This window comes from Salvelinus alpinus, chromosome 14 (assembly GCF_045679555.1).
Source record: "Salvelinus alpinus chromosome 14, SLU_Salpinus.1, whole genome shotgun sequence".
NCBI lineage: Eukaryota > Metazoa > Chordata > Actinopteri > Salmoniformes > Salmonidae > Salvelinus > Salvelinus alpinus.
Window position 1 is genome coordinate 41,074,108 of NC_092099.1, and position 144,179 is coordinate 41,218,286.

A 144,179-nucleotide genomic window follows, 5' to 3' on the forward strand; every position below is an offset into this window, starting at 1 on the left:
TTTTATTGATAACTTTGACACCTTCTGGAAACAGAAGATACTCCACAGGAATGACGGAGTCCATCAAAATCATCTTGGCTCCTGGACTCTGTCCACCCATTTCAAGGCTGCGTTGAAACAGTGACTGGTAAATGATCCAAGACCAGCTCAGTTAATCCCTACCATTGAGACAATGAGTCGTCATAATGCTGCATTAAATGTACATGATCTTAGGGGCATTGGCAAACACAATGTAAGTAATTTAATTTATGTACCCCTAATTGCACAGAATACATCTGTTTATCCTACAGCTATTGTATGCGGTACTCATGTGCCTATGAACCAGAGTTATACTGTTAGCACTGAGGCGGTGTGCAATAGTAGGAAGATCACTTTATGCAGCTCACCCTGCATTCAGCAGCTCCAATATAAATAACATAAGCAAGTCTACCTCTGATAAGCTTCCCAGAAAAGCATTAAAAACAATCAAGCAACCCAGAAAAGTGCTAAAAGATTGCCCATATTAACATATGTAGCCTAAGAAACAAGGTCCATGAATTCAATGCTTGTAACAGATGACATTCATATTCTGACTATCTCTGAAACTCACTTAGATAATACCTTTGATGATACAGTGGTAGCAATACATGGTTATAACATCTACCGAAAAGACAGAAATGCCAACGGAGGCGGTGTTGCCGTCTATATTCAGAACCATATTCCTGTAAAGCTTAGAGACGATCTAATGTTAAATACAGTTGAAGTAATATGGCTACAGGTTTATCTGCCTCACCTAAAGCCCATTCTTGTGGGAAGCTGCTATAGACCACCAAGTGCTAACAGTCAGTATCTGGATAATATGTGTGAAATGCTTGATAATGTATGTGATATCAACAGAGTAGTATATTTTCTGAGTGATTTAAATATTGACTGGCTATCATCAAGTTGCCCACTCAGGAAAAAACTTCTGTAACCAGTGCCTGCAACCTGGATCAGGTTATCAGTCAACCTACCAGGGTAATTACAAACAGCACAGGAATTAAATTATCTACATGTATTGATCACATTTTTACTAACGCTGCAGATATTTGCTTTAAAGCAGTATCCAAATCCATATGATGTAGTGATCACAATATAATAGCTATATCTAGGAAAACCAAAGTTCCAAAGGCTGGGCCTAATATAAGAGGTCATGCAAGATGTTTTATAGTGATTCATATGTTGATGATGTCAAGAATATTTGCTGGTCTGTGGTGTGTAATGAGGAGCAACCAGACGCTGCACTTGACACATTTATGAAACGACTTATTCCAGTTACTAATAAGCATGCACCCGTTAAGAAAATGACTGTAAAAACTGTTACATCTCCTTGGTTTGATGAGGAATTGAAAAATTGTATGGTTGAGAGGGATGAGGCAAAAGGTATGGGAATTAAGTCTGGCAGCCCAACAAATTAAGAAATCATGTGACTAAACTAAATAAAAAATAAACTACACTATGAAACAAAGATAAATTATATAAAGAATGATAGTAAAAAGCTTTTGGGCACCTTAAATGAAATCAGATGGCTCATTCATCACAAAGCCCACTGATATTGCAAACAACTTTAATTACTTTTTCTTTGGCAAGATAAGCAAACTTAGGGATGACATGCCAGCAACAAATGCTGACACTACACATCCAAGTATATCGGACCAAATTATGAAAGACAAGAATTGTACTTTTGAATTCCCTAAAGTCAGTGTTGAATAGGTGAACAAATAATTGTTGTCTATCAACAATGACAAGCCACCGGGGTCTGACAATCTGGATGGAAAATTACTGACGATAATAGCAGACGATATTGCCACATCTTAATTTTAAGCCTACTAAGAGAGCTAAAGTCATTCCGCTACCCAAGAATAGTAAAGCCCCCTTTACTGGCTCAAATAGCCGACAATCAGCCTGTTACCAACCTTTAGTAAACTTCTGGAAAAAAATGTGTTTGACCAGATACAATGCTATTTCACAGTAAACAAATTGACAACAGAATTTCAGCATGCTTATAGGGAAGGACACTCAACAAGCACAGCACTTACACAAATGACTGATGATTGGCTGAGAGAAATTGATGATAAAATTATTGTGGGGGCTGTCTTGTTAGACTTCAGTGCAGTTTTTGACATTATCGATCATAATCTGCTGCTGGAAAAACGTATGTGTTATAGCTTTACACCCCCTGCTATAATGTGGATAAAGAGTTACTTGTCTAACAGAACACAGAGGGTGTTCTTTAATGGAAGCCTCTCAAATATAATCCAGTTAGAATCAGAAATTCCCCAGGGTAGCTGTTTAGGCCCCTTGCTTTTAATTTTTTTTTACTAATGACATGCCACTGACTTTGAGTAAAGCCAGAATGTCTATGTAGGCGGATGACTCAACCCTATACACGTCAGCTACTACAGCGACTGAAATGACTGCAACACTCAACAAAGAGCTGCAGTTAGTTTCAGAGTGGGTGGCAAGAAATAAGTTAGCCCTAAATATTTCTAAAACTAAAAGCATTGTATTTGGAACAAAACACTCACTAAACCCTAAAACTCAAAGAAATCTTGTAATAAATAATGTGGAAAATGAGCAAGTTGAGATGACTAAACTGCTTAGAGTAACCCTAGATTGTAAACTGTCATGGTCAAAACATATTGATGCAGTAGTAGCTAAGATGGGGAGAAGTTGGTCTATAATAAAGTGATGCTCTGCCTTCTTAACAACACTATTAACAAGGCAGGTCCTACAGGTCCTAGTTTCGTCGCACCTTGACTACTGTTCAGTCGTGTGGTCAGGTGCCACAAAAGAGGACTTAGGAAAATTGTAATTGGCTCAGAACAGGGCAGCACGGCTGGCCCTTGGATGTACACTGAGAGCTAATATTAATAATATGCATGTCAATCTCTCCTGGCTGAAAGTGGAGGAGAGATTAACTTCATCACTACTTATATTTATGAGAGGTACTGACATGTTGAATGCACCGAGCTGTCTGTCTAAACTACTGGCACACTGCTCGGACAGCCAAGCATACCCCACAAGACATGCCAGAAGAGCTCTCTTCACAGTCCCCATGTCCAGAAAAGACTATGGGAGACACACAGTACTACATATAGTCATGACTACATGGAACTCTATTCCACATCAAGAAACTGACGCAAGCGGTAAAATTTGATTTAAAAAAACAGATTAAAAAACACCTTATGGAGCAGCAGGACTGTGAAGTAACACAAACATTGGCACAGACACATGCATACACACACACACACACACACACAATATCATACACACTATACATACACATGGATTTAGTACTGTAGATATGTGGTAGTGGTGGAGTAGGAGCCTGAGGGCACACAGTGTGTTGTGAAATCTGTGAATGTATTGTAATGTTTTTAAAATTGTATTAACTGCCTTAATTTTGCTGAAAGAGTAGCTGCTGCCAAGGGGATCCATAATAAATACAAAAATACAAACATCAAAAAACCTCATTCCAGCTGTAAAGTATGGTGGCGGGAGCATCATGGTTTGGAGCTGCTTTGCTGCCTCAGGGCCTGGACAGCTTGCTATCATCGATGGAAAAATGAATTCCCAAGTTTATCAAGACATTTTGCAGGAGAATGTTTGGCTATCTGTCCACCAATTGAAGCTCAACAGAAGTTGGGTGATGCAACAGGACAACGACCCAAAACACAGAAGTAAATCAACAATAGAATTGCTTCAACAGAAGAAAATACACCTTCTGGAGTGGCCCAGTCAGAGTCCTGACCTAAACCCGATTGAGATGCTGTGGCATGACCTCAAGAGAGCAGTTCACACCAGACATCCCAAGAATATCACTGAACTGAAACTGAAAGTTTTGTAAAGATGAATGGTCCAAAATTCCTCCTGACCATTGTGCAGGTCTGATCCACAACCTCATAAAAGGTTTGGTTGAGATTATTGCCGCCAAAGGAGGGTCAACCAGTTATTAAATCCAAGGGTTCACAAACTTTTCCCACCCTGCACTGTAAATGTTTACTTGGTGTGTTCAATAAAGACATGAAAACGTATAATTGTTTGTGTGTTATTAGTTTAAACAGACTGTGTTTGTCTGTTGTTGTGACCTAGATGAAGATCAGATCAAACTTTATGACCATTTTATGCAGAAATCCAGGTACTTCCAAAGGGTTCACATACTTTTTCTTGACACTGTATATGGGTCATGACAGTGTTATGACCATATTATGACAGGTTATGTCAGCTGTTATGGCATATTATGACATGTTTATGACCATGTCATAATGTATTAAGACGCTGGGTGTTAAGTAAAGTGTTTAACCAGTTGTGATAGCTTGAATTGACAATAAGATGTGTGTGTGTGTGTGTGTGTGTGTGTGTGTGTGTGTGTGTGTGTGTGTGTGTGTGTGTGTGTGTGTGTGTGTGTGTGTGTGTGTGTGTGTGTGTGCGTGTGTGTGTGTGTCCGTGACTCTCCTCGGGTCTGTTTAAGAGACACAAGCCGCTGTTCTCCTTCAACTTGACCATAAAGATAGAGCAGCCAGAGGGGTGAGTATCCTCAGTTTAAAATGCATTGTAAACTGCTTTGTACAGGCCTATACCCTGGTAATAAGAACCAACACTGTGATACCACTTTACACCACTTGATGGTAGTGTATTCATACAAATTCACTTTTTCCAGCAAGTGTCTCAAATTCTTTCAAAGTTTACGCCTACAGAACAATTTCATTCAGAGTAGGTATTCTACATCAAGTACACCAGATAAGAGTACCGAGTTGGTGTGCAATTTGTTTAATAATGTTGCTTTTGAATACTATAAGGTGCAAGTGCGTGTGTGTGTGTTTTTTGGGTTTGGATACACAGTGGACCCCAGAGATGATTTGGAGATAATAGGAAAAGACAGGCTATATACTCCAGCAGAAGGCTAACTAACTGTGTCATCACACAGAGAGGGTTTACCTCACACGCCAGGTCAGGGATGTGATATAACAAATGTATGCTTTCGGACACGTCTTGTCGGTTCTCAGTTGTAAACACAAACAATCATACTGTGAACAATGCAACAAAATACAGTAAACTGTTGTTCATATGCAAACTTTCTGTAGTATGTAGGCAAATGTAGGCTAAAGCAGCCAGCACCATCCCTACTGTCCTGTTATTAAATAGATCAACAGAACAGAAAAATAGATATGTGGTAATTTATTGTTGTAGATTTAATTAAATGAGGAAAGACTATGTCAATAACTTGGAAAAACAATGAATAGTTGATTCATAGCCAAAAACATACACCAGCACAAACACTTTTGATTGATTATGTTTTGGTTAGATCTGCACCTTGAGGTGAGGGTTGTGTAATGCTGAAAGTATGCATGAGATCATGTGACCAGATCATAAGCAACAGGTGATCTCACTCACCATCAACTCATTTGTGAAGCATCTAAATTGTGCTTATGAATGTTTTGTTATGAAGCATCTAGGTAGTGCTTTTTAAGACTTTATGAAGGATCTAGGTAGTGCTTATAAAGACTTTATGAAACATCTAGGTAATGCTTATGAAGGTTTTGTTATGAAGCATCTACATAGTGCTTTTGAAGACTTTATGAAGGATCTAGGTAGTGCTTATGAAGACTTTATGAAGCATCTAGGTGATGCTTATGAAGACTTTATGAATGGTCTATGAAACTCTATAACGCCTCTCTCTTCCTTGCCTCGCTCCTGTTTTGCTCCTGAAATCAGAAACCCAACATGCTCATTAAAATTCCAGGCTGTAGGATCCGCTGGCAGGGGAGAAATGCAAACGGCTTGACACTGGCGTTCACCCCCTTTTATACAGACAAGCAGAGGCACAGAGTGGGCTCATGTGCACAGCCTGGTTTTGAGAGGGGGCATCCAGGCATGCTGTGCCCACAGAGAGATTAACAATAGGTGGACGCAGCCAGGCCTGACACTCTCTCTCTCCCTCGTTTTCTCTCGCATTCTTTCTCACTCTCTCTCTGTTTCTTTCTCTCTCTCGCTATCCCCACTCTTTGTCTCCCACTCTTGCTCACTCTTTCTACCCACCTCTCTCTCTTTATGTTCCTCCCTCTGTCTTTATCTCTCTTTCTCTTTCACATACACACACAACCTATGAATGAATGCAACGGTTGTATTCTCGATGTCCACAAGAAGTCACTGTTTCCCTCAATATCCGCTGAATTGGTGATCATGGGTCAAATCCAAACTCCAAGATGTGTTTCAAAGGTTAAAAGTTGTCACATGCACAGGATACAGCAGGTGTAAAACAGTTCAGTGAAAAGCTTAACTTGCGAGCTCTTTCCCAACAATGCAGAATAAAGGTAATAATATAGATTTTTTAAAACACACACAAGAAAAGCGAGAGAAGAAAAAAGCGGGTAAAAAACACAAGAACACAAGCTTTTGAGTTGTCTGATAAATAGGTAAAGACTGTCATGACTGTTCTGTTATTTTTGTTTTTGAGAATTATGAGACTTTTACTGACAATGACACAAAACAGAGGTGCATTCAAATAGTCCAGAAAACAGCTTTTGTTTGGACTACCCTATTATCCACACAAACCGTTATTCAACTCACAGACATCATGTTGCTCAGACACATTAATCAGAAAGGCCTGATATATATATATATACCCACATCCGCATTCCAAGTGTTAAAGTCTGACACATCATGTAACTTGCTAGTACCAGGCACTGTTGATAATGGCGGAAAGTATGCCTAATGAGTTGCTTTGTGTGGGCTATGTGGAAGGCTTGTCTCCAAATTGATTTCATCAGTGTTGCTGCTGTAAGGCTATGCCAAGACAAATGGAGACGGGGAAGAAGATATCAATTACCCAAAAATATGTGATGGCCAAAAAAATACGTTTATATGAGGAGGGGGGTCGGTTGGGTGATATACTAGTCAGTTGCAATGATGCTCCTATTCTCAATTGAATAGCCCATGTGTATCTGACAAAATTAGCTCCCAGTAACGTTCCTGCCTGAAGTCTGTGAAATCGAACAATAATTAAACTTTATCGAACTTGTACCTGGGTCCAACTGCTGGATTGAGTTAGCCCGGCCCATCTGGAGCAGCAAATGGCTCAACTCAACAGGGAGCACGGAGGAGTTGGAGGGTAGAGAGGGGGAGAGAAAGAGGGGATCGGATTGAAAACAGATCAGCTTGAAGATCTCACCACCGCATGTCTAGAACAACTGTCGATTAAAATCTAGTTTTAGTTTACATTTTCAACCACGTATTCTGGCGAAAACATGTCATGCGCTTTCTTATGTAAAAACTCAAAGGTGAGTGAGAAAACGTTACCGCTTGAAGATGATGGATTGTAAAAGTTAGATGCGAGTAATTGCGCTCCTCCGTGTTAAATGAGTTATCCGAGGGATGCCGTGTCCCGAACTTTGAGTAGACTTTCAAACTTTTCTTAAAGTAATTTTTTTTCAGAGACATAGCCGGTCTCGGCTCTTTTCATTGAAAAAGTACACTTTAGCCTTATTCTCGAAATACTTGCAGAGAGTCGTCGGACAAAGTGAACAAAACAGCATCGGGGTCTAAAGAGAAAGTATTCAAGGTAAGGACAGTTTTTGTTGTGGTGTAGGCTAGCCTAGATGACAAGCTTGGATACATTTTAAAACAAATTATTAATTTCTTATTTGAAACCTCTTGATGCTGAATTCAATAGACGAGCTATATGTGTTTAAATGTAAACCACTATCCTGCAGTCATATTGAATAATCTTGCGTGTCAAGGACAGATGGGGTTTGGGTAACTCCACATCACATTTGCACTTTGAACTTAACTGACATTGGAATCCAAAACATTCTGTCTTGCAACTTGATCCATATGCGAAGAGATGTGATCCGAAAGCCGCGGCGTCAACCCTTCTACTGACTTCCAAATGCCCAGCAGAGTAGTAGCCTAGACCTATCGTGATTCACTGCATCTTTAAATATGATTCTAAAAATGTGTGCAAAGTTCTATGTAAACAGTAACTTTTATTTTGCAATACATTTTGTGCATATTTCCGGAAGTTTTAATTTCTATAGAAGGTTTAGGGACATGTGTTCTCAAATGTTGTTGTCATAATTTTGAGTGGTTTCAGATTGACACATTTCATAGGCTACATTCCAATTTAATTGTGCTTTTCACACTAACGTTTGTGGCAGACTGGCTGTAGGCCTATACACAGTGGCTACAAGTTGACGTAAAAGAAAGTGATAGGTGCTCAAGTGTGCACTCACTTCACTCCGTGTACAGATTATTTCAAGATCCCTCTCATTTAAACACTTGCAATAAATGTTTCAAGTGCTTGACATGCTGTGGAATTAAGGGCACCTCCTTGAATCTCCCATGTCAGTAGGAGTTGTGTACTTATTGTTGAAAAATTCTCAGTTGTTTGCCTGTTTGCACTGTAGCCTGAGTAATCAACAAACACTTGACGCTTTTGTGTGGGTAAAAACAGCTATATTTACTGTTGGCTTTTACCCATCTAGAGTGTGTGTTAATAATCCCTAGGCTAATGCCTGAACTAATAATATGAGCACCATTTTCATCCTTGTTTTGGTCTGCATTCAGATCAGTTATAGAACTACAAATAAAAAAGAATAGACATGGTTTTAGGATTGTATATCAATTCAAAGGATATAGTTTAAATGTAAAATGAATTCCTTAATCAGTGATATTCATCAACTCAAATGTAAAACTGATGAAAGGAATGGTTAAAGTTATTTGATGTCATGGGCTTACTGAAGAATGTTAAAACTGCAGGATTTTACAAAGGAACAATAGTATGTTCTCTAGAGATTAAAGTGAAAAGAAAACAGTGTAAAGAAAGAAATGAAAAGTAAGAATAGACAAATGCTCAAGGAAAAAGCTCTGACTCTTGCAAAAAGCATCCATGGTGGTATGCATTTCTGTGTTGCGCATGGTGGATACATGCCTGTGTATCCACCATGAGTGTGATTTTAATTTAATGCGTTGATGCCCATGCAGTTGTGGGAACATTAGCATGAGAAAAAAGTTTTAGTGCATTTGCCATTGTGCTGAATGAAGAGTTCCAGCAGTCAGGCCTGGGGAGAGTGAAAGAATGTAAAGAAATGATGGGGCTATTCAGCCTATTCAAGCTCGGCTTGGGGTTCTTTTCTCTAGGCTCTGAAACCCATGGTGGCGATGTCACTTTCATCTCCCAAGCCAGAGCCAGCCTCTCTCTCTTTTCTATGTTCTCCTTACCCTCCGTTCCTCTCTTTCACACGTCCCTCCACAGCTCTCTCTACTTTATTGATCGGGCATTTTTCTTCTCTGGAAGTCTGCAGAAATGTAATGAACCGAATACTGGAAAAGGGAAAGGAGGAGAGGTGGGGGGACTTAAAAAAAAAAACTATTCTGATGAAGTCTAGCATGCAAGAGGGTCAGGAGGAAAATACCGTTTGAATGACTCTGAGGAGGACAGGAAGAGGACAGACCTCCCCCCTATAGAGAGGACAACATTTTTTTTAAAGAACAGGGTTTTCTTGTCTCTCTCTTTCTCTCTCTCCTCTCACACCTCAGTGAGCTAAGATACTATACTGTTCTGATAAAGCCATTTACTATAGCATGGCATTCCTAGATTGCAGTCCCTTTAAGCTCAGTCCCCTTAAACTGCTCAGAGATTCTACCAGGAGAAAAGCCAATGTTTCAGGTATACAGTTGAGAAAGTTGGTGTGTTTAGAAATCTACTTGATGTAAAAGAAAGAACTACAGCTGCTGTATCTCTATATGTTATGTATCTCTACATGTTTCCCAGAACGGCTGCTTTCCCACAATTATGTTTCTGTTCTGATGGCCGTATTACGTGGTTATATTAGGCCATTATGATTACAAACCACACCGTTTTAATATCGGCAAATCGTTGATGGTTGAATCATATCCAAAATGGCCTACAGTGCATTTAAACTATATTTTCATATTTCCATTGCTGTGAAGGAAAATTAACATGCCACCTTCCCACCAGTCTTGTTAAACCTGCTGTATGTTTTGCAACACATTGTTGAGACCAACACTATTTCCCGACTATCTAGATGACGTATACCTCTGACGTTGTGTACAACGAGTGGTTGCCATCGAGTGAAAAGAGCATTATCATTCTAGACCCGTCAGAGACACCACTTTGAGAGTGTTGGACAATACTGGGTGTCTAGCAGGACCTTGCAGCCTTCCTTCAGCCCAGGCTGGTGAGAGCTGTGTGGGGGTGGAGGGTGGCTGAAGTACACTCATGTCTGGAGCTCAATTGATGGGTATTTAATGGCCATTTAGGGAGCTGTAAAAAGACATCTATGTGTTGAACTATTCTAGTCCGCCACGGTGCACTCTTCTTACAGCGAGGCTGTACTTGAGATGAGGGGTAAGGTGGAGGGAAGGGGGAAAACACAGGGACGAGTAAAGTGACGGCAGTCGGCAGAGAAGCTACATTCATTTGTTTTCAGGGTCCCTCTTTGAGTTCCTCTCTGCATTGGCTTGGGATGGCAAGTGGACACAATCAAGGCTTTTTAGTGTCTGTTATACCATACCCTCGAGGCATCTGGCTCATTCTCTTTCAAGTGTCTGGGGTTAAATAGGATCACATCATATCCGGTCTGGAAGAGGGAGAGTAGCAACCTGCCCTGCCTGGCCTTGTCCCCTCTCATTCCCCACTCCACCTCTCACAGGGCCAGCTAGGCCAAGGAGTGAGTACTTAGACCCCACCTCACCCCCCTCTCCATCTCTCACAGGGCCAGCCACAAGAACGAGTCCTTACTAAGACACACAGTGCCATGGAATGTGAGGTTGAGAGAATTTACATCTGTTGTTATCGAAAGAAAATGGGAAACCATGTATGGCCTCCTCTGTAAAAAAACACGTAATTGTAAAAGTAAAGGAGAGAGTCCAATGTGGTTTTAACTAGCCATTTAAGCGCTGTATGGTAAAATCACTGACAACCTCATTACATTATGATTGATGTCATCAATCTTTGGAGGCGGGAGGCACAGTGAGTCGCCCTCATCAAAAAGCAAGAAGCTAAGCTACAATTACGGAGGACATGGTTTCTCTCGAGGAAACACTATTTCCAGGTTTCTGTAAGTCACGCAACAAGGCCTAATGATCTATTTCCTCTAGACCTACCCATTAATTTAACAAAATTCTCCCAGTCAGTCACAAGCACCAAAGTGGGGATATTTTGGGGGCCTTTGGACTCCAGGGGTGTATCCGGAATGACACCTTACTCCCTTTATAGTGCATTAGTTTTAACAATGGTCCGAGTCAAAAGAAGTGCACTACATAGGGAGTAGGGTACGACTTTGGGGCCTCTGGACTTCATAACTCTGTAGTCCCAGCCTGCCTTCACACTGTTCTCTGAGGGAGGAAGGAATGAAACTTCAACAGATTAAATCATGTATACAATTTACATTGTGTTATATATGATGTGTCAACACCATGACATCTTGAAACGATACCCAGCCCCACGGCCAGAGTTCTCCAAACACAGGCTTTTAGCAGTGGTTCTATAGGTCAAAGCAAGTTAGCCAGTTGGAGTGGTGGACACAACATTTATTTCATTACTTCATCCTAAAATAAACCATTGGGTTTAAGCTGCAGAGCTCTGCGCTAACACAGAGATAACCACAACTGGACCGGCCCACTTTGCTCAACCAGCTAAATGGCTTGAGAAAAAAACATGGGTTGTGTTTGGTTTCCAGTACACTACCAGTCAAGCTTTTCCGGTCCACTGGCACCAAGATATATATATATATATATAATCATAATAATATATAGCCAAAATGTAGCCGAACCATGTACGCTCTGAACCAACACCAAGCCTGGCGGACACTGAAGAGATCTGAGCTCAGCATGTGGTTAATCGGAGAGGGTTGCCTTGATCCTACTGCTAATCACCTCCTATAGCGGGTTAGCCAGGGTAACAAGATGATCTGCGGTTCCATCACGGAAACTTTCCTTTCACAGCAGCTGGCAGCAGCCCAGACAGAGTATCATTATTAACACCACTGTGTCTTCTCCTATCTTACTCTCCATTGCCAATGAATGACCAGATTCACTGTGTTGGTTGTTCCTAAGACTGACATGGACTCCCAGACAATGGTGTATTGTCTTCAGTGTTTGCCGTCGGCTTTAATCTGATGCAGAGCGTCAGGTCTATAGAGCGGCCGCTTGCAGAACACGCAGCATATTCAACAGTGTGTGTGTGTGAGTGTGTGTGGCGTGTGTGCATGCTCTGTTTGTGCTTCCAACAATGGGGTTTTGAGAAAAGGGAGAGGCCTCAGATGTAAGTTATGATTTATCCAAAGGCCTCCCGTAGCTACAAAGCAAAGTTGACTTGCTGACTTGCCCATAGGGGCTGAATGTAATCGTATTACATTCCATATGATGAGAAATATGAAGTCCCTTACTTTGTGCCAGGCCACAGACTCCTCTGTGATAGACTAGGAGACGAGGGGAGCGCATTGAAAGCATTTAGCTGCTTGCAAAGAAACCATTTGGTTCTTCTACACCAGGGCTGTCCAACCCTGTTCCTGGAGAGCTACCCTCCTGTAGGTTTTTCTTTCAACCCCAGTTGTAACTAACTTGATTCAGCTTATCAACCAGCTAATTTTTAGAATCAGGTGCGCTAGATTAGGGTTGGAGCTAAAGACCTACAGGATGGTAGCTCTCCAGGAACAGGGTTGGAGAGCCCTGTTCTACACCAACTCCCTCCCCCACACATGTCCACTAGCTCGCTGCTTGCCTGCCGCCATTGCGTCGGCCTCTCTCCGGCTCAGAACAGAACTCTGGTTTTGGGTTCAGTCCATTTTGAGGTAGTTTGTTTTGGAATCCTCTCATTAGATGGGAGAACCTGATGGGACGAGGATTATATGTGGATGCATGCTGCTTTTGTCTTCTCTCAGTAACTTGAACCATGTAAGACTTTTCAAATATAATACAACAAATATGTTGCGCAATGTGTGTTCAGAGTAGAATCGGCATGAATGCGGTCATGGCAGAACTGTAACAGTATCCCCGAGCTCCTTATCCTCAGTGTTGAGAAAAGTGTGGAACTTCCTTAAAATAGACAGATTGGAAAAGACCATTAAGAACTCTTGTGGTGTTAACGTACCTATTTCTACCATCTCATGTGTGGGTGGCCAGTCTTTACACCTTTTGTTATCATTCTCAAAGAGTCACTAGGTGTCAATGCTTCTGAATCATCACTTGTAAAAGACGGACATGTTCTGACAATTGAAGTACAGGCTAGGCTGATTGCTTAACCAGGTATTTTTGGCTCAGTGTGGCTTCCAGGTTGTCATCGCACCTCTTGGTGTGCTTGTGGCAGCTGGTAGGACATTGACCCCCCACACACAAGGGCCTCAGACAACAGCTAGGGCTGTCCCCTTGTCACCAAGGCGTCCGAGCTGAGGAACAGCTGACAGACTGCCGGCACACACACACACACTTCAGAGATAAAGTCTGCTTTCAAAAGCACTTATATTAGAATGATAATCTCTTGTAATATCAATGTGGATGTGTCATCATTAAATAGATAAACTTGGAAGGACAAATGACAACTGTAGATTATTGCCTTTGATTCAAAGGGATGCACACATATGTGCACACCATACCACCCACACCACCCGCTGTTGCCTAAGGGGCCTGGTGAGGATATTGACAGCTGTAACTGTTGAGATTGAGTCGTAACAACACATTTAGGATAAATGACCAGGCCCCAAATGCTACTGAAAGAAAGAAGCCGACTGCAATGTGGCACAAATGACAGCTGATCTGAGCTGAGGGTTTCTCCCATAGAATGATATGATCATCTATGGTTTCTCCTCTCCTGAGCAGATGGCAACTTCTTTGACCATACATGACATGACTTGATCAAGTGCTTGTATGAATATTGTTTTTAGCACAATGATTTTCTTGTTACTGCATGGCCACAACATAACAAAACTCCCCAACACACAAACCCCAATGTAATTACATAGTGAGAAATTGAAATGATCACAGTTAGAATATTTATATATGTGGACGTGTATGTACAGTGCCTTGAGAAACTAATCAGACTCCTTGACTTTTTCCACATTTTGTTAGGTTACAGCCTTATTCTAAAATTGATTAAATAGTTTTTTTCCTCGTCAATCTACACATAATACCCCATAATGACAAAGCAGAAACAAGTTTTTAGATTTTTTTGATAATTTATTACAAATAAAAACAGAAATATTAAATTTACATAAGTATTCAGACCCTTTACTCAGTACTTTGTTGAAGCACCTTGGGCAGCAATTACAGCCTTGAGTCTTCTTGGGTATGACATTACAAGCTTAGCACACCTGTATTTGGGGAGGTTCTCCCATTCTTCTCTGCAGAGCCCCTCAAGTTCTGTCAGGTTGTATGGGGAGCGTTGCTGCACAGCTATTTTCAGGTCTCTCCAGAGATGTTCGATCGGGCCACTCAAGGACATTCAGAGACTTGTCCCGGAGCCATTCCTGCATTTTCTTGCTGTGTGCTTAGGGTCGTTGTCCTGTTACGGTCGTTGTCCAGTCTGCGGTCCTGAGCGCTCTGGGGCAGGTTTTCATCAAGGGTCTCTCTACTTTTCTACATTCATCTTTCCCTCGATCCTGACTAGTCTCCCAGTCCCTGCTGCTGAAAAACACCCCCACAGCATGATGCTGTCACCACCATGCTTCACCGTAGGGATGGTGCCAGGTTTCCTCCAGACGTGACGCTTGGTATTCAGGGCAAAGAGTTCAATCTTGGTTTCATCAGACCAGAGAATCTTGTTTCTCATGGTCTGAGTCCTTTATGTGCCTTTTGGCAAACTCCAAGCGGGCTGTCATGTGCCTTTTACTGAGGAGTGGCTTCCGTCTGGCCACTCTACCATAAAGACCTGATTGGTGGAGTGCTGCAGAGATGGTTGTCTTTCTGGAAGGTTCTCCCATCACCACAGAGGAATTCTAGGAACTCGGGTTCTTGGTCACCTCCCTGACCAAGGCCCTTCTCCCCTGATTGCTCAGTTTGGCTGGACGGCCAGCTCTAGGAAGAGTCTTGGTGGTTCCAAACTTCTTCCATTTAAAGAATGATGGAGGCCACTGTGTTCTTGGTGACCTTCAATGCTGCAAACATTTTTTGGTACCCTTCCACAGATCTGTGCCTCGACACAATCCTGTCTCTGAGCTCTACGGAAAATTCCTTCGACCTCATGGCTTGGTTTTTGCTCTGACATGCACTGTCAACTGTGGGACCTTTATATAGACAGGTGTGTGCCTTTCCAAATCATGTCCAATCAATTGAATTTACCACAGGTGGACTCAATTTCGAGTCTCATAGCAAAGGGTCTGAATACTTATATAAATTAGGTATTTCTGTTATTTCTCTCGCTTTGCCATTACGGGGTATTGTGTGTAGATTGCTGAGGATTCTTTTTATTTAATACATTTTAGAATAAGGCTGTAACGTATCAAATGAAAATGATGCAGACAATTACATTGATGGAAGCTACAATCTATCTGCAATATTAAAGCTGATCTACCCCCTAAAAAACAGTTAGGACATTTCTCAGGCGATTGTGTTTGAGTCTTTACATCTGTTTTATATAAAGAGATCAACCACAGGATATTGCATGTACTAGCAGCGAGTGGTGGTGGGGGAGGGTGGGTTAAAGGGAACAGCTCATCCACAGGACTCGTATGTGTACATCTGTTCATTCTGGGGATCATTGGAAGAACATGGCCTCTGAGTGACTGACTGATTGCCTCCCAGCTACTAAGAACAGGACACGGGATCTAGTGTACCTTACTCAGTGAATGTACAGTGTGTACTCAAAGTATTTTTTCATAGTCAAAATCTGAAAATGGCATCCTATTCCTTATTTAGTGCACTACTTTTGACCTGGCTCTGGATAAATAAGGTTTATAGTCAAGTGCCAGTTCTCTCAGGCTTCCTTTGTGAACTTGTTAAGGCAGTAATAGTAGTACTTTCCTGGCCGGAGAATCCATTGTAAGGCAGTAATAGTAGTACTTTCCTTGCTTTTGAATCCATGTTAAGGCAGTAATAGTAGTACTTTCCTAGCCTGGGCAATGGGCATACAGTATATACCGTAGCACCTTTCACTATTTCTCTTCACTGTTACAGTCTGATCTTCCTCTAATATGAGTGCTCAAATTTCAGATAGTCTACTGTCAGTTGACTCAAGCTTCCTTTGTGAACATGTTAGGGCAATAGTTTCCTTTCTCGGTTCACTGACCAGGAGGACACCTATCTATATGACAAGTCATACAACAGATATTCCTTCCTGCGTCTGAGTCACGCATATGACTAATGAATGCTGCCAGTTCCTTTTCCACCATATATTTTAACCTGTGCCCTTTTTAAACCAGGGCTTCAAAGGTTTTCAGGGGTGGATGTTGTTCTGAAGACAGTGATTCCCCCATCTAGAATGTGCCTTTGTCTTAAAGCATCCACATGCTTCCCAGCCAAAACAGTTCGGAAACAGTTTGTGCATATATTATGACAACATTTTGTTCGGGCACACAACATTTTATAGTCCGTAGCATAAGCATAAGCTACGGACAACAAATACATTGGCATTTTATCAATGGCAATTTGAATGCACGGAGAGACCATGACGAGATCCTGAGACCCATTGTTCATCCGCCACCATCACCTCATGTTTCAGCGTGATAATGCACGGCCCCATGTCGCAACGATCTGTACACAATTCCTGGAAGCTGAACATGTTCCAGTTCTTCCATGACCTGCATACTCACCAGACATGTCACCCATTGAGCATGTTTGGGATGTTCTGGATCGACGTGTACGACAGAGTGTTCCAGTTAGGCCTGTGGCGTTCATGACATTTTGTCAGCCTGTTATTGTCATGCAAAAGTCTGCCGGTGTCACAGTAATTGATCGTTAATTAACATAAACACATTTAGCATCTCTAGGCCTCCACGCATACAAGCCACTGATGCGCTGCCTTTGGAACATCTACGTTTAAAAAAGTCTAATAAATAAATTGAATATACACCATCACAATAAATCCATGATTTATTTGAATAAGGTCTAAAGAAACAATATGTTATGAAGAAACATTTATTTCAGATAACAGAATATGAGTTGGCCTACTCTATGTTATCTGGCTAAGGGCCATTCCATACGCTGTAAGCTTGTTCATTTAGCAGACAAGTGTAACGATTCTCGTCTGGTGAAGGAGAAGAGGACCAAAATGCAGCGTGGTAAGTGTTTGTCATAATTTAATTGAAAACTGAACACTACACAAAATAACAACGAGGAGAAAACGAAACAGTTCTGCAAGGTGAACAGACACTACACAGAAAATAAACACCCACACCCAAAATGGGGAAAACAGGCTATCTAAGTATGATTCTCAATCAGAGACAACGATCAACAGCTGCCTCTGATTGAGAACCATACCAGGCCAAACACAGAAATATAACAACATAGAAAAAAGAACATAGACTACCCACCCCAACTCACGCCCTGACCAACCTAACACACAAGACATAAAAAAGGAACTAAGGTCAGAACGTGACAACAAGATATGCTTATAAGTCCCTTGCCATTATTTTATATTAGATGATTTCCCATTCCAGAGTGAGTGCGCATATTTGACTCATTTCAGGAAACTAGGAATATGTCGCGCATGACTATTTCACAGGAGAGCCATTTGAACGTAAATTTTTTTAATCAAAGTTTTTTGCAGAAATGCCTTCTGGAACATGTGAACTTTCATGTGCCTTAATAACAAACTTGTATGCCATCTGTAAATATGAATAATATTGTTCAATTATGAGCCTAGTTGGTTTATCCACAGAAAAAGCCAGTAACCTTCCCGCTAGCCATGATTGGCTGAGATAATGGGTATGCTGGACATGCCGAAAGATGAGTTTGGATTGGTTTTGCCATTTAGCACGCTTCTGTCTATAACATGAGCTGGTCAGTATGTGTAGGTAATCCTTTTTAACGCGTCTTTTTTGAAAGATACTGCAAAGGTGTTGTTCTCCACTTTCTGGAGGACCGAGTTTTGAAATCAGTGGAATGCACAGTGGAATTAGAATATGATAGTTAAGGAGATGGAGAAAATTCTGGCGTTTTATTGCAAATATGCAGACGGAGTCGAAAAGAGAACAAACAGAAGGCTGTTGTATAAAACACCTGTCTCCGGATTACATCTTCAAACTAAGGACAACCATGGCATTTATGACAGAGAGAGGTGTCCATCCATGTATACGGGTAAGAGAGTCTAGCTAGCTACATTTTCAGATATTACACATATCTAATTCAGTCAAAAAGTTGTTTTCATTTTAAGTTAAAGTGTACTGTTAGCTAGCTAGCTAATGTTAGCTGGCTGGCTCGCTAGATAACGTTACGTGTATGATTTGTGTAGTAATATTATTCGTATCTCAGAGCCATTTGCATTGCAAGTTATAGCCTAATGTTAGGTAGCTAGCTAACATTGAACCTGGTTGGTTAGCTACCTGCAGATTCATGCAGGGTAGTAACGTTATGAGTTCAGATTATGGTTAACTGTTTAGCTAACTAGCTACAGGTCTAAACAAAAGACTCCACTATGCAAGTAACCATTTCAATAGAATATTTATGATGTCACTGCGACAACTGTCGATAGACGTAGCAGGTAAATTCGCTCTGGCAATCTACTCTGATTTCAGAGCGTTCATCTGAGTGTGCCAGAGTGCAGAATAACTGACGAATTTACGAACGCTCAACACCCGTTGAATATGGCCGGTGTCAGTAAACGTTGGCAAAAAAAGTGTAATTAAATTGTTGCCAGCAGCACAGTTGCAGTCAACAACACTCTGAATAACATAAAAACAGCCTAACCAGCTCTGCTAGGGCGAGTAAAATGGTCAGAGTGACCTGCTCTCTCATTTGTGTCTGGAAGTAGCTAACAAGCTAGCCAACGTTAGCCAGTTAGCTTGGGTGCTTGACTGCTGTTGTTAGGTCAGAATGCTCGGATCAACTCTACTCCTTGGCCAGAGTGTCCAGTGTGCGCTCTGAACGCTCCGAGAGCGAAGCGCTCTGAATTTATGAACGGACAATCTGACAACACTCTGAGTCTACGAACGCCCAGAGCACACTGGCACTCCAGATTAAATTTACGAACACACCTGTAGTATAAACCAGCCTCTAGTCTTGAAATCTTTGGTTATTTAGTACATGGCCTCACATGTGAATCCTTAAAGAGCAGTGTGGTGCTAAAGCTTAAGAGGGTGTGAATGATGCTGAATGGGTGTAGACAAAGAAGAGCTCTCCAGCACGTGTACAAAATATTCAAGGGCCATTTTCTCAAAAGTGAGGTTACAAGTTTATCAACTTTCAAAGCAGAATTACTTTTCCATTGTTCCTCAACTGTAGTGTATCATATACCATTTTCTAGCTCTGAGTCTCTACTTTTATCCAATGTAAAAAACACAATTTCAAATTTTGAGCCGGTCGGTCACATATGAAGTTTGATGTAGAGCATAAAAGTGAGAATTTGAAACAGGTCTTATACGCTAGATTTAGAGTTATTTAGCAAGTTTAGCTGTGAATGATAAAAACCTTAGAAAGCCTTAGAAATCCAAAGGTAAATGGGCTGCATGATGCGACTATAGGCTATTGATGATTTAAGAAAGTCGTCAAAAATGCTTGCTGTCTGTTCCTTTGCCTCAGGCTGCACACGCTGTCCTCTCATCAAGTGATCATATTTTCACCCATCAGACTATTCTCAAATTAATCCTGTCTTTACTAATATCTAAAATGAGTTTTGATTAAGAATGGCCCCTTTTCTAATGGGCAGGAACATGTCAGGTATAGGCTACTCCGGGTATTTTGCTGTGTGACAGGTCATATTCCGACCCAAATCTCTGTATGCAATGGGCTCTCCAATGAAGGAGAGAGGGGAGGAAACTCACGGTGGTGAGATATTTTGTAGCTAAAGGGAATGTGTCAGCCTATTAATTATGAAAATATAACAAATGTCTTATTACTAGGCTATTCAAAATCAAATACAAATGCAATATAATTGTAGGTTAACTCTGAATTTGTTTAATTTAGGCTAGCCCAATTATGTACCAAAGATATCTCACATCAGTATTTTTTAAATGTTTTTTCTGCCATGTGTAATATGCGGTAGGCAATGTATTATAAAGGCACACTCATATTAATTCCGAGGTCTTTTTCGGGCTTGAGGTCATAATTGGGCCTATGTGTATCCATAAGCTCTAATATGCATATGGGTGTTTTGAATGAATCATCACAGTAGAAAGCACTGTCCATTTCGTTGTGTTTGGCTTTGAAACAACACCCACAACCATCATGTTTTCCACTCAGTTTCAACTGGTTGTTGAACTTCTTTCTTCAAATTGTTCAATCACAGTGAGTTTTAAAGCACATACTGTTTTGATGATAAGTGTTTGATGTGATTTTTGATTGTGTTTGCATTGATGTCAGAGTGGTTAGAGGGACAATACAGCCCTGACTACGAGGCCATTAGGACCTGATGGAGGGACAATAGAGCCCTGAGTACCAGGCCATTAGTGACCTGATGATCATTAGCGAGTTGGGTACTACTAACACATGTCCAGAGTGCATAAGAGGAGATTACCGTGACTCAACGGTCACGTAGAATATTTCTGCGGTCATGACGCATGACTGCCGGAGCTCTAGTTCCAGTTTCCGACAATATCCAGCAACTACTCACAGCCATTGAAGAGGAGTGGGACAACATTCCACAGGCCACAATCAACAGCCTGATCAACTTTATGCGAAGGAGATGTGTCGCGCTGCATGAGGCAAATGTGATCACGCCAGATACAGAATGGTTTTCTGATCCATGCCCCTACCTTTTTTTAAGGTGTCTGTGACCAACAGATGCATATCTGTATTTCCCGTCATGTGAAATCCATAGTTTAGGGCCTAGTGAATTTATTTCAATTGACTGATTTCCTTATATGAACTGTAACTCAGTAAAATCTTTGAAATTGTTGCATGTTACTTTTATGTTTTTGTTTAATGTATATATGGAAGAATACACGTTTAAACACTTCTACCAATACTTTTTTTGGGGTCTGGGATAGCCCTAACCCAGGCTGTATATTTGAGATCCTGTAAGCCACCAACAGAGGTTAGGATAGTGATTGGTGAAGTGATTTCAGTGCTCCTAAATCAATGTTGGAAGTTAACAGAAACGGGCATGTATTTCCTGAATGCCAGACTGTAGAGGGGAGGTGAACATCTTGACTAAAAGAAGTACATCAGAACAGTGCATGGAGGATCTCTGTACATGCAGAGAGACCGTAGTCTGCACTCTGCAGTTAGGCCATATACAGTAAAATAGTCACAGGAAAAATAACAAAAACTCATTACAGATATACAGTGGGCTATGAAATTATTGACACCCTTGATAAAGATTATTGGCACCCCTAAAGATTCTTATCGATTAAAATCAAAAAAAGTATACATTTGGTCTTATATTCATAGCACGCAATGACTACATCAAGCTTGTGACTACAAACTTGTTGGATGCGTTTGCAGTTTGTTTTGGTTGTGTTTCAGATTATGTTGTGGTAATAACTTGCCTAGTTAAATAAACGTTAAATAAAAAATATATAAACTCAGCAAAAAAAGAAAGTCCCTTTTTCAGGACCCTGTCTTTCAAAGACAATTCGTAAAAATAAAAATAACTTCACAGATCTTCATTGTAAAGGGTTTAAACACTGTTTCCCATGCTTGTTCAATGAACCATAAACAATTAATGAACATGCACCTGTGGAACGGTCGTTAAGACACTAACAGCTTGCAGTTATGAAAACTTAGGACACTAAAGAGGCCTTTCTACTGACTCTGAAAAACACCAAAAGAAAGATGTCCAGGGTCCCTGCTCATCTGCGTGAACGTGCCTTAGGCATGCTGCAAGGAGGACTGCAGATGTGGCCAGGGCAATGAATTGCAATGTCCGTATTGTGAGACGCCTAAGACAGCACTACAGGGAGACAGGACGGACAGCTGATCGTCCTCGCAGTGGCAGACCACGTGTAACAACACCTGCACAGGATCGATACATCCGAACATCACACCTGTGGGACAGGTACAGGATGGCAACAACAACTGCCCGAGTTACACCAGGAACGCACAATCCCTCGTCAGTGCTCAGACTGTCCGCAATAGGCTGAGAGAGGCTGGACTGAGGACTTGTAGACCTGTTTTAAGGCAGGTCCTCACCAAACATCACCGGCAACAACGTCGCCTATGGGCACAAACCCTCCGTCGCTGGACCAGACAGGACTGTCAAAAAGTGGTTTGTCTCACCAGGGGTGATGGTCGGATTCGCAGTTTTCGTCGAAGGAATGAGCATTACACCAAGGCCTGTACTCTGGAGCGGGATCGATATGGAGGTGGAGGGTCCGTCATGGTCTGGGGCAGTGTGTCACAGCCTCATCGAACTGAGCTTGTTGTCATTGCAGGCAATCTCAACACTGTGCTTTACAGGGAAGACATTCTCCTCCCTCATGTGGTACCCTTCCTGCAGGCTCATCCTGACATGACCCTCCAGCATGACAATGCCACCAGCCATACTGCTCGTTCTGTGCGTGATTTCCTGCAAGACATGAATGTCAGTGTTCTGCCATGGCCAGCGAAGAGCCCGGATCTCAATCCCATTGAGCACGTCTGGGACCTGTTGGATCAGAGGGTGAGGGCTAGGGCCATTTCCCCCAGAAATGTCCGGGAACTTGCAGGTGCCTTGGTGGAAGAGTGTGGTAACATCTCACTGCAAAAACTGGCAAATCTGGTGCAGTCCACGACTGTTACTTTTGATTTTGACCCCTTTGTTCAGGGACACAATATTACATTTCTGTTAGTCACATGTCTGTGGAACTTGTTCAGTTTATGTCTCAGTTGTTGAATCTTGTTATGTTCATACAAATATTTACACATGTTAAGTTTGCTGAAAATAAACGCAGTTGACAGTGAGAGGACGTTTCTTCTTTTGATGAGTTCATATAAAAATATGGTAAATAATGAGTTTTGTCATTTTGAAGTGAGTTTTATTGTAAACAAGAATATAATATGTTTCGAAACACTTCTATGTTAATGTGGATGCTACCATGATTACGGATACTTCTGAATTAATGGTGAATGATGATGAGTGAGAAAGTTACAGAGCATCAAAGATCATACCCCCAAGACCTGCTAACCTCTCACCATTACCAGGGGAGGTAAGCATGTCTTGGGGGTATGATCTTTGACCCTCTGTAGCTTTCTCGCTCATCATTATTCATGATTCATTCAGGATTATCCATCATTTTGAGATAATAATGTCTGTCTTTCTCTAAACAATTGTATTAGTATAAAATGTATGCTGTATTTTTTGGAGCATACAATATAGCTCCGTGTTTATATTGACTTGCAAGACACAAAAACCCTATGAAGTAGACCCCATTATGCTGGTGGTGATAACTCACCTGAGGACCACCATACATCTGAAACCTAAGCGGGTTCAACACCGGCCCAGACATCTGAGGGTGGTATAGGGGCGTCAAACCCCTATATATCACACTACACCAGGGTAGAGAGAGGGTTGGGTTGCATAAGGGCAGGCAGGAGAGAAAGAGAGAGAGAGGGGGAACGAGAGAGAGAGATCTTACCAGCATCAGTATCATCATCCTGAGATAGGAAGAAAGGGGCGAAAGAGGAGTGCAGAAGAGGAGTCTGCAAATCTCCATAGATGATGACTGTCTTTGATATCTGTTTTCATTCCTTTCAGTGTTAGTGAAAGGGGATATGTTGAACGTTAGTGAGACAGAGAGAGCGAGAACTACTTGACACATTGGAAAGAATCAACCAAAAAACAGCAAATTAGAATGCTACCTTGCACTAGACAGAGAGTACACAGTGGCAGATGACCTGAGCACTGTGACTGACCCAAAACTAAGAAAATCCTTGACTATGTACAGACTCAGTGAGCATAGACTTGTTATTGAGAGACCCGGGAAGCAGTTGTTGTTGGGGGTTAATTCCCTTGCTTAAGGGCAGAACGACACATTTTTCATCCTTGTCGGCTCAAGGATTCGAACAAGCGACCTTAGGGTTACTTGCCCAACACTCGTGACCACTAGGCTACCTGCCGCCCCAATGTTTACAAATGTTTCCCATGCCAATAAAGCTCTATTGAATTCAGCGAGAGAGAGAAATATGGAATTTCCTATGTAGTGCACCACTTTTGACCGAGTCCAGGTTCTGGTCAAAAGTAGTGCACTATATAGGGAATAGGGTGCCATTTGGAACACATGGTCAGATAACCACCAACCAGGGGAAAGAAGGGTTTATAATGGGGTATAACTGAACTGCTACAACATCTGGGTCTCCTCTCACTTGTGTATAGTCATTGCTACCCTCCTATCTCTCCGTCCTCACGCTTCTCTCTACTCTCTAATGGGCTCGTACACAGGCTTACACATGCCTTTTATTTCCTGTTGATTGTCTCACTCAGACATACAACTTGTTTATGGCTTTAATCAGTGTAAAAATAAAGTTGTGTAACCCAGTATGATAAAAACAGGACTAGAAGACCTTGAGAAGAGACGAAGAATGACAACACAAAAAGCTTTTTTACTATCCCAGGACCCAGACTGTGACTCGCTCACTGAGAGGTGGGTTATTGGTTATGTGGCAGCAGAGGGACAAATCCAAGAAAGGAGTCTGGGAGTCCTGTATAGGGGATTATCCCACCAACACCCAGCACCATAGAGTCCCCTGCCTGTGGTCACGTGGACTGGGGGTCAGTGGAGGGGGCTGGGGGAGCCACGATCCTGTTCGCTCACTGCACTAGGCTGACCAGCCAACCAGAAGAAGGGAAGAAGGAGAAATGAAGAAGAAGAAATGGCCTCTTGTTGTTTGTTCTCCTCATCCACCATCTGTCTGTTCAGTTCCTGACACCTGTACTGTCCCATCAGAGCCTGACACCCCTGTCTTCAGGGACGGTGAGTGGAGGGGAGGGAGGAATGGGTCAGAGAGAGGCTCCAAAGACCTGCATGGTGGAGCTGTGGGGGGATGGGATGGGGGTGAAGTTGGAGCCACTTCTATCCAAGCAACACACTTTCTAGCTCTTTAGTCCTTTATCCGAGCCTACAGTACCCTGAGATCCAAGCCCCACATTTTTAATAATGGACTTAACCGAACAAGCTTGTGTCTGTTTAATATACAACTCAGGGCTTAATGTATATTTGTGATTATTGTGGGGGCGATGTTAAATTGAGTCTAAAATGTAAATCTCCCTACCATCATATCTAAGCCTACATGACACCAATTTCAAGGAAATTTGGCAAATCAACTTGATTGGACGTACACATACCGGATTGTTTAACAGGGTGTTGGCAATTGAGTTTTCAGAGTATTCTCTGCACCTACCTAGCTCAAATTCAGATTCAAACGAGACTATAGCGTCCATAAAGTGACCATTGGACTTACAAAATGTCAGATTGACTAAGTTTGTAGGTGAAACAGTTTTTATTACATCTCTAATTCATTGCTCTCGCGTGCTAATTTCTGTCCATTAAGAACCAACAATGTGCTATCTTTTTGTTTTATTTCTGACAATAGTAACATCTTTCCAGTCGAATCTCAGAGTTCTAAAACCAGGAGCAGAAACTCAGTTGCTGCCCAACAACAGCAGCAGCTGGCTTATAGCAGGCTAGCAGCTGTAGCTAGTCAGCTAACACCAGTCGGATGAGAAGCAAGCTACAAGGAAAGGAAGCTAGCTAGGTATATTTAGCTATGGAAGGATTTTCATATGACTGAAGTCATCTGTGTAAACTAAATCCGAGCACAAACAAATAAGCTAGCAAACCTCCCTGGCTGCTATTATAGCCAGTTAGCTAGCCAACTAGCCAGTAGCTACAAGCCAACAAGACTGTACCATATGAACCACAACTCAATGTTGACAATATATCCTAGCCAACTAAGTTACATTCTTCCATAAAGCATAGCTAGAGGGGTGGGTCTGGGGTATGTAGATTGTGTGTAGATTGATGAGGGGAAAAAACGATCTGAATAGTTTCCGAAGGCACTGTTTATATTAGGTTGTATGTATTTTTTGATATAGGTCTATTGTAAATGTGTATTATTGTAGCATCACCATCTTTAAAATAAAGGTTTAAGGAAATACAATCAGGCACCATATTACTAGAAGAAGCTTGCTTTCATATAATAATAAAAAAGCTTGAAATGTTAGTGGAATGGGATTAGTGTGGTGTACGAAGAATCCAATACTTTAACTTCTATGCGGTACAAATCACATTATTGTGGGAGCACCTCTAAGAGTATGAATTAGGCTGTTTCGAGAAGGTTTGAATACTAAGCAACCTGCATACACATTGTTTGAAGTACAATAGACTAATATATCTACTGTGATAGGTCAAAGCTGTGTTCTGGAAAACCTTGGTAGAGTATGGGTAGAGTAGACATTGTAGTGCTCATGTGAATTTATTTTCTTTTTCGGCTTCAGACCAATGCTTCCTCATCACTTTAAACATAGCTTTTTGTTTTTAGTAGTAAAAAAACGATACTTGGCTTGAATTATAGCAGGAAACAACAGCTATTAATGTGTTGCAAGCCAGATGTTCATATTAAACATGATGTTATCAAGAAGACATTCTCTCTTCTTCAGGGGTCAAGTCACTAGGAAGACAGATAGACTTATGTTTAGGGTTTACTATGTGCTCTAGGGTTGGGCATACCTTCGTTGATCCAAGAGCCTTTGATTGTAAAAAAAAATATATAATTTGTTGCCAATGTCATACAACCATTGGAATCAGCTGAAACAGATAATAAAACACTTCTTACTGCTTTGGATTGTGATCGTAAAAGGAAATGTCTTATGAATGAGTTGTCAGCCTCAGTGACAAGATGGCTAGAGGGAAAACAACTTTTATTTGCTTTTGGCAAGACAATAAAGAAACAGATGCCTTTTAAACCTGTTAGCTGCCCACTTCTTAATCGGCTTACCTAGGCACAGGGACGGGCAGCGGGACAGGCGACTAGTACCTCTGAAGGGTCATACCAATGGCCACTGGTCCGCAATATCTCCAATAGAACACAAGATGTTGGAGGACCACAGGAAACCTAAAAGGATGCTTCACACATGAGCACACATTGAATTACTTGATAGTGTTCTGTGAGTACTGTTCATAGTGGCTAGTGTAAAAGGCTAGAGAAAAAGAACATATTTAATCAATGTATTACAGTAGCATATAAACTAATTATTGGAAAGAAATTGTATCATCAGTTGAGATAATGTCCTATTTGGTCTCTAGAACACCAACATGCTGCAAATACTGTGTATGCCATACCTAAAGGCCTGTGGTGTTAAAATGTTAATAGTGACAGAGCACTCCCTAATTCAGAAATTATTTGCAAGCGCATACATAAGTGCTGTTTGTCAAGTCATTGAAAAAATGTTTGAATAAACATATATTCAACCAATGAATCAACCAATAAATCACAATGAATCAAATCAGTGCATACAGGTCAGATTAGGCAATGTCAACAACGAAACCCTCATATTGACACACTAAAAGGGGTAAAACCAGTATTGATAACCATGACAACAAGCTAGTGCCTAGTGACAGTGGGTCGTCACTAGCTTCCACAGCCATAAACCCTGCTTATTTCTACAATTTCTCTTCTTAAAATGTGATTTTAAATTTGAGAGTGTGGAGTGATCTCCCCTCTTAGCTTGAGACCGCTACTTCTTTGCACTTAGCCGAGGATAATCGTCTAGGTTCCACAAACTCAAACAAGTCATTTGCTGCCAAGTCTACTGCCATTCAAACAAGCATGTGAATGTGGTGTCATGGTGATGTCATAGTGGCTAAAAGACAGACTGCTGAGTGTGTCACATTTTTACTATGAAGGACATTAGGAAATTATTACACTGAACAACTGAAAAACCTGTGTCTATTTAAGTGTACGTTTTCATATTGAGTGACGCCTTAAAACTATGTAGCTTATATACATGGTAGTTACAGTACATTCATGTATTATTTGTGGACAATATTCTGAGGGATACTGTTTTTACTCTCTGACAAAAAGTTAAATATCTACATTTAGTTTGACTGTGTAAGAGAGGAGGCTGTGACCAGACACGCTACATGATATAATATAGTAAAATAATGTGTCCTTTTGTGTCTTTCTCTGTGCCCCAGACGGTGCCTGGCAACCAGCAACACTCTGCATTATCTCAGAGAAGTCTGCTTCATGTCAGGACACTGAATAGTTTTTAGATTCTTTCTTATTCATTTCATATTTTATACACAGTGCTGGACTGTAATACAGAGCGTATGATCTGTAGAACTCCCTCTGTTGGCAACTCGGGCACTGCTACAGCCAGTGAGTATGTGTGTGTGTTGTGACAAAATCCACCTCCTCATTCCAAAATAATCTTTTGTCAACAACATTTGTATTGCCTTTACACATCTTCTGCTTGAATCTTTCCTTTTCCCTCCCTGTCTCTCTAGGTTGACACGGACTCCCTGCTGTCCACTATGGATACCTCTGCTCTTACAGCCACTGAGAAGAAGGAGCACAAGGGATCAGGTCTGGATGGAAGCAGCTTCTCAGACCTGCCAAAGAAACCGTCTCCTACTACAGTTACCAGAGGTATGACTAGTCTAAGAGCTGCCACCTTCAACTACATCTCTCCATTCCAAACCTCCCAATGTTTCCCTCTCTCCACTCTGTCTGTACCGTATAGCAATGCTCCCAGTCATAAAGTAGTCTTCAATACCCACATCAAACACATTATAGGAGTCTCCCTGTCATACGGTATCTCTCATACTGAAAATGTTTTCAATATAAAATACTTCTTGACTTAATTGATCGTGCAGAAGGTAAAATGCATGAATTTAAAAATGATTCAGATATTGACTTTAAGTAGTTTTTGTTTCGGTGGTCTGTGTTGGTGTATGCTTTCATATTGGCTTATTCCCCCACTCAGTGGCACATGAAAGAGATAGATGGAGAGGGACTGCATGATTCAAAGATGTCAGAGACTGGGAGATGAAAAAACACTATAATGAGATTGAAAAACCTTGTTCTTACCTCCTGAGTATAAATGTTATGAATTACTAAAGCTGTCTGTGGTAACAGTGGACGACAGTGCATCAGAGTCCTCTGACACCGGCGAGGACTGGGAAGTACCTTTGATATGCTAATGAGCTTTTATCTGATAGTGTGGCATTGGTTAGTTATGTTTATTGATAAGCTTGGTGGCCTGCCATAAGCAAAGCCATATGAGCATTAATTGTTTAGAGAAATACATGAAAAATAGGACATTTCTCTCTGTCCTCACTGGCGCCTCTACAAAGAAATGGTCAAAGATTGTTTCCAAAAATACTAATTATATTTATTGTCTTGGAATCTACTGTGGCCTATATCGGACACTTGCAATTCTTCAAACCCACATAGACCAACGAAGTATGATGGTTGTAAATTATGTTGTAAGTAAAATTGCATAGCATATGACTGAAATGGAAAGTAACACGCAGGCAACTCTTATGTGATGATACCCTTAGTGGGTCAGTCCGGTCTGAGGAGAAAAAAGAGAGAGAGACAAAGAGAGAGAGAGAGAAAGAAAGAAACCGAGGGAGAAGGAAAAAGAGTCACAGAGAGAGAGAATGAGAGAGGGAGAGAACCCATGCCAAGGAGGACCTACACCCAGACCACAGCATCACCCCAACCAGCTAAGACCACCTCAAGCAAACCCTGGCCACACCCTATATAGGCCCCCCCCCAACATATCAGACCAATGCCCCTTCTGCCCACCCCATGCCCCCTGCCCCTGAAGCAAGGACCTCAACATGACAGCAGGACATACGCCCAGGCCGTGAGCAGACCAACAGGCCCAGCCCCCACTATTACACTCAAGGTCTGAGGTCAACTGCCTTTGGCCTAAAGAGCAGGAACCCAGACTTCATCAAAGAAATTGGAAATACAAACATTGTCATCCTACAAGAAAACAATTAGGCAACAACAAATTCAATCCCTTCTAGACAATTTCCTGGACAAACGGTGTCACTGTAATAGTGAAGGTGTAAACTGGGCAGTAGAAAACCTAAACAGTATATTTTACCTCTCAGCTTCCCTATCAAATCAAAACAGTTCAAGCAAACAACCTAAGAAAATTAACAGCAATGGCAAATGGTTTGATGAAGAATGCAAAAAGATAAGAAGGAAATTGAGAAACGTATCCAACCAAAAACATAGAGACCCAGAAAACCTGAGCCTTCACTATGGTGAATCACTAAAATAATACAGAAATACACTACGGAAAAAGAAGGAACAGCACGTCAGAAATCAGCTCAATGTAATTGAAGAATCCATAGAATCTAAACAAACAACAACACAAATAGTTATCTATCCAAAACGGAGATGTATGGATAAACCACTTCTCCAATCTTTTTGGCTCTATAACAAAGAACAAACAGCAAACACATACATGATCAAATATAAATTGTAGAATCAACTACTAAACTACTAAATACTATACATTCATGTACATACTACCTCAATTGGGCCGACCAACCAGTGCTCCCGCACATTGGCTAACCGGGCTATCTGCATTGTGGCCCGCCACCCACCACCCACCAACCCCTCTTTTACGCTACTGCAACTCTCTGTTCATCATATATGCATAGTCCCTTTAACCATATCTACATGTACATACTACCTCAATCAGCCTGACTAACCGGTGTCTGTATGTAGCCTCGCTACTGAATATAGCCTGTCTTTTTACTGTTGTTTTATTTCTTTACTTACCTATTGTTCACCTAACACCTATTTTGCACTATTGGTTAGAGCCTGTAAGTAAGTATTGTATTCGGCGCACGTGACAAATAAACTTTGATTTGATTTAAAGACTACCACCTCTACCACCTCATCCACCTCTGGCCTGCTCGCCTCCCTACCACTGAGGAAGTACAGTTCCCGCTCAGCCCAGTCAAAACTGTTCGCTGCTCTGGCCCCCCAATGGTGGAACAAACTCCCTCACGACGCCAGGACAGCGGAGTCAATCACCACCTTCCGGAGACACCTGAAACCCCACCTCTTTAAGGAATACCTAGGATAGGATAAAGTAATCCTTCTCACCCCCCCCCCCCCCCCCCCCCCCCTTAAAAGATTTAGATGCACTATTGTAAAGTGGCTGTTCCACTGGATGTCATAAGGTGAATGCACCAATTTGTAAGTCGCTCTGGATAAGAGTGTCTGCTAAATGACTTAAATGTAAATGTAAATGTACCAGAACGCACTGGATTCTCCAATTACAGTGAATGAACTACAGGACAAAATAGAAACCCTCCAAACTAAAAAGGCCTGTGGGGCTTATGGCATCATTAATGAAATTATCAAATATACAGACCACAAATAACAATGGGCTATACTTAAACTCTTTAACATCATCCTCAGCTCTGGCATCTTCCCCAATATTTGGAACCAAGGACTGATCACCCAATCCGAGACAAATTTGACCCCAATAACTACCGGGGGATATGCGTCAACAGCAGCCTTGGGAAAATCGTCTGCATTATCATTAACAGCTGACTCGTACATTTCCTCAATGAAAACAATGTACTGAGCAATTGTCAAATTGACTTTTTACCAAATTACTGTAACGACAAACCACGTATTTACCCTGCACACCCTATCAAATCAAAATCAAATCAAATCAAATGTATTTGTCACATACACATGGTTAGCAGATGTTAATGCGAGTGTAGCGAAATGCTTGTGCCTCTAGTTCCGACCATGCAGTAGTATCTAACAAGTAATATAACCTAACAATTTCACAACAACTACCTTATACACACAAGTGTAAAGGAATGAATACGAATATGTACATAAAATATATATGAATGAGTGATGGCCGAACGGCATAGGCAGTAGATGGTATAGAGTACAGTATATACATATGAGATGAGTAATGTAGGGTATGAAGACATTATATAAAGTGGCATTGTTAAAAGTGGCTAGTGATACATTACATCAAGATGGCAAGATGCAGTAGATGGTATAGAGTACAGTATATACATATGAGATGAGTAATGTAGGGTATGAAAACATTATATAAAGTGGCATTGTTTAAAGTGGCTAGTGATACATTACATCAAGATGACAAGATGCAGTAGATGGTATAGAGTACAGTATATACATATGAGATGAGTAATGTAGGGTATGAAAACATTATATAAAGTGGCATTGTTTAAAGTGGCTAGTGATACATTTAATTACCTCAAGATGGCAAGATGCATTTGACGGTATAGCGTACAGTATATACATATGAGATGAGTAATGTAGGTATGTAAGCATTATATAAAGTGGCTAGTGATAAATTGATTACATACATTTTTCCCATTATTAAAGTGGCTAGAGTTGAGTCAGTATGTTGGCAGCAGCCACTCAATGTTAGTGATGGCTGTTTAACAGTCTGATGGCCTTGAGATAGAAGCTGTTTTTCAGTCTCTCGGTCCCCGCTTTGATGCACCTGTACTGACCTCGCCTTCTGGATGATAGCGGGGTGAACAGGCAGTGGCTCGGGTGGTTGTTGTCCTTGATGATCTTTTTGACTGTAACGACTCTCCTCTTCGTCTGATGATGAGGAATAGGAATCATCGGACCAACACGCAGCGTGGTAAGTGTTCATGCCTTTTAATAAATAGGGCAACTCTGGCAGCTCCGGACAGGAGGGCGACTCTGGCAGCTCCGGACTGAAGCCCGTCGCTGAAGGCTCTGGACTAGAGGGCGTCGCTGGAGGCTCCGAACTACAGGGCATCGCTGGAGGCTCCGGACTAGAGGGCGTCGCTGGAGGCTCCAGACTAGAGGGCAGCGCTAGAGGCTCCGGACTAGAGGGCGTCGCTGGAGGCTCCGGACTGAAGGGCGTCGCTGGAGGCTCCGGACTAGAGGGCGTCGCTGGAGGCTCCGGGACTGATGGCCTTCGTTCGAGGCCTCGTGCCATAACTCCTCACTGGAGGCTTCGTGCCATGGATCATCACTGGAGGCTTTGTGCCATGGATCATCACTGGAGGCTTCGTGCCATGGATCATCACTGGAGGCTTCTTACCATGGATCATCACTGGAGGCTTCGTGCCATGGATCATCACTGGAGGCTTCGTGCCATGGATCATCACTGGAGGCTTCGTGCCATGGATCATCACTGGAGGCTTCGTGCCATGGATCATCACTGGAGGCTTCTTACCATGGATCATCACTGGAGGCTTCTTGCCATGGATCATCACTGGAGTGGAGAGACACACAGGAGGCCTGGCTCTGGGAGCAGGCACAGGACTCACCAGGCTGGGGAGACATGCATGAGGGTTAGGGCTTGGCACAGGACTTACCAGGCTGGGGAGACATGCAGGATGCACTGGGCCGTGGAGGGGCACTGGAGGTCTCGAGCTACGAGCCTGCACAACCCCTCTTGGCTCGATGCCCACTCTAGCCCGACCGATGCGAGGAGCTGCGATGTAGCGCACCGGGCTATGAACATGTACTGGAGACACCGTGCGCTCCACCGCATAACACGGTGCCTGACCAGTACAACGCTTCACCCGGTAAGCACGGGGAGTTGGCTCAGGTCTCCTACCTGACTCCGCCAATCTCCCCGTGTGCTCCCCCCCAAAACATTTCTGGGGCTGCCTCTCGTGCACCTCTCCTCGGGCTAACTCCTCGTAGCGTCGCCGCTCCGCTTTAGCTGCCTCCAGCTCCTCTTTAGGACGGCGATACTCTCCCGGCTGTGCCCAGGGTCCCTTGCCGTCCAAGATTTCCTCCCATGTCCAGGAGTCCATCAATTGCTGCTCCTTCCTACCCTACTGCTTGGTCCTTTGGTGGTGGGTAGTTCTGTATCGACTCTCCTCTTCGTCTGATGATGAGGAATAGTAATCATCGGACCAACACGCAGCGTGGTAAGTGTTCATGCCTTTTAATAAATAAACAGAACACTGAATGACAAAAAACAACAAAGAGAGTGAACGAACCGAAACAGTCCTGTAAGGTGTAAAAACACAAAACAGGAAACAACTACCCACAAACACAGGTGGGAACAGGCTACCTAAGTATGGTTCTCAATCAGAGATTGACAGCTGCCTCTGACAGCTACCACCAGGCCAAACACATAGAAAAGGACAACATAGAACAAAACATAGAATGCCCACTAAGGTCTAAGGTCTAAGGTCAGGGCGTGACATTGACCTTCCTGTGACATCGGGTGGTGTAGGTGTCCTGGACGGCAGGTAGTTTGCACCCGGTGATGCGTTGTGCAGACCTCACTACCCTCTGGAGAGCCTTACGGTTATGGGCGGAGCAGTTGCCGTACCAGGCGGTGATACAGCCCGACAGGATGCTCTCGATTGTGCATCTGTAAAAGTTTGTGAGTGTTTTTGGTGACAAGTCGAATTTCTTCAGCCTCCTGAGGTTGAAGAGGCGCTGCTGCGTCTTCTTCACCACGCTGTCTGTGTGGGTGGACCATTTCAGTTTGTCCGTGAAACTTAAAACTTTCCACCTTCTCCACTACTGTCCCGTTGATGTGGATAGGGGGCTGCTCCTTCTGCTGTTTCCTGAAGTCCACGATCATCTCCTTTGTTTTGTTGACATATAGTGTGAGGTTATTTTCCTGACACCACACTCCGAGGGCCCTCACCTCATCCCTGTATGCCGTCTCATCGTTGTTGGTAATCAAGCCTACAACTGTAGTGTCGTCTGCAAACTTGATGATTGAGTTGGAGGCGTGCATGGCCACGCAGTCGTGGGTGAACAGGGAGTACAGGAGAGGGCTAAGAACGCACCCTTGTGGGGACCCAGTGTTGAGGATCAGCGGGGTGGAGATGTTGTTACCTACCCTCACCACCTGGGGGCGGCCCGTCAGGAAGTCCAGTACCCAGTTGCACAGGGCGGGGTCGAGACCCTTAATGATGAGTTTGGAGGGTACTATGGTGTTAAATGCTGAGCTGTAGTCGATGAACAGCATTCTTACATAGGTATTCCTCTTGTCCAGATGGGTTAGGGCAGTGTGCAGTGTGATTGCGTCGTTTGTGGACCTATTGGGTCGGTAAGCAAATTGGAGTGGGTCTAGGGTGTCAGATAGGGTGGAGGTGATATGATCCTTGACTAGTCTCTCAAAGCACTTCATGATGACGGAAGTGAGTGCTACAGGGCGGTAGTCATTTAGCTCAGTTACCTTAGCTTTCTTGGGAACAGGAACAATGGTGGCCCTCTTGAAGCATGTGGGAACAGCAGACTGGGATAAGGCTGGATTGAATATGTCTGTAAACACACCAGCCAGCTGGTCTGCGCATGTTCTGAGGACGCGGCCGGGGATGCCCTCTGGGCCTGCTGTCTTGCGAGTGTTAACACGTTTAAATGTTTTACTCACGTTGGCTGCAGTGAAGGAAAGCCCGCAGGTTTTGGTAGCGGGCTGTGTCAGTGGCACTGTATTGTCCTCAAAGTGAGCAAAAAAGTTGTTTAGTCTGTCTGGTAGCAAGGCATCGTGGTCCGCGACGAGTCTGCTTTTTCTTTTGTAGTCCATGATTGACTGTAGACCCTGCCACATACCTCTCGTGTCTGAGCCGTTGAATTGCGACTCCACTTTGTCTCTATACTGATGCTTAGCTTGTTTGATTGTCTTGCGGAGGGAATAGCTACACTGTTTGTATTCGGTCATGTTTCCGGTCACCTTGCCCTGATTAACAGCAGTGGTTCGCGCTTTCAGTTTTGCGAGAATGCTGCCATCAATCCACGGTTTCTGGTTGGGGAATGTTTTAATAGACGCTGTGGGTACAACATCACCGATGCACTTGCTAATAAACTCGCTCACCGAATCAGCGTATTCGTCAATGTTGTTGTTCGCCGCAATGCGGAACATATCCCAGTCCACGTAATCGAAGCAATCTTTAAGCGTGGCATCCGATTGGTCGGTTCAGCGTTGAACAGACCTGAGCACGGGTGCTTCCTGTTTTAGTTTCTGTCTATAGGCTGGGAGCAACAAAATGGAGTCGTGGTCAGGGGGGCGGGGGAGGGCCTTATATGTGTCGCGGAAGTTAGAATAACAATGATCTAGGGTTTTGCCAGCCCTGGTAGCACAAACGATATGCTGATAGAATTTGGGGAGCCTTGTTTTGAGATTAGCCTTGTTAAAATCCCCAGCTACAAAAAATGTAGCCTCAGGATATGTGGTTTCCAGTTTACATAGAGTCCAATGAAGTTCTTTCAGGGCCGTCGATGTGTCTGCTTGGGGGGGGAATATACACGACTGTGATTATGATCGAAGAGAATTCTCTTGGTTGATAATGCAGTCAGCATTTGATTGTGAGGAATTCTATGTCAGGTGAACAAAAGGACTTGAGTTCCTGTATGTTGTTATGATCACACCACGTCTCGTTAATCATAAGGCATACACCCCCGCCCTTCTTCTTACGAGAGAGATCTTGTTTTTGTCGACGCGTTGCGTGAAGAAACCAGGTGGCTGTACCGACTCAGATAGCGTGTCTCGAGTGAGCCATGTTTCCGTGAAACAAAGAACGTTACAGTCTCTGATGTCTCTCTGGAATGCTACCCTTGCTCGGATTTCGTCTACCTTGTTGTCAAGAGACTGGACATTGGCGAGTAGTATGCTCGGGAGCGGATCCGATCCATTGTCCTGGATGGTAGGACCAATTGACAAACAAACAAACTAAAACAAGGGCTAAGTCTTCCATGCTTTGTTGATTTAAAAAAAGGCTTTTGTCTCAATTTGGCATGAGGGTCTGCTATACAAATTGATGGAAAGTGGTGTTGTGGGAAAAACATACAACATTATAAAATCTATGTACACAAACAATAAGGGTATGGTTAAAATTGTCAAAAACACAGACATTTCTTTCCACAGGGCCGTGGGGTGAAACAGGGAGCTTGAGCTCCACCCTCTTCAACATATATATCAACAAATTGGCGAGGGCTTTAGAACAGTCTGCATTACCCAGCCTCACTGTACTAGAGTCTGAAGTAAAATGTCTACTGTTTGATGATGATCTGGTGCTTCTGTCCCACCGTTGCCCTAGAGCACACAAAAAACGACACATACCGCAGCCTAAACATCAGCACGACAGGTAATTTCCACAAAGCTGTAAACGATCTGAGAGAAAAGGCAAGAAAGGCCTTCTATGCCATCAAAAGGAGCATAAAATTCGGCATACCATTTAGGATCTGGCTAAAAATACTTGAATCACTTATAGAACCCATTGCCCTTCATGGTTGTGAGGTCTGGGGTCCGATCACCAACCAAGAATTCACTAAATGGGACAAACACCAAATTGAGACTCTGCATGCAGAATTCTGCAAAAATATCCTCCGTGTACAACGTAAAACACCACATAATGCATGCAGGGCAGAATTAGGCCGATACCCGCTAATTATTAAAACCCAGAAAATAATTCTACAACCACCTAAAAGGAAGTGATTCCCAAACCTTCCGGCAAGTAGCCTAGTGGTTAAAGCGTTGGACTAGTAACCGTAAGGTTGCAAGATCAAATCCCTGAGTTGACAAGGTAAAAATCTGTCATTTCTCCCCTGAACAAGGCAGTTAACCCACTGTTCCTAGGCTGTCATTGAAAATAAGAATTTGTTCTTAACTGACTTGCCTAGTTAAATAAAAGTAAAATAAAAAATAACAAAGTCATCACCTATAACAAAGCCATCACCTGCAGAGTAATGAACATGAAGAAGAGCCTCCTAAGCAAGCTGGTCCTGGGGCTCTGTTCACAAACAGACCCCACAGAGCCCCAGGACAGCAACACAATTAGCTCCCACCAAATCATGAGAAAACAAAAAGATACGTACATGACACATTGGAAATAATTTACAAAAAAACAGCAAACTAGAATGCTATTTTGCCCTAAACAGAGAGTACAAAGTGGCAGAATACCTGACCACTGTGACTGAACCAAAATTAATTAAATATTTGACTATGTATAGACTCAGTGAGCATAGCCTTGGTATTGAGAAAGGCCGCCGTAGGCAGACCTGGCTCTCAAGAGAAGACAGGCTATGTGCACACTGCTCACAAAATGAGGTGGAAACTAAACTGCTCTTCCTAACCTCCTGCCAAAAGAATGACCATATTAGAGACACATATTTCCCTCAGATTACACAGATCCACAAAGAATTCGAAAACAAATCCAATTTTGATAAACTCCCATATCTTTTGGGGTGAAATACCACAGCAGCAAGATTTGTGACCTGTTTGCCACAAGAAAAGGGTGAAGTGAAGAACAAACACCATTGTATAAACAACTTATATTTCTGTTTATTTTTTCCCCCTTTTGTACTTTAACTATTTGCACATCATTACAACACTGTATATAGACATAATATTACATTTTAAATGTCTTTATTCTTTTGGAACTTTTGTGAGTGTAATTTTTACTGTATATTTCTTATTGTTTATTTCACTTTAGTATATTGTCTATTTCACTTGCTTTGGCAATGTAAACATATGTTTCCCATGCCAATAAATCCCTTTAAATTTAAATAGAATTGAAATGCAAATAGAATTGAAGACAGAAAGAGAGAGAGAGAGAACAAGAGAGAGAGAGGCAGACCCTCTCATATATAAAAAATGAGACCTCGTGTTTTCATCAGTGATTATATGTGTGATGACAACTCCTCATAACGAGGTCTGAGGACCTTGTTCTTGGCTCCAGAGGTTCAACGTTATAAATAAGTTAGAACTGCATAGTGGAGCGGTTCTGAGGTCCTTCCTTCTGAGATGCACAAAGACATCTAGCGAGGGCCCACCACAGAAACGTTAATAGAACTTATCAGTCGGATATTTTTACTATTTAATGAAGGGCTTGGTGGCCTGCCCTCAACCAACTATAATCACCATACATTCTCTATTCACTCATTGGCAACAGTGAAAGTAGAACATTTACAGGCATACTGACTTGGTTACATAGTTATAGCCCTAGTTTTTATCTTCTTATCGACACCTTTTCACTGATTCTGCAATTAGCATGCAGATCATAACAGGAATGTTAATATAGGGCATAGCGTGAATAAATCAATATGACAGTGTATTATTCTTAGTACATTTCTCAAAGTTGCCAAAATGAATGGCCTCATTCACTCATCTCTATTGAAAACTACTGTAAGTCAAAGGCTAACTAACTGAAGCATCGTCAGACCATTCTCAGTGAAAGTGCTAAGAAAAGCACTCAAATGTTTGCATAAGATATACTGGTAAAACAAGTCATTACAAATGAATAAAGTTCTAGCAGCTATGTTTTTTCTCTTCGCTGGCCTGGTCTAGACTCATTGGCAGTAAGAACATCAGCATCTTACTAACAAAACTCAATTTCAGTTGAAATTGAATACCTTGAGTCAGTTGAATACCTTGACCAGTTTTATTTATTTATTTGAATCAGCTTAATATTGCGGAAAGAATGTTGCTTCCATCAATGTAATTGTCTGCATCATTTCCAATCCCCCATATATTTTTGGGGTAAATATATATATCCATACACGCATGCATACATATACACATATATACATACACATACCTATATAGACATACATATACACATATATACATACACATACCTATATAGACATACATACTTTTTTAAAGAATATACCTTTATTATTATTCCCCGCAAACCCTACCACCGATCCCCCAATTGGAGTAAACTAATAAACACTTCGGCTTTTACCTTCAATTTATACATCTTATACACATTTTACAGACGCAGTCTACTTTACAATAGTTCTCTCTTGTTTGTTCTTAGTCCTTCCTCTATTTCTGATGTCCATCCAGTTTGATTTCTATTTGTAACTGTGCTATTTCACAAAAGTTCCGAACCTACAGTGGGGAGAACAAGTATTTGACACACTGCCGATTTTGCAGGTTTTCCTACTTACAAAGCATGTAGAGGTCTGTAATTGCACTACCAATTTTGCAGGTTTTCCTACTTACAAAGCATGTAGAGGTCTGTTATCATAGGTACACTTCAACTGTGAGAGACGGAATCTAAAACAAAAATTCCGAAAATCACATTGTATGATTTTTAAGTAATTAATTAGCATTTTATTGCATGACATAAGTATTTGATACATCAGAAAAGCAGAACTTAATATTTGGTACAGAAACCTTTGTTTGCAATTACAGAGATCATACGTTTCCTGTAGTTCTTGACCAGGTTTGCACACACTGCAGCAGGGATTTTGGCCAATTCCGCTACCTTCCTTTTTTTCTTATTTTTTATCAATTAGTATATTTGAATTTAACCACAATATTTGTTGTATTATTTGTTCTGTCTTTTCAGGTGGATTAAACTGAAATTGCAACCAACTTTCTAAGGCTTGTTTAAAAAATAAAGATATTTTGGAGATTATTTCCTTTTTAAACAACCGAAAGTGATCAGGTGTAATCTGAATAAAGGGAAAAAGACCCTTTTTGAACATAGGATGAGACATTCGTACCAATTTACTAGAGAAGCAGTTTGGATTTAAGTATAACTTTTGTATGACTGATGCCTTTAGTGAGAGGTCTAATGCTTTAATATTTAATTATTGCTGCCCTCCAAATTCATATTCGTTATATAAATAGGCCCTTTTAATTTTATCTGGCTTGCCGTTCCAAATAAAATTGATTTTTTTTTGTTCATATAATTTAAAAAGCAGGTCACTAGGTGTAGGCAAAATCATAAGCAAATAGGTAAACTGTGATATGACTAAAGAGTTAATCAGGGGTGATTTTTCCACAAATAGACAGGTACCTTGACCAGTTACATTTGAGTCCATGACTCTTAAACCATAATGGAAGTATGTCTGGCCTTAAAAGCTCTTAGTGCAAGAGGCCATGGCTAGACAGGGAAGAAGGATGTTGGCTTGGCATGAGTCCACCTGTTCCTTGATATGCATCAGGCCGTTTCTCTAGCTGGGCCTTGTTAATGATTTTAAATGGGCACCCGCAGTCTCAGTGACAGCCCGCATCCCTCTGGCAGGGCAGACTCTTGCAGGCTGTTGTGTGTGTGTGTGTGTGTGTGTGTGTGTGTGTGTGTGTGTGTGTGTGTGTGTGTGTGTGTGTGTGTGTGTGTGTGTGTGTGTGTGTGTGTGTGTGTGTGTGTGTGTGTGTGTGTGTGTGTGTGTGTGTGTGTGTGTGTGTGTGTGTGTGTGTGTGTGTTCTGGTATAGGCTGTAACACACAACAACACAAACCTCAGTCTGTAGGGTTTATTGGTCTGTCTCTCTGGTTGTAAATAGCCAGATCAGGTTCCTAGTATAGGACAGTAAACATCTCAGTATTTCAAAGCAGATCTCTAAGCTGAATTGTAATGTTTGTAATCTTTCCCTTACGGAAAATCACGTGATTTCATGACGTTTCACATGTGAAAATGTGTGTTTTTGGAACACATGTTTTCACCGGTGTAGTTTCATGCTATCACAGGTTGCTTTAAATGTTGTCACATGTCTTCACATTAACTTCACATAAGATCACGTGATCACGTGAAATTCATGGTCTAAAACTGTTTGTGAAACAGTTTTAGACAGCCTACACACCCTGTCTTTATCTAACACCTCAGATTGTAGTTTTGTTCAAATGGCGACATTCACAAAGCTAAGTCCAGTATACCGCTATTGTGCCTTGTGCCCCCCCGCCTCCCTCCTGCTCCCCCACTCTTTACGCTCCTTATGCACAGATGTGGTGTTACACCAAGCCTAAACTCTGTGTGACTGGTGACTACACTAGATGGATGGAGCAGGCGCGTGCAGTGTAATTAGTTGTGTTAAGAGAGTGGCGAGTTAGTGATATGGACAGAGCAGTGTGTTAATCACAGCAGCCGTGGTCTCCGTAGCGAGGGTAAGTGAGTAATGGTCAAGGTAAGAGGGGTTCCGAGAGGTGATAGGGGATTAGAGGGGTGTGTGAAGTGTCTCTTTCCCCCACGCCTCTCTCCTAGTCCCTGGGCTGCTCTGCTCTGGGGAAGGTGCTCTGGACTTCAGGCTGCTGGCAGAGAAAAATGTGACCAGAAAAAAAAAACGTTGTTTGCAGGAACACGCCAAAGGGACATCACTAATCTTCCTGAGAAAGGAGACAGGGATTTCTGCTCTTTCTTTCTTTCTTTCTTTCTTTCTCTCCCTCTAAATAAGGCCATTGCACTGTTGTGGTTCTGTGGGCCCGTGAAAGGCAGGGAGAGAATAGGGGATTTGTGACTCAGAGTGTGACTCCCTCATATGTTTAATTAACTCTATCGCCATCCACCTGTTTTAAACTGATTAAAGAATAAATATCCTCATGAGTGGAAGTGTAGGCAGAAGTACTTTTTAAGATATTCAGAACATTGCTCTAACTCCACAACATGTGGATGAGTGCCTCAGTATTCATTCCACATGTCTTAAAGAAGAGTAGACAAGGCAGTGCAAGAGATAAATAGTTCTGGTAACTGTGTTGCACAAGACACCACCTCGCCTGGCCCTACTACTTAGAAAACAGCATGACACACACACCTGAGAAGCCCAGAATATATTGATTTATTTCATATCCCCAGTAGATTGTCATGTTGGGAAAGAAAGGACCAGCTGTATCCAGTGCCATGTACAGTATTTCACAATCACAACATCGTATCAGTACTGCCTTAACTGACCATATACATGAGAAGACCTCATGTCTTGCAGGAAGGTGAAGGTGGGTCTTGCAGGAAGGTGAAGCTATTGACTGGCTCGGCCCAATTCTGCTTTCCTCTAGGGGCGATCCGATCCACCACACACTAGCAGGAACTGACTGTTGTCTTTTATAACTGAATAAGACAGAGACATATATCATTATAGAGCGGAAGGGACTTTCATTTTATTGGTATGGTCAGCTTCTGTTAAACTATATAGATCCTCCTATAATTCTGCCTTATTTTACAGTAAATAGGTTATATTTCATATCTAATGTTTGAAAATAGGTTCCTACAGAGTCTGTACTGGGCAGTCAGCTCAATACATGTCTTTATACTTATACATTCCCTTGACTCTACATCTAGATCAGATATTCATAAGCGTATATTAACCATTACATCCTGGCTGCCACAATACTCTGGTTTGTTGGAGCTCTGGTTTGGTGCTTGTGTTATAGCCACAATGGACCCCCGTTAGATCTGACCCCGAATCCATGAGCATGGAATCTCTCTCTCTCTCTCTCTCTCTCTTTTCTCTCTCTCTCTCTCTCTTTTCTCTCTCTCTCTCTCTCTCTCTCTCTCTCTCTCTCTCTCTCTCTCTCTCTCTCTCTCTCTCTCTCTCTCTCTCTCTCTCTCTCTCTCTCTCTCTCTCTCTCTCTCTCTCTCTCTCTCTCTCTCTCTCTCTCTCTCTCTCTCTCTCTCTCTCTCTCTCTCTCTCTCTCTCTCTCTCTCTCTCTCTCTCTCTCTCTCTCTCTCTCTCTCTCTCTCTCTCAGAGGTTAGAGGTTGTGGCCTAGATATACTTCTGAAAAAAGGGGCCGATACACTTCTGTTCTCTTGCCGGAAATTGGACACAGGGTTTCTGCATTTTACGAATAAGTTAGACATTTTTTAAATACTTCTCTGGATAGTTTTTACAGAAAGTGAAGAAATTCCTATGCTGAGTTCAAAGGAATATGTAAGATGTTTAAAACACTACAGTAATCACATAATGAATATACAGTATAGTGTATTTAATTGAATTAAAATAAATAATAATAATAAAATCAGCACAGTATAGTACATCAATGTCATCACGTCTGCCTAGCACACGTCCATCTCTCCTTACCAGAGATGTATACTGTACACACACACACACACACACACACACACACACACACACACACACACACACACACACACACACACACACACACACACACACACACACACACACACACACACACACACACACACACACACACACACACACACACACACACACACACACACACACACACACACACAGCGTCCATAGACAACACGTTACATTCCTAGCCATTTGCAAGCTGTGGGAGAGGAGTTGGGAGCAATATATGGATCCTTTAGGGCCCTCAAACTCAATTAGAAGCCAGTTCCACTGCATTTTTTTTTATTGTTCCCCTCTAAGCAGGGACTGATTTAGACGTGGGACACCAGTTGTGTGCAATTAATTATCAGGTAGAACAGAAAACCAGCAGGCTCCAGACCTCGTAGGGTAAGAGTTGAGTACCTCTGCTTTAGAGGATTAGCCGACACCCCCTTTCTTCCCTCTCTCTCTCTGTCTTTCCTCCCTTGTTTTCTTCTTCTCTTTAACGGAATTCCATTCCCAGCATGCTCTGATTAATCCTGGCCTCCGACTCTGAGATGTTTCCTTTCTGTTTAGGGGACCTAAGTTCTGGTTCTTTCCTTTCCTCCTCAGTGTCCCCCTTCCCAGGCCCTTGCCCCTTACCTTCCCTGAATAGAGGGAGTTTTACACACATCCAAAATAATAACCGTAGCTAGGGGACAAAAATAAGGTCCAATACTTAAAGAAAACGGGAATGTCCACTCACTGTTCTGCTGCATTGCAGAACCCCCACCCCTGTAACCCTAACTCCTACCAGTCTGAACTAAGATCTCCCATGCCTGCTTTCATCCCCTAATGTACCCCTTCACGCTCACAGTTCAAGTGAACAAAAACAAGCCCCTGAGGAAATATACATTTTTAAAACAAAAATGTGTGTAAAGTGGTAAACAAAGAAAAGGGGTGCTTATGTAAACAGGTCTGTTCCTATAGCTGGGGTAGACATGCTACAGCCTATTCCTATAGTCTAGGCTGAGGCCAGGGGCTGAGGCCAGGGGAGTCCATCCGGCCCATGTGTCTCCTCCCCCTTCCCTCAGGGCCTGCACACACAGCTGGTGAAAACAGTGTCAGCCAGACAGTCAGCCACCTTCAGTCAGCCAGCCATTCAGCCAGCAAATCAGTCAGCCAGTCAGTCTGCCAGTCAGTTAATCAGTCAGCCAATTAGTCAGCCACCAGTCATCTAGGTGTCTGTCCAGAATAGAATAGAATAGAATAGGACAATATTGTATCTACTAAAATAGACATATACATCTACTAGGACCGCAGCTTCACATACTCAAAGTTTTTCTAGAGAATGTTGTAGGGAAAAGTGTAGGGGAAAGTTAATTGCATTAATGCCTCAAATGACAAAGTCACAGTTCCTTACTGCTCTTAGCTACTTTGACACTCTACCTGAAAAGAAGCCCTGTTGGCCCATAGCCTTCCCCGTCCCTGGTATTAGAGGCCTTTGTGACTGCTGTTGCAGCTCTGTTAGGCTCACAGGATATTGATTTGTAGCGACACTAGAATTCCTCCTTAGGCTGAGGGAGTTGGTTTGCTGGTAATTACAGATCTAAGGTTACACTGCTGAAACAGGCTGGTAATACCACAGCATTAGCCATTAGCAATTAGCCTCATTATGGAGGGCTTATAATAGAGACATAGAGTCACATACCACACGTTCAATCACCCGCACCTGTAAGTCAGTCAGACTTTGTCTAAGTAAACCCAGTCAAATAAACAGATATAAGAAATATTTTTTTGTTTGGTTAAAAAACAAACAAAAAAGGCTTTTCTTATTTTATGTTCGTTTTTTGGTCAGCTTCGTCCAAAATAAGAGTCAGGTCAGCAGCTAAGCTTGAAAAGGAGGAAGAGTAGGAGGAGAAATTCCATAAACATTTAGTGACATTCAACTTTTCCAGTATTTGTGTGGTCAGTACAGCAGGCAGCAGCAGGGAAAATCCTGTCTGAAACAAGACAGTGGGTATGTTCCAAATGGCACTGTTTTCCCTATATAGTGCACTACTTTTCACCAGGGCCAACAGGGAATAAGATGCAATTTGGGATGTACCCAGTGCAGCCCACATCCCTGACACCAGTGCTGGCTACTGGCCTCTCTCTCAGGATAAAATGCAGGCAGGCAGACGGCAGGGCTACAGTAAACTGTGAGACCAGCAAAATAAGCAGACAGGTTAGCCTGAGTAAATGCAGCAGACCCAGGGATAACAAACAGAGGCATCCCAGACCACAACTCTGTCCTGGCCGGCGGGTTGTGGGCTGGGAACAACCAATCCAAAACCAATCCAACCAAGCCTTTATGTTTTCTGGACTGTAACATTGAAGTCCCTTGCATGTTACTTTTTCCATAAATAGTTCTGTTCTGTACCGGTCCCATGCAATAGCCAGACAGGCATGTCATTTTGGTGTTTCACTTTAGGCCATGGTTAAATACAGGCTCTTCAGAATGGTGGAGTGTATTTTCCTCACTGAGAAAGTCCTTTCTAGCACTACTTAAAGATGCAGTCCGGTAACATATTGTACGAATTTGATTCGTAACATTTTACACAAATTGTACAATAACAACATCTGCAGGATGTAACATATCATACGAAATGGATAACGTAGTACACAATTGGATGAAGTAGTACACCAAAAAAGGGGGCTCGTTTTGGCTCTTGAGTACCACTTTCAAAACTACTGACTGAAATTATACAAAAGTTCTGGATCATCACTTTAAAGGATTTCAGTACATAGGCCTACAGTACACCCTGTGATTACAGTACAGGCTCTGAGACCGATGTTACTTCAATGTATGGTTGTCATGGTCCCCAGAAACATGTAAACAGGCCCGCTACTAGCCGCTACTAGCCTCATGGAAAACTAGTTTGTGATGTCATACGCCAGACAGCTCTGGGAGAAGAAGAGATGTGGGGAAAATAAATAGTAATTTTCATAACAACTGGGTAGAAATGGAGTGAGTGATGAGTGAGTGAAATCCCTTCATGTGGTTAGAAAGTATGTAGATTTTCCTTTAGATAGGATTCCCTCTTTTTGAATGACAAAAAAGTGTAGGATTTAAATGAATCGTTTCCTTGTTTCTAACTCATAGTCCTGAGAAAGACATGGTGGCTGTGACCTTGAATCATAGTAATGCTCCATGTACTCTTTGTGCTCAGCGAAACTTAACCCTAACCCAGTTTAACCTCAGCCAAACTTAACCCTAACCCAGTTTAACCTCAGCCAAACTTAACCCTAACCCAGTTTAACCTCAGCCAAACTTAACCCTAACCCAGTTTAACCTCAGCCAAACTTAGCCCTAACCCAGTTTAACCTCAGCCAAACTTAACCCTAACCCAGTTTAACCTCAGCCAAACTTAACCCTAACCCAGTTTAACCTCAGCCAAACTTAACCCTAACCCAGTTTAACCTCAGCCAAACTTAACCCTAACCCAGTTTAACCTCAGCCAAACTTAACCCTAACCCAGTTTAACCTCAGCCAAACTTAACCCTAACCCAGTTTAACCTCAGCCAAACTTAACCCTAACCCAGTTTAACCTCAGCCAAACTTAACCCTAACCCAGTTTAACCTCAGCCAAACTTAACCCTAACCCAGTTTAACCTCAGCCAAACTTAACCCTAACCCAGTTTAACCTCAGCCAAACTTAATCCTAACCCAGTTTAACCTCAGCCAAACTTAACCCTAACCCAGTTTAACCTCAGCCAAACTTAACCCGAACCCAGTTTAACCTCAGCCAAACTTAACCCGAACCCAGTTTAACCTCAGCCAAACTTAACCCTAACCCAGTTATACCTCAGCCAAGCTTAACCCTAACCCAGTTTAACCTCAGCCAAACGTAACCCTAACCCAGTTTAACCTCAGCCAAACTTAACCCTAACCCAGTTTAACCTCAGCCAAACTTAACCCGAACCCAGTTTAACCTCAGCCAAACTTAACCCTAACCCAGTTTAACCTCAGCCAAACTTAACCCTAACCCAGTTTAACCTCAGCTAAACTTAATCCTAACCCAGTTTAACCTCAGCCAAAATTAACCTCAGCCAAACTTAACCCTAACCCAGTTTAACCTCAGCCAAACTTAGCCCTAACCCAGTTTAACCTCAGCCAAACTTAACCCTAACCCAGTTTAACCTCAGCCAAACTTAACCCTAACCCAGTTTAACCTCAGCCAAACTTAACCCTAACCCAGTTTAACCTCAGCCAAACTTAACCCTAACCCAGTTTAACCTCAGCCAAACTTAACCCTAACCCAGTTTAACCTCAGCCAAACTTAACCCTAACCCAGTTTAACCTCAGCCAAACTTAACCCTAACCCAGTTTAACCTCAGCCAAACTTAACCCTAACCCAGTTTAACCTCAGCCAAACTTAACCCGAACCCAGTTTAACCTCAGCCAAACTTAACCCGAACCCAGTTTAACCTCAGCCAAACTTAACCCTAACCCAGTTTAACCTCAGCCAAACGTAACCCTAACCCAGTTTAACCTCAGCCAAACTTAACCCTAACCCAGTTTAACCTCAGCCAAACTTAACCCGAACCCAGTTTAACCTCAGCCAAACTTAACCCTAACCCAGTTTAACCTCAGCCAAACTTAACCCTACCCAGTTTAACCTCAGCTAAACTTAATCCTAACCCAGTTTAACCTCAGCCAAAATTAACCTCAGCCAAACTTAACCCTAACCCAGTTTAACCTCAGCCAAACTTAACCCTAACCCAGTTTAACCTCAGCCAAACTTAACCCTAACCCAGTTTAACCTCAGCCAAACTTAACCCTAACCCAGTTTAACCTCAGCCAAACTTAACCCTAACCCAGTTTAACCTCAGCCAAACTTAACCCTAACCCAGTTTAACCTCAGCCAAACTTAACCCTAACCCAGTTTAACCTCAGCCATACTTAACCCTAACCCAGTTTAACCTCAGCCAAACTTAACCCTAACCCAGTTTAACCTCAGCCAAACTTAACCCTAACCCAGTTTAACCTCAGCCATACTTAACCCTAACCCAGTTTAACCTCAGCCAAACTTAACCCGAACCCAGTTTAACCTCAGCCAAACTTAACCCTAACCCAGTTATACCTCAGCCAAGCTTAACCCTAACCCAGTTTAACCTCAGCCAAACGTAACCCTAACCCAGTTTAACCTCAGCCAAACTTAACCCTAACCCAGTTTAACCTCAGCCAAACTTAACCCTAACCCAGTTTAACCTCAGCCAAACTTAATCCTAACCCAGTTTAACCTCAGCCAAAATTAACCTCAGCCAAACTTAACCCTAACCCAGTTTAACCTCAGCCAAACTTAATCCTAACCCAGTTTAACCTCAGCCAAAATCAACCTCAGCCAAACTTAACCCTAACCCAGTTTAACCTCAGCCAAACTTAACCCTAACCCAGTTTAACCTCAGCCAAACTTAACCCTAACCCAGTTTAACCTCAGCCAAACGTAACCCTAACCCAGTTTAACCTCAGCCAAACTTAACCCTAACCCAGTTTAACCTCAGCCATACTTAACCCTAACCCAGTTTAACCTCAGCCAAACTTAACCCTAACCCAGTTTAACATCAGCCAAACTTAACCCTAACCCATTTTAACCTCAGCCAAACTTAACCCTAACCCAGTTTAACCTCAGCCAAACTTAACCCTAACCCAGTTTAACCTCAGCCAAACTTAACCCTAACCCAGTTATACCTCAGCCAAACTTAACCCTAACCCAGTTTAACCTCAGCCAAACTTAACCCTAACCCAGTTTAACCTCAGCCAAACTTAACCCTAACCCAGTTTAACCTCAGCCAAACTTAACCCTAACCCAGTTTAACCTCAGCCAAACTTAACCCTAACCCAAATGTCCAGTTCCTTCCTGCGTGTTGTGACTCATGTAAAACATCTGTAATAACAGTATACACTCAATATACAAAACATTAAGAACACTTGCTCTGACCAGGTGAATCCAGGTGAAAGCTATGCTCCCTTATTGATGTCACTTGTTAAATCAACTTCAATCATTGTAGATGAAAGGGAGGAGACAGATTAAAGATTTTTAAGCCTTGAGACATGGATTGTGTATGTCTGCCATTCAGAGGATGAATGGGCAAGACAAAATATTTCAGTGCCTTTGAATGGGGTATGGTAGTAGGTGCCAAGGTCACCAGTTTGTGTCAAGAACTGCAACTCTGCTGGGTTTTTCACACTCAACAGTTTCCCGTGTGCATCAAGAATAGTCCACCACCCAAAGGACATCCAGCCAACTTGACACAACTGTGGGAAGCATTGGAGTCAACATGGGTCAGCATCCCTGTGGAATGCTTTCGACACCTTGTAGAGTCCATGACCCAACGAATTGAGGCTGAGCTGAGGGCAAAATGAGGGGGGGGGGGGGGGGGGTGCAACTGAAGATTAGGAAGATATTATTAATGTTTGGTATACTCAGTGTAGTCTAGGATTTTAGGTGGATTCCCACAATAGGAGGTATGCGTGTGCATTCTTAGCCCAGTCTTCAGAAGATCAATAGGGTCATCCCACTGCTGCCGCAGATACAGACTTGTCTCTCTCTGTCTTTCACCCCAAGATGCCCCTCACCTTCACCCCCCCCCCCCCCCCCCCCCCACACACACACATGCACACACATACACACCTCCACCTGGTCCCTCTGCTTGATCATAAGACACAGAACAGTTCCTTACCTCCTTATCAATGATAGTGAGGATGGCCATCAAACTGCCATGGTAGACATGTTGCATTTCATTTCGTTATTTCCTAAATACAGACACCAAACACATGTTGAATCCTAAACAATGAGAGCCTACTGACTCAATCTATAACAGAGTAGAATCCCTCTACAGTAGTAGACATGTAAAGTACATTTGCAGGAATGTATGTGTGTGTATTGTATATACATTATATGTCCTATAGATGTGGACATTCTCCAAGTGTACATTCTCCAAGTGTACATTCTCCATGTGTACATTCTCCAAGTGTACATTCTCCAAGTGTACATTCTCCAAGTGTACATTCTCCATGTGTACATTCTCCAAGTGTACATTCTCCAAGTGTACATTCTCCAAGTGTACATTCTCCATGTGTACATTCTCCAAGTGTACATTCTCCAAGTGTACATTCTCCATGTGTACATTCTCCAAGTGTACATTCTCCATGTGTACATTCTCCAAGTGTACATTCTCCATGTGGACATTCTCCAAGTGTTAGCTTTGACTCAGAGAGGGTTGGTGTACTTAAGAGTCAAAGAGCTCAGTAAATCCTTCTTATTCAACACAGTTGTAGTTCCTAAGAAGGTTCCTGCTCGCTCTGAAATTCCCATGGCTGTACTCACCACACAGTGTACTTAACAGAAGAGGGGGGACTGTTTACAATTCAAGCCTCCGCTTCTTTAAACTTCCATGAATAACAATAATTTAGCTGGTGAGTTTTTACAGTTTAATTTCTTCATTGTGAGAGGATAAACCTTTAATTGTGACTGAGGAAGTTACTTAATCCACAGACAGAAGGAAGCTGAGCTCAGAGGCTGAGAGGTGTCAGGGACTTTTTACTTCCTAAGGCCACAGTTTAGTTTACCCTTCTCTCTCTCTCTCATCGCTCTCTCTCTCACTCTCTCTCATCTCTCTCTCTCATCTCTCTCTCATCTACAGTGGCTTGCGAAAGTATTCACCCCCCTTGGCAGTTTTCCTATTTTGTTGCCTTACAACCTGGAATTAAAACAGATTTTTGGGGGGGTTTGTATCATTTGATTTACACAACATGCCTACCACTTTGGAGATGCAAAATATTTTTTATTGTGAAACAAACAAGAAATAATACAAAAAAACTGAAAACTTGATCATGCATAACTATTCACCCCCCTCCCCCAAAGTCAATAATTTGTAGAGCCACCTTTTCCAGCAATTACAGCTCCAAGTCTCTTGGGGTATGTCTCTATACGCTCGGTACAGCTAGCCACTGGGATTTTGCCCATTCTTCAAGGCAAAACTGCTCCAACCATTTCAAGTAGGATGGGTTCCGCAAGTGTACAGCAATCTTTAAGTCATACCACAGATTCTCAATTGGAATGAGGTCTGGGCTTTGACTAGGCCATTCCAAGACATTTAAATGTTTTCCCTTAAACCACTCAAGTGTTGCTTTAGCAGTATGCTTAGGGTCATTGTCCTGCTGGAAGGTGAACCTCTGTCCCTGTCTCAAATCCCTGGAAGACTGAAACAGGTTTCCCTCAAGAATTTCCCTGTATTTAGGGCAGTCCATCATTCCTTCAATTCTGACCAATTTACCTGCCGAAAAAAACATCCCCACAGCATGATGCTGCCACCACCATGCTTCACTGTGGGGATGGTATTCTCGGGGTGATGAGAGGTGTTGGGTTTGCGCCAGACATAACATTTTCCTTGATGGCCAAAAAGCTACATTTTTGTCTCATCTGACCAGAGTACCTTCCTCCATATGTTTGGGGAGTCTCCCACACCAAACGTGTTTGCTTATTTTTTCTTTAAGCAATGGCTTTTTTCTGTCCACTCTTCCGTAAAGCCCAGCTCTGTGGAGTGTACAGCTTAAAGTGGTCCTATGGACAGATACTCCAATCTCCACTGTGGAGCTTTGCAGCTCCTCCTTCTTGGCAGGTTTGTTGTGGTGACATATTCTTTCCATTTTCTAATAATGGATTTAATGGTGCTCCGTGGGATGTTCAAAGTTTCAGATATTTTTTTATAACCCAACCCAACCCTGATCTGTACTTCTCCACATCTTTGTCCCTAACCTGTTTGGAGAGCTCCTTGGTCTTCATGGTGCCACTTGCTTGATGGTGCCCCTTGCTTAGTGGTGTTGCAGACTCTGGGGACTTTCAGATCCGGTGTATATATACTGAGATCATGTGACAGATCATGTGACACTTAGAGTGCACACAGGTGGACTTTATTTAACTAATTATGTGACTTCTGAAGGTAATTGGTTGCACCAGATCTTATTTAGGGGCTTTATAGCAAAGGGGTGAATACATATGCACGCACCACTTTTAAGTTTTTAATTTTCTTCGATTTTTTGGAGAAAAAATATATATTTTAATTTCACCAATTTGGACTATTTTGTGTATGTCCATGCAACAAAATAGGGAAAACGCCAAGGGGATGAATACTTTTGCAAGGCACTGTATCTCATCTCTCTATGCTCCAGGTAATATATCCTCTAGGCAAGTCAGGCCAGTCTCTCTCTGCTGGTGGAGACAGGGAGGCGTCTGGGCCTGGAGGACCGTGAGGGAGCCCGTCAGGGGCTGCCAACAGCCGGGCAAACAACATGCATGCAGCCTGTAGGAACATAGAGCCAGAGCTATCCCAATACTACTCCATGGCTGATCACTCCATTACCACATACTGGACTGTCCAGTGCAGGGTTCCATTTTCCATCCATTCCCAGTTATGGGAATAGTGTTTCAGAGGATTGAGTATGAATTTAAATATCCTCTGGATAAGTAAATATATTTTATTTTGACAATTTCTTATGAGTGATATTGAATAAATGTGTGAAGAACATCTGTGGAAAATTGTAGGAACAGACCCCGCCACAGGTTTGTGACTTGCAGTATCCCAATTTGTCATTCTTTCTTTGTACATTACAGCAGCTGCAAATGACTTACTACACATGATATCTGACATTTAGCAAGGTCCCTCTGAAGTGTCAAAGACTTTCGTTCTTGTCTGCTTGCCAGAAAGCAAAAAGTATCATTTTTGTTCACTTTAAAGGTCTTACACAGATTTATTTTATATAGCCTCTAATGGTTTTGTCAGAAAATATAACTTTTAGCAAGTCAAAAGAAACTGTGAATAGTGTTTTTGCAGGTGTGCATGCACAGACTAACACTAGACAAGGCTTTGTATGATTCTCTAAATAGGGCCTTGTGTGCCTGTCTGTCTGTTTAGTTAGCTCATGTTCAGGGCAACTCGACACGGCAGCTTGTCAGACCTGTAGAGACACTGTAATTGCCCTCAACTCCCTAAGAAAACCACGTTTGACTCAATACGAAACATTTTCAATTGACACAACTCAGCTCCAATGAGGCCTGAAAACCACAACAGTGCAGCTACAAATCGAGCCTTGCTACGAAGTTTCACATGCTGTTCCATTAAAGTAAAATACCTGTGAAAGAGCAGAAATTGTGTCGGTATTTAAACAAATCCCTTACGCTTTCAGAAACTGGCGCCTTGTCGTCCTTCACCAGTTACCATACTGCTCGTATAAGAAAATAGGATAAACTGTTAGGCAATAACGGGTGGTTCTGTATTCTTAAGTTCTACATAAACCGTTTAATGGAATATTTTCCCTCATTAACACTGTAAAAGGGTATGGAATCTGAATGGGCCAGTTCTAGTTTCTCTCCTACACAACCAATGGAAAGAGCCAAGTCCCAATTTACCAGGTGCTTGTTTGTCACGGTTTGCAGCACAGGTGTGGATAGGTCACACTTTGAACTGGAACAAGGCCCTTTGTTTGTTAAGGACTGTGTTATTAAGGATTATTGTCACCACCAGGATTTTAAATGTACAGTAACATGCAGCCTGACAGACATTTCCCTGTTGTGAGGCGGAGCATTGGGAAGCATCTATTAAACACGCTGAATCTGAATCGTAATCACATCAAGTTTTTGGGGATGCTACAATTGTGTAGGTATTTTGTAGATCAGTAATTATGTGTAACGTCTTACTTATGCCCATCCACTCAAACGTGCTGAATTTATTTTCGGTTGGAAAAACAGTATTGTTTCTGCTAGTCTCGCTCTCTCTGCCTCCACCCAGTTAATATATCAATTAGCTTGTCATAATACAACCTCAGGTGATCCCAGGTTTCAGTTCATGTAAAGTCTCCTGAGGTAGGGGGGGCTGTTATGGGAGGCCGGGGGTAGAGACGTGTGGCTGGTGTAGTGGCTCAGTAACCCATGGTTAGGTGATAGATACCACATGTAAGCTGTGCCAAGTAGTGGTCCTAATAGGAGCTGACAAGTGGCGGTCTGCAGGTCTGACAGGGCAGATCATATTTCTGCTGGCTGCAGACATGGTTTCAGACATGGTTTCAGACATGGTCCTGTTCAGGCCCAGTTTTAGAGCAACAGACACTCTAAAAGAGACTCTTTGCAACTGGATAAGGAGTGAAGTAGGACCCACACACACCACTGCTCCACCACATACATTTTATTGGGCTGGTAAATGCACAACGTTTCGATCTGGATCATACAAACTATTTCAACAGGTTAAGGCTCCACTAGCTCCCTACTCACTCCCCACTCGCTCCCCTGTACGTCCCACCCTACTTCACCCCAGCTATGGCAAAATCCCAGGCGTAACAGGCCTAAGTGTAAGGGGACAAGAGGCTGAGGTCAGACAAACAGAGCAGCTCTTGAGTGAGGTGGTGGTGGAGCTAAGCTGTGTGGAGCTCTGGCAATAGATTACGTCTTGAAGAGAAATATGAAATATGAAACTATCAAAGCAACCAGTTGATTTCTGCGGCGTCGTCATTCATTTCCCACATCCAGCAGCTATGATGACTTCACGGTCACAAGAGAGCTCCTCTCTGTCAAGAGAGCAGAATATGGCCGGCCTATTTAAAATGAGGAGAATTAAAAATAACACAGGGGGGCAACATGTGGCACGCAGTACGACCCACGGTACAACCCACAGTACGACCCACAAGAAGAACAAGACTTGGGTTGCGTCCCAAATTGCACCCTATTCCACCTACTGTATATCATGCACTACTTTGGAACCAGGGCCCATAGGGCTTTGGTCCAAAGTAGGGCACTTCATAGGGAATACATTTGGGATGGATACTTGGATTAGTTAGGGGACATCTGTGGCACATGTGGATCATCTCATCATCAAGGCGGAAGGGGTGATTGTTAAACTTCAATGTGCTGCTCTTAGATTGGGGGCTTTCTTTGCTTTGATGGGAAGGAAAAATGCTTTGTAATCAGAGTCTTGGAAAAACAAGCACTGTGCTGTTTTAACCCCGTCAGAACCATCCTTACCGACCAGCCAATGTCAGGAGGCCAGAGGTTTGCCTTACTTTATCTATGCATTCTTTTAGATCTCAAGTACAGTATGTCAATGTACAGTATAGTACTTCTACATTGAATTGCTCTAAGGTAAGGACACACCAAAAAGATGGGGCGACAGTCAGGTGATGGTTGGCCACTGACCAATCGTCAGTCCTGTGTGTCCTTTACTTTAGTGACTGGACCTCGAACCTCCAACCAACATTGTGTCATCCATGTTGTCAAACCATGTACACACAAACAGTCTTGACTAAGATCCACTGCTGTATTCCTTTCCTCCTCACCTCAACATTAACACTAATGACAGTCCTTTTAAGTCTTGATAGGAAACATAAAACCTCTTCGTGCTCTTTGATATGTTCCCTAAACGTCTCATTACAACAGTGGTAGAGTAGAGAGTCACCATCTGCTAGTGATTTAGATGTGGTCTAAAACCTTAATGACATAGTCCTCAGTCACACTGCTGCTCTATCATTGGTGGGGGGTATTACAAAGTGCATTAATCACTTTTTCTCAAAGCAACCATGTACCATTTCTGTCATTTACATTACTCTTGGATATTCTTCTTTTACATTCATATGTTTAGAGACACATTCTAATCATAAGGTGTAATGGTATATCTTCACAGTATTTAGTAAATACCACAGGAGGCCAGCGGCCCCTTAATTGGGGAGGACGGGCTCATAATAATGGCTGGAATGGAGTGAATGGAATGGTATCAAACACATGGATGTGTATCAAACCATTCCATTCACTCCATTCCAGCCATTATTTTGAGCCGTCCTCCCTCAGCAGCCTCCCTTTTCTTTTTCTGGTGTTGTCTTTGCCGCTGTTCGCACTTAGTCTCTGAATGGAAGGAGGTAAACAGACGATAGCCCACTCTGAGCTGTGTGCATGCATACGTGTGTGTGTGTGCGTGTGTATGTGTCTAGGACACATTTAGGGTGTTTACCCAGGCCCGTCTGTTCCTCCCCCCTCATCAAACCACATACACAACAGTCTCCTTCCACAGCCCCAGTCCACTCTAAGATCAATATGACACTTATTTGCAGAGCTAGGACTGCACTCTGAGAAGGACTGCGAGAAGAGAGAGAGAGAAAGAGAGACACGCATGCCATGCCCTCGTCTGACAATATTTACCATGGTGTTGAGGAAGCATAAAGGAGTGTGTGAACAGAACTTAGTGGACTCACAATTGACTCCTGGGCTTGACTCCAAACGCACTCCAACACATGGCCTTTATGAGGGGACTTTGTTTTTTTGTACACTATTTTATTGATTACTGCATTGTTGGGTTTGGAGCTTGCAAGAAAGGCATTTCACTGTACTTGTGCACGTTACATTAAAACTTGAAACACAAACTTTGGGAAGATAAAGAAGATACCGCAAGAGACGTTCTGAGGTGAACAAACTCGCAGCTAATTTTATCACACAATGTAGCATCTAGCTATTGTCACTCGACTCATGGTGACGGATGATTAGTTATCATGAGGGTTGTTGTTGTAGCTGAGTAATGTCCCAGACACTCTTTCTCAGTTTCTTTCTTTGTCTCTCGTCTCATGAGGTTTGGCTCTTTCTTTCACCTGCCTTTTTGTGAGAAGCTGCATTGCAACAAACATAGATGGTGCTTATCAAGTAAGCAAACATCTAAACAAAATCGTTCTTTGAGTTGTAAATGGACTCCCCCAGTTCTACATGGCCTTAGCCTGGACGTTGTAGCACCCTACACATCAGCCCATATCCCCAGTAATAGAAGTGGCTGTGTGTGTTGTGTGTGTTGTGTGTGTTGTGTGTGTGCCTACGGTCTCCGTAACAACCTTATTGTTATTACGCTTTCCTCAAGTCACTCACAATGTGTGAACTCTCCAGTGTTTGATTTTCCTGCCCACTCTAACTATACGAAGAGTAATTAAGATGGACATGTAGATTAACACAGATCAACCTCTCCCTCTCTTCTACAAAGTAAATCCACCGTTGAACATGTCGACCTCTCTGCCAGCCATGCAGGAAGGGGCTGAAGAAAGCAACATGTGTTCCTCATAGATCCCTGTTTATTTTACTTTCATACTTGCATTACAGCCAAGTAAACATTTCAACTGCGCTCGGTACACGAAGCCACCAAAAAGATGCCGGCTTCTGAACTAGGGCGACATGGCTTATTGCATTCCCCATGACCCTCTCAATGCTAAAGTTTACTCAAGGGAATCACGATGTATTACCTTCTATTGGATTAAAAACATTCATGTAATCAACACAATGTCATCTGATTCTAACTAAGTAAAATGCTAACAATTTTGGTTACATTTACCATAAATCCACTAAAAGTTGTATTATGGGCTGTACACATACCTCTCCACATCTGGTAAACACTACAGTTTCCAAAACATTTAGTCACAATTGATATGGGTACCATATAACATATGCTTTGAGAAGTGTAGACAGTGAGTTGATGCACTGAGCTGTCAGCTCTTAGCTCTCTCTCTGTAGTGTTTGAGTAAGGAGAGCTCTTCTGCCTGAAGGGTTGGTCTAGTTACACAAGCACTCCATGACAGACAACAAAAAGAAAAAGACCACGTTTACGTGGCCGATCCTAAGGTTAGCCTTTTAATTCATGCCATTGTTGACTGTGCCCCCCTCTATCTCTCCATCCCACTCCACTCCTCCTCTACTCCAGCGTGAAGCCAGTCCATCTGTTTATTATTATCTTACTGGACCGAGAACATTGCGAGAGGACCCGCGAGCTACCATTTGAATTAGTGATTGCCCGGCCGCATCGCCCCTCCCTCTCACCCTAACCCGCGAAACCTCGAACACCGTTTCTGTACCTAACTATCCCTCCCTCTAACTAGCCTAACCCAGCCATACAAACACCTCTATTGTCCAGGGAGACCCCACCTCCCCACCCCCCTGTCCCCCTTTGAGACCAGGCCCTTCCATGCTGTGCTATTGGACATTCCCTTGGTTTCTCCCCCACCCCTGACTGCCTCACTATAAACCAACCCGGATGCTCCAATTAAGACTCTTAATCTCTAACTCGGAGAAAGGGGGGGAGAGAGAGAGAGAGAGAGAGAGAGAGAGAGAGAGAGAGAGAGAGAGAGAGAGAGAGAGAGAGAGAGAGAGAGAGAGAGAGAGAGGGGGGATAGAGGGGGAGAGAAGGAGAGGGATAGGTGGAGGGGAAAGGTAGAGAGAGTGAGAGAGGGGGGTGGAAGGAAGTGAAATGTCTCCCCACAGTTCATTATCTTTGTGGCTAAGGGGCTTCACACTGGCTGCTCGGGTCTGTGCTGTAAAAATGCTATAAAATGAAGGCTGGTGATAAATCATCTCACTTTCTCTGTGTGGGATGGAACTGTAGCCAACACTGCTAGTTTAAGACAGACCCTGCTTGTTGTTTTTAATGTAAATGTGAGTTTGATTAATTTAGTTGACGTAGCCTGGCTAGCTGACGCAAGAACCAAGGAAAAGTTGAAAGGCTCTGAGTTACATCCCATAAAGCCACTAGACTTGCATTAGTGTAGGAATATGAATGACTTGTCTCTCCAATGATGGGTATTCATCATTATTGCAAGGGTTTCTCATGGTGACAGTACGCAGGATAGCATTTACAAACAAAAATGTTTTTATGAAGAGACAAGGTCGGAGCCTGACCGGTCAGCCTCTCTGAATTATCAGACCTCTAACAAAGCACCTAAGAACCAGGATCTCTGACCCTTAAACCAATCACACGACCATCTCAGACCCTCCACAGCTGTTTGTCATTGGTGTTTTTAAAACCAATTCTCTGAGTGAGATAGTTTCCCCAAGACCAGAAGTCCCAGGACAATGATCACCAGACCAGACTGTGTCTGTGAGGAGGTGAGTCAGGTTGTTGTTCTGTATTCTTATCTTATCCAACTAGATGACCTGGGGCCTGCACTTTAACTGAAGACGCTCTGCCCTGTGCCAGAACTCCACTGACAGTTAGTTGAGCTCTGTTTCAGCCAGGGCAGACATACTGGATGTTTGAGGCCCAGAGAGCATATCTCTCAGAGGATGGCGTTTACAGAATTAGAGATGCTGGTGAGCCAAAATTGATGATGATCCCAAATATCCACCAGATTTCCCCTAAGGTGTCTATACTTTTCATATGAACACAAAATATAGAAAATCAAACCTCAATAACTGTATCCTAAGTCTTCTCCTCTGAGAACATTGGCTCTGCAGTCATTGTATTAAATAAACATGTTGTGCATCATCACAGTTGTTTTGATAGACCCTCAGTGGCAGTTTGAGTCCAGAATATGTCTCTCTCTTTGAGACACTCCCCAGACCCTCTAGTTCCCTTCGACCTGAGAAGGCCCAGAACCCAGGCTCCCCAGGAAGCCCTCACCCCGGGGTGACCCCCAGCCACGACACCCCCACCCCCTAGATCAGGGATGTGCAACTCCAGTCCTTGGGGGCCAGAGTGGTTTTCCCCATCCCTAGCAAACACAGCTGATTAAACTGATAGCATTCTAAACTGAAGATCATGATTTGTGGATTATTGGTGTCAAGTGTGTTAGCTGGGGCTGGGGCAAAAGTGTGACACCAGTCAGGTCCTAGAGCTGCCCATCCCTGCCCTAGATTGATGTTCCTGCCTCCTGCGCCCATGCATTGTCTGGTTATGAAGTGTACTTCCTGTTTCTACCCCTCTCGCTCCCTGTTCCTGTTAAAAAATCAATTTTACTAAGGAGGAGGGGGATGTGCTAAACCAGTGTAGAACCATGCCGTCATCGGGCTGTTAGGGTCGTGAGGCTGTGAGGACGCTCTTTGTGTGAGCTGGCAGCTTTTCTATTAGCTGTGATGCTACGGGTCAGATGCACAACACAACACTTGCTGTTATGGCCTGAGTTCCCGCTCTGGGTTTGAAGTGAGAATGAAGTGAGTATCAGTGTGTTAGGAACAGCCTAAAGAGTGTTAAAACAAGATAAATGTAATGTGATCAAGTCACAAGAATAGAAAAAAATCCATCTGTGTTGGTTAGAACCAAAAGGAATACCAAAAAGTGTGCAACCTTAATCACCTTGACGACAAGTTTCATTCACATTATCTTCACTCACCAGACAACAGAACCCTTTTTTATCCTGATCTGTTCTGTAGAGATAATATACTTTTTCTGCTCTGAGGAAATTCATGAACCAAGCCCACACCTGGGTGTGTTAACCAGGGTTAGGTCAGCTGATCTGGTGATCCATCAGAGTCTGGTCTGGTAGCTGATTATCCAGACGCCTCATCGTGTTACAGAGATCTTCGCTCGGCTCGCTGGTCCCCAAAGCTACACTGACAGCATGCTAATGCTAACAGGCTAATCACAGGCCAGTGAGGCCAAACGGTGGCTGCCCCCCTCCAGCTCCCTCTCTTTAAATGTAATGTGAATGCATGGCCCGCCACAGTGCAGCCCTGCTCCCAGCCTGCTCCCACCCTGCGCCCAGCCTGCTCCCACCCTGCTCCCAGCCTGCTGCCACCCTGCTACCACCCTGCTCCCAGCCTGCGCCCAGCCTGCTACCAGCCTGCTCCCACCCTGCTCCCAGCCTGCTACCACCCTGCTCCCAGCCTGCTACCACCCTGCTCCCAGCCTGCTACCACCCTGCTCCCACCCTGCTACCACCCTGCTCCCAGCCTGCTCCCACCCTGCTCCCAGCCTGCTACCACCCTGCTCCCACCCTGCTACCACCCTGCTCCCAGCCTGCTCCCACCCTGCTACCAGCCTGCTCCCACCCTGCTCCCAGCCTGCTACCACCCTGCTCCCAGCTGGGTGAAGCATGGCGGTCATTAGCCCCTGATCCCCCAAGACACATCTGCTCAACACAGATAGCTGTATTCTCCTTACGACCATGTCCCCTGGCCCCCACACTAGAATAGGACCCTTACTGTGATGTTAGAGAGGTGAGGTCCTAGTACCACAGTACCCTAAAGACAATTAAGAGAACCAGTACCCCACCTTACCTCAGCTATAGGTAATGCGTCATGCTGACTGCGGTCAAACAGCAGATTGGGGTTTGCAGATTTAGGGTTCAGTGAGACTGGGAGTATATAGTTAGTTGGGAGTGATTGGGTGGATTAGGCTTGTTGTTTGATGGAGATGGATGATGGTAGAGAAAAGCCAGTTTGGGAGAGGGAAAGAGAGGGAGAAAGAGAGAGAGGGGGGAGGAGGGGGGGAGTGATGTGAGCGTGTTGGCCGCTAAGGCCCGTCATGCAGGCTGTGTTTAGGGCTGGTTGCCATGGGCACCCCCAGATGTGTCCGATCTTCATCAGGCGTTGTGTAGCGGTGTCCTGAGTGCCTTTCCTGTTCATGTTTACACAACTCTCTCTCTGTTTCTCTCTCTCTCTCTCTCACACACACACACACACACACACACACACACACACATATAATTCAACTCCATTTATATATAGTGCTTCTCAAACACAGCTTCCCTGCCTGATATGATTTAATGAACACCTTCCAAAAACCTGAGGAGTCCTCTCTATAAAAAACATTTTCCAATAACCTTCTCCCATCCTCCCCAGCATGATCCCTCTTCAGCCACCTCAGTCTTAATGTTTAAGATGGCATATGGATGTCCTAGCCAAGCTATAACTGTCACCTAATGGACAATGTACTGTTTGAGACATAAACATCTTATTTCCTAATGTACTATAAAAGGAACCGGACTTCAAATAAATAATATAACCCCATCACTTCCCTGAGCCAACAATGTTCCTTTTCTATACTGTATGTTTATTTGAATATGAAAGTGAACTTCCTCTGCTTCTTAGTCAGTCAGACTTCTAACCAGTCAAAGAAAGTAAAAACAGGCTCTATGATGAACATCAATTCTACCTGTCACATGTTTCTATGGAGCCAGGCCCTGACTTAATCTACTTACCTTCAGCCCCAAATCCACCTATCAATAAAACATGTAGCATTTTTACTTGTCCCAGAGTGAGGGGTATGAAGAGAAGCACATACTCTCTCTTTCTCACACACACACACACACACACACACACACACACACACACACACACACACACACACACACACACACACACACACACACACACACACACACACACACACACACACACACACACACACACACACACACACACACACACACACACACACAGACACACAGACACACAGAGAGAGAGAGAGGGGTTGTGGTTGTTCAGTGCTCTCCTGTAAGCCCCTAATCCTTCTGTCGCCATGGCGAGCCCACGCCTCAGTAGGAGTCAGCACTGCAGACTAAACCTGGGGCTGTGAACGTTAAACTGGTTAAAATGGATCTTAATACATTGGCCTATTAACCTGCTGTGTGTGTGTATGTATGTGTGTGTGTGTGTGTGTGTGTGTGTGTGTGTGTGTGTGTGTGTGTGTGTGTGTGTGTGTGTGTGTGTGTGTGTGTGTGTGTTGAATTCGACTTACCACACTGGCTTATTAGCCTGGCTGGTTCATGCTGTGTGTCATAATGGTCCTAGATCAGTCTAAATACACAATACTCTTAATGACCAATCAAATAGGGGCTAAACTGTTGTGGTTGGATGGATGTACAGTACTATAGAAGTCTAAGAAAAGGACTCCCTCTCTGTATTTCTCCTCGCTTGGCGATAACAAATTTCACGCTAGCTACCCAAAGCTTTTCCCCAGCCAGTTGAAGCCTCAGTCCGGTCAGACTGTTGCTTTACTACCCATAGTACAGGGCGAGAAGGGACAAGGCCATTCGCTCGTTGTGTGTAGCCGTTGGCATGGTGCTGTGTCGTTAGGACCACAGCCAACATATCTTGCTGGAATTTCCTGTCTGAATGGCGCCCCCTCCTCCTCCTATCCTTCTTTCCTTGCTCCCTCCCTCTCTCATCCCCCTCTCCCCTAGCTCACTCCCTCATTCTCTTTCGGAGAGCGAGACAGAAAGAAAAGCTGTTTTAATTACCCTGTCCAGAGCCCTCTCTCTCCCTCTGTCTATCCCTCTCTCTCTCGCAGGATGTTATTATCACTGAGTACTTCCTTAGAGGATGAGCCCCTGTGTGTCCCAAATTGCACCCTATTCCCTATTCAGTGCACTACTTTTGACCACAGCTCTAAGGGTCCCGGTCAAAAGCAGTGCACTATATAGGGAATTGGATGCTATTTAGGATGAACCCCTCAACCCCTTCTGATCTGATCTTGGCTGCTGCGTTGGGACATGAAAAGTGAATGTTTTCCCTCGTACACTCAAATACACACACACACACACCAGTGCCCTTTGTTAATGTGGAACACCTGTCTTTGTCTTTAGGGTGAGATCAAACCCGGCTTAAGACCAAAACAAATAGAAAAGAGGATGGGGTTGTTTCTCACCCGCTCTCTGACAGGATGTTTGGCACTTCTGAGAACATTATTATGGGGGTTGGGAAGCAATATTATTAAAGACATTTAAGCAAACATGTTATGATGATGGAACATCTAAAGGGGTAGAGAGCAGACAGACATGTATATATGTACCTGAACACAAACAAAGTTAACGCAGCTCAAGAAGCACATTCCCATGAGGTGGGTGGGTCAACTCCAATCAGAGATCCATACAGAGATAAAAGCAAGGAGGTTTTGAAGTGACACTTTCAGCCGTGTCCTGCCAGATGAGAGTGAGAGTGTCAGGGTGCCAAAGGCTGGGGCAGTGTGTCCCTACATTGCTGCACACCCAGAGGACAGCTGACAGTCCAGTGCCTGTGTACCCTCCCCTGTAACATATACCTACCCTCTGTACCTTCCTCTTGTAGTCCCTGTGGCCCAGGAAACAATGCTGCTGTCTCGGTGATGGAACAGGCCTGCTCAGCCTTTCCCTTCAGATCTGGACAGCCCGTCTCTCTATGGGGGTCCTTATTTTGTTTAGTGAGATAAAAGTTGTGCCTGCCTGCTTTCTTGTTTTCAAGTTACTACTACTCCAGCAGGCTCTGAGCACCACTGACATCCCTTTGACCCAGACCCATTCCACCCCACTCTACCTTCTTTAGCAGCCCACTCTCCCTGCCTTGTACCAGGCATTGTTGTGAGCCAGGAGACACATTTGGATAAAAGTTGGAACTTCTCTCCACGCTAATCCCCCCATTAAAGTTTTTACAGGTGGGCTTTTTGTAGTGTCTGTGTTGCCTCTAACATACAAGTTGACTTGAGAATCTATGTCTTCTCTTACACACAAAAGGAAGAGAGGCTCGTTGGCAGACGTCGAATGGTGTAGAACATTACAGAGACTGAGGTTCTCTAGGATTCTAGAGAGGTGGAGCGCGAGGGAGGGATGTTCAGTTACACTGACTTAGTGTCATGACTTGTAAACAATTCCATGTAAGTCAATAATTTCTAACAACAATCACAGTTGTTGGGACAGTGCATACCTCAAACCATACATTTTAATGTCACAATAACCCACCAATAAGGTGGCAATCATGACAAGAATGAGTTCAATCACGTATAAGTACCAGTAATGTCTTGCTTTGTGTTTGCAAAGAAAAACACTGAAACGTTCCTGTTTGGCCTCCAGGCAGAGTTGAGTTACAGTGGCATGTTTTCATAGACATGACTTCAGGAATCTTTGTGCAGTAATGAAGCTAAGTACATCTCAAACAGAGAGGTGCCAAGGAAGGAGCCATCAGGCTCAGAGAAGAAAGTTGAAGAAAGTTTCCCGACATGTCTTCAAACACCACCGCTCGGAGGCAAGCTCTGTGGTGGGCTTAGCCTCAGTCCTTTTCCTACCCGGTGAGCTATAAGGCCGCAACAATCGCTGTCTTTTGCCTCAGTTTGTGTTCTGATCGTTGGCTGAGATTTGTAGTGTGGCGGCTGTCAATCAAAGTGACAGGGGACTCTGTTGGGCTTCAGTGGCTTTAGCGATGACCCAGGAATGCGGACTCATGCAGGGAGAACTTCTCCTTACAATCACACACACACACACACACAAACACACACACACACACACACACACACACACACACACACACACACACACACACACACACACACACACACACACACACACACACACACACACACACACACACACACACACACACACACACACACACACACACACACACACACACACACACATCGGCTACTCCCCTACTTCCTTCCTCCCCCTATCCCCCTCACAGAAGGAGATAATGATCTGTGCCACCTCTGACCCCCAGGTCATCTCTGACTCACTGGAGCGCATGATGCTGCCCAAAGAATCTTAATACAGAGATCCCAGAGATCAACCAGCCAACCCAAGGGAGCTGACCTGGCCTCCTCCTTCTTCTCTTTCTCCTCCTGCTCCTTCTCTTTCTCCTCCTTCTCTTTCTCCTCACTGCAATGCACACATACACGTAAACCAGTGTCATTGTTGGGGTGAGATGTTGTGCTGAATATCCACGCTTTGATTTGATTCTGCATACATTTAAAAGGGGATGATGTTAAAGGAGGAAAAGCGGAACTGGTTATAACTTAGAAAGTGTTTAATGGGAGCTCTTTGGGAGCAGAGCACTTCTGCTGTACTGTAACTTCATACAGAGAGCTAGAGGGAGAGGTTAGAGAGGCTTAGACTTGGAGGTTGTAATCATCACACTAATTAATGAAGGTCTGTTGTTTTTAACAAGACGTCCCCCGAGCTATGAACCTTTTTATGGCAGGAAATTGTTGATTTGTGCATTTTGAGTATTTCACATAAAAAACACACTCATGGTGAAATAGCTCTGTTTCGCCCCCATTACAGATAGAGAGCTATTAACAGACACAAAGTACCCAGACCAGACTGTCTGTAACTTAAGGTTTCAATTACTGGGGTATTATGGGAATTGTAAATATTACAGTTACACCCCATGCTAAGGAGGTAAGGATGGAGCAGGAGCACAGCCTCCTTGGCTCAGCCTGATCACTAGAAATAGGCTTCGTTTTTGGACGTTTGAAAGGGCTAGAGAACGTCAATATATGCCTTCCTCGGCCCTCACAAAAAAAAGATGTGTGTAGAGTAATAACCACTGCTAGTTTGTAGGATAATAACCACTGCTAGTTTGTAGGATAATAACCACTGCTAGTTTGTAGGATAATAACCACTGCTAGTTTGTAGGATAATAACCACTGTTAGTTTGCAGGATAATAACCACTGCTAGTTTGTAGGATAATAACCACTGTTAGTTTGTAGGATAATAACCACTGTTAGTTTGCAGGATAATAACCACTGCTAGTTTGTAGGGTAATAACCACTGCTAGTTTGTAGGATAATAACCACTGTTAGTTTGCAGGATAATAACCACTGCTTGTTTGTAGGATAATAACCACTGTTAGTTTGCAGGATAATAACCACTGCTAGTTTGTAGGATAATAACCACTACTAGTTTGTAGGATAATAACCACTACTAGTTTGTAGGATAATAACCACTACCAGTTTGTAGAGTAATAACCACTGCTATTTTGCAGGATAATAACCACTGTTAGTTTGCAGGATAATAGCCACTGCTAGTTTGTAGAGTAATAACCACTGCTAGTTTGTAGAGTAATAACCACTGCTAGTTTGCAGGATAATAACCACTGCTAGTTTGTAGAGTAATAACCACTGCTAGTTTGTAGGATAATAACCACTACTAGTTTGTAGGATAATAACCACTACTAGTTTGTAGAGTAATAACCACTGCTAGTTTGCAGGATAATAACCGCTGCTAGTTTGTAGAGTAATAACCACTGCTAGTTTGCAGGATAATAACCACTGCTAGTTTGTAGAGTAATAACCACTGCTAGTTTGTAGGATAATAACCACTGCTAGTTTGTAGGATAATAACCACTACTAGTTTGTAGGATAATAACCACTACTAGTTTGTAGGATAACAACCACTGCTAGTTTGTAGGATAACAACCACTGCTAGTTTGTAGAGTAATAACCACTGCTAGTTTGTAGGATAATAACCACTGCTAGTTTGTAGGATAATAACCACTGCTAGTTTGCAGGATAATAACCACTGCTAGTTTGTAGGATAATAACCACTACTAGTTTGTAGGATAATAACCACTGCTAGTTTGTAGGATAATAACCCCTGCTAGTTTGTAGGATAATAACCACTACTAGTTTGTAGGATAATAACCACTACTAGTTTGTAGGATAATAACCCCTGCTAGTTTGTAGAGTAATAACCACTGCTAGTTTGTAGGATAATAACCACCACTAGCTTGTAGGATAATAACCACTACTAGTTTGCAGGATAATAACCCCTGCTAGTTTGCAGGATAATAACCACTACTAGTTCGTAGGATAATAACCACTACTAGTTTGCAGGATAATAACCACTGCTAGTTCGTAGGATAATAACCACGACTAGTCTATAGGGTAATAATCACTACTAGTTTGTAGGATAATAACAACTACTAGCTTGTAGGATAATAACCACTACTAGCTTGTAGGATAATAACCAATACTAGTCTGTAGGATAATAAACACTACTAGTTTGTAGGATAATAATGGTTTAGCTGCTGCTTATAGCTGCTGCTTGCTGCCAGTAACATGAAGTGAGGTGAGCATCTCAAGTGTAGTGTGAGTCAAGAGGTTTTCCTCTCACGACTGTTGTTCCTTGTTTATGTCCAGACTGTTGCTCTCCTTCAAATGGGCACCTCCACACACGCGCACACACACACACACACACACACGCACACAAACCACACACACACACGCGCACACATGAACACACACACACACACACACACACTAAGTTCAAAGGGCTGGATCCCAGCAGGTCTTTGTCAAAGGCCCAATGTGATCTTTCTCATCTCTCTTGTTTGAGATGTAGTAAGATTCCTCAGGACCTCTTTGATTATTTATTTATTTATTTTTATCTTCTTCCTGTGTTATAGGGCCAATATTTAACACGAAACTGCTCAGCCAGCTCTTAGAGGTGGTTCATGTTTGCTGCATTGTAGATTTAGGTTTTTACCCTTTTAAATATTTCACTTGAAAGTCTTTATTGAAGTGCCCATATCTTTCTTATCTCTCCTCCCTCTCTCTCTCTGCCCCCTGTCTCTCCTCTCTTTCTTCTCACAGGTCCTCACCATCTCTTCCCCACGTTTCACACACCGATCCCGATCGACATGCGTCACCATGAGGGGAGGTACCATTACGAGCCACACCCCCTCCACACCATGCATGGGTAAATAAGACTAACTTATTAAGTTCAGATTCACAACACTTGTTTTGCAGAGCAGGGCAGAATGGGAGTGTTCATGACAAAGGCATCTAGCTGGAATGTTGGGCCCTTGCTTGTTTGTTTAACCTGATCTTCAATTAAATGAATTAATAAACTTGATTTTGTTCTTAAGTTCATCCCATTCTTTACAAGAATGTGAATGAGCAGGTCAGTCATCACCCTGTAGTGATTCACCCTCGGTGATCCCTCCATCCTTCCCTGCTTTCATCTGAGCCAGAGAGAGAGAGAAGCATTTCCAAATGGAGAGAGAGAAAGCCAGGTCCATATCAGAGACAGATGATACTGAGAGAGAAAAGAAAGAACCAGCCAGTTTAGCATCAATAGCATCTCCCCTCCTTACGTTTCATGGTGTGGGACTTGGAAAGCTCTGTGGTCCTCCTGGCATGGTGCGCTGCAACACTAGGGAGCAAACTGCCAGGGAAACATCCTCTTCACATTAGAGGAGATTCACAGAAAGGGATCTGTCAGACAAACAAATAGGGAGGCAGGCAGGGAGGCAGGCAAGGAAGCAGGCAAGGAATATAGAGAGACAGACAGAACTTTGGCCCAATTGTGTTTATTTTTGTCATTCAGTCTCCAACCACACTGACATTTCTTTCCAGTCCACAACTTTTTATTTGTTGTCCGTTCCAGAAAAAGTTTAGTCTGCTTAACATTGCCAGCCTTCCTCTCCCTCCTCTGCTTATCTTAAAAAACACGAACAGATGGATAAAACAAATCAATAGGTTTGTGGGACTTGTCCTTCCATTTATATTCACATATCTGATGGTGATACAATTTTTTTTTCCTGCAGCAGAAAAGCTATTCATCACTAAACAAACCAGGAAGGAGTACGAGTGGGGATGAAAACCGAGTCTGTACTCTGACTGCAATGATTAACGTGATTTGATCTTAACAGTGCTCCCCTAATTCATCAAGCCCCTAATCTTCCTCCGGCTGTGCCAAAATCACCCTAATTACGTAACATTGCTCTGCAAATTAAGTGGCGGTTTCATATGTCGGTGTTGTGTCACTTTGTTACCCGCGCTACAGTATGTCAGGGGTTCTGCTTCCTGTCTGCCTGAACATGACACCTCCACACTGAGACCCTTCATCACTGTTTGCATGGAACAAAATGAGTCATTTTGTCAGAGCTGTCATATTTACAGCTCTGGGACTAGTCCTACTCTGGTAGAAAGTAGGGCTGGGAATTGCCAGCGACGTCACGGTATGTGACCGACCGGCTCGATTTGGTCTCAAAATTTGAAGTTGTGTTTTTTACATTGGATAAAAGTAGAGACTCAGTCCATCACTCTCCTTCTTGGTAAAAGTAGAGACTCAAACTAGAAAATGGTATATCATACACTACAGTTGAGGAACAATGGTAAAGTAATTCTGCTTTGAAAGTTGATAAACTTGTAACCTCACTTTTGAGAAAATGGCCCTTGAATGTTTTTGTAAACCTACTGGAGAGCTCTTTTTTGTCTACACCCATCCGGCTTTGTTCGTCTCTACTTTGACCAAGAAGGAGAGTGATGGAGTGCTGCATCAGATGACCTGGCCTCCACAATCACCCGACCTCAACCCAAATGAGATGGTTTGGGATGAGTTGCGCCGCAGAGTGAAGGAAAAGCAGCCAACAAGTGCTCAGCATATGTGGGAACTCCTTCAAGGCTGTTGGAAAAGCATTCCAGGTGAAGCTGGTTGAGAGAATGCCAAGAGTGTGCAAAGCTGTCATCAAGGCAAAGGGTGGCTACTTTGAAGAATCTCAAATATAAAATATATTTTGATTTGTTTAACACTTTTTTGCTTACTACATTATTCTATATATGTTATTTCATAGTTTTGATGTCTTCACTATTATTCTACAATGTAGAAAATAGTAAAAATAAAGAAAAACCCTTGAATGAGTAGGTGTGTCTAAACTTTTGACTGGTACTGTATAATATCTGAAAATGTTCTCCCACTCTTTCACAGATGTCAAGGTTGCCCATTTGAAGATGTAATACAATTGCCTTCTGTGTGTTCTCTTTTCGACTCCGTCTGCATATTTACAATCAAACGCGAGAATTTTCTCCATCTCCTTAGCTATCATACTTTAATTCCGAAGGGCATTCCACTGATTTCAAAACTCGGTCCTCCAGAAAGTGGAGAACAACACCTTTGCAATATCTTTCAAAAAAAACGCGTTAGAAACCTTTACCTACACATACTGACCAGCTCATGTTATAGACAGAAGTGTGCTACATATCAGACGAATCCAAACTCATCTCTCGGCATGTCCAGCCCATCCATTATCTCAGACAATCATGGCTAACGGGAAGGTTACTGGCTTTTTCCATGGCTAAAACAACTAGGCTCGTAATTGAACAATTTTATTCGTATTTTCAGATGGCATACAAGTTTGTTATTAAGGCACATGGAAGTTCACATGTTCCAGAAGGCATTTCTGCCAAAAAAACGCATTGTTATAAAAAAAAAGAAGTTTACGTTCAAATGCCTCTCCTGTGAAGTATGGACGTGCAACAAATGTCTAGTTTCCTGAAACGAGTCACATATTATCACAATACTTTGGTGCCAATACGATATGTATTATGATTCTCACGATTCTACATGTATTGTGATTCGATACTGTGAATTTATTGTGATTCGATGTTCCAAACCATAATACCTGCTGCAGAGGGACAAGAGAGAGCCGTGAGAAAACAAGTTTTGATCAGTCATGGAAGTAAAAGTGCTAAAAACAAATTGGCTCCCTGTTTAAAAAGAAGTTGGAGAACAAGCTATGAGGGAAAAATATTGGCGTTTTGGTGCAGGTACAGTCATCTGGCACAAAAATAACATTGCGGTATTGTCAAAACGATCCGATATATCGTCAAAAATAATATCCTATATGTAACTATATCCATGGCTGACAGTGACTCTGTACAGAGCTAGCTAAACTCAGAAAAAAAAGAAACGTCCTCTCACTGTCAACTGCGTTAATTTTCAGCAAACTTAACATGTGTAAATATTTGTATGAACATAACAAGATTCAACAACTGAGACATAAACTGAACAAGTTCCACAGACATGTGACGAACAGAAATTGAATAATGTGTCCCTGAACAAAGAGGGGGGTGTCAAAATCAAAAGTAACAGTCAGTATCTGGTGTGGCCACCAGCTGCATTAAGTACTGCAGTGCATCTCCTCCTCATATCCTGCACCAGATTTGCCAGTTCTTGCTGTGAGATGTTACTCCACTCTTCCACCAAGGCACCTGCAAGTTCCCGGACATTTCTGGGGGGAATGGCCCTAGCCCTCACCCTCTGATCCAACAGGTCCCAGATGGGCTCAATGGGATTGAGATACGGGCTCTTCGTTGGCCATGGTAGAACACTGACATTCCTGTCTTGCAGGAAATCATGCACAGAATGAGCAGTATGGCTGGTGGCATTGTCATGCTGCAGGGTCATGTCAGGATGAGCCTGCAGGAAGGGTACCACATGAGGGAGGAGGATGTCTTCCCTGTAACGCACAGCGTTGAGATTGCCTGCAATGACAACAAACTCAGTCTGATGATGCTGTGACACACCGCCCCAGATCATGACAGACCTTCCACCTCCAAATCGATCCCGCTCCAGAGTACAGGCCTCGGTGTAACGCTCATTACTTCGACGATAAACGCAATCCGACCATCACCCCTGGTGAGACAAAACCGCGACTCGTCAGTGAAGAGCACTTTTTGCCAGCCCTGTCTGGTCCAGCGACGGTGGGTTTGTGGCCATAGGCGACGATGTTGCCGGTGATGTCTGGTGAGGACCTGCCTTACAACAGGCCTACAAGCCCCCAGTCCAGCTTCTCTCAGCCTATTGTGGACAGTGTGAGCACTGATGGAGGGATTGTGCATTCCTGGTGTAACTCGGGCAGTTGTTGTTGCCATCCTGTACCTGTCCCGCAGGTGTGATGTTCGGATGTACCAATCTTGTGCAGGTGTTGTTACACGTGGTCTGCCACTGCGAGGACGATTAGCTGTCCATCCTGTCTCCCTGTAGTGCTGTCTTAGGCGTCTCACAGTACGGACATTGCAATTTATTGCCCTGGCCACATCTGTAGTCCTCATGCCTCCTTGCAGCATGCGTAAGGCACGTCCTAAGGCACGTGAGCAGGGACCCTGGGCATCTTGCTTTTGGTGTTTTTCAGAGTCAGTAGAAAGGCCTCTTTAGTGTCCTAAGTTTGCATAACTGTGACCTTAATTGCATACCGTCTGTAAGCTGTTAGTGTCTTAACGACCGTTCCACAGGTGCATGTTCATTAATTGCTTATGGTTCATTGAACAAGCATGGGAAACCGTGTTTAAACCCTTTACAATGAAGATCTGTGAAGTTATTTTGATTTTTACGAATTATTTTTGAAAGACAGGGTCCTGAAAAGGGGACGTTTCTTTTTTTGCTGAGTTTATATGACTGTTCCTGCTCGGTTAATGACTAGTTTCCATTACAGTAGAACCAGGAGGAACCAGGATGAATGAGAACTAAGGAAAACCAGGGACAGGGTTCCTAGGGAGGGATGCTGCATCAGTCAGTGCCTGGGTAGCTGTACTCATGGATATGGCTAGATGCACCAAAGACCTAAGACTAAAATGCTTGGAGCATTTTGCCTCTTCTGGACTGGGGGAATTTGGGGAAATTCTTTGGGAACAGAAGTTCCTCAACAGTACAGTACAGGGCTAGCTTGCTCTGAGACAGTGTTAAAGTACAGCATTTTGTTTTGAGACAGTGCTTATCATGTGCAGTGTACAGCGGAATGTGGAAATGGGCATCCTCTGTGTGAACCCACAAGTCTGGTAAGAGGGATGACAGTCTTCCTTCTCTGTCAACATGTTAGAGGGGGTTACTAATTAGTATCCAAAATCCAGCCTTCTGTTCCCAGAACCTCAACGACAACACAACAAGAGGAAAAGAAAAACAGATCCCCACTCATTCCAGACCAGCAGGACTGCTATTTATTATTTTTGAGAGAGTGAGGCAGTAAATTGCAGCATTGAGCTGAGCAGGATTCTGCCCCAAGGTTTTGTGCGGTGGAGCTGTGGAGCTGCAGCCTGCACCACCCTTTTACACAAACAGATGTGGTCCAGTTTACCAGGCAATCAGTCTGGGCTTGGAATGTGTTGATTAAATGGATTTTACAGATCAGCCATTTGTTTTTTTCTTTGTTTGGCTCGGTTAGCGTGCTGTTCCCGAGTGTGCTGATTGGTTAGCGTTAGAAGGGAGGCCGATCCTGAGCATGCTGATTGTGGAAAGATGGGGTTGATCCCAAGCGTGCCGATTGGGTACATTTTGTTGGTTCAAGTCTTCACTCTGGTTATGGGAGGATTTAACAGTTCCTGTGAATTATTGTAAGGAATGAATTCATGAAAGGACAGAAGCAGCCATCAGTCAAATTTAAGGCTGTTGCAAATGAACGGCTTAAAAATGTCAAGATTTATCTGATGCCCTTTAAATAATTTGCACTTGGTTTGAAGAACTGCGGAAGTCACCAAGTTGAATCAGAATAAAATATAAGTGTGTCTTTGCATACTAGCTACTGTCCTATGTTTCTAGGTCATCCTCATCCCGTTGTCTACTGTACATAAAGAATAATATATCTTTCAAAGTTTGAGGCCAAATCCTCAGCATCCTGATGAAGGGTCCCAAACACAACTACAGTAGGAGCTCACTGCAGCCCCAGCCCCTGTGGGGTAACATCCAAAATGGCACCCGATTCCCTTTATAGTACAATACTTTTGACCAGAGCCCTATGGACCCTGGTCAAAGTAGTGCATATAGGAAATAGGGTGCCATTTGGGATGCAGACACAGTGATTTATCTCAATGGGAGCACCTGCCCAGATGTACAGACAAGTGTCTCACGTCGTAATTCATCCGCTGAGCCAGTAGGGAACAACATGCCAGAGAGGAAAATACTAACTTATTGGCGATTCCAGCCAGCCAGGCAGAGAGAGTAGAGAGAGATCCACTGAAACAGGATGCCTGAATTCAAATAACCTTCAGTGTTGAGAAAGAGAGGTAAAGGCTTCTGTCTGTCCGTCAGTCCAGACAAAGGCTTCCTTTACTACCCGTTCCCCATCCCTGGAGTTAAAGAAAATAACTAAGAGTACTTAAGAAGAGTGTTGAATAGGTACAGGTGGCCCTAACCAGCCTCTGTTCGTCTACTGCCCTGCCCCACACCAAAAGGACCGCACAGAAATGTGCCCCCTCCCCTGTCCCATGTAGTTGACATGCATACACAAAGGTATGCACTTACTCATAGGCTTTTCAAGCTAAAACAAGCAATCCCTTGTCCAAATGCACTTTTTCTCACACTAGGAATCCAACAATGGGATGACAGTGTAGCTAGCTACAAGCTTGTAATCATCTAGTGAAGCAAACAACAATTACCTGAATTGGAAATGTACTGTAATGTAGTTTGTGTGTCCTCACTTTCTTGAATCATTCTCTCCCCATTCTACTCATCTGTGGTGAACTTACCATTAGGCAGAAGAGGCATTTGCCTCAGGCCTCACATCATCAAGGGACATAATACAAAAAATTATACTGGTAGTAATTTTTTTACATTTAATTTCTCTGCTGTAACTAAGACATGTCTGTGGAAAAGCAGTTCAAGTAACATCTTGTCAGAAAGAGGGCGTTTTAACAAGACTTTAGTAGCTGTCAGAGAGGTCTCCTTTTTGTTGTCCCCTGACAGGCCGAGGTAGTACATTTCACCTTATTATCACGGACTCAAACACGCACATGGTAGTTTGCATGATTTATGTCCTGTATGTGTTAACGTGTTCTGGTGTCATACTGTGACAGACAAATAAGGTTTCGTTGATTGAGACGATGTGTGAACACTGCATTGTGTTACTGGGGTATTTTGAAGCGCAGAGAAACCCATACAAAAAAAAAATTCTGAAATGTTTTCCCATTGAAACAAAGGAATTGAAGGACTTTAAGAAATATATGTGTCCATTATATGTCATGTTTCCATTTGAGCTGATAAAATAAATAATTTGAGTCTGGGAGCCAGGGCTCCCCAATTCATTTTGAACCAGTCAGGTTAGTTGTGGTTCACCATTTTTGCACTTCCATAAGGGAGAGCATTCACAGCCTCCACAAACTTGACCATTTCAATTTCACAGTTTCAATTAGCATTCACAGCCTCCACTTGTGTACTCTGTGTGTTGATCTTCTGTGGCTTAGGTCAGGACCACAGGAGAGTCAGTCAGCTCTAAATGCTCTTTGGGGTCATCACACCACAGATCCCACATCCCACCGCTCCACCAAATGACGTTCTCCCCACAGCACAGTGGTAACAGGGAACACTGGGGCTAAACATGAAGGACGGTGACCAACCAGTACGGTCCGTAAAAAATTACCCAGACAGATAAGAGCGCTCTCGTGCCAGTTTTGCGAAACCCGGAGCGTCAGCAAAGCCAGACGCTAATCTCTGGAACTCGCGCGGGGCTCTCTCTAACTCTGTGCTGTGTGTGGAAGCACCAAGGGGAGGGAATCGGCGTCTGTTTCTTCTCAGCTCCCCCAGAACAGAACAGAAACCTCTTTATGGGCCGTCCATTGGAAGGGGTTGGTGGCAGAAAGTTGGCCGTCAGACAAGGCTGGTTGTCTGTAGGCGTTTACTGGAAACAGAGGAAGCAACAAGGCCTGTGTTGGGTTGGGGCAGGTTGGCTCCAATACAGAGGGGTATAAATGAGAGACTGAGGTGAATCCAGGCCTTTCCAAGAACGCTAACATCTCAGACCCACCTTTCAGACCCACAACCAGCCTCAGACAGACAGCCTGTCATCCCTGTGGATTTCAGTGATTTAGAGATGAGTATAGCCAAATCCACAGATTTTACAGGAAGAAATATCAGTATTTTAACTGTTTTTTACCTCGTGCTCTTGGCACATATCAGAATTTACTATCCTTGAGATACAGAACTATGTGTTTTAAATCCAAAGTCCTAGTTGTATCTAATATGAATTATTATCATTATAACTAATGGATGTTAAAACATCTTTGTGTATACTAGCTTATTTAGGATTTTTCAAAGCCAGAGCATTTTGGTAGTTTTTTGTATGTTGCCTGCCTGCCCTGCAACTCATCAGTTGAGCAGACTCAAGTCTTGTACTCTGAGCCCCCAACCCCACCATCCCCACTCTCCCCTATCCTCCCCCACCTCACTGTCCCACCCTCTCCTACTCTCCCCCACCCTCTCCCATCCTCCCCCACCTCACTGCCCCACCCTCTCCCACTCTCTCCTATCCTCCCCCACCTCACTGTCCCACCCTCTCCCACTCTCCCCCATCCTCCTCCACCTCACTGTCCCACCCTCTCCCACTCTCCCCTATCCTCCCCCAACTCACTGTCCCTGTTATGCTGGTGAATGAGGATCCAAAAGCGACTTAATAGAAACAGAGTCTTTATTCCAGTCTTAAACAAAAAACGATACTCCTGGATATTATCTTAGGAAAATCCAAAACAGGAAAACTGAAATCCTCTCGTCAGTAGAGAGGAACGACTGGAGACGCGACCACAGACTGCAGGTCGCTTCGGGAAGGCACAGGCCGTAGCTGACATAGACACCTGCTCACACGCAGCATCTGAAGAAGGCAAAAACACGACAGGGCGGAACAAGGACACAGAACAGCAAACATCAAATAAGGATCCGACAAGGACAGAAGCGGAAAACAGAGGGAGAAATAGGGACTCTAATCAGAGGGCAAAATAGGGGACAGGTGTGAAAGAGTAAATGAGGTAGTTAGGAGAATGAGGAACAGCTGGGAGCAGGAACGGAACGATAGAGAGAGAGAGAGCGAGAGAGGGAGAGAGGGAGGGGGAGAGAGAGGGATAGAAAAAGGGAAAGAACCTAATAAGACCAGCAGAGGGAAACGAATAGAAGGGAAGCACAGGGACAAGACATGATAATCAATGACAAAACATGACAGTACCCCCCCACTCACCAAGCGCCTCCTGGCGCACTCGAGGAGGAACCCTGGCGGCAACGGAGGAAATCATCAATCAACGAACGGTCCAGCACGTCCCGAGATGGAACCCAACTCCTCTCCTCAGGACCGTAACCCTCCCAATCCACTAAGTACTGGTGACCACGTCCCCGAGAACGCATGTCCATGATCTTCCGTACCTTGTAAATAGGTGCGCCCTCGACAAGGACGGGGGGGGGGAGGGAAGACGAACGGGGGCGCGAAGAAAAGGCTTGACACAGGAGACATGGAAGACAGGGTGGACGCGACGAAGATGTCGTGGAAGAAGCAGTCGCACAGCGACAGGATTGACGACCTGAGAGACACGGAACGGACCAATGAACCGCGGAGTCAACTTGCGAGAAGCTGTCGTAAGGGGAAGGTTACGAGTGGAAAGCCACACTCTCTGACCGCGACAATACCTAGGACTCTTAATCCTACGTTTATTGGCGGCTCTCACAGTCTGCGCCCTGTAACGGCAAAGTGCAGACCTGACCCTCCTCCAGGTGCGCTCACAACGTTGGACAAAAGCCTGAGCGGAGGGAACGCTGGACTCGGCGAGCTGGGATGAGAACAGAGGAGGCTGGTACCCAAGACTACTCTGAAACGGAGATAGCCCGGTAGCAGACGAAGGAAGCGAGTTGTGAGCGTATTCTGCCCAGGGGAGCTGTTCTGCCCAAGACGCAGGGTTTCGAAAAGAAAGGCTGCGTAATATGCGACCAATCGACTGATTGGCCCTTTCTGCTTGACCGTTAGACTGGGGATGAAACCCGGAAGAGAGACTGACGGAAGCACCAATCAAACGACAGAACTCCCTCCAAAACTGTGACGTGAATTGCGGGCCTCTGTCTGAAACGGCGTCTAACGGGAGGCCATGAATTCTGAACACATTCTCAATGATGATTTGTGCCGTCTCCTTAGCGGAAGGAAGCTTAGCGAGGGGAATGAAATGTGCCGCCTTAGAGAACCTATCGACAACCGTAAGAATCACAGTCTTCCCCGCAGACGAAGGCAGACCGGTAATAAAGTCTAAGGCGATGTGAGACCATGGTCGAGAAGGAATGGGAAGCGGTCTGAGACGACCGGCAGGAGGAGAGTTACCTGACTTAGTCTGCGCGCAGTCCGAACAAGCAGCCACGAAACGGCGCGTGTCACGCTCCTGAGTAGGCCACCAAAACCGCTGGCGAATAGAAGCAAGCGTACCCCGAACGCCGGGGTGGCCAGCTAACTTGGCAGAGTGAGCCCACTGAAGAACAGCCAGACGAGTAGAGACAGGAACGAACAGAAGGTTACTAGGACAAGCGCGCGGCGACGCAGTGTGAGTGAGTGCTTGCTTTACCTGTCTCTCAATTCCCCAGACAGTCAACCCGACAACACGCCCTTCAGGGAGAATCCCCTCGGGGTCGGTAGAAGCCACAGAAGAACTAAAGAGACGGGATAAGGCATCAGGCTTGGTGTTCTTATTTCCCGGGCGATAAGAAATCACGAACTCGAAACGAGCGAAAAACAACGCCCAACGAGCTTGACGTGCATTAAGTCGTTTGGCAGAACGGATGTACTCAAGGTTCTTATGGTCAGTCCAAACGACAAAAGGGACGGTCGCCCCCTCCAACCACTGTCGCCATTCGCCTATGGCTAAGCGGATGGCGAGCAGTTCGCGGTTACCCACATCATAGTTGCGTTCCGATGGCGACAGGCGATGAGAAAAATAAGCGCAAGGATGGACCTTATCGTCAGAATGGAAGCGCTGGGACAGAATGGCTCCCACGCCCACCTCTGAAGCGTCAACCTCGACAATGAATTGTTTAGTGACGTCAGGAGTAACAAGGATAGGAGCGGATGTAAAACGCTTCTTGAGGAGATCAAAAGCTCCCTGGGCGGAACCGGACCACTTAAAGCACGTCTTGACAGAAGTCAGAGCTGTGAGAGGGGCAGCCACTTGACCGAAATTACGAATGAAACGCCGATAGAAATTAGCGAAACCGAGAAAGCGCTGCAACTCGACACGTGACTTAGGAACGGGCCAATCGCTGACAGCCTGGACCTTAGCGGGATCCATCTGAATGCCTTCAGCGGAAATAACAGAACCGAGAAATGTGACAGAGGAGACATGAAAGGCGCACTTCTCAGCCTTCACGTAGAGACAATTCTCTAAAAGGCGCTGGAGTACACGTCGAACGTGCTGAACATGAATCTCGAGTGACGGTGAAAAAATCAGGATATCGTCAAGGTAAACGAAAACAAAGATGTTCAGCATGTCTCTCAGTACATCATTAACTAATGCCTGAAAGACAGCTGGAGCATTAGCGAGACCGAACGGCAGAACCCGGTATTCAAAATGCCCTAACGGAGTGTTAAACGCCGTCTTCCACTCGTCCCCCTCTCTGATGCGCACGAGATGGTAAGCGTTACGAAGGTCCAACTTAGTAAAGAACCTGGCTCCCTGCAGAATCTCGAAGCCTGACGACATAAGGGGAAGCGGATAACGATTCTTAACCGTTATGTCATTCAGCCCTCGATAATCCACGCAGGGGCGCAGAGTACCGTCCTTCTTCTTAACAAAAAAAAACCCCGCTCCGGCGGGAGAGGAAGAAGGCACCACGGTACCGGCGTCGAGAGAAACAGACAGATAATCCTCGAGAGCCTTACGTTCGGGAGCCGACAGAGAGTATAGTCTACCCCGAGGGGGAGTGGTCCCCGGAAGGAGATCAATACAAAAATCATACGACCGGTGAGGAGGAAGAGAGTTGGCTCTGGACCGACTGAAGACCGTGCGCAGATCATGATATTCCTCCGGCACTCCTGTCAAATCACCAGGTTCCTCCTGAGAAGAGGGGACAGAAGAAACAGGAGGGATAGCAGACATTAAACACTTCACATGACAAGAAACGTTCCAGGATAGGATAGAATTACTAGACCAATTAATAGAAGGATTATGACATACTAGCCAGGGATGACCCAAAACAACAGGTGTAAAAGGTGAACGAAAAATCAAAAAGGAAATGGTCTCACTGTGGTTACCAGATACTGTGAGGGTTAAAGGTAGTGTCTCACATCTGATACTGGGGAGAAGACTACCATCTAAGGCGAACATGGGCGTGGGCTTCCCTAACTGTCTGAGAGGAATGTCATGTTTCCGAGCCCATGCTTCGTCCATAAAACAACCCTCAGCCCCAGAGTCTATCAAGGCACTGCAGGAAGCAGCCGAACCGGTCCAGCGTAGATGGACCGACAAGGTAGTACAGGATCTTGATGGAGAGACCTGAGTAGTAGCGCTCACCAGTAGCCCTCCGCTTACTGATGAGCTCTGGCTTTTACTGGACATGACATGACAAAATGTCCAGCAGAACCGCAATAGAGGCAAAGGCGGTTGGTGATTCTCCGTTCCCTCTCCTTAGTCGAGATGCGAATACCTCCCAGCTGCATGGGCTCAGTCTCTGAGCCGGTGGGAGGAGATGGTTGAGATGCGGAGAGGGGGAACACCGTTAACGCGAGCTCTCTTCCACGAGCTCGGTGACGAAGATCTACCCGTCGTTCTATGCGGATGGCGAGTGCAATCAAAGAGTCCACGCTGGAAGGAACCTCCCGGGAGAGAATCTCATCCTTAACCTCAGCGTGGAGTCCCTCCAGAAAACGAGCGAGCAACGCCGGCTCGTTCCAGTCACTGGAGGCAGCAAGAGTGCGAAACTCTATAGAGTAATCCGTTATGGATCGATCACCTTGACATAGGGAAGCCAGGGCCCTGGAAGCCTCCTTCCCAAAAACTGAACGATCAAAAACCCGTATCATCTCCTCTTTAAAGTTCTGATAATCGTTAGAACACTCAGCCCTTGCCTCCCAGATAGCTGTGCCCCACTCCCGAGCCCGACCAGTAAGGAGTGATATGACGTAAGCGATCCGAGCTCTCTCTCTTGAGTATGTGTTGGGCTGGAGAGAGAACACAATATCACACTGGGTGAGAAAGGAGCGACACTCAGTGGGCTGCCCAGAGTAACATGGTGGGTTATTAACCCTAGGTTCCGGAGACTCGGAAGACCAGGAAGTAGCTGGTGGCACGAGACGAAGACTCTGAAACTGTCCTGAAAGGTCGGAGACCTGAGCGGCCAGGGTCTCAACGGCATGACGAGCAGCAGACAATTCCTGCTCGTGTCTGCCGAGCATTGCTCCCTGGAACTCGACGGCAGTGTTGCGAGAATCCGTAGTCGCTGGGTCCATTCTTGGTCGGATCCTTCTGTTATGCTGGTGAATGAGGACCCAAAAGCGACTTTATAGAAACAGAGTCTTTATTCCAGTCTTAAACAAAAAACGATACTCCTGGATATTATCTTAGGTAAATCCAAAACAGGAAAACTGAAATCCTCTCGTCAGTAGAGAGGAACGACTGGAGACGCGACCACAGACTGCAGGTCGCTTCGGGAAGGCACAGGCCGTAGCTGACATAGACACCTGCTCACACGCAGCATCTGAAGAAGGCAAAAACACGACAGGGCGGAACAAGGACACAGAACAGCAAACATCAAATAAGGATCCGACAAGGACAGAAGCGGAAAACAGAGGGAGAAATAGGGACTCTAATCAGAGGGCAAAATAGGGGACAGGTGTGAAAGAGTAAATGAGGTAGTTAGGAGAATGAGGAACAGCTGGGAGCAGGAACGGAACGATAGAGAGAGAGAGAGCGAGAGAGGGAGAGAGGGAGGGGGAGAGAGAGGGATAGAAAAAGGGAAAGAACCTAATAAGACCAGCAGAGGGAAACGAATAGAAGGGAAGCACAGGGACAAGACATGATAATCAATGACAAAACATGACAGTCCCACCCTCTCCCACTCTCCTCCCCCACCTCACTGTCCCACCCTCTCCCACTCTCCCCTATCCTCCCCCACTCTCCCCCACCTCACTGTCCCACCCTCTCCCACTCTCCCCCACCTCATTAGTGGTCATTTCCTCCTGCTTGGAAAGTGACTGAAGACTAATGAAGTGTGAGGACATGGTACTGCTTTGTTTAAAAACTACTCCTGACACATCGACTCCTCAGTTAGGAGGAGCAGCCTGCATGTCTCAATAACAACAGACAGACCGTGGAGGGTTGTGGATGAATTGCAGCATAAAAATGTGTGTCTTTTGGCTTCTAGCAAAATACATTCTAGTCTCTTGGCTTCTACCTTTCACTGTTATTTTTGCAAGAGAATAGAGTTGAACAAGTTCTTCATCTGAATGTAAGTACAGTAGCCTACAGAGCTCTTGAGTGGTGTCCGGCAGTCTTTCTTCCTCAGAGAAGTGGCAGTCACTCCCTGTTTCCAGGTGCTCTACTGTCTGGCCCACCACACATTGTGGTTTCAATTAGACCCATTTGAAAATGTAATAGCACAACAACCAGATTCACAGGAGGAGTAGCATGCCGCTTCAAAGAACTAGCTTTGCCAAAGACAGTTCAAAGAACTGTGCCAGCAGTCAGCAGACAGACTGTACTGTATTCAGTGTTCAATTCTGGCTTCAGGGGGCAGCTATCAAGAGTTACAGCAACCTGGCTGTGTATCTACAAGCAGACTTGCTAGTTAACTGCCAACAAATGACAAATACAGTGGGGAGAACAAGTATTTGATACACTGCTGATTTTGCAGGTTTTCCTACTTACAAAGCATGTAGAGGTCTGTAATTTTTATCATAGGTACACTTCAACTGTGAGAGACGGAATCTAAAACAAAAATCCAGAAAATCACATTGTATGATTTTTAAGTAATTAATTTGCATTTTATTGCATGACATAAGTATTTGATCACCTACCAACCAGTAAGAATTCCGGCTCTCACAGACCTGTTAGTTTTTCTTTAAGAAGCCCTCCTGTTCTCCACTCATTACCTGTATTAACTGCACCTGTTTGAACTCGTTACCTGTATAAAAGACACCTGTCCACACACTCAATCAAACAGACTCCAACCTCTCCACAATGGCCAAGACCAGAGAGCTGTGTAAGGACATCAGGGGTAAAATTGTAGACCTGCACAAGGCTGGGATGGGCTACAGGACAATAGGCAAGCAGCTTGGTGAGAAGGCAACAACTGTTGGCGCAATTATTAGAAAATGGAAGAAGTTGAAGATGACAGTCAATCACCCTCGGTCTGGGGCTCCATGCAAGATCTCACCTCGTGGGGCATCAATGATCATGAGGAAGGTGAGGGATCAGCCCAGAACTACACGGCAGGACCTGGTCAATGACCTGAAGAGAGCTGGGACCACAGTCTCAAAGAAAACCATTAGTAACACACTACGCCGTCATGGATTAAAATCCTGCAGCGCATGCAAGGTCCCCCTGCTCAAGCCAGCGCATGTCCAGGCCCGTCTGAAGTTTGCCAATGACCATCTGGATGATCCAGAGGAGGAATGGGAGAAGATCATGTGGTCTGATGAGACAAAAATAGAGCTTTTTGGTCTAAACTCCACTCGCCCTGTTTGGAGGAAGAAGAAGGATGAGTACAACCCCAAGAACACCATCCCAACCGTGAAGCATGGAGGTAGAAACATCATTCTCTGGGGATGCTTTTCTGCAAAGGGGACAGGACGACTGCACCGTATTGAGGGGAGGATGGATGGGGCCATGTATCGCGAGATCTTGGCCAACAACCTCCTTCCCTCAGTAAGAGGATTGAAGATGGGTCGTGACTGGGTCTTCCAGCATGACAACGACCCGAAACATACAGCCAGGGCAACTAAGGAGTGGCTCCGTAAGAAGCATCTCAAGGTCCTGGAGTGGCCTAGCTAGTCTCCAGACCTGAACCCAATAGAAAATCTTTGGAGGGAGCTGAAAGTCCATATTGCCCAGCGACAGCCCCGAAACCTAAAGGATCTGGAGAAGGTCTGTATGGAGGAGTGGGCCAAAAAAACCTGCTGCAGTGTGTGCAAACCTGGTCAAGAACTACAGGAAACGTATGATCTCTGTAATTGCAAACCAAGGTTTCTGTACCAAATATGAAGTTCTGCTTTTCTGATGTATCAAATACTTATGTCATGCAATAAAATGCAAATTAATTACTTAAAAATCATACAATGTGATTTTCTGGATTTTTGTTTTAGATTCCGTCTCTCACAGTTGAAGTGTACCTATGATAAAAATTACAGACCTCTACATGCTTTGTAAGTAGTAAAACCTGCAAAATCGGCAGTGTATCAAATACTTGTTCTCCCCACTGTATATATCCCACTGACGGTGACCTGTGGACTATATTACCTCTGACTCTGTCGATGGTTGTCTCTTTCACTCTCTATTTTTGACATTAACTAATTCTCCACCTCTTTTCTCTCTCGCCAGACCTCAAGGCCTAGCCAGCAGCCCAGTCATCTCAGACGGCATCTCTCTGATCCGTCTGTCCCCTCAGGCAGCAGGGACGGGGGAGTCCCCCTTCAGCCCCCCTCACCCCTACATCAACCACCACATGGAGCACTACCTCCGGTCCATGCACAGCAGCCCTACCCTATCCATGATCTCAGCTGCCCGTGGACTCAGCCCTGCAGAAGGTGAGACACACACGCACACAGACACGCATGCAATCTCCTGGCAGTTATAGGGGATCTTACTATAAGAGAGCATTAGAATAAATCAAAAATGTAAAATGTCCAGATAAAACTACATTTTCTACGTCAAATCACAGCCCATATCTGTTAGATTATGAATTATATTTATACAAATGCTAACAATAAGGCAGAAATATAGTTGGTTGATTTACAAACATATTTGTTTCAGCATTAAGGTGAGATGAGAGGAGCAGACTGTGTTTGAGGAACATAAGAATAGTATATAAGATAGTTGTCGCTATAAACACACGTCTTGCACACAACATCTCCCAGAACACACCTGGGTATATGTTGTTAAGTTGTTTACACACTACATTACCCACCATACTGTGATAATTAGTCTAACGCCTAATACACTCTGATACATTAAAACATTCTCCTTTCATCCTCTCATGTAATGGGATGTGTATGGGGTATATAGTGTGTGTGTGTTTGCATGTGTGTACGTGTGTGCGTGCTTGAATGTGTGTGTGTGAGAGAGAGATTGAGAGTGTATGTGTACACATGCACAGAATAGAATGTGTGTATAAGTGTGTGAACGAATGTTTGGGTATCGGAAACCATGGAAATTAGCAAAGACAAACAAAGCCCATTTCCTTCCCCTGTACGGAGTTCATATGATGACAGGCCTGTCCTCACAAACCTGTTATGACAACAGGTTGAAGAGACTAGAGAGAGCCGCCTGAGAGGCTGAAAAGCTGAACAATAGAGCCGCCTGAGAGGATAAAAGGTTATCCACTACCCTCCACCATCTTTAGTGTGTCTGTCCTATTCACTACCCTCCACCATCTTTAGTGTGTCTGTCCTATCCACTACCCTCCACCATCTTTAGTGTGTCTGTCCTATCCACTACCCTCCACCATCTTTAGTGTGTCTGTCCTATCCACTACCCTCCACCATCTTTAGTGTGTCTGTCCTATTCACTACCCTCCACCATCTTTAGTGTGTCTGTCCTATCCACTACCCTCCACCATCTTTAGTGTGTCTGTCCTATTCACTACCCTCCACCATCTTTAGTGTCTGTCCTATTCACTACCCCCCACCATCTTTAGTGTCTGTCCTATCCACTACCCTCCACCATCTTTAGTGTGTCTGTCCTATTCACTACCCTCCACCATCTTTAGTGTCTGTCCAGTCCACACAAAGCAGCTGTACTGGAAGTGGTTATGTGATCTGGCAGGCGAGGAGAGCTTCTCTGTGGGCCTCCTGTTCTCTTTTACTTTTTTTTTTTTTAAACCATATTTCTCTGTTTCTTTTGTCTTTCATGAGATACAATCAGTTGTTTGCATGATTTCTAATTTATTTTTATATTTTTTGGTTGCTTTTTTTTGTACAGGTGATTTGCCCATAGTCTTTTTACGAGTTGTTCACATTCTGATATAGCAAGATTAAATTTTTAAATGGGTCAATGTCTATAAGCTCTTTCAGACGAAATTATTATGCAAAAAATTATATCAGACTTTGTTTTTTAAAGTATTTCAATCTTCTCCTTCCTATTTCTACTCGACTGAATATCACGTAAATTATACATCAATTATACATCAATATGTTATTGGTCTTCATTTTGGTGTGGCCCGTGGCTTTGGTAACGCAGAGGAAAGGGGCTCAAACCTCCTCCCCCCCCCCCCCCCCCCCCTCTCTTTTCTCCCCAGTTTCACTAACTAACAGTAGAGACATTAAGCCCTTTGAGGGAGCTCAAACTACCCTTCTATCCCTCCACTCCCTCTCCTTTCTTCCTCCCTTTTCTAACAGTAGAGTATTGTGTGTATTGTTAGATATTACTGCACTGTTGGAGCAAAGAACACAAGCATTTCGCTGCATCCGTAATAACGTCTGCTAAATACACTACCGTTCAAAAGTTTGGGGTCACTTAGAAATGTTCTTGTTTTTGAAAGATTAGCCTATCACAATATTATATATGATCACTTGTGAATGATGCCCAACTTTAGAAACTGGTTTTATTTTGTGACTTTTTCTAATCATAGTCGCACACCTCATGTAGCCTAGCCCATAGGACTATATGTTTTGATAAGGTTTGTATCACAACTAAATAGCTTCTTAAAATGAAGCACATGAATCCGCTTTACAAGGGGGTTAGAGCCTAACTGGCATATATAAGCAGCACGTGAGTTTAAAGTTTGGGGAAGAACATTTTCACCATAACAATGCACCTTTATAATAAAAGCATTACATGCATAATTGCATTTGCTGCCACTTTTGATAATGGTGTTTACCCGCTAATGGAACATTTGTACTTATAGCCTACTACCACTATAATGTGAAGAAATAGCCTAATAGTTTATCAACATTTTAAACTAAATGTTCTGATCTATTGTGTCAGCCACATTGCGTAAACAAATATTGTGGTTGTATTCATTTGGGATCTATTGCACCCCACAACTTTCCCCACAACTTTCCCAGACTATGTTTGGAATATTTATTTATTGCACAGAATAGAATAGCACTCAGGAAGAAGGTCACAACGCTGATCTCTGGGCCGCAAAAGGCATGTTTTTTTTTAGGGTGCATTCCGGCCTCAAAGGTGATACTGCCGTGAAATTCGAGGCATTATCAAGTGCTTGTCAAATTGTGAATGAGAGACTATTGAAGTGTGTACAACCTGCACACAAAAAACAAAGCAGAGCTCATGCCTTTCAAGCGACTATTTTTCAAATCATCTTTAGTCTCATCATGCAGCCTTACAATGTATTAAAAATCCAAACATATAGCCCAACGTTTGTAGAACAACTAAAGTTACATTAATAACTCTAAATTAAGCATATAGGAATACCTACTGTATTTCTTTGTTAAAAGGATTAGCCCCTTTTAAAAAATTTCGCCTAAAATGACATATCCAAATCTAACTGCCTGTAGCTGAAGCAAGGATATGCATATTCTTGGTACCATTTGAAAGGAAACACTTTGAAGTTTATGGAAATGTGAAAGGAACGTAGCAGAATATAACACAATAGATCTGGTAAAAGATAATACAAAGAAGAAAAAACGTTATTTTTAATTTTTTTTGTACCATCATTTTTGAAACACAAGAGAAAGGCCATAATCTATTATTCCAGCTCAGGTGCAATTTGGATTTTGGCCACTAGATGGCATCAGTGTATGTGCAAAGTTTTAGACTGATCCAATGAACCATTGCATTTCTGTTCAAACTTTTGTGTCAAGACTGCTCAAATGTGCCTAATTTGTTTATTAATAACTTTTCATGTTCAAAATTGTGCACTCTTCTCAAACAATAGCATGGTATTCTTTCACTGTAACAGCTACTGTAAATTGGACAGTGCAGTTAGATTAAGAAGAATGTAATCTTTCTGCCAATATCAGATATGTCTATGTCCTGGGAAATTTTCTTATTACTTACAACCTCATGCTAATCGCATTAGCCTATGTTAGCTCAACTGTCCCGTGGAAGGGACACCGATCCCATGGATTGGAATTGCTGCATGTGCACACTCCCTCAAATCGTCTGGAGAATTTATTTATTTTTAATTCAGCTTTGTTCAGTTGAATTTTTCATACTATAAAATAATATAAACTAATGCTATGGAATTCTAAGCAAATCTTGTCTGCTATATGAACTAGTGTAGCCCACAGCCATATGGCATAGCCACATCAGGACCTAACATAAGGACAACTCAGAGTATGCTTTTCTTTTCTTCTGAAATAGAATACATTTTGTTCATATCATGCTTCTTTAGACCTGTTTAAAGTACATAATGGATGTATTATGAAGGTGTAGGCTATATTACATGGATTTATTATACTTTTTAAAATGTAGATGTTCCAAAGGTCCGCATCAGTGGCTTGTAGGCCCTGTGAGGAAGCCAGGACATGCTAAATGTGTTTATGTTAATAAACGGTCAATTACAATGAGACTGACAGTTATTTGCTTGACAATCACCGGCTGACGAAATTTTGTGACCGCCACAGCCCTATATGTGACCAATAAAATTTGATTTGATGATTTGAGACATTAGCCCCTGACATATCCACAGGGACAAACGGAGAGCAGGAAACAGGGGGAGGAGGCCACAGTAATGGCTTTAGCCCACAGTGGCTCGCTGTGAAGGAAAGGAAAGGAAGAAAAACAAATCCATCTCTCACTCTTATAGCTTGTGACACTTTTAAATGTGGGTTTACTGGGTGCAGGTGTTAACATGTATTACATCAATATTACTGTGGTGCTCAAGGGTTTCCCTGCTACTCACTATGGTTAGCATTTATGGCTTTCTGTGTGTGTGTGTGTGTGTGTGTGTGTGTGTGTGTGTGTGTGTGTGTGTGTGTGTGTGTGTGTGTGTGTGTGTGTGTGTGTGTGTGTGTGTGGGTGTGTGTGTGTGTGTGTGTGTGTGCGTGCGTGTGTGTGGGTGTGTGTGAGCAGATAGTCTGTCACAGTTAATTTATGTACGAGACATAAGAAAAGCAGGAATGTGTTATCCCTTCTTTCTTTTTCTCCTTCTTTGTCTTCTTCCTTTACTCCCCAGGGTCATTCACACACCCCATCAAACCTCAGACTTCACCCATCGCTGACCAAAAGCCTTTTTGCCTCCAGGCATCTGCTGTAGCAAAGATCTTCAAACCTGTGAAGCAATGCACACTCTCTGTGTCTGTCTGTTTCTACATCCTCTCATTTCCTCTCTCTCTCTCTCTCTCGCTATCTCTCTCTCTCTCTCTCTCTCTCTCTCTCTCTCTCTCTCTCTCTCTCTCTCTCTCTGTCTGTGTCTGTGTCTCTGTCTCTCTTTGTCTATCTTTACCTCTCTCGCTGTCTGTCTGTTCCTGTGCCAGTCTTCCCTGTGTCAATTGTTGGTTAGTTAACAGGTGCCTCTCATCTCACCCGCTCTCTGTCCTACAGTGACCCATGAGCACCTGAAGGAGCGTGGTCTGTTCAGCCTGCCCCCTCCCCCTCCAGGGGCCAACCCTACACAGTACTACCACCTCATGGCCAGTGGCAGAAGCACCTACGGAGACCTCCTCTTGCAGACCGGGGCGGCCGCGGCAGCAGCAGCCGCAGCAGCACACCTGCCCGACTACATCAGCTCTGTGGACGGTGAGTCACCCTGAAATAGTAAAGCACACCCACCAGGGTTGTATTGCAAATTACACCCGATTCTCTAGATCAGGGGTAAGAAACCCTGGTCCTGGAGTGCAACAACCACTGCAGGATTCTTTCCCGACCAGACACCCAACCTGACTACACCAATCACCTCACCAACCTAAATTCTTCACCTGGTCTCACATGTCTAAAGCGACGCTAAACGACCAGGGTTTCCTACACGTTATAGTGCACTACTTTGGACTCACGTCACTGCTAGTTGTATCATATATTAAAAATATATTTTACCTTTATTTAACTTGGCAAGTCAGTTAAGAACAAATTCTTATTTACAATGACAGCCTACCCCGGCCAAACCCTAACCCGGACGACACTGGGCCAATTGTGCGCCGCCCTATGGGACTCCCGATCACAGCCTGTTGTGAAACAGCCTGGAATTGAACCAGGGTCTGTAGTGATGACTCTAGCACTGAGATGCAGTGCCTTATACCACTGTGCCACTCAGGAGCCCCTTATAAACTGGGTGGTTCGAGCCCTAAATGCTGATTGGCTGAACGCCGTGGTATATCAGACTGCATTCTACGCGTATGACAAAACATTTATTTTTACTGCTCTAATTACATTGGTAAACAGTTTATAATAGCAATAAGGCTCCTCTGGGGTTTGTGATACTGTATACAGTGCATTCGGAAAGTAGTCAGACCCCTTGACTTTTTCCACATTTTGTTACGTTACAGCTTCATTCTAAAACAGATTACATTTATAACTTTTTTTTCCATAATTCTACACACAATACCCCATAATTTTTTCATAATTCTACACACAATACCCCATAATGACAGAACCAAAACAGGTTTTTAGACATTTTTGCAAATGTATTAAAAATATAATAACACATTTACATAAGTATTCAGACCCTTTACTCAGTACTTTGTTGAAGCACCTTTGGCAGTGATTACAGCCTTGCGTCTTTGAGTCTTGGTGGTTCCAAACTGTGGGACCTTATATAGACAGGTATGTGCCTTTCCAAATCACGTCCAATCACTTGAATGTACCACAGGTGGACTCCAATCAAGTTGTAGAAACATCTCAAGGATGATCAATGGAAACAGGATGCATCTGAGCTCAATTATGATTTTTTGACTAAGGGCTGTGTCCAGGCACTCCACATTGTGTCGCGCTTAAGAACAGCCCTTAGCTGTGGTATATTGGCCATATACCACACCCCCTCGTGCCTTATTGCTTAGTTATCCATATACCACACTACTAAATACAAACAGCTTAGTTATCCATATACCACACTACTAAATACAAACAGCTTAGTTATCCATATACCACACTACTAAATACAAACAGCTTAGTTATCCATATACCACACTACTAAATACAAACAGCTTAGTTATCCATATACCACACTACTAAATACTAACAGCTTAGTTATCCATATACCACACTACTAAATACAAACAGCTTAGTTATCCATATACCACACTACTAAATAATAACAGCTTAGTTATCCATATACCACACTACTAAATACAAACAGCTTAGTTATCCATATACCACACTACTAAATACAAACAGCTTAGTTATCCATATACCACACTACTAAATACAAACAGCTTAGTTATCCATATACCACACTACTAAATACAAACAGCTTAGTTATCCATATACCACACTACTAAATACTAACAGCTTAGTTATCCATATACCACACTACTAAATACTAACAGCTTAGTTATCCATATACCACACTACTAAATACTAACAGCTTAGTTATCCATATACCACACTACTAAATACAAACAGCTTAGTTATCCATATACCACACTACTAAATACTAACAGCTTAGTTATCCATATACCACACTACTAAATACTAACAGCTTAGTTATCCATATACCACACTACTAAATACTAACAGCTTAGTTATCCATATACCACACTACTAAATACAAACAGCTTAGTTATCCATATACCACACTACTAAATACAAACAGCTTAGTTATCCATATACCACACTACTAAATACAAACAGCTTAGTTATCCATATACCACACTACTAAATACAAACAGCTTAGTTATCCATATACCACACTACTAAATACTAACAGCTTAGTTATCCATATACCACACTACTAAATACTAACAGCTTAGTTATCCATATACCACACTACTAAATACTAACAGCTTAGTTATCCATATAACACACTACTAAATACTAACAGCTAGTTATCCATATACCACACTACTAAATACTAACAGCTTAGTTATCCATATACCACACTACTAAATACTAACAGCTTAGTTATCCATATAACACACTACTAAATACTAACAGCTAGTTATCCATATACCACACTACTAAATACTAACAGCTTAGTTATCCATATACCACACTACTAAATACTAACAGCTTAGCTATTCATATACCACACTACTAAATACTAACAGCTTAGTTATCCATATACCACACTACTAAATACTAACAGCTTAGTTATTCATATACCACACTACTAAATACTAACAGCTTAGTTATCCATATACCACACTACTAAATACAAACAGCTTAGTTATCCATATACCACACTACTAAATACTAACAGCTTAGTTATCCATATACCACACTACTAAATACAAACAGCTTAGTTATCCATATACCACACTACTAAATACAAACAGCTTAGTTATCTATATACCACACTACTAAATACAAACAGCTTAGTTATCTATATACCACACTACTAAATACTAACAGCTTAGTTATCCATATACCACACTACTAAATACTAACAGCTTAGTTATCCATATACCACACTACTAAATACTAACAGCTTAGTTATCCATATACCACACTACTAAATACTAACAGCTTAGTTATCCATATATCACACTACTAAATACTAACAGCTTAGTTATCCATATACCACACTACTAAATACTAACAGCTTAGTTATCCATATACCACACTACTAAATACTAACAGCTTAGTTATCCATATACCACACTACTAAATACAAACAGCTCAGTTATCCATATACCACACTACTAAATACTAACAGCTTAGTTATCCATATACCACACTACTAAATACAAACAGCTTAGTTATCTATATACCACACTACTAAATACAAACAGCTTAGTTATCCATATACCACACTACTAAATACAAACAGCTTAGTTATCCATATACCACACTACTAAATACTAACAGCTTAGTTATCCATATACCACACTACTAAATACAAACAGCTTAGTTATCCATATACCACACTACTAAATACAAACAGCTTAGTTATCCATATACCACACTACTAAATACAAACAGCTTAGTTATCCATATACCACACTACTAAATACAAACAGCTTAGTTATCCATATACCACACTACTAAATACAAACAGCTTAGTTATCCATATACCACACTACTAAATACAAACAGCTTAGTTATCCATATACCACACTACTAAATACAAACAGCTTAGTTATCCATATACCACACTACTAAATACTAACAGCTTAATTATCCATATACCACACTACTAAATACAAACAGCTTAGTTATCCATATACCACACTACTAAATACAAACAGCTTAGTTATCCATATACCACACTACTAAATAAAAACAGCTTAGTTATCCATATACCACACTACTAAATACAAACAGCTTAGTTATCCATATACCACAATACTAAATACAAACAGCTTAGTTATCCATATACCACAATACTAAATACAAACAGCTTAGTTATCCATATACCACACTACTAAATACAAACAGCTTAGTTATCCATATACCACACTACTAAATACAAACAGCTTAGTTATCCATGTACCACACTACTAAATACAAACAGCTTAGTTATCTATATACCACACTACTAAATACAAACAGCTTAGTTATCCATATACCATACTACTAAATACAAACAGCTTAGTTATCCATATACCACACTACTAAATACAAACAGCTTAGTTATCCATATACCACACTACTAAATACAAACAGCTTAGTTATCCATATACCACACTACTAAATACTAACAGCTTAGTTATCCATTTACCACACTACTAAATACAAACAGCTTAGTTATCCATTTACCACACTACTAAATAGAAACAGCTTAGTTATCCATATACCACACTACTAAATAGAAACAGCTTAGTTATCCATATACCACACTACTAAATACTAACAGCTTAGTTATCCATATACCACACTACTAAATACTAACAGCTTAGTTATCCATATACCACACTACTAAATACTAACAGCTTAGTTATCCATATACCACACTACTAAATACAAACAGCTTAGTTATCCATATACCACACTACTAAATACTAACAGCTTAGTTATCCATATACCACACTACTAAATACTAACAGCTTAGTTATCCATATACCACACTACTAAATACAAACAGCTTAGTTATCCATATACCACACTACTAAATACAAACAGCTTAGTTATCCATATACCACACTACTAAATACTAACAGCTTAGTTATCCATATACCACACTACTAAATACTAACAGCTTAGTTATCCATATACCACACTACTAAATACTAACAGCTTAGTTATCCATATACCACACTACTAAATACTAACAGCTAGTTATCCATATACCACACTACTAAATACTAACAGCTTAGTTATCCATATACCACACTACTAAATACTAACAGCTTAGTTATCCATATACCACACTACTAAATACTAACAGCTTAGTTATCCATATACCACACTACTAAATACTAACAGCTTAGTTATCCATATACCACACTACTAAATACTAACAGCTTAGTTATTCATATACCACACTACTAAATACTAACAGCTAGTTATCCATATACCACACTACTAAATACTAACAGCTTAATTATCCATATACCACACTACTAAATACAAACAGCTTAGTTATCCATATACCACACTACTAAATACAAACAGCTTAGTTATCCATATACCACACTACTAAATAAAAACAGCTTAGTTATCCATATACCACACTACTAAATACAAACAGCTTAGTTATCCATATACCACACTACTAAATACAAACAGCTTAGTTATCCATATACCACACTACTAAATACAAACAGCTTAGTTATCCATATACCACACCACTAAATACTAACAGCTTAGTTATCCATATACCACACTACTAAATACAAACAGCTTAGTTATCCATATACCACACTACTAAATACTAACAGCTTAGTTATCTATATACCACACTACTAAATACAAACAGCTTAGTTATCCATATACCATACTACTAAATACAAACAGCTTAGTTATCCATATACCACACTACTAAATACAAACAGCTTAGTTATCCATATACCACACTACTAAATACAAACAGCTTAGTTATCCATATACCACACTACTAAATACTAACAGCTTAGTTATCCATTTACCACACTACTAAATACAAACAGCTTAGTTATCCATATACCACACTACTAAATAGAAACAGCTTAGTTATCCATATACCACACTACTAAATACAAACAGCTTAGTTATCCATATACCACACTACTAAATACAAACAGCTTAGTTATCCATATACCACACTACTAAATACTAACAGCTTAGTTATCCATATACCACACTACTAAATACTAACAGCTTAGTTATCCATATACCACACTACTAAATACTAACAGCTTAGTTATCCATATACCACACTACTAAATACAAACAGCTTAGTTATCCATATACCACACTACTAAATACTAACAGCTTAGTTATCCATATACCACACTACTAAATACTAACAGCTTAGTTATCCATATACCACACTACTAAATACAAACAGCTTAGTTATCCATATACCACACTACTAAATACAAACAGCTTAGTTATCCATATACCACACTACTAAATACAAACAGCTTAGTTATCCATATACCACACTACTAAATACAAACAGCTTAGTTATCCATATACCACACTACTAAATACTAACAGCTTAGTTATCCATATACCACACTACTAAATACTAACAGCTTAGTTATCCATATACCACACTACTAAATACTAACAGCTTAGTTATCCATATACCACACTACTAAATACTAACAGCTAGTTATCCATATACCACACTACTAAATACTAACAGCTTAGTAACCATATACCACACTACTAAATACTAACAGCTTAGTTATCCATATACCACACTACTAAATACTAACAGCTTAGTTATCCATATACCACACTACTAAATACTAACAGCTTAGTTATCCATATACCACACTACTAAATACTAACAGCTTAGTTATTCATATACCACACTACTAAATACTAACAGCTAGTTATCCATATACCACACTACTAAATACTAACAGCTTAGTTATCCATATACCACACTACTAAATACTAACAGCTTAGTTATCCATATACCACACTACTAAATACTAACAGCTTAGTTATCCATATACCACACTACTAAATACTAACAGCTTAGTTATCCATATACCACACTACTACAAACAAACAGCTTAGTTATCCATATACCACACTACTAAATACTAACAGCTTAATTATCCATATACCACACTACTAAATACTAACAGCTTAGTTATCCATATACCACACTACTAAATACTAACAGCTTAGTTATCCATATACCACACTACTAAATACTAACAGCTTAGTTATCCATATACCACACTACTAAATACTAACAGCTTAGTTATCCATATACCACACTACTAAATACAAACAGCTTAGTTATCCATATACCACACTACTAAATACAAACAGCTTAGTTATCCATATACCACACTACTAAATACTAACAGCTTAGTTATCCATATACCACACTACTACAAACAAACAGCTTAGTTATCCATATACCACACTACTAAATACTAACAGCTTAATTATCCATATACCACACTACTAAATACTAACAGCTTAGTTATCCATATACCACACTACTAAATACTAACAGCTTAGTTATCCATATACCACACTACTAAATACTAACAGCTTAGTTATCCATATACCACACTACTAAATACAAACAGCTTAGTTATCCATATACCACACTACTAAATACAAACAGCTTAGTTATCCATATACCACACTACTAAATACAAACAGCTTAGTTATCCATATACCACACTACTAAATACAAACAGCTTAGTTATCCATATACCACCCTACTAAATACTAACAGCTTAGTTATCCATATACCACACTACTAAATACTAACAGCTTAGTTATCCATATACCACACTACTAAATACTAACAGCTTAGTTATCCATATACCACACTACTAAATACTAACAGCTAGTTATCCATATACCACACTACTAAATACTAACAGCTTAGTTATCCATATACCACACTACTAAATACTAACAGCTTAGTTATCCATATACCACACTACTAAATACTAACAGCTTAGTTATCCATATACCACACTACTAAATACTAACAGCTTAGTTATCCATATACCACACTACTAAATACTAACAGCTTAGTTATTCATATACCACACTACTAAATACTAACAGCTAGTTATCCATATACCACACTACTAAATACTAACAGCTTAATTATCCATATACCACACCACTAAATACTAACAGCTTAGTTATCCATATACCACACTACTAAATACAAACAGCTTAGTTATCCATATACCACACTACTAAATACTAACAGCTTAGTTATCTATATACCACACTACTAAATACAAACAGCTTAGTTATCCATATACCATACTACTAAATACAAACAGCTTAGTTATCCATATACCACACTACTAAATACAAACAGCTTAGTTATCCATATACCACACTACTAAATACAAACAGCTTAGTTATCCATATACCACACTACTAAATACTAACAGCTTAGTTATCCATTTACCACACTACTAAATACAAACAGCTTAGTTATCCATATACCACACTACTAAATAGAAACAGCTTAGTTATCCATATACCACACTACTAAATACAAACAGCTTAGTTATCCATATACCACACTACTAAATACAAACAGCTTAGTTATCCATATACCACACTACTAAATACTAACAGCTTAGTTATCCATATACCACACTACTAAATACTAACAGCTTAGTTATCCATATACCACACTACTAAATACTAACAGCTTAGTTATCCATATACCACACTACTAAATACAAACAGCTTAGTTATCCATATACCACACTACTAAATACAAACAGCTTAGTTATCCATATACCACACTACTAAATACAAACAGCTTAGTTATCCATATACCACACTACTAAATACTAACAGCTTAGTTATCCATATACCACACTACTAAATACTAACAGCTTAGTTATCCATATACCACACTACTAAATACTAACAGCTTAGTTATCCATATACCACACTACTAAATACAAACAGCTTAGTTATCCATATACCACACTACTAAATACTAACAGCTTAGTTATCCATATACCACACTACTAAATACTAACAGCTTAGTTATCCATATACCACACTACTAAATACAAACAGCTTAGTTATCCATATACCACACTACTAAATACTAACAGCTTAGTTATCCATATACCACACTACTAAATACTAACAGCTTAGTTATCCATATACCACACTACTAAATACTAACAGCTTAGTTATCCATATAACACACTACTAAATACTAACAGCTAGTTATCCATATACCACACTACTAAATACTAACAGCTTAGTTATCCATATACCACACTACTAAATACTAACAGCTTAGTTATCCATATAACACACTACTAAATACTAACAGCTAGTTATCCATATACCACACTACTAAATACTAACAGCTTAGTTATCCATATACCACACTACTAAATACTAACAGCTTAGCTATTCATATACCACACTACTAAATACTAACAGCTTAGTTATCCATATACCACACTACTAAATACTAACAGCTTAGTTATTCATATACCACACTACTAAATACTAACAGCTTAGTTATCCATATACCACACTACTAAATACAAACAGCTTAGTTATCCATATACCACACTACTAAATACTAACAGCTTAGTTATCCATATACCACACTACTAAATACAAACAGCTTAGTTATCCATATACCACACTACTAAATACAAACAGCTTAGTTATCTATATACCACACTACTAAATACAAACAGCTTAGTTATCTATATACCACACTACTAAATACTAACAGCTTAGTTATCCATATACCACACTACTAAATACTAACAGCTTAGTTATCCATATACCACACTACTAAATACTAACAGCTTAGTTATCCATATACCACACTACTAAATACTAACAGCTTAGTTATCCATATATCACACTACTAAATACTAACAGCTTAGTTATCCATATACCACACTACTAAATACTAACAGCTTAGTTATCCATATACCACACTACTAAATACTAACAGCTTAGTTATCCATATACCACACTACTAAATACAAACAGCTCAGTTATCCATATACCACACTACTAAATACTAACAGCTTAGTTATCCATATACCACACTACTAAATACAAACAGCTTAGTTATCTATATACCACACTACTAAATACAAACAGCTTAGTTATCCATATACCACACTACTAAATACAAACAGCTTAGTTATCCATATACCACACTACTAAATACTAACAGCTTAGTTATCCATATACCACACTACTAAATACAAACAGCTTAGTTATCCATATACCACACTACTAAATACAAACAGCTTAGTTATCCATATACCACACTACTAAATACAAACAGCTTAGTTATCCATATACCACACTACTAAATACAAACAGCTTAGTTATCCATATACCACACTACTAAATACAAACAGCTTAGTTATCCATATACCACACTACTAAATACAAACAGCTTAGTTATCCATATACCACACTACTAAATACAAACAGCTTAGTTATCCATATACCACACTACTAAATACTAACAGCTTAATTATCCATATACCACACTACTAAATACAAACAGCTTAGTTATCCATATACCACACTACTAAATACAAACAGCTTAGTTATCCATATACCACACTACTAAATAAAAACAGCTTAGTTATCCATATACCACACTACTAAATACAAACAGCTTAGTTATCCATATACCACAATACTAAATACAAACAGCTTAGTTATCCATATACCACACTACTAAATACAAACAGCTTAGTTATCCATATACCACACTACTAAATACAAACAGCTTAGTTATCCATGTACCACACTACTAAATACAAACAGCTTAGTTATCCATATACCACACTACTAAATACAAACAGCTTAGTTATCTATATACCACACTACTAAATACAAACAGCTTAGTTATCCATATACCATACTACTAAATACAAACAGCTTAGTTATCCATATACCACACTACTAAATACAAACAGCTTAGTTATCCATATACCACACTACTAAATACAAACAGCTTAGTTATCCATATACCACACTACTAAATACAAACAGCTTAGTTATCCATTTACCACACTACTAAATACTAACAGCTTAGTTATCCATATACCACACTACTAAATAGAAACAGCTTAGTTATCCATATACCACACTACTAAATACTAACAGCTTAGTTATCCATATACCACACTACTAAATACTAACAGCTTAGTTATCCATATACCACACTACTAAATACTAACAGCTTAGTTATCCATATACCACACTACTAAATACAAACAGCTTAGTTATCCATATACCACACTACTAAATACTAACAGCTTAGTTATCCATATACCACACTACTAAATACTAACAGCTTAGTTATCCATATACCACACTACTAAATACAAACAGCTTAGTTATCCATATACCACACTACTAAATACAAACAGCTTAGTTATCCATATACCACACTACTAAATACAAACAGCTTAGTTATCCATATACCACACTACTAAATACTAACAGCTTAGTTATCCATATACCACACTACTAAATACTAACAGCTTAGTTATCCATATACCACACTACTAAATACTAACAGCTTAGTTATCCATATACCACACTACTAAATACTAACAGCTAGTTATCCATATACCACACTACTAAATACTAACAGCTTAGTTATCCATATACCACACTACTAAATACTAACAGCTTAGTTATCCATATACCACACTACTAAATACTAACAGCTTAGTTATCCATATACCACACTACTAAATACTAACAGCTTAGTTATCCATATACCACACTACTAAATACTAACAGCTTAGTTATTCATATACCACACTACTAAATACTAACAGCTAGTTATCCATATACCACACTACTAAATACTAACAGCTTAATTATCCATATACCACACTACTAAATACAAACAGCTTAGTTATCCATATACCACACTACTAAATACAAACAGCTTAGTTATCCATATACCACACTACTAAATAAAAACAGCTTAGTTATCCATATACCACACTACTAAATACAAACAGCTTAGTTATCCATATACCACACTACTAAATACAAACAGCTTAGTTATCCATATACCACACTACTAAATACAAACAGCTTAGTTATCCATATACCACACCACTAAATACTAACAGCTTAGTTATCCATATACCACACTACTAAATACAAACAGCTTAGTTATCCATATACCACACTACTAAATACTAACAGCTTAGTTATCTATATACCACACTACTAAATACAAACAGCTTAGTTATCCATATACCATACTACTAAATACAAACAGCTTAGTTATCCATATACCACACTACTAAATACAAACAGCTTAGTTATCCATATACCACACTACTAAATACAAACAGCTTAGTTATCCATATACCACACTACTAAATACTAACAGCTTAGTTATCCATTTACCACACTACTAAATACAAACAGCTTAGTTATCCATATACCACACTACTAAATAGAAACAGCTTAGTTATCCATATACCACACTACTAAATACAAACAGCTTAGTTATCCATATACCACACTACTAAATACAAACAGCTTAGTTATCCATATACCACACTACTAAATACTAACAGCTTAGTTATCCATATACCACACTACTAAATACTAACAGCTTAGTTATCCATATACCACACTACTAAATACTAACAGCTTAGTTATCCATATACCACACTACTAAATACAAACAGCTTAGTTATCCATATACCACACTACTAAATACTAACAGCTTAGTTATCCATATACCACACTACTAAATACTAACAGCTTAGTTATCCATATACCACACTACTAAATACAAACAGCTTAGTTATCCATATACCACACTACTAAATACAAACAGCTTAGTTATCCATATACCACACTACTAAATACAAACAGCTTAGTTATCCATATACCACACTACTAAATACAAACAGCTTAGTTATCCATATACCACACTACTAAATACTAACAGCTTAGTTATCCATATACCACACTACTAAATACTAACAGCTTAGTTATCCATATACCACACTACTAAATACTAACAGCTTAGTTATCCATATACCACACTACTAAATACTAACAGCTAGTTATCCATATACCACACTACTAAATACTAACAGCTTAGTAACCATATACCACACTACTAAATACTAACAGCTTAGTTATCCATATACCACACTACTAAATACTAACAGCTTAGTTATCCATATACCACACTACTAAATACTAACAGCTTAGTTATCCATATACCACACTACTAAATACTAACAGCTTAGTTATTCATATACCACACTACTAAATACTAACAGCTAGTTATCCATATACCACACTACTAAATACTAACAGCTTAGTTATCCATATACCACACTACTAAATACTAACAGCTTAGTTATCCATATACCACACTACTAAATACTAACAGCTTAGTTATCCATATACCACACTACTAAATACTAACAGCTTAGTTATCCATATACCACACTACTACAAACAAACAGCTTAGTTATCCATATACCACACTACTAAATACTAACAGCTTAATTATCCATATACCACACTACTAAATACTAACAGCTTAGTTATCCATATACCACACTACTAAATACTAACAGCTTAGTTATCCATATACCACACTACTAAATACTAACAGCTTAGTTATCCATATACCACACTACTAAATACAAACAGCTTAGTTATCCATATACCACACTACTAAATACAAACAGCTTAGTTATCCATATACCACACTACTAAATACTAACAGCTTAGTTATCCATATACCACACTACTACAAACAAACAGCTTAGTTATCCATATACCACACTACTAAATACTAACAGCTTAATTATCCATATACCACACTACTAAATACTAACAGCTTAGTTATCCATATACCACACTACTAAATACTAACAGCTTAGTTATCCATATACCACACTACTAAATACTAACAGCTTAGTTATCCATATACCACACTACTAAATACAAACAGCTTAGTTATCCATATACCACACTACTAAATACAAACAGCTTAGTTATCCATATACCACACTACTAAATACAAACAGCTTAGTTATCCATATACCACACTACTAAATACAAACAGCTTAGTTATCCATATACCACCCTACTAAATACTAACAGCTTAGTTATCCATATACCACACTACTAAATACTAACAGCTTAGTTATCCATATACCACACTACTAAATACTAACAGCTTAGTTATCCATATACCACACTACTAAATACTAACAGCTAGTTATCCATATACCACACTACTAAATACTAACAGCTTAGTTATCCATATACCACACTACTAAATACTAACAGCTTAGTTATCCATATACCACACTACTAAATACTAACAGCTTAGTTATCCATATACCACACTACTAAATACTAACAGCTTAGTTATCCATATACCACACTACTAAATACTAACAGCTTAGTTATTCATATACCACACTACTAAATACTAACAGCTAGTTATCCATATACCACACTACTAAATACTAACAGCTTAATTATCCATATACCACACCACTAAATACTAACAGCTTAGTTATCCATATACCACACTACTAAATACAAACAGCTTAGTTATCCATATACCACACTACTAAATACTAACAGCTTAGTTATCTATATACCACACTACTAAATACAAACAGCTTAGTTATCCATATACCATACTACTAAATACAAACAGCTTAGTTATCCATATACCACACTACTAAATACAAACAGCTTAGTTATCCATATACCACACTACTAAATACAAACAGCTTAGTTATCCATATACCACACTACTAAATACTAACAGCTTAGTTATCCATTTACCACACTACTAAATACAAACAGCTTAGTTATCCATATACCACACTACTAAATAGAAACAGCTTAGTTATCCATATACCACACTACTAAATACAAACAGCTTAGTTATCCATATACCACACTACTAAATACAAACAGCTTAGTTATCCATATACCACACTACTAAATACTAACAGCTTAGTTATCCATATACCACACTACTAAATACTAACAGCTTAGTTATCCATATACCACAATACTAAATACTAACAGCTTAGTTATCCATATACCACACTACTAAATACAAACAGCTTAGTTATCCATATACCACACTACTAAATACTAACAGCTTAGTTATCCATATACCACACTACTAAATACTAACAGCTTAGTTATCCATATACCACACTACTAAATACAAACAGCTTAGTTATCCATATACCACACTACTAAATACAAACAGCTTAGTTATCCATATACCACACTACTAAATACAAACAGCTTAGTTATCCATATACCACACTACTAAATACAAACAGCTTAGTTATCCATATACCACACTACTAAATACAAACAGCTTAGTTATCCATATACCACACTACTAAATACTAACAGCTTAGTTATCCATATACCACACTACTAAATACTAACAGCTTAGTTATCCATATACCACACTACTAAATACTAACAGCTTAGTTATCCATATACCACACTACTAAATACTAACAGCTTAGTTATCCATATACCACACTACTAAATACTAACAGCTTAGTTATCCATATACAACACTACTAAATACTAACAGCTTAGTTATCCATATACCACACTACTACAAACAAACAGCTTAGTTATCCATATACCACACTACTAAATACTAACAGCTTAATTATCCATATACCACACTACTAAATACTAACAGCTTAGTTATCCATATACCACACTACTAAATACTAACAGCTTAGTTATCCATATACCACACTACTAAATACTAACAGCTTAGTTATCCATATACCACACTACTAAATACAAACAGCTTAGTTATCCATATACCACACTACTAAATACAAACAGCTTAGTTATCCATATACCACACTACTAAATACTAACAGCTTAGTTATCCATATACCACACTACTACAAACAAACAGCTTAGTTATCCATATACCACACTACTAAATACTAACAGCTTAATTATCCATATACCACACTACTAAATACTAACAGCTTAGTTATCCATATACCACACTACTAAATACTAACAGCTTAGTTATCCATATACCACACTACTAAATACTAACAGCTTAGTTATCCATATACCACACTACTAAATACAAACAGCTTAGTTATCCATATACCACACTACTAAATACAAACAGCTTAGTTATCCATATACCACACTACTAAATACAAACAGCTTAGTTATCCATATACCACACTACTAAATACAAACAGCTTAGTTATCTATCTACCACACTACTAAATACTAACAGCTTAGTTATCCATATACCACACTACTAAATACTAACAGCTTAGTTATCCGTATACCACACTACTAAATACAAACAGCTTAGTTATCTATATACCACACTACTAAATACTAACAGCTTAGTTATCCATATACCACACTACTAAATACTAACAGCTTAGTTATCCATATACCACACTACTAAATACTAACAGCTTAGTTATCCATATACCACACTACTAAATACTAACAGCTTAGTTATCCATATACCACACTACTAAATACTAACAGCTAGTTATCCATATACCACACTACTAAATACTAACAGCTTAGTTATCCATATACCACACTACTAAATACTAACAGCTTAGTTATCCATATACCACACTACTAAATACTAACAGCTTAGTTATCCATATACCACACTACTAAATACTAACAGCTTAGTTATCCATATACCACACTACTAAATACTAACAGCTTAGTTATTCATATACCACACTACTAAATACTAACAGCTAGTTATCCATATACCACACTACTAAATACTAACAGCTTAGTTATCCATATACCACACTACTAAATACTAACAGCTTAGTTATCCATATACCACACTACTAAATACTAACAGCTTAGTTATCCATATACCACACTACTAAATACTAACAGCTTAGTTATCCATATACCACACTACTAAATACTAACAGCTTAGTTATCCATATACCACACTACTACAAACAAACAGCTTAGTTATCCATATACCACACTACTAAATACTAACAGCTTAATTATCCATATACCACACTACTAAATACTAACAGCTTAGTTATCCATATACCACACTACTAAATACTAACAGCTTAGTTATCCATATACCACACTACTAAATACTAACAGCTTAGTTATCCATATACCACACTACTAAATACAAACAGCTTAGTTATCCATATACCACACTACTAAATACAAACAGCTTAGTTATCCATATACCACACTACTAAATACAAACAGCTTAGTTATCCATATACCACACTACTAAATACTAACAGCTTAGTTATCCATATACCACACTACTACAAACAAACAGCTTAGTTATCCATATACCACACTACTAAATACTAACAGCTTAATTATCCATATACCACACTACTAAATACTAACAGCTTAGTTATCCATATACCACACTACTAAATACTAACAGCTTAGTTATCCATATATCACACTACTAAATACTAACAGCTTAGTTATCCATATACCACACTACTAAATACTAACAGCTTAGTTATCCATATACCACACTACTAAATACAAACAGCTTAGTTATCCATATACCACACTACTAAATACAAACAGCTTAGTTATCCATATACCACACTACTAAATACAAACAGCTTAGTTATCTATCTACCACACTACTAAATACTAACAGCTTAGTTATCCATATACCACACTACTAAATACTAACAGCTTAGTTATCCATATACCACACTACTAAATACAAACAGCTTAGTTATCTATATACCACACTACTAAATACTAACAGCTTAGTTATCCATATACCACACTACTAAATACAAACAGCTTAGTTATCCATATACCACACTACTAAATACTAACGGCTTAGTTATCCATATACCACACTACTACAAACAAACAGCTTAGTTATCCATATACCACACTACTAAATACAAACAGCTTAGTTATCCATATACCACACTACTAAATACAAACAGCTTAGTTATCTATATACCACACTACTAAATACTAACAGCTTAGTTATCCATATACCACACTACTAAATACAAACAGCTTAGTTATCCATATACCACACTACTAAATACTAACAGCTTAGTTATCCATATACCACACTACTACAAACAAACAGCTTAGTTATCCATATACCACACTACTAAATACAAACAGCTTAGTTATCCATATACCACACTACTAAATACAAACAGCTTAGTTATCCATGTACCACACTACTAAATACAAACAGCTTAGTTATCCATATACCACACTACTAAATACTAACAGCTAGTTATCCATATACCACACTACTAAATACTAACAGCTTAATTATCCATATACCACACTACTAAATACAAACAGCTTAGTTATCCATATACCACACTACTAAATACAAACAGCTTAGTTATCCATATACCACACTACTAAATACTAACAGCTTAGTTATCCATATACCACACTACTAAATACTAACAGCTTAGTTATCCATATACCACACTACTAAATACTAACAGCTTAGTTATTCATATACCACACTACTAAATACTAACAGCTTAGTTATCCATATACCACACTACTAAATACTAACAGCTTAGTTATCCATATACCACACTACTAAATACTAACAGCTTAATTATCCATATACCACACTACTAAATACTAACAGCTTAGTTATCCATATACCACACTACTAAATACTAACAGCTTAGTTATCCATATACCACACTACTAAATACTAACAGCTTAGTTATCCATATACCACACTACTAAATACTAACAGCTTAGTTATCCATATACCACACTACTAAATACAAACAGCTTAGTTATCCATATACCACACTACTAAATACTAACAGCTTAGTTATCCATATACCACACTACTACAAACAAACAGCTTAGTTATCCATATACCACACTACTAAATACAAACAGCTTAGTTATCCATATACCACACTACTAAATACAAACAGCTTAGTTATCCATATACCACACTACTAAATACAAACAGCTTAGTTATCCATATACCACACTACTAAATACTAACAGCTTAGTTATCCATATACCACACTACTACAAACAAACAGCTTAGTTATCCATATACCACACTACTAAATACTAACAGCTTAATTATCCATATACCACACTACTAAATACTAACAGCTTAGTTATCCATATACCACACTACTAAATACTAACAGCTTAGTTATCCATATACCACACTACTAAATACTAACAGCTTAGTTATCCATATACCACACTACTAAATACAAACAGCTTAGTTATCCATATACCACACTACTAAATACAAACAGCTTAGTTATCCATATACCACACTACTAAATACAAACAGCTTAGTTATCTATCTACCACACTACTAAATACTAACAGCTTAGTTATCCATATACCACACTACTAAATACTAACAGCTTAGTTATCCATATACCACACTACTAAATACAAACAGCTTAGTTATCTATATACCACACTACTAAATACTAACAGCTTAGTTATCCATATACCACACTACTAAATACAAACAGCTTAGTTATCCATATACCACACTACTAAATACTAACAGCTTAGTTATCCATATACCACACTACTACAAACAAACAGCTTAGTTATCCATATACCACACTACTAAATACAAACAGCTTAGTTATCCATATACCACACTACTAAATACAAACAGCTTAGTTATCTATATACCACACTACTAAATACAAACAGCTTAGTTATCTATATACCACACTACTAAATACTAACAGCTTAGTTATCCATATACCACACTACTAAATACTAACAGCTTAGTTATCCATATACCACACTACTACAAACAAACAGCTTAGTTATCCATATACCACACTACTAAATACAAACAGCTTAGTTATCCATATACCACACTACTAAATACAAACAGCTTAGTTATCCATGTACCACACTACTAAATACAAACAGCTTAGTTATCCATATACCACACTACTAAATACAAACAGCTTAGTTATCCATATACCACACTACTAAATACTAACAGCTTAGTTATCCATATACCACACTACTAAATACTAACAGCTTAGTTATCCATATACCACACTACTAAATACTAACAGCTTAGTTATTCATATACCACACTACTAAATACTAACAGCTAGTTATCCATATACCACACTACTAAATACTAACAGCTTAGTTATCCATATACCACACTACTAAATACTAACAGCTTAGTTATCCATATACCACACTACTAAATACTAACAGCTTAGTTATCCATATACCACACTACTAAATACTAACAGCTTAGTTATCCATATACCACACTACTACAAACAAACAGCTTAGTTATCCATATACCACACTACTAAATACTAACAGCTTAATTATCCATATACCACACTACTAAATACTAACAGCTTAGTTATCCATATACCACACTACTAAATACTAACAGCTTAGTTATCCATATACCACACTACTACAAACAAACAGCTTAGTTATCCATATACCACACTACTAAATACTAACAGCTTAATTATCCATATACCACACTACTAAATACTAACAGCTTAGTTATCCATATACCACACTACTAAATACTAACAGCTTAGTTATCCATATACCACACTACTAAATACTAACAGCTTAGTTATCCATATACCACACTACTAAATACTAACAGCTTAGTTATCCATATACCACACTACTAAATACTAACAGCTTAGTTATCCATATACCACACTACTAAATACTAACAGCTTAGTTATCCATATACCACACTACTAAATACAAACAGCTTAGTTATCCATATACCACACTACTAAATACAAACAGCTTAGTTATCTATCTACCACACTACTAAATACTAACAGCTTAGTTATCCATATACCACACTACTAAATACTAACAGCTTAGTTATCCATATACCACACTACTAAATACAAACAGCTTAGTTATCTATATACCACACTACTAAATACTAACAGCTTAGTTATCCATATACCACACTACTAAATACAAACAGCTTAGTTATCCATATACCACACTACTAAATACTAACAGCTTAGTTATCCATATACCACACTACTAAATACTAACAGCTTAGTTATCCATATACCACACTACTAAATACTAACAGCTTAATTATCCATATACCACACTACTAAATACTAACAGCTTAGTTATCCATATACCACACTACTAAATACTAACAGCTTAGTTATCCATATACCACACTACTAAATACTAACAGCTTAGTTATCCATATACCACACTACTAAATACAAACAGCTTAGTTATCCATATACCACACTACTAAATACAAACAGCTTAGTTATCCATATACCACACTACTAAATACAAACAGCTTAGTTATCCATATACCACACTACTAAATACTAACAGCTTAGTTATCCATATACCACACTACTACAAACAAACAGCTTAGTTATCCATATACCACACTACTAAATACAAACAGCTTAGTTATCCATATACCACACTACTAAATACAAACAGCTTAGTTATCCATGTACCACACTACTAAATACAAACAGCTTAGTTATCCATATACCACACTACTAAATACTAACAGCTAGTTATCCATATACCACACTACTAAATACTAACAGCTTAATTATCCATATACCACACTACTAAATACAAACAGCTTAGTTATCCATATACCACACTACTAAATACAAACAGCTTAGTTATCCATATACCACACTACTAAATACTAACAGCTTAGTTATCCATATACCACACTACTAAATACTAACAGCTTAGTTATCCATATACCACACTACTAAATACTAACAGCTTAGTTATTCATATACCACACTACTAAATACTAACAGCTTAGTTATCCATATACCACACTACTAAATACTAACAGCTTAGTTATCCATATACCACACTACTAAATACTAACAGCTTAATTATCCATATACCACACTACTAAATACTAACAGCTTAGTTATCCATATACCACACTACTAAATACTAACAGCTTAGTTATCCATATACCACACTACTAAATACTAACAGCTTAGTTATCCATATACCACACTACTAAATACTAACAGCTTAGTTATCCATATACCACACTACTAAATACAAACAGCTTAGTTATCCATATACCACACTACTAAATACTAACAGCTTAGTTATCCATATACCACACTACTACAAACAAACAGCTTAGTTATCCATATACCACACTACTAAATACAAACAGCTTAGTTATCCATATACCACACTACTAAATACAAACAGCTTAGTTATCCATATACCACACTACTAAATACAAACAGCTTAGTTATCCATATACCACACTACTAAATACTAACAGCTTAGTTATCCATATACCACACTACTACAAACAAACAGCTTAGTTATCCATATACCACACTACTAAATACTAACAGCTTAATTATCCATATACCACACTACTAAATACTAACAGCTTAGTTATCCATATACCACACTACTAAATACTAACAGCTTAGTTATCCATATACCACACTACTAAATACTAACAGCTTAGTTATCCATATACCACACTACTAAATACAAACAGCTTAGTTATCCATATACCACACTACTAAATACAAACAGCTTAGTTATCCATATACCACACTACTAAATACAAACAGCTTAGTTATCTATCTACCACACTACTAAATACTAACAGCTTAGTTATCCATATACCACACTACTAAATACTAACAGCTTAGTTATCCATATACCACACTACTAAATACAAACAGCTTAGTTATCTATATACCACACTACTAAATACTAACAGCTTAGTTATCCATATACCACACTACTAAATACAAACAGCTTAGTTATCCATATACCACACTACTAAATACTAACAGCTTAGTTATCCATATACCACACTACTACAAACAAACAGCTTAGTTATCCATATACCACACTACTAAATACAAACAGCTTAGTTATCCATATACCACACTACTAAATACAAACAGCTTAGTTATCTATATACCACACTACTAAATACAAACAGCTTAGTTATCTATATACCACACTACTAAATACTAACAGCTTAGTTATCCATATACCACACTACTAAATACTAACAGCTTAGTTATCCATATACCACACTACTACAAACAAACAGCTTAGTTATCCATATACCACACTACTAAATACAAACAGCTTAGTTATCCATATACCACACTACTAAATACAAACAGCTTAGTTATCCATGTACCACACTACTAAATACAAACAGCTTAGTTATCCATATACCACACTACTAAATACAAACAGCTTAGTTATCCATATACCACACTACTAAATACTAACAGCTTAGTTATCCATATACCACACTACTAAATACTAACAGCTTAGTTATCCATATACCACACTACTAAATACTAACAGCTTAGTTATTCATATACCACACTACTAAATACTAACAGCTAGTTATCCATATACCACACTACTAAATACTAACAGCTTAGTTATCCATATACCACACTACTAAATACTAACAGCTTAGTTATCCATATACCACACTACTAAATACTAACAGCTTAGTTATCCATATACCACACTACTAAATACTAACAGCTTAGTTATCCATATACCACACTACTACAAACAAACAGCTTAGTTATCCATATACCACACTACTAAATACTAACAGCTTAATTATCCATATACCACACTACTAAATACTAACAGCTTAGTTATCCATATACCACACTACTAAATACTAACAGCTTAGTTATCCATATACCACACTACTACAAACAAACAGCTTAGTTATCCATATACCACACTACTAAATACTAACAGCTTAATTATCCATATACCACACTACTAAATACTAACAGCTTAGTTATCCATATACCACACTACTAAATACTAACAGCTTAGTTATCCATATACCACACTACTAAATACTAACAGCTTAGTTATCCATATACCACACTACTAAATACTAACAGCTTAGTTATCCATATACCACACTACTAAATACTAACAGCTTAGTTATCCATATACCACACTACTAAATACTAACAGCTTAGTTATCCATATACCACACTACTAAATACAAACAGCTTAGTTATCCATATACCACACTACTAAATACAAACAGCTTAGTTATCTATCTACCACACTACTAAATACTAACAGCTTAGTTATCCATATACCACACTACTAAATACTAACAGCTTAGTTATCCATATACCACACTACTAAATACAAACAGCTTAGTTATCTATATACCACACTACTAAATACTAACAGCTTAGTTATCCATATACCACACTACTAAATACAAACAGCTTAGTTATCCATATACCACACTACTAAATACTAACAGCTTAGTTATCCATATACCACACTACTAAATACTAACAGCTTAGTTATCCATATACCACACTACTAAATACTAACAGCTTAATTATCCATATACCACACTACTAAATACTAACAGCTTAGTTATCCATATACCACACTACTAAATACTAACAGCTTAGTTATCCATATACCACACTACTAAATACTAACAGCTTAGTTATCCATATACCACACTACTAAATACAAACAGCTTAGTTATCCATATACCACACTACTAAATACAAACAGCTTAGTTATCCATATACCACACTACTAAATACAAACAGCTTAGTTATCTATCTACCACACTACTAAATACTAACAGCTTAGTTATCCATATACCACACTACTAAATACTAACAGCTTAGTTATCCATATACCACACTACTAAATACAAACAGCTTAGTTATCTATATACCACACTACTAAATACTAACAGCTTAGTTATCCATATACCACACTACTAAATACAAACAGCTTAGTTATCCATATACCACACTACTAAATACTAACAGCTTAGTTATCCATATACCACACTACTAAATACTAACAGCTTAGTTATCCATATACCACACTACTAAATACTAACAGCTTAGTTATCCATATACCACACTACTAAATACTAACAGCTTAGTTATCCATATACCACACTACTAAATACTAACAGCTTAATTATCCATATACCACACTACTAAATACTAACAGCTTAGTTATCCATATACCACACTACTAAATACTAACAGCTTAGTTATCCATATACCACACTACTAAATACTAACAGCTTAGTTATCCATATACCACACTACTAAATACAAACAGCTTAGTTATCCATATACCACACTACTAAATACAAACAGCTTAGTTATCCATATACCACACTACTAAATACAAACAGCTTAGTTATCTATCTACCACACTACTAAATACTAACAGCTTAGTTATCCATATACCACACTACTAAATACTAACAGCTTAGTTATCCATATACCACACTACTAAATACAAACAGCTTAGTTATCTATATACCACACTACTAAATACTAACAGCTTAGTTATCCATATACCACACTACTAAATACAAACAGCTTAGTTATCCATATACCACACTACTAAATACTAACAGCTTAGTTATCCATATACCACACTACTAAATACTAACAGCTTAGTTATCCATATACCACACTACTAAATACTAACAGCTTAGTTATCCATATACCACACTACTAAATACTAACAGCTTAGTTATCCATATACCACACTACTAAATACAAACAGCTTAGTTATCCATATACCACACTACTAAATACAAACAGCTTAGTTATCCATATACCACACTACTAAATACTAACAGCTTAGTTATCCATATACCACACTACTACAAACAAACAGCTTAGTTATCCATATACCACACTACTAAATACTAACAGCTTAATTATCCATATACCACACTACTAAATACTAACAGCTTAGTTATCCATATACCACACTACTAAATACTAACAGCTTAGTTATCCATATACCACACTACTAAATACTAACAGCTTAGTTATCCATATACCACACTACTAAATACAAACAGCTTAGTTATCCATATACCACACTACTAAATACAAACAGCTTAGTTATCCATATACCACACTACTAAATACAAACAGCTTAGTTATCTATCTACCACACTACTAAATACTAACAGCTTAGTTATCCATATACCACACTACTAAATACTAACAGCTTAGTTATCCATATACCACACTACTAAATACACACAGCTTAGTTATCTATATACCACACTACTAAATACTAACAGCTTAGTTATCCATATACCACACTACTAAATACAAACAGCTTAGTTATCCATATACCACACTACTAAATACTAACAGCTTAGTTATCCATATACCACACTACTACAAACAAACAGCTTAGTTATCCATATACCACACTACTAAATACAAACAGCTTAGTTATCCATATACCACACTACTAAATACAAACAGCTTAGTTATCTATATACCACACTACTAAATACTAACAGCTTAGTTATCCATATACCACACTACTAAATACAAACAGCTTAGTTATCCATATACCACACTACTAAATACTAACAGCTTAGTTATCCATATACCACACTACTACAAACAAACAGCTTAGTTATCCATATACCACACTACTAAATACAAACAGCTTAGTTATCCATATACCACACTACTAAATACAAACAGCTTAGTTATCCATGTACCACACTACTAAATACAAACAGCTTAGTTATCCATATACCACACTACTAAATACTAACAGCTAGTTATCCATATACCACACTACTAAATACTAACAGCTTAATTATCCATATACCACACTACTAAATACAAACAGCTTAGTTATCCATATACCACACTACTAAATACAAACAGCTTAGTTATCCATATACCACACTACTAAATACTAACAGCTTAGTTATCCATATACCACACTACTAAATACTAACAGCTTAGTTATCCATATACCACACTACTAAATACTAACAGCTTAGTTATTCATATACCACACTACTAAATACTAACAGCTAGTTATCCATATACCACACTACTAAATACTAACAGCTTAGTTATCCATATACCACACTACTAAATACTAACAGCTTAGTTATCCATATACCACACTACTAAATACTAACAGCTTAGTTATCCATATACCACACTACTAAATACTAACAGCTTAGTTATCCATATACCACACTACTACAAACAAACAGCTTAGTTATCCATATACCACACTACTAAATACTAACAGCTTAATTATCCATATACCACACTACTAAATGCTAACAGCTTAGTTATCCATATACCACACTACTAAATACTAACAGCTTAGTTATCCATATACCACACTACTAAATACTAACAGCTTAGTTATCCATATACCACACTGCTAAATACAAACAGCTTAGTTATCCATATACCACACTACTAAATACTAACAGCTTAGTTATCCATATACCACACTACTAAATACAAACAGCTTAGTTATCCATATACCACACTACTAAATACTAACAGCTTAGTTATCCATATACCACACTACTAAATACTAACAGCTTAGTTATCCATATACCACACTACTAAATACTAACAGCTTAGTTATCCATATACCACACTACTAAATACTAACAGCTTAGTTATCCATATACCACACTACTAAATACTAACAGCTTAGTTATCCATATACCACACTACTAAATACTAACAGCTTAGTTATTCATATACCACACTACTAAATACTAACAGCTAGTTATCCATATACCACACTACTAAATACTAACAGCTTAGTTATCCATATACCACACTACTAAATACTAACAGCTTAGTTATCCATATACCACACTACTAAATACTAACAGCTTAGTTATCCATATACCACACTACTAAATACTAACAGCTTAGTTATCCATATACCACACTACTACAAACAAACAGCTTAGATATCCATATACCACACTACTAAATACTAACAGCTTAATTATCCATATACCACACTACTAAATACTAACAGCTTAGTTATCCATATACCACACTACTAAATACTAACAGCTTAGTTATCCATATACCACACTACTAAATACTAACAGCTTAGTTATCCATATACCACACTACTAAATACAAACAGCTTAGTTATCCATATACCACACTACTAAATACAAACAGCTTAGTTATCCATATACCACACTACTAAATACTAACAGCTTAGTTATCCATATACCACACTACTACAAACAAACAGCTTAGTTATCCATATACCACACTACTAAATACTAACAGCTTAATTATCCATATACCACACTACTAAATACTAACAGCTTAGTTATCCATATACCACACTACTAAATACTAACAGCTTAGTTATCCATATACCACACTACTAAATACTAACAGCTTAGTTATCCATATACCACACTACTAAATACAAACAGCTTAGTTATCCATATACCACACTACTAAATACAAACAGCTTAGTTATCCATATACCACACTACTAAATACAAACAGCTTAGTTATCTATCTACCACACTACTAAATACTAACAGCTTAGTTATCCATATACCACACTACTAAATACTAACAGCTTAGTTATCCATATACCACACTACTAAATACAAACAGCTTAGTTATCTATATACCACACTACTAAATACTAACAGCTTAGTTATCCATATACCACACTACTAAATACAAACAGCTTAGTTATCCATATACCACACTACTACAAACAAACAGCTTAGTTATCCATATACCACACTACTAAATACAAACAGCTTAGTTATCCATATACCACACTACTAAATACAAACAGCTTAGTTATCCATGTACCACACTACTAAATACAAACAGCTTAGTTATCCATATACCACACTACTAAATACTAACAGCTTAGTTATCCATATACCACACTACTAAATACAAACAGCTTAGTTATCCATATACCACACTACTAAATACAAACAGCTTAGTTATCCATATACCACACTACTAAATAAAAACAGCTTAGTTATCCATATACCACACTACTAAATACAAACAGCTTAGTTATCCATATACCACACTACTAAATACAAACAGCTTAGTTATCCATATACCACACTACTAAATACAAACAGCTTAGTTATCCATATACCACACTACTAAATACAAACAGCTTAGTTATCCATATACCACACTACTAAATACTAACAGCTTAGTTATCCATATACCACACTACTACAAACAAACAGCTTAGTTATCCATATACCACACTACTAAATACTAACAGCTTAATTATCCATATACCACACTACTAAATACTAACAGCTTAGTTATCCATATACCACACTACTAAATACTAACAGCTTAGTTATCCATATACCACACTACTAAATACTAACAGCTTAGTTATCCATATACCACACTACTAAATACAAACAGCTTAGTTATCCATATACCACACTACTAAATACAAACAGCTTAGTTATCCATATACCACACTACTAAATACAAACAGCTTAGTTATCCATATACCACACTACTAAATACAAACAGCTTAGTTATCCATATACCACACTACTAAATACAAACAGCTTAGTTATCCATATACCACACTACTAAATACTAACAGCTTAGTTATCCATATACCACACTACTAAATACAAACAGCTTAGTTATCCATATACCACACTACTAAATACAAACAGCTTGGTTATCCATATACCACACTACTAAATACAAACAGCTTAGTTATCCATATACCACACTACTAAATACTAACAGCTTAGTTATCTATATACCACACTACTAAATACTAACAGCTTAGTTATCCATATACCACACTACTAAATACTAACAGCTTAGTTATCCATATACCACACTACTAAATACTAACAGCTTAGTTATTCATATACCGCACTACTAAATACTAACAGCTTAGTTATCCATATACCGCACTACTAAATACTAACAGCTTAGTCATCCATATACCACACTACTAAATACTAACAGCTTAGTTATCCATATACCACACTACTAAATACAAACAGCTTAGTTATCCATATGCCACACTACTAAATACAAACAGCTTAGTTATCCATATACCACACTACTAAATACTAACAGCTTAGTTATCCATATACCACACTACTAAATACTAACAGCTTAGTTATCCATATACCACACTACTAAATACAAAAAGCTTAGTTATCCATATACCACACTACTAAATACAAACAGCTTAGTTATCCATATACCACACTACTAAATACTAACAGCTTAGTTATCCATATACCACACTACTAAATACTAACAGCTTAGTTATCCATATACCACACTACTAAATACTAACAGCTTAGTTATCCATATACCACACTACTAAACACAAACAGCTTAGTTATCCATATACCACACTACTAAATACTAACAGCTTAGTTATCCATATACCACACTACTAAATACAAACAGCTTAGTTATCCATATACCACACTACTAAATACTAACAGCTTAGTTATCCATATACCACACTACTAAACACAAACAGCTTAGTTATCCATATACCACACTACTAAATACTAACAGCTTAGTTATCCATATACCACACTACTAAATACTAACAGCTTAGTTATCCATATACCACACTACTAAATACAAACAGCTTAGTTATCCATATACCACACTACTAAATACAAACAGCTAGTTATCCATATACCACACTACTAAATACTAACAGCTTAGTTATCCATATACCACACTACTAAATACAAACAGCTTAGTTATCCATATACCACACTACTAAATACAAACAGCTTAGTTATCTATATACCACACTACTAAATACAAACAGCTTAGTTATCTATATACCACACTACTAAATACAAACAGCTTAGTTATCTATATACCACACTACTAAATACAAACAGCTTAGTTATCTATATACCACACTACTAAATACTAACAGCTTAGTTATCCATATACCACACTACTAAATACTAACAGCTTAGTTATCCATATACCACACTACTAAATACTAACAGCTTAGTTATCCATATACCACACTACTACAAACAAACAGCTTAGTTATCCATATACCACACTACTAAATACAAACAGCTTAGTTATCCATATACCACACTACTAAATACAAACAGCTTAGTTATCCATGTACCACACTACTAAATACAAACAGCTTAGTTATCCATATACCACACTACTAAATACTAACAGCTTAGTTATCCATATACCACACTACTAAATACAAACAGCTTAGTTATCCATATACCACACTACTAAATACTAACAGCTTAGTTATCCATATACCACACTACTAAATACTAACAGCTTAGTTATCCATATACCACACTACTAAATACTAACAGCTTAGTTATTCATATACCACACTACTAAATACTAACAGCTAGTTATCCATATACCACACTACTAAATACTAACAGCTTAGTTATCCATATACCACACTACTAAATACTAACAGCTTAGTTATCCATATACCACACTACTAAATACTAACAGCTTAGTTATCCATATACCACACTACTAAATACTAACAGCTTAGTTATCCATATACCACACTACTACAAACAAACAGCTTAGTTATCCATATACCACACTACTAAATACTAACAGCTTAATTATCCATATACCACACTACTAAATACTAACAGCTTAGTTATCCATATACCACACTACTAAATACTAACAGCTTAGTTATCCATATACCACACTACTAAATACTAACAGCTTAGTTATCCATATACCACACTACTAAATACAAACAGCTTAGTTATCCATATACCACACTACTAAATACAAACAGCTTAGTTATCCATATACCACACTACTAAATACTAACAGCTTAGTTATCCATATACCACACTACTACAAACAAACAGCTTAGTTATCCATATACCACACTACTAAATACTAACAGCTTAATTATCCATATACCACACTACTAAATACTAACAGCTTAGTTATCCATATACCACACTACTAAATACTAACAGCTTAGTTATCCATATACCACACTACTAAATACTAACAGCTTAGTTATCCATATACCACACTACTAAATACAAACAGCTTAGTTATCCATATACCACACTACTAAATACAAACAGCTTAGTTATCCATATACCACACTACTAAATACAAACAGCTTAGTTATCTATCTACCACACTACTAAATACTAACAGCTTAGTTATCCATATACCACACTACTAAATACTAACAGCTTAGTTATCCATATACCACACTACTAAATACAAACAGCTTAGTTATCTATATATCACACTACTAAATACTAACAGCTTAGTTATCCATATACCACACTACTAAATACAAACAGCTTAGTTATCCATATACCACACTACTAAATACTAACAGCTTAGTTATCCATATACCACACTACTAAATACTAACAGCTTAGTTATCCATATACCACACTACTAAATACAAACAGCTTAGTTATCCATATACCACACTACTAAATACTAACAGCTTAGTTATCCATATACCACACTACTAAATACTAACAGCTTAGTTATCCATATACCACACTACTAAATACTAACAGCTTAGTTATCCATATACCACACTACTAAATACTAACAGCTTAGTTATCCATATACCACACTACTAAATACTAACAGCTTAGTTATCCATATACCACACTACTAAATACTAACAGCTTAGTTATCCATATACCACACTACTAAATACTAACAGCTAGTTATCCATATACCACACTACTAAATACTAACAGCTTAGTTATCCATATACCACACTACTAAATACTAACAGCTTAGTTATCCATATGCCACACTACTAAATACTAACAGCTAAGTTATCCATATACCACACTACTAAATACTAACAGCTTAGTTATCCATATACCACACTACTAAATACTAACAGCTTAGTTATTCATATACCACACTACTAAATACTAACAGCTAGTTATCCATATACCACACTACTAAATACTAACAGCTTAGTTATCCATATACCACACTACTAAATACTAACAGCTTAGTTATCCATATACCACACTACTAAATACTAACAGCTTAGTTATCCATATACCACACTACTAAATACTAACAGCTTAGTTATCCATATACCACACTACTACAAACAAACAGCTTAGATATCCATATACCACACTACTAAATACTAACAGCTTAATTATCCATATACCACACTACTAAATACTAACAGCTTAGTTATCCATATACCACACTACTAAATACTAACAGCTTAGTTATCCATATACCACACTACTAAATACTAACAGCTTAGTTATCCATATACCACACTACTAAATACAAACAGCTTAGTTATCCATATACCACACTACTAAATACAAACAGCTTAGTTATCCATATACCACACTACTAAATACTAACAGCTTAGTTATCCATATACCACACTACTACAAACAAACAGCTTAGTTATCCATATACCACACTACTAAATACTAACAGCTTAATTATCCATATACCACACTACTAAATACTAACAGCTTAGTTATCCATATACCACACTACTAAATACTAACAGCTTAGTTATCCATATACCACACTACTAAATACTAACAGCTTAGTTATCCATATACCACACTACTAAATACAAACAGCTTAGTTATCCATATACCACACTACTAAATACAAACAGCTTAGTTATCCATATACCACACTACTAAATACAAACAGCTTAGTTATCTATCTACCACACTACTAAATACTAACAGCTTAGTTATCCATATACCACACTACTAAATACTAACAGCTTAGTTATCCATATACCACACTACTAAATACAAACAGCTTAGTTATCTATATACCACACTACTAAATACTAACAGCTTAGTTATCCATATACCACACTACTAAATACAAACAGCTTAGTTATCCATATACCACACTACTAAATACAAACAGCTTAGTTATCCATATACCACACTACTAAATACAAACAGCTTAGTTATCCATGTACCACACTACTAAATACTAACAGCTTAGTTATCCATATACCACACTACTAAATACTAACAGCTTAGTTATCCATATACCACACTACTAAATACAAACAGCTTAGTTATCCATATACCACACTACTAAATACAAACAGCTTAGTTATCCATATACCACACTACTAAATACAAACAGCTTAGTTATCCATATACCACACTACTAAATACAAACAGCTTAGTTATCTATCTACCACACTACTAAATACTAACAGCTTAGTTATCCATATACCACACTACTAAATACTAACAGCTTAGTTATCCATATACCACACTACTAAATACAAACAGCTTAGTTATCCATATACCACACTACTAAATACAAACAGCTTAGTTATCCATATACCACACTACTAAATAAAAACAGCTTAGTTATCCATATACCACACTACTAAATACAAACAGCTTAGTTATCCATATACCACACTACTAAATACTAACAGCTTAGTTATCCATATACCACACTACTAAATACAAACAGCTTAGTTATCCATATACCACACTACTAAATACTAACAGCTTAGTTATCCATATACCACACTACTAAATACTAACAGCTTAGTTATCCATATACCACACTACTAAATACAAACAGCTTAGTTATCCATATACCACACTACTAAATACAAACAGCTTAGTTATCCATATACCACACTACTAAATACTAACAGCTTAGTTATCCATATACCACACTACTACAAACAAACAGCTTAGTTATCCATATACCACACTACTAAATACTAACAGCTTAATTATCCATATACCACACTACTAAATACTAACAGCTTAGTTATCCATATACCACACTACTAAATACTAACAGCTTAGTTATCCATATACCACACTACTAAATACTAACAGCTTAGTTATCCATATACCACACTACTAAATACAAACAGCTTAGTTATCCATATACCACACTACTAAATACAAACAGCTTAGTTATCCATATACCACACTACTAAATACAAACAGCTTAGTTATCTATCTACCACACTACTAAATACTAACAGCTTAGTTATCCATATACCACACTACTAAATACTAACAGCTTAGTTATCCATATACCACACTACTAAATACAAACAGCTTAGTTATCTATATACCACACTACTAAATACTAACAGCTTAGTTATCCATATACCACACTACTAAATACAAACAGCTTAGTTATCCATATACCACACTACTAAATACTAACAGCTTAGTTATCCATATACCACACTACTACAAACAAACAGCTTAGTTATCCATATACCACACTACTAAATACAAACAGCTTAGTTATCCATATACCACACTACTAAATACAAACAGCTTAGTTATCCATGTACCACACTACTAAATACAAACAGCTTAGTTATCCATATACCACACTACTAAATACTAACAGCTTAGTTATCCATATACCACACTACTAAATACAAACAGCTTAGTTATCCATATACCACACTACTAAATACAAACAGCTTAGTTATCCATATACCACACTACTAAATAAAAACAGCTTAGTTATCCATATACCACACTACTAAATACAAACAGCTTAGTTATCCATATACCACACTACTAAATACAAACAGCTTAGTTATCCATATACCACACTACTAAATACAAACAGCTTAGTTATCCATATACCACACTACTAAATACAAACAGCTTAGTTATCCATATACCACACTACTAAATACTAACAGCTTAGTTATCCATATACCACACTACTACAAACAAACAGCTTAGTTATCCATATACCACACTACTAAATACTAACAGCTTAATTATCCATATACCACACTACTAAATACTAACAGCTTAGTTATCCATATACCACACTACTAAATACTAACAGCTTAGTTATCCATATACCACACTACTAAATACTAACAGCTTAGTTATCCATATACCACACTACTAAATACAAACAGCTTAGTTATCCATATACCACACTACTAAATACAAACAGCTTAGTTATCCATATACCACACTACTAAATACAAACAGCTTAGTTATCCATATACCACACTACTAAATACAAACAGCTTAGTTATCCATATACCACACTACTAAATACAAACAGCTTAGTTATCCATATACCACACTACTAAATACTAACAGCTTAGTTATCCATATACCACACTACTAAATACAAACAGCTTAGTTATCCATATACCACACTACTAAATACAAACAGCTTGGTTATCCATATACCACACTACTAAATACAAACAGCTTAGTTATCCATATACCACACTACTAAATACTAACAGCTTAGTTATCTATATACCACACTACTAAATACTAACAGCTTAGTTATCCATATACCACACTACTAAATACTAACAGCTTAGTTATCCATATACCACACTACTAAATACTAACAGCTTAGTTATTCATATACCGCACTACTAAATACTAACAGCTTAGTTATCCATATACCGCACTACTAAATACTAACAGCTTAGTTATCCATATACCGCACTACTAAATACTAACAGCTTAGTTATCCATATACCACACTACTAAATACAAACAGCTTAGTTATCCATATGCCACACTACTAAATACAAACAGCTTAGTTATCCATATACCACACTACTAAATACTAACAGCTTAGTTATCCATATACCACACTACTAAATACTAACAGCTTAGTTATCCATATACCACACTACTAAATACAAAAAGCTTAGTTATCCATATACCACACTACTAAATACAAACAGCTTAGTTATCCATATACCACACTACTAAATACTAACAGCTTAGTTATCCATATAGCACACTACTAAATACTAACAGCTTAGTTATCCATATACCACACTACTAAATACTAACAGCTTAGTTATCCATATACCACACTACTAAACACAAACAGCTTAGTTATCCATATACCACACTACTAAATACTAACAGCTTAGTTATCCATATACCACACTACTAAATACAAACAGCTTAGTTATCCATATACCACACTACTAAATACTAACAGCTTAGTTATCCATATACCACACTACTAAACACAAACTGCTTAGTTATCCATATACCACACTACTAAATACTAACAGCTTAGTTATCCATATACCACACTACTAAATACTAACAGCTTAGTTATCCATATACCACACTACTAAATACAAACAGCTTAGTTATCCATATACCACACTACTAAATACAAACAGCTAGTTATCCATATACCACACTACTAAATACTAACAGCTTAGTTATCCATATACCACACTACTAAATACAAACAGCTTAGTTATCCATATACCACACTACTAAATACAAACAGCTTAGTTATCTATATACCACACTACTAAATACAAACAGCTTAGTTATCTATATACCACACTACTAAATACAAACAGCTTAGTTATCTATATACCACACTACTAAATACAAACAGCTTAGTTATCTATATACCACACTACTAAATACTAACAGCTTAGTTATCCATATACCACACTACTAAATACTAACAGCTTAGTTATCCATATACCACACTACTAAATACTAACAGCTTAGTTATCCATATACCACACTACTACAAACAAACAGCTTAGTTATCCATATACCACACTACTAAATACAAACAGCTTAGTTATCCATATACCACACTACTAAATACAAACAGCTTAGTTATCCATGTACCACACTACTAAATACAAACAGCTTAGTTATCCATATACCACACTACTAAATACTAACAGCTTAGTTATCCATATACCACACTACTAAATACAAACAGCTTAGTTATCCATATACCACACTACTAAATACTAACAGCTTAGTTATCCATATACCACACTACTAAATACTAACAGCTTAGTTATCCATATACCACACTACTAAATACTAACAGCTTAGTTATTCATATACCACACTACTAAATACTAACAGCTAGTTATCCATATACCACACTACTAAATACTAACAGCTTAGTTATCCATATACCACACTACTAAATACTAACAGCTTAGTTATCCATATACCACACTACTAAATACTAACAGCTTAGTTATCCATATACCACACTACTAAATACTAACAGCTTAGTTATCCATATACCACACTACTACAAACAAACAGCTTAGTTATCCATATACCACACTACTAAATACTAACAGCTTAATTATCCATATACCACACTACTAAATACTAACAGCTTAGTTATCCATATACCACACTACTAAATACTAACAGCTTAGTTATCCATATACCACACTACTAAATACTAACAGCTTAGTTATCCATATACCACACTACTAAATACAAACAGCTTAGTTATCCATATACCACACTACTAAATACAAACAGCTTAGTTATCCATATACCACACTACTAAATACTAACAGCTTAGTTATCCATATACCACACTACTACAAACAAACAGCTTAGTTATCCATATACCACACTACTAAATACTAACAGCTTAATTATCCATATACCACACTACTAAATACTAACAGCTTAGTTATCCATATACCACACTACTAAATACTAACAGCTTAGTTATCCATATACCACACTACTAAATACTAACAGCTTAGTTATCCATATACCACACTACTAAATACAAACAGCTTAGTTATCCATATACCACACTACTAAATACAAACAGCTTAGTTATCCATATACCACACTACTAAATACAAACAGCTTAGTTATCTATCTACCACACTACTAAATACTAACAGCTTAGTTATCCATATACCACACTACTAAATACTAACAGCTTAGTTATCCATATACCACACTACTAAATACAAACAGCTTAGTTATCTATATATCACACTACTAAATACTAACAGCTTAGTTATCCATATACCACACTACTAAATACAAACAGCTTAGTTATCCATATACCACACTACTAAATACTAACAGCTTAGTTATCCATATACCACACTACTAAATACTAACAGCTTAGTTATCCATATACCACACTACTAAATACAAACAGCTTAGTTATCCATATACCACACTACTAAATACTAACAGCTTAGTTATCCATATACCACACTACTAAATACTAACAGCTTAGTTATCCATATACCACACTACTAAATACTAACAGCTTAGTTATCCATATACCACACTACTAAATACTAACAGCTTAGTTATCCATATACCACACTACTAAATACTAACAGCTTAGTTATCCATATACCACACTACTAAATACTAACAGCTTAGTTATCCATATACCACACTACTAAATACTAACAGCTAGTTATCCATATACCACACTACTAAATACTAACAGCTTAGTTATCCATATACCACACTACTAAATACTAACAGCTTAGTTATCCATATGCCACACTACTAAATACTAACAGCTAAGTTATCCATATACCACACTACTAAATACTAACAGCTTAGTTATCCATATACCACACTACTAAATACTAACAGCTTAGTTATTCATATACCACACTACTAAATACTAACAGCTAGTTATCCATATACCACACTACTAAATACTAACAGCTTAGTTATCCATATACCACACTACTAAATACTAACAGCTTAGTTATCCATATACCACACTACTAAATACTAACAGCTTAGTTATCCATATACCACACTACTAAATACTAACAGCTTAGTTATCCATATACCACACTACTACAAACAAACAGCTTAGATATCCATATACCACACTACTAAATACTAACAGCTTAATTATCCATATACCACACTACTAAATACTAACAGCTTAGTTATCCATATACCACACTACTAAATACTAACAGCTTAGTTATCCATATACCACACTACTAAATACTAACAGCTTAGTTATCCATATACCACACTACTAAATACAAACAGCTTAGTTATCCATATACCACACTACTAAATACAAACAGCTTAGTTATCCATATACCACACTACTAAATACTAACAGCTTAGTTATCCATATACCACACTACTACAAACAAACAGCTTAGTTATCCATATACCACACTACTAAATACTAACAGCTTAATTATCCATATACCACACTACTAAATACTAACAGCTTAGTTATCCATATACCACACTACTAAATACTAACAGCTTAGTTATCCATATACCACACTACTAAATACTAACAGCTTAGTTATCCATATACCACACTACTAAATACAAACAGCTTAGTTATCCATATACCACACTACTAAATACAAACAGCTTAGTTATCCATATACCACACTACTAAATACAAACAGCTTAGTTATCTATCTACCACACTACTAAATACTAACAGCTTAGTTATCCATATACCACACTACTAAATACTAACAGCTTAGTTATCCATATACCACACTACTAAATACAAACAGCTTAGTTATCTATATACCACACTACTAAATACTAACAGCTTAGTTATCCATATACCACACTACTAAATACAAACAGCTTAGTTATCCATATACCACACTACTAAATACAAACAGCTTAGTTATCCATATACCACACTACTAAATACAAACAGCTTAGTTATCCATGTACCACACTACTAAATACTAACAGCTTAGTTATCCATATACCACACTACTAAATACTAACAGCTTAGTTATCCATATACCACACTACTAAATACAAACAGCTTAGTTATCCATATACCACACTACTAAATACAAACAGCTTAGTTATCCATATACCACACTACTAAATACAAACAGCTTAGTTATCCATATACCACACTACTAAATACAAACAGCTTAGTTATCTATCTACCACACTACTAAATACTAACAGCTTAGTTATCCATATACCACACTACTAAATACTAACAGCTTAGTTATCCATATACCACACTACTAAATACTAACAGCTTAGTTATCCATATACCACACTACTAAATACAAACAGCTTAGTTATCCATATACCACACTACTAAATAAAAACAGCTTAGTTATCCATATACCACACTACTAAATACAAACAGCTTAGTTATCCATATACCACACTACTAAATACTAACAGCTTAGTTATCCATATACCACACTACTAAATACAAACAGCTTAGTTATCCATATACCACACTACTAAATACAAACAGCTTAGTTATCCATATACCACACTACTAAATACTAACAGCTTAGTTATCCATATACCACACTACTACAAACAAACAGCTTAGTTATCCATATACCACACTACTAAATACTAACAGCTTAATTATCCATATACCACACTACTAAATACTAACAGCTTAGTTATCCATATACCACACTACTAAATACTAACAGCTTAGTTATCCATATACCACACTAAGTTATCCATATACCACACTACTAAATACAAACAGCTTAGTTATCCATATACCACACTACTAAATACAAACAGCTTAGTTATCCATATACCACACTACTAAATACAAACAGCTTAGTTATCTATCTACCACACTACTAAATACTAACAGCTTAGTTATCCATATACCACACTACTAAATACTAACAGCTTAGTTATCCATATACCACACTACTAAATACAAACAGCTTAGTTATCTATATACCACACTACTAAATACTAACAGCTTAGTTATCCATATACCACACTACTAAATACAAACAGCTTAGTTATCCATATACCACACTACTAAATACTAACAGCTTAGTTATCCATATACCACACTACAAAATACTAACAGCTTAGTTATCCATATACCACACTACTAAATACTAACAGCTTAGTTATCCATATACCACACTACTAAATACAAACAGCTTAGTTATCCATATACCACACTACTAAATACTAACAGCTTAGTTATCCATATACCACACTACTAAATACTAACAGCTTAGTTATCCATATACCACACTACTAAATACTAACAGCTTAGTTATCCATATACCACACTACTAAATACTAACAGCTTAGTTATCCATATACCACACTACTAAATAGTAACAGCTTAGTTATCCATATACCACACTACTAAATACTAACAGCTTAGTTATACATATACCACACTACTAAATACTAACAGCTAGTTATCCATATACCACACTACTAAATACTAACAGCTTAGTTATCCATATACCACACTACTAAATACTAACAGCTTAGTTATCCATATACCACACTACTAAATACTAACAGCTTAGTTATCCATATACCACACTACTAAATACTAACAGCTTAGTTATCCATATGCCACACTACTAAATACTAACAGCTTAGTTATTCATATACCACACTACTAAATACTAACAGCTAGTTATCCATATACCACACTACTAAATACTAACAGCTTAGTTATCCATATACCACACTACTAAATACTAACAGCTTAGTTATCCATATACCACACTACTAAATACTAACAGCTTAGTTATCCATATACCACACTACTAAATACTAACAGCTTAGTTATCCATATACCACACTACTACAAACAAACAGCTTAGATATCCATATACCACACTACTAAATACTAACAGCTTAATTATCCATATACCACACTACTAAATACTAACAGCTTAGTTATCCATATACCACACTACTAAATACTAACAGCTTAGTTATCCATATACCACCCTACTAAATACTAACAGCTTAGTTATCCATATACCACACTACTAAATACAAACAGCTTAGTTATCCATATACCACACTACTAAATACAAACAGCTTAGTTATCCATATACCACACTACTAAATACTAACAGCTTAGTTATCCATATACCACACTACTACAAACAAACAGCTTAGTTATCCATATACCACACTACTAAATACTAACAGCTTAATTATCCATATATCACACTACTAAATACTAACAGCTTAGTTATCCATATACCACACTACTAAATACTAACAGCTTAGTTATCCATATACCACACTACTAAATACTAACAGCTTAGTTATCCATATACCACACTACTAAATACAAACAGCTTAGTTATCCATATACCACACTACTAAATACAAACAGCTTAGTTATCCATATACCACACTACTAAATACAAACAGCTTAGTTATCTATCTACCACACTACTAAATACTAACAGCTTAGTTATCCATATACCACACTACTAAATACTAACAGCTTAGTTATCCATATACCACACTACTAAATACAAACAGCTTAGTTATCTATATACCACACTACTAAATACTAACAGCTTAGTTATCCATATACCACACTACTAAATACAAACAGCTTAGTTATCCATATACCACACTACTAAATACTAACAGCTTAGTTATCCATATACCACACTACTACAAACAAACAGCTTAGTTATCCATATACCACACTACTAAATACAAACAGCTTAGTTATCCATATACCACACTACTAAATACAAACAGCTTAGTTATCCATGTACCACACTACTAAATACAAACAGCTTAGTTATCCATATACCACACTACTAAATACTAACAGCTTAGTTATCCATATACCACACTACTAAATACAAACAGCTTAGTTATCCATATACCACACTACTAAATACAAACAGCTTAGTTATCCATGTACCACACTACTAAATACAAACAGCTTAGTTATCCATATACCACACTACTAAATACTAACAGCTTAGTTATCCATATACCACACTACTAAATACAAACAGCTTAGTTATCCATATACCACACTACTAAATAAAAACAGCTTAGTTATCCATATACCACACTACTAAATACAAACAGCTTAGTTATCCATATACCACACTACTAAATACTAACAGCTTAGTTATTCATATACCACACTACTAAATACTAACAGCTAGTTATCCATATACCACACTACTAAATACTAACAGCTTAGTTATCCATATACCACACTACTAAATACTAACAGCTTAGTTATCCATATACCACACTACTAAATACTAACAGCTTAGTTATCCATATACCACACTACTAAATACTAACAGCTTAGTTATCCATATACCACACTACTACAAACAAACAGCTTAGTTATCCATATACCACACTACTAAATACTAACAGCTTAATTATCCATATACCACACTACTAAATACTAACAGCTTAGTTATCCATATACCACACTACTAAATACTAACAGCTTAGTTATCCATATACCACACTACTAAATACTAACAGCTTAGTTATCCATATACCACACTACTAAATACAAACAGCTTAGTTATCCATATACCACACTACTAAATACAAACAGCTTAGTTATCCATATACCACACTACTAAATACTAACAGCTTAGTTATCCATATAACACACTACTACAAACAAACAGCTTAGTTATCCATATACCACACTACTAAATACTAACAGCTTAATTATCCATATACCACACTACTAAATACTAACAGCTTAGTTATCCATATACCACACTACTAAATACTAACAGCTTAGTTATCCATATACCACACTACTAAATACTAACAGCTTAGTTATCCATATACCACACTACTAAATACAAACAGCTTAGTTATCCATATACCACACTACTAAATACAAACAGCTTAGTTATCCATATACCACACTACTAAATACAAACAGCTTAGTTATCTATCTACCACACTACTAAATACTAACAGCTTAGTTATCCATATACCACACTACTAAATACTAACAGCTTAGTTATCCATATACCACACTACTAAATACAAACAGCTTAGTTATCTATATATCACACTACTAAATACTAACAGCTTAGTTATCCATATACCACACTACTAAATACAAACAGCTTAGTTATCCATATACCACACTACTAAATACTAACAGCTTAGTTATCCATATACCACACTACTAAATACTAACAGCTTAGTTATCCATATACCACACTACTAAATACAAACAGCTTAGTTATCCATATACCACACTACTAAATACTAACAGCTTAGTTATCCATATACCACACTACTAAATACTAACAGCTTAGTTATCCATATACCACACTACTAAATACTAACAGCTTAGTTATCCATATACCACACTACTAAATACTAACAGCTTAGTTATCCATATACCACACTACTAAATACTAACAGCTTAGTTATCCATATACCACACTACTAAATACTAACAGCTTAGTTATCCATATACCACACTACTAAATACTAACAGCTTAGTTATCCATATACCACACTACTAAATACTAACAGCTAAGTTATCCATATACCACACTACTAAATACTAACAGCTTAGTTATCCATATACCACACTACTAAATACTAACAGCTTAGTTATTCATATACCACACTACTAAATACTAACAGCTAGTTATCCATATACCACACTACTAAATACTAACAGCTTAGTTATCCATATACCACACTACTAAATACTAACAGCTTAGTTATCCATATACCACACTACTAAATACTAACAGCTTAGTTATCCATATACCACACTACTAAATACTAACAGCTTAGTTATCCATATACCACACTACTAAATACTAACAGCTTAGTTATCCATATACCACACTACTAAACACAAACAGCTTAGTTATCCATATACCACACTACTAAATACTAACAGCTTAGTTATCCATATACCACACTACTAAATACAAACAGCTTAGTTATCCATATACCACACTACTAAATACTAACAGCTTAGTTATCCATATACCACACTACTAAACACAAACAGCTTAGTTATCCATATACCACACTACTAAATACTAACAGCTTAGTTATCCATATACCACACTACTAAATACTAACAGCTTAGTTATCCATATACCACACTACTAAATACAAACAGCTTAGTTATCCATATACCACACTACTAAATACAAACAGCTAGTTATCCATATACCACACTACTAAATACTAACAGCTTAGTTATCCATATACCACACTACTAAATACAAACAGCTTAGTTATCCATATACCACACTACTAAATACAAACAGCTTAGTTATCTATATACCACACTACTAAATACAAACAGCTTAGTTATCTATATACCACACTACTAAATACAAACAGCTTAGTTATCTACAGTGGGGAGAACAAGTATTTGATACACTGCCGATTTTGCAGGTTTTCCTACTTACAAAGCATGTAGAGGTCTGTAATTTTTATCATAGGTACACTTCAACTGTGAGAGACGGAATCTAAAACAAAAATCCAGAAAATCACATTGTATGATTTTTAAATAATTAATTTGCATTTTATTGCATGACATAAGTATTTGATCACCTACCAACCAGTAAGAATTCCGGCTCTCACAGACCTGTTAGTTTTTCTTTAAGAAGCCCTCCGGTTCTCCACTCATTACCTGTATTAACTGCACCTGTTTGAACTCGTTACCTGTATAAAAGACACCTGTCCACACACAATCAAACAGATTCCAACCTCTCCACAATGGCCAAGACCAGAGAGCTGTGTAAGGACATCAGGGATAAAATTGTAGACCTGCACAAGGCTGGGATGGGCTACAGGACAATAGGCAAGCAGCTTGGTGAGAAGGAAACAACTGTTGGCGCAATTATTAGAAAATGGAAGAAGTTCAAGATGACGGTCAATCACCCTCGGTCTGGGGCTCCATGCAAGATTTCACCTCGTGGGGCATCAATGATCATGAGGAAGGTGAGGGATCAGCCCAGAACTACACGGCAGGACCTGGTCAATGACCTGAAGAGAGCTGGGACCACAGTCTCAAAGAAAACCATTAGTAACACACTACGCCGTCATGGATTAAAATCCTGCAGCGCACGCAAGGTCCCCCTGCTCAAGCCAGCGCATGTCCAGGCCCGTCTGAAGTTTGCCAATGACCATCTGGATGATCCAGAGGAGGAATTGGAGAAGGTCATGTGGTCTGATGAGACAAAAATAGAGCTTTTTGGTCTAAACTCCACTCGCCGTGTTTGGAGGAAGAAGAAGGATTAGTACAACCCCAAGAACACCATCCTAACCGTGAAGCTTGGAGGTGGAAACATCATTCTTTGGGGATGCTTTTCTGCAAAGGGGACAGGACGACTGCACCGTATTGAGGGGAGGATGGATGGGGCCATGCATCGCGAGATCTTGGCCAACAACCTCCTTCCCTCAGTAAGAGCATTGAAGATGGGTCGTGGCTGGGTCTTCCAGCAAGACAACGACACGAAGCACACAGCCATGGCAACTAAGGAGTGGCTCCGTAAGAAGCATCTCAAGGTCCTGGAGTGGCCTAGCCAGTCTCCAGACCTGAACCCAATAGAAAATCTTTGGAGGGAGCTGAAAGTCCGTATTGCCCAGCGACAGCCCCGAAACCTGAAGGATCTGGAGAAGATCTGTAGGGAGGAGTGGGCCAAAATCCCTGCTGCAGTGTGTGCAAACCTAGTCAAGAACTACAGGAAACGTATGATCTCTGTAATTGCAAACAAAGGTTTCTGTACCAAATATTAAGTTCTGCTTTTCTGATGTATCAAATACTTATGTCATGCAATAAAATGCAAATTAATTACTTAAAAATCATACAATGTGATTTTCTGGATTTTTGTTTTAGATTCCGTCTCTCATAGTTGAAGTGTACCTATGATAAAAATTACAGACCTCTACATGCTTTGTAAGTAGGAAAACCTGCAAAATCGGCAGTGTATCAAATACTTGTTCTCCCCACTGTATATACCACACTACTAAATACAAACAGCTTAGTTATCTATATACCACACTACTAAATACTAACAGCTTAGTTATCCATATACCACACTACTAAATACTAACAGCTTAGTTATCCATATACCACACTACTAAATACTAACAGCTTAGTTATCCATATACCACACTACTACAAACAAACAGCTTAGTTATCCATATACCACACTACTAAATACAAACAGCTTAGTTATCCATATACCACACTACTAAATACAAACAGCTTAGTTATCCATGTACCACACTACTAAATACAAACAGCTTAGTTATCCATATACCACACTACTAAATACTAACAGCTTAGTTATCCATATACCACACTACTAAATACAAACAGCTTAGTTATCCATATACCACACTACTAAATACTAACAGCTTAGTTATCCATATACCACACTACTAAATACTAACAGCTTAGTTATCCATATACCACACTACTAAATACTAACAGCTTAGTTATTCATATACCACACTACTAAATACTAACAGCTAGTTATCCATATACCACACTACTAAATACTAACAGCTTAGTTATCCATATACCACACTACTAAATACTAACAGCTTAGTTATCCATATACCACACTACTAAATACTAACAGCTTAGTTATCCATATACCACACTACTAAATACTAACAGCTTAGTTATCCATATACCACACTACTACAAACAAACAGCTTAGTTATCCATATACCACACTACTAAATACTAACAGCTTAATTATCCATATACCACACTACTAAATACTAACAGCTTAGTTATCCATATACCACACTACTAAATACTAACAGCTTAGTTATCCATATACCACACTACTAAATACTAACAGCTTAGTTATCCATATACCACACTACTAAATACAAACAGCTTAGTTATCCATATACCACACTACTAAATACAAACAGCTTAGTTATCCATATACCACACTACTAAATACTAACAGCTTAGTTATCCATATACCACACTACTACAAACAAACAGCTTAGTTATCCATATACCACACTACTAAATACTAACAGCTTAATTATCCATATACCACACTACTAAATACTAACAGCTTAGTTATCCATATACCACACTACTAAATACTAACAGCTTAGTTATCCATATACCACACTACTAAATACTAACAGCTTAGTTATCCATATACCACACTACTAAATACAAACAGCTTAGTTATCCATATACCACACTACTAAATACAAACAGCTTAGTTATCCATATACCACACTACTAAATACTAACAGCTAAGTTATCCATATACCACACTACTAAATACTAACAGCTAAGTTATCCATATACCACACTACTAAATACTAACAGCTTAGTTATCCATATACCACACTACTAAATACTAACAGCTTAGTTATTCATATACCACACTACTAAATACTAACAGCTAGTTATCCATATACCACACTACTAAATACTAACAGCTTAGTTATCCATATACCACACTACTAAATACTAACAGCTTAGTTATCCATATACCACACTACTAAATACTAACAGCTTAGTTATCCATATACCACACTACTAAATACTAACAGCTTAGTTATCCATATACCACACTACTAAATACTAACAGCTTAGTTATCCATATACCACACTACTAAACACAAACAGCTTAGTTATCCATATACCACACTACTAAATACTAACAGCTTAGTTATCCATATACCACACTACTAAATACAAACAGCTTAGTTATCCATATACCACACTACTAAATACTAACAGCTTAGTTATCCATATACCACACTACTAAACACAAACAGCTTAGTTATCCATATACCACACTACTAAATACTAACAGCTTAGTTATCCATATACCACACTACTAAATACTAACAGCTTAGTTATCCATATACCACACTACTAAATACAAACAGCTTAGTTATCCATATACCACACTACTAAATACAAACAGCTAGTTATCCATATACCACACTACTAAATACTAACAGCTTAGTTATCCATATACCACACTACTAAATACAAACAGCTTAGTTATCCATATACCACACTACTAAATACAAACAGCTTAGTTATCTATATACCACACTACTAAATACAAACAGCTTAGTTATCTATATACCACACTACTAAATACAAACAGCTTAGTTATCTATATACCACACTACTAAATACAAACAGCTTAGTTATCTATATACCACACTACTAAATACTAACAGCTTAGTTATCCATATACCACACTACTAAATACTAACAGCTTAGTTATCCATATACCACACTACTAAATACTAACAGCTTAGTTATCCATATACCACACTACTACAAACAAACAGCTTAGTTATCCATATACCACACTACTAAATACAAACAGCTTAGTTATCCATATACCACACTACTAAATACAAACAGCTTAGTTATCCATGTACCACACTACTAAATACAAACAGCTTAGTTATCCATATACCACACTACTAAATACTAACAGCTTAGTTATCCATATACCACACTACTAAATACAAACAGCTTAGTTATCCATATACCACACTACTAAATACTAACAGCTTAGTTATCCATATACCACACTACTAAATACTAACAGCTTAGTTATCCATATACCACACTACTAAATACTAACAGCTTAGTTATTCATATACCACACTACTAAATACTAACAGCTAGTTATCCATATACCACACTACTAAATACTAACAGCTTAGTTATCCATATACCACACTACTAAATACTAACAGCTTAGTTATCCATATACCACACTACTAAATACTAACAGCTTAGTTATCCATATACCACACTACTAAATACTAACAGCTTAGTTATCCATATACCACACTACTACAAACAAACAGCTTAGTTATCCATATACCACACTACTAAATACTAACAGCTTAATTATCCATATACCACACTACTAAATACTAACAGCTTAGTTATCCATATACCACACTACTAAATACTAACAGCTTAGTTATCCATATACCACACTACTAAATACTAACAGCTTAGTTATCCATATACCACACTACTAAATACAAACAGCTTAGTTATCCATATACCACACTACTAAATACAAACAGCTTAGTTATCCATATACCACACTACTAAATACTAACAGCTTAGTTATCCATATACCACACTACTACAAACAAACAGCTTAGTTATCCATATACCACACTACTAAATACTAACAGCTTAATTATCCATATACCACACTACTAAATACTAACAGCTTAGTTATCCATATACCACACTACTAAATACTAACAGCTTAGTTATCCATATACCACACTACTAAATACTAACAGCTTAGTTATCCATATACCACACTACTAAATACAAACAGCTTAGTTATCCATATACCACACTACTAAATACAAACAGCTTAGTTATCCATATACCACACTACTAAATACAAACAGCTTAGTTATCTATCTACCACACTACTAAATACTAACAGCTTAGTTATCCATATACCACACTACTAAATACTAACAGCTTAGTTATCCATATACCACACTACTAAATACAAACAGCTTAGTTATCCATATACCACACTACTAAATACTAACAGCTTAGTTATCCATATACCACACTACTAAATACTAACAGCTTAGTTATCCATATACCACACTACTAAATACTAACAGCTTAGTTATTCATATACCACACTACTAAATACTAACAGCTAGTTATCCATATACCACACTACTAAATACTAACAGCTTAGTTATCCATATACCACACTACTAAATACTAACAGCTTAGTTATCCATATACCACACTACTAAATACTAACAGCTTAGTTATCCATATACCACACTACTAAATACTAACAGCTTAGTTATCCATATACCACACTACTACAAACAAACAGCTTAGTTATCCATATACCACACTACTAAATACTAACAGCTTAATTATCCATATACCACACTACTAAATACTAACAGCTTAGTTATCCATATACCACACTACTAAATACTAACAGCTTAGTTATCCATATACCACACTACTAAATACTAACAGCTTAGTTATCCATATACCACACTACTAAATACAAACAGCTTAGTTATCCATATACCACACTACTAAATACAAACAGCTTAGTTATCCATATACCACACTACTAAATACTAACAGCTTAGTTATCCATATACCACACTACTACAAACAAACAGCTTAGTTATCCATATACCACACTACTAAATAATAACAGCTTAATTATCCATATACCACACTACTAAATACTAACAGCTTAGTTATCCATATACCACACTACTAAATACTAACAGCTTAGTTATCCATATACCACACTACTAAATACTAACAGCTTAGTTATCCATATACCACACTACTAAATACAAACAGCTTAGTTATCCATATACCACACTACTAAATACAAACAGCTTAGTTATCCATATACCACACTACTAAATACAAACAGCTTAGTTATCTATCTACCACACTACTAAATACTAACAGCTTAGTTATCCATATACCACACTACTAAATACTAACAGCTTAGTTATCCATATACCACACTTCTAAATACAAACAGCTTAGTTATCTATATATCACACTACTAAATACTAACAGCTTAGTTATCCATATACCACACTACTAAATACAAACAGCTTAGTTATCCATATACCACACTACTAAATACTAACAGCTTAGTTATCCATATACCACACTACTAAATACTAACAGCTTAGTTATCCATATACCACACTACTAAATACAAACAGCTTAGTTATCCATATACCACACTACTAAATACTAACAGCTTAGTTATCCATATACCACACTACTAAATACTAACAGCTTAGTTATCCATATACCACACTACTAAATACTAACAGCTTAGTTATCCATATACCACACTACTAAATACTAACAGCTTAGTTATCCATATACCACACTACTAAATACTAACAGCTTAGTTATCCATATACCACACTACTAAATACTAACAGCTTAGTTATCCATATACCACACTACTAAATACTAACAGCTAGTTATCCATATACCACACTACTAAATACTAACAGCTTAGTTATCCATATACCACACTACTAAATACTAACAGCTTAGTTATCCATATACCACACTACTAAATACTAACAGCTAAGTTATCCATATACCACACTACTAAATACTAACAGCTTAGTTATCCATATACCACACTACTAAATACTAACAGCTTAGTTATTCATATACCACACTACTAAATACTAACAGCTAGTTATCCATATACCACACTACTAAATACTAACAGCTTAGTTATCCATATACCACACTACTAAATACTAACAGCTTAGTTATCCATATACCACACTACTAAATACTAACAGCTTAGTTATCCATATACCACACTACTAAATACTAACAGCTTAGTTATCCATATACCACACTACTACAAACAAACAGCTTAGATATCCATATACCACACTACTAAATACTAACAGCTTAATTATCCATATACCACACTACTAAATACTAACAGCTTAGTTATCCATATACCACACTACTAAATACTAACAGCTTAGTTATCCATATACCACACTACTAAATACTAACAGCTTAGTTATCCATATACCACACTACTAAATACAAACAGCTTAGTTATCCATATACCACACTACTAAATACAAACAGCTTAGTTATCCATATACCACACTACTAAATACTAACAGCTTAGTTATCCATATACCACACTACTACAAACAAACAGCTTAGTTATCCATATACCACACTACTAAATACTAACAGCTTAATTATCCATATACCACACTACTAAATACTAACAGCTTAGTTATCCATATACCACACTACTAAATACTAACAGCTTAGTTATCCATATACCACACTACTAAATACTAACAGCTTAGTTATCCATATACCACACTACTAAATACAAACAGCTTAGTTATCCATATACCACACTACTAAATACAAACAGCTTAGTTATCCATATACCACACTACTAAATACAAACAGCTTAGTTATCTATCTACCACACTACTAAATACTAACAGCTTAGTTATCCATATACCACACTACTAAATACTAACAGCTTAGTTATCCATATACCACACTACTAAATACAAACAGCTTAGTTATCTATATACCACACTACTAAATACTAACAGCTTAGTTATCCATATACCACACTACTAAATACAAACAGCTTAGTTATCCATATACCACACTACTAAATACAAACAGCTTAGTTATCCATATACCACACTACTAAATACAAACAGCTTAGTTATCCATGTACCACACTACTAAATACTAACAGCTTAGTTATCCATATACCACACTACTAAATACTAACAGCTTAGTTATCCATATACCACACTACTAAATACAAACAGCTTAGTTATCCATATACCACACTACTAAATACAAACAGCTTAGTTATCCATATACCACACTACTAAATACAAACAGCTTAG

The 144,179-nt window shown here is 39.3% G+C and overlaps 1 protein-coding gene across 2 annotated transcripts; it reads left to right on the forward strand.

Annotated features, from left to right (window-relative positions):
* The first annotated feature begins 6,937 nt into the window (after positions 1–6,937).
* LOC139538920 (zinc finger protein GLI2-like) lies at positions 6,938–91,352 on the forward strand. 2 transcript variants are annotated; one of them, XM_071341494.1, is made up of 6 exons: positions 6,938–7,582; positions 28,357–28,428; positions 28,557–28,698; positions 68,921–69,026; positions 85,370–85,575; positions 90,497–91,352. In XM_071341494.1, exons 3-6 carry the CDS (start codon positions 28,584–28,586, stop codon positions 90,703–90,705), a joined length of 636 nt encoding a protein of 211 aa, XP_071197595.1. In that variant the 5' UTR covers positions 6,938–7,582; positions 28,357–28,428; positions 28,557–28,583; the 3' UTR covers positions 90,706–91,352. The 2 variants fall into 2 exon arrangements, with proteins under 2 accessions (XP_071197595.1, XP_071197594.1); XM_071341493.1 differs by lacking the exon at positions 28,357–28,428 and having other exon boundaries at positions 6,939–7,582.
* The last annotated feature ends 52,827 nt before the right edge of the window (positions 91,353–144,179 follow it).

Excerpts from the sequence above, each read along its gene's own strand:
- LOC139538920 (XM_071341494.1), top strand. The coding sequence starts at position 28,584 with ATGGATACCTCTGCTCTTACAGCCACTGAGAAGAAGGAGCACAAGGGA. Across the intron at positions 28,699-68,920 it reads TCCTACTACAGTTACCAGAG|GTCCTCACCATCTCTTCCCC; the intron begins GTATGACTAGTC and ends TTCTTCTCACAG. Across the intron at positions 85,576-90,496 it reads TGGACTCAGCCCTGCAGAAG|TGACCCATGAGCACCTGAAG; the intron begins GTGAGACACACA and ends TCTGTCCTACAG.